General features: G+C 38.3%; 1 protein-coding gene across 2 annotated transcripts; it reads right to left on the bottom strand.

Moving 5' to 3' along the window:
* FRZB (frizzled-related protein) lies at positions 17,781-62,200 on the bottom strand. 2 transcript variants are annotated; one of them, XM_021074512.1, is made up of 7 exons: positions 62,074-62,200; positions 60,634-61,396; positions 52,804-52,851; positions 27,373-27,438; positions 23,282-23,486; positions 22,828-22,891; positions 17,781-19,072 (listed from the first exon to the last, which is right to left on the bottom strand). In XM_021074512.1, the coding sequence occupies exons 2-7, from the start codon at positions 61,109-61,111 to the stop codon at positions 18,956-18,958; spliced, it is 978 nt and encodes a 325-aa protein (XP_020930171.1). In that variant the 5' UTR covers positions 61,112-61,396; positions 62,074-62,200; the 3' UTR covers positions 17,781-18,955. The 2 variants fall into 2 exon arrangements, with proteins under 2 accessions (XP_020930171.1, NP_001230259.1); NM_001243330.1 differs by lacking the exon at positions 62,074-62,200 and having other exon boundaries at positions 60,634-61,272.

A 109,234-nucleotide genomic window follows, 5' to 3' on the forward strand; every position in this document is an offset into this window, starting at 1 on the left:
ACTTTTTCTGGCTTAATCTGCCTCCATTACTGCCCACTGATTCGATGTGGGGATTTTTTTTTTCTTTCAATTTAAATAATCACACAGCATGTGGTTAGAAGCAGTGTAACCTTTTTGTTTTAGGAAAGTTAAAGGTTGACCAAGGTATTCAAGTTTGAGTGTTTTTACCTTTGTTGCATGGGCTACCCTGATTAGAAAGTCAGTTACATTAACGAGAACCTACTGTATAGCACAGGAAAATCTACTCAATAGTTTGTAATAACCTATATGGGAAAAAAGAATGGATATATTTATATGTATGACTGATTCACTTTGCTGTACACCTGAAACTAATACATTTGTAAGTCAACTATACTCCAATAAATTAAATTTTTTAAAAAAGAAAGAAAAGCCATCACACACACACACACACACACACACACACACACACACACACACACACACACACACACAAGATCAATTACAACACAATTAGCCGAAACTCCGGTATGTTTTCTGGTTACGCCGTGAACTAATGGCTGAGCTACAGTTCAGGGAAAATCACCAAAATCACATGGCATTTATAGGGAAATTGAGTACCAGCTTGTTTTTACGTGAAAACACCAAAAAACACTTTATATCTATTCTGGGCTTGCAGTAGGTTAAAGAGCTTAAGGGAAATATGTAAGAGAAGCACTGTGGTTATCCTCTGAGTGAAGGCTTATCTGCTGTTTTGCTCACGGTATTCTGAACAGTGCTGGAGATGGTACGCACTGCAAAACTTACCGGCTGAGAATCCCATAAAATCTTGAACTTTGAAGTTATTGCAAAACTCAGGGAAAACAAAAGATGGAGAAAACACCACAGAGGTAATTTGAATGCTGGTTCATGTCAGACACATACCATTTTACTCCTTAAAAATGTCACAAACTTGTCCATGTTTTTAGATATGTAGTAGAGTGTTCAGTGAGACAGAACTTGAACTTGCCCCACGCAAACTATGAATATGCAGAGCCCAAAAGTAGCTGGGCAAGATTTGGACAAATTTGCAGTAGATGATTCCAGTCCCTTCTGAGCTTCCAAGTGCTTGACGCCTGTCAGAGAACCTAGAAGACCTTGACCAAAGACCCAGCGGCAAGAAGTAAAAACATAACCTGTGGCAGTAGAGAAACCAGCTGAGGGACATGGCCACCACACCAACTGAGCCACCAAAGGGAGGCAGAGCTTCTAGGCCTTGGTGGTGGTAGTTCCCAGTTCTTCAACCTGACCCAGAGATGGAACCTTGGTGAGATGCCCTCTTGGCTGAGGTGGCACCAAGGCAGGGATGTCATTCAACCTATAAGAGCAACAACCACAGCAGGGCAGTCTGCAGCAACCACATTTCTGAGGCGTGGCCAAAGGGCCTGCAAACTCTAAGGAGATGTTCTGTTTGGTTTCTTAAAATGGACCATATTACACAGAAAACTCCAAGACCGAGTGCTTCCTCCTGCCCTTTTGAATCATTATTACTAATAAAATTATAATTCTAAGGAGCTACAAAAGAGTAAAAATTGGAATTTAAAATATAATGGGCTTTGGGAATTCCCACTGTGGCTCTGTGGGTTAAGAATCCAAATGCAAGAATTTGGGTTGCTGCAGAGGCGCGGGTTACATCCCCAGCCATGCACAGTGTGTTAAAGGATTGGGTGTTGCCATAGCTGTGGCGTAGGTTGCAGTTGTGGCTGGGATTTAATCTCTGGCCAGGGAACTTCCATATCTTATGGGTACAGCCATAAAAAAACATACTGAAGGTAGAGAACACTGTCAGCCTTGGAAGGTGTAACATAACTTCTATCTTAGCTCTTATGGTTTTCTGAGGAGTCTGCTGATTCATCAGTTATATAGAGCCAAGTTAAAATTGGGCTTGCTCCGCATCAAAATTACATCATCGTTGGATACAGCAAAATGATTATGTAAATTTGGAAAGAATTTAAGGGCCAAAAGCAGAATACAGAAGAGGGAATGTTGGAATGAATCTTGAAAGACGTGCCTATACTTGTCAGGTTATCAGAGGGCAGGACTGCCAGGCCCAGAGAGGCAGCAAAAGGTAAAACACTGGAACCTTCAGCAGAAAAAATTAAAAATATTTTGTGCCCACAAAAAGACCTTTAAGTTGCCAATTATATATTGTATCATAAAAGTAAAATCTACAGGGTATAGCTGATACTGTGAAAAATACAAATGTAGATATTTAAAAACTCATAAATACAGGCAACGCTTATGAACTTTACCAGCAGCCAGGCAGCAGCTCCGTGTTTTCTGTGCATGATCTCACCTGGTCATCTAGGGATCCTGTCAGATAGATAGGTGATGTTATCCCTCTCCCTTTATAGATGAGGAAGCTGAAATCTGACAGAGATTACCCTCCTGATCAGGATGTGATTACACAGCCTTTTTGCTATGAGCTCCTCCCAAGATAACCAGTGTTGCAATCCCCAAGGATGTTTATCACCAAGGTACATGTAGGATGAGAATTAATCTCTTGGCCCAAGTTGTAAAAGGGAATGCTTGGGGAATTTCTGCTGTGGCTGAGCAGGTTATGAACCCAACGAGTATCCATGAGGATGCAGGTTCGATCCCTGGCCTCCCTCAGTGAGTTAAAGATTCAGTGTTCTGTGAGCTGTGTTGTAGGTCGCATATTTGGCTCAGATCTGGTGTTGCTGTGGCTGTGCTGATTTGACCCCTAGCCTGAGAACTTCCATATGCCGCAACTGCAGTCCTGAAAAAACAAAAAACAAAAAACAGTGAATTCTTGGCTCTCAGATCCTTCTATTTTATACTTTCTTTTGGTATTTTACAATTTTTAATGTTTTTAATGCAGTATTTTTTCCTCTGCATGTTTCTCAAATCATTTGCAGACTGCCAACTATACTTTTTATTTTGAACAATTAATTTTATTCATTTACAATGTCTTAATTTACAGTGTGTTTATTTCTGCTGTACAGAGAAGTGATTCAGCCATACATATACACATATCTATTTCCCATATATGTTATCACAGAACATTGAGTAGATTACCCTGAGCTGTCCAGGGGGTCCCTGTTGATCATCCATTCCACATGCAAATATGTGCCTTTGCCATTTCCAAACCCCCAGTCCATCCCTTCCCCACTTCCCCTTTGGTAACCGTATGTTTGTTTTCAAAGTTTGTGAGTCTGTTTCTATTTTGCAAATAAGTTCATTTGTATCATTTTAAAAATTCCACTTAGAAGTGATATTGTATGGTATTTGTCTTTTTCTGACTTCAATTAGTATAATTTCTAGTTGCATCCATGTTGCTGCAAGTGGTATTATTTAATTCTACTTTACGGCTTAGTAATATCCCATTGTCCAAATGTACCACATCTTCTTTATCCATTTGTCGCTGAATCATATTGTAGTTCTACACTGATTTTTTTAAGGAACCTCCATACTGTTTTCCATGGTGGTTGTACCAATTTACAAACCCACCAAAGGTGTAGGAGGGTTCCCTTTTCTCAGCACCTTCTCAGCGTTTATTTTTTGTAGACTTTTTAATGATGGCCATTCTGACTAATGTGAGGCAATACTTCATTTCAGTTTTGATTTGCATTTCTCTAATAATTAGTGATGTTGAGCATCTCTTCTTGTGTTTTTTGGCCATCTGTCTTTGGAGAAATGTCTATTTAGATCTGCCCATTTTTTGATTGGATTGTTTATATTCTTGATATAAAGCTGCATGAAATGTTTGTATTCTGGAGATCAACCCCTTGTTGTTTGCGTTGTTTGCAAAGATTTTTCTCCCATTCTGTGGGTTGTCTTTTTGTTTATTGTCTCTTAAAAAAAAAAACTAACTATACTTTTTAAATCAATACATTTGGCTTATCAGAAGTGGGAACCAAAAAAGATGTTTTGATGTTTAGCTCTTTTTTAACCTCAGAATTTTTTTTTTTAGTCCATAATCATTATATGGACAATTCTGTGTCCTGCTTTATTTATTTATAATTTCTTGCATTATTAAATTCCTACAAAAACATTTGAAAAGTTGATAGTATTTTCTCTAAATATAGGCATTTTAGCCAATCTTCTGTCAAATGACAGACATAAATATAAAATTGAAAATTAAGTTATCCTAACTCTTACCTTAGCTCTAGAGATCTAGAAACCAATCAGTAGATACTGCTCTCAGAATTGGTACCTAAAAGGCTATTGCAATCAGTAAATTATACAGCCTGTCACAGTTGATCAATTTTTACCATATTAACAGTGATTACATGTTTCTCATGTTTCACTGGGAAATCAAATAATTGACCACAGCTGGCAACATTTTATTTTACATGGAACACCACAGCTGGAGGAATGCCAGCCTGGCCTTGAACAGGGCTTTAATTGATGCAAACATTTAGGGGCAATGTCTTGTGCTGGCTGACTTTCTTCCCTTTGCTAACCTTTCACTTGGTGTCTGAATATTTTCAAAAGTATACACAGGAGTTACATGGCCTTCACCGAGGCCCAAGGAGACCCAGGAGTTTTATCCCAGGAATGCAAACAACCCTCAGATCATGTAGGATATGTCATAGGTGTTTTTAAAAGCAGTGTTTCGAAACTCATTTGATCCCCTCAGATTTTACAGCTGCTTCAAACCATAAGCAAGTACACAACTTCAGAGGACATGTTTTGAATACTAGTAATTCCTACCACAGTTTTGTATAAGCAAGAATGAAATAAAAACGAGAAAAGCAAAAGTAATTACTTTTCCTACTACTTAGGTTTATAAACTCTTTCTGATACATACCATATTTTTTACCTGAATCAACCGATTAAACAAAGAAAGTTTCTATAAGTGAGAGAGTTGTAGATTTATCAATATCATGTTTATCCATTCATCAGAATATTAATATGCAGTTGTGGTTGTTTTGTTGTTAGAAATATCAAATACATCCTACCTACATAATCCAAAGAATTTGAATCAACATGTTGTATAAGTTAGACTTTAATTTTCCTAAGGTTGATTTGTTTTCATTGGGCACTATAAGAAAAATTTTTTAAAAATCATAGGAAACATTTTTTAGGACATATCCTTGATTTACTGAAAATAGAGACAGAAGCAAAGAACCCAATGTCATTATGGTTGCTTTTTACTTCACAGAACAAAGAATGCTGCTGTCTATAGCAAAGTCACACTTGAAAAAAAAAAAAAACTCTTAAAAAAATTAGATTACTACAATATATGTCATACTCTAATTTTTCAAATACAATTAAAGATCAGTTGGAATCAGCTGATGAAAATATTTTCCTTCTAATAGCCATATACAACATACATGTACACACACATACATATACTCTTCCCACAAGCTCTGGCCATCTGTGTTAATTTAAAAACTTTAATAAGTTAGCACATTAAAGCTTATACTTTATTTTCACTATGTGCGTATCCACAAAAGAATGATTGTAAATTATTTACTTTCAATTTTAAATGTAGGTTTCAAATGTATGTTTTCATGGGGAACAATTTTTAAAGTTAAACTGTTCTACTTTTAGCAGCTTTCAAAGCTTTACTTTAGGTATTTTCAAAATCTTACATTTAGGAAAATGTTGACTGGCATCTTTATACCTGCTTCCAGATCCTATGGGCCATTTTTCATGGCCTCTCCTGTGTTATCGCATTAACCAGGTTAACAAGTTAACCCTTGCTATTAACACACACCATACCACCAAGGAACAGCTTTAAGGGTAAAAGAAGTCCCATAGGTATTTTATTCCAGGGATTATTTCAATAACACCTCAAACCAAGATGTCTTTGTAGCTTAGAACAGTTTATAAATAATTTTAAGTGGAAAAATATGTTAAAATTCCAACCTACCAGTGACAAGAGGATGACTTCACACAATTTTAAAAACTAGTAACTTCAGTTTATGTTACTATGGCACATCGCCAGGAAATGCAAACTTCTATTATTTTTTTTTAAACGCAGCCTACAAACCTGCAGTCCCTGACATCCACAAGTATCAAATGGAGCTGTTGTATTGCTACAGTGTCTTTTGTACCATCATGTGTAGGAATTTAGCAGCATTTTCACAACCACAATTACAAATAACAAAGAGGTATGTATTCATTCAGTATAAATTCGGAACATCAATAGTTGGTGCAAGACTGGTAAAGTTATTAGACTGGTTCATATCAGGCTTATTGTGCTGCCACCTTGGTAAAATAAGCTTTCAGTGAGGTTTTCTCATGCTTGAGGCTAGACACCAGTTTATGGGGCAAAAGGCAACAGAACAATTTAACTTTTAGTTAAGTGTTTTTCCATTAATTGGGCCACACATTCTTGCAAGCACTATTGCACACAGTTTGGTTCTGAGAAGATTTGCAAGAGTTTTGTGTGTCTTTGGTTAGTTCCAACATAGAGCTTATCCATGATTTAGCAAGCTACATTTACACAAGACTTCTCTTAATTGCTTTTCAGGCACAGTTGGGAGAAACAGCAGGCAGCCTTTAAGTGAAGGTTTTGTAGCCCTGAAATGGTAGCTTGAAGTGCCTCCTTTCCTGTGTTTATTATTGACAATTCAATTAGCATGCCAAAGCAGCTGCAGGCTGCAGAAGGCAGAGTCAACCGAGCTGCACAAAAAACTAATTTTATTAATAGACAAAACAGAGGGGGCAAAACTGTGATGCGTTTATCTTGTGTACTTACTGAAGAACATAACAGACAAGGGAAAGTATGGCCAGTTTTCCCAAACTTAATCTCATGGAAAGTCACAAATTTAAGCTCCCCCTGCCATTACTAGCTGATGAAATGTTATCCATTTTCTCTCTCTTCAAGCTTTAACAAAAAACATACTTGGCAACAATGAGATAAAGATCTCATATATCATTCAGGATGTTCTTCAATAAGTGATTTTTTTTTAAACCAAAGGCAGGCAAACAAAATAAGTATCAAATAGGGTATTGAATGGACAATGCAGTCAACAACGATATTTGGGGTAGCCATAAGCATACTGAATTATTTAGTTGCTTGTAGTAGTTCCAGTGTTAACTGGTGAGACAACCCAAACAGTGCCAACAGCTATGTGTAGGTAGATAAGCTGAGGTGACTCCAGGGACAGAAGGGGAGGAGCTCCTGTGGTGGATCTGGCTCTGCAAGTGGGTCTGGGGGCCATCTCCAAACAGCTGATGTGGGTGCTCTCTGGAAGCCATGCAGCACAGCCTCCCTGGGATACCTGGTGGAGTTCAGAGGTGATGGCTACATTCCAAGTTTAGCACTGAGACTGGCTATGGCATCAGGAATGACTGACAGCCCCTTGGCTTGTCCCACTCAGAAGGAGGGAAGGGTCACTTTTCAGAATTCACACCTGGTGGCATTGGCTTCACGGATGCTAACACTTCTAATGTCTTAGTTTGGCTTTGGACATCAAAGTCTTTGTTGTTGGCTGCAGAGAGTCTGAGCTTGAGGCAGAGACTTCATAAGGAAACAGCTTAGGGTGACTAAGGGTGACTAACAGCTTAGGGTTCTAGCTGTGCTCTTTAGTTTACATGCCAAAAATTCTGCAACAGGCAGAATTCGAAACTGCATTACTTTTCTTTCTAGTCCTATCAGCACTGTCTCCTGAATCATTCCATTCTAATCCTATCATAGTCTTTGTTTTTTATCATGCCATGACATTGTACTTCTTTGGGGTTTACTCTAATTAAGCAACCCCCAAATTTCACTCCTAATGTTCTCATGTTGACTTCCTGTTGTCCTTATCATTTTCTCCTCCCTTCCTCATGCCTATCTTTCTTCCCCCCCATATTAGACTTTTTGTCAAATACCACTAGGCTTCAACATAAGTATTTCAGGAATTGTGTGTGTGTGTGTGTGTGTGTGTGTGTGTGTGTGTGTGTGTGTGTGTGAAGATAGTGGAGGGCAGAAGTCCTGTAAGGTAAGATAAAAAACTCCAAAATCACCAACTCTCATCAAAAATAGAAAAATCTGGGAGTTCCTGTCACGGCTCAGTGGTTAATGAACCTGACTAGTAGCCATGATGTTTTGGGTTCGATCCCTGGCCTCGCTTACTGCGCTAAGGATCCAGCATTGCTGTGAGCTGTGGTATAGGTCGCAGATGCAGCTCAGATCCTGTGTTGCTGTGCCTGTGGCATAGGCCGGCAGCTGCGGCTCCAATTTGACGCATAGCCTGGGAACCTATATATGCCACCAGTGCAGCCCTTAAAAAAAAAAAAAAAAAGAAAGAAAAAGAAAAAAATTAGAAGAATCTGAAAAAGTAGGTTGTAAAATAAGAGGAAACTCAGCCATGCAAAATTCACTCATGAAAGATTTCATATAGGGTTGAATGCTGAGTTGACAGCCATTCTTCATATTGCAGTTGGAGGTGTCAGTTCCTAAGAATCTTACTTTGCAGCCTAGTAATCTCCTTCTTGAATTTCAAGGTTATTTCAATACCTTCGTATTTTCTAAAAGCCTAATGATTTAATGTAATAAATTGTTTAAGAATAATATAACCTTAGGAGTTCCTATCATGGCTCACTGGTTAATGAACCCAACTAGGATCCATGAGGACGCAGGTTTGATCCCTGGCCTTGCTCAGTGCGTTAAGGATCCGACATTGCCGTGAGTTGTAGTGTAGGTTGCAGACATGGCTCGGATCCCCTGTTGATGTGGCTGTGGCGTAGGCTGGCGGCTACAGCTCTGATTGGATCCCTAGCCTGGGAATTTCCATATGCCACGGGTGCAGCCCTAAAAAGACAAAAAAAAAAAAAAGAGAGAGAGAGAGAGAGAGAATAATGTAACTTTATGGAGCTACTGATATGTTTACTGCTATATTCCCTAAGGAAAAGGTAAGAATTTTTTGTAAGACCAGCATAACAGTTACTTTCTCCTTACAATATCTTCACAGTTCTTTGATACTGTCTCTAACTCTACAGACACCACACACAGATATGGAGTTGTCAGGATCCTAAGCCCTCAGACTGAGTTTAATTATAGCTGACCCCTACAACTTTCAGTTACACTTGGAAGAAATTAGAGAACCAGATCAGTCAATATTTCTCTTCCTTTCTTATTTGTAAAATGTGTCTTTAACTCTAGGAAGACATGTCCTAGCCAAAACTTCCTAAAATCAAGGTCTTAATCCACAGGAAAACACAATGTTGGCCACATTTCATGCATGCTTTCAAAGCCTAGTCTCTTCGTTATTGGAATGATTCAGTGTAATTGTTTCTCACAGGCCACTAAGAAATGTAAACTAATGCTGATAACAAAGCTAAAGTCTGATTTGTTAAGATGGTAGACATATTTCACATACCTAATTCATCCAGCATCCTTCAGTGGGATTAAATAACACAGAATTATGTCTAACTCTACAATCCTGCTCTTATATCACCTTTAAGGAGATGTCAGCATTGACATAGTCACACGTAGGTAGTCATATCCATTATATTAATAAATGTCTTCCTAGACATTCTTAATACAACTTTTTATGATTATTGCAACCTTCTGGCAGTAATTCTGTCCCACCTCCAGCATCTTTTAAGAATCCTGTAGTTTCATGTGAAAGTATCTCTTCAACCGAGCATTTCTGCTTCATCCAGTTTAGAGGGTTTGTCCTGTCTCATTTAATTAAATTATGGAATGAAGAACCAGTAGAAAGAACAGAAATAGGAACTCTATTATAGTTTAGAAATATGTTACATTTACCAAACATATGTTGGTAACACCTCAATTTTTACCTGTTGCTTTCTTTTAAGTTCCAAACTCATATAGTTGACAGCCTATTCAACATCTTCCTGTTGAGTAACTTACTGAATGTCTCACACTTAATCCAACCAAATTGGAACTCTATTCTCTCATAACCCAGCCTTGCAAATTTTCCCTTTCCATCAACCCAATGGCTCTAGTCAAACAATTTATTCAGGTCATTTTTGACTCTTTTCTCTTCCCAGCTCCCTACATCCAACCCATCAGCTATGATTTCAAAGTCTAATATGTACGTTAACTCTGCTGAGTTCTCTCCATCACCACTATGACCGCTACTCTAATCCAAACCACCACCATCTCTCACCTGAAACATTCCACCTGTCTCCTGCCTACAATCACGCTCCCAATCCCATATCAATTATTATGGCATGAATAACCTTTTAAAAACATAAATCTGATTATGTCATTTGTCTGCTTAGAACATGCCAATGGTTTTACACATCTCTTTGACACAAACTAAACTCTCTAATGTGGCTACTGTGGTCCTCCACATTTGTCTACACTAACTCCTCCTACTCTCTCCCCTACCTCTTTCTCCATTCCCCATTCTACTCCTTCACATGTCCTCCAAGTGGTTAGACAATTTCCAGCTTTGGGATTTTCAAAGCGCCCTTTAACCCGACTAGACTACTATCCCCATATCAAGCATGGCAGGCTCCTTCTCACCCTATCGGAATAACCAACATGTCTCTTTCTTCTCAGAAATCTTCCTTAACCACCAAGCATGAAGTCAGACTTTGTGGGCCCTGAAGCTTGCACATTTGGGGAGAACTTTCTTTAATGGAAAAATTTTAAATCTTAAATTTGTAAATCTTATAAAAGCCTATGCTCATGAGACTCCTCCAGCTGGAACAAGTGAAGGACACAAAGTTTAGTGTCATTAACATCACAGTGATTCTCACTCCATGACTCTACTCTTGCTAAGCAGGTCCTGTCCACCTCCACATCCACCTCCACCCCAACGGTCTCTATTAGCACACCCTTCTTAATCTTCTTAGCTCTTCTCACAATTTATCATTTGTCTCATCTGCCTCCTGAATCAGACTGTATGTTCCAACAGGGCAGCTGCCATGCAAAAACATCTACCACCAAACGTTGCATCTGGCACAGTAGCACTCAGAAAAGACATACATTGAATGAGTGGGTGACAAAGTGTCCTTTGAGATTAACAATGCTAGATAGGGAGTTCCTGTCATGGCTCAGCAGTAATGAACCTGAGTATCCATGAGGACTCTAGTTTAATCCCTGGCCTTGCTCAGGGGTTAAGGGATCTGGTATTGCCATGGCTGTGGCTGTGGCCGTGGCTGTGGCCTGCAGCTGCAGCTCTGATTCGACCCCTAGCCTGGGAACTTCCATATACTGCAGGTGTAGCCCTAAGAAGAAGAAGAACAACAACAAAAAACCCAAACAAACAAAAAAACAATGATGCTAGATAAAAAACTACTTTACAATTTAAATTTGCCTGTCATTAAAGTGGGCTTGTTTTCTGTCCCTGTCTCCCCTGGCAAGAAGAACCTTAACGTATGACATTAATTCCTGGTGTGGAGGAAACAGTTGTTATACCTTCTCTATCTGCCTCGAGCCTCAGGAACTTTTAAGGCCAGTTCATTTCCAGAGACAAAAAGAAAAAAGAATCTGTTGTTCAAGAGGATAGGTTCGGTTACCTGGGTCAAAAATCACCCATCCTCTGTGTTTTGGAGAAAGAGTTCTGCATCAACACAGCTTCTGGCCATGGTGACACTAGCCAAGGGCCGAGGGCCAACCTCCACTGTGGAGACTGGGCTCTTCCCAGGCTCAGGCCTTTCCTCTCTGGATATGTTTGTGCACCTGTTGCCTGGTTATATTCACATTGCTGTTTTTCGGCCTGGCCTTGTCACTGCAAGACACTCTCTGGGCTGTGGCTCTGAAACGTGCACCAGGGAAAGGCCCTAGAGTTTGTCTACAAGGAGAGTTGACACCTGACCCTAGGAGTATTTGGAGCTCACACATTTTCTGAGCTTGAAGAGTAGAATGTGAAACCTAAGTCTGAAATATTTACCAATTTGGCTATTTAGGTGTCAAGTGTTGAACAAGTACTTGAAAAAAAAGGAAGCATAAGCTTCATAGTTGCAGCTAAATATTTCATGTAACTTGACATTATTCTTACTCTAAAACCTGCTGTGTAACTTGCCAATAACAGGAATACTTATTTAGCCTTAGAATTATCTACAAATAGAAATCATTAAATGACTTCCAGCATACTTTTTTGAGTGAGAGAGATGATAGATAAGTCACTTTCTTAAATGGTTTCAGTGTAGTTTGACCTGGACTGGACAAGAGTGAATGGGGTTGCTACAAAATTGGAATGCTACAAACACTGCCTCCCACTGAAAGTCCCTCAAAGTCCTCAAAAAAGAATAAGCAGCATAAATTGGGAAATGAACTTGGGGTTCTTCTGTGTTTATACGAACAAACTGCATTTCACTCACGGAGTGGCTCAGAATCTATGCCATTCGTTTATTTGTGGCAGGTGAAGTAGTCAGCTAGAGTGTACATTTTATAGTTAAGTTAACCTGAGTTAGGTTAATTACGGTGGCAATTGCACCCCAATCCTTTACCTTGTAGATTGGACTTCAGTGTGGCCATGTTCCACTCTAAGCTACAGTATATCAAACACAAACTTCTGACTGGGAGCAGTTTCAGAATCAATTTACGTTCAAATAAAAAGGCACTCCAGTGAGAGGCACATTAAGATGTTTAAATTATGGGGCATGTGGGATTCATCAAGCAGGGAAAGCCATTGTAAATCAAGCATATGGTAAATGGGTTAAACACACAAGGGGGTTTCAGTGCATGAGCAACAACACTTCCTAGTATCTTTTTTTACTTTTAGCAACTCAAATGGAAATATTAAAGAAATGGCAAAGAATAAATAAGGTTTTTACAAACAACAACTACTAACCATATGTTTAGTTTTTCACTATTACTCTCACACCAACTTTAAAAGTAAGGAATTATCAGCACTAGGAACACATTTTAATACACCAAACTAGAATGAATGGGAGGGAGGACAAGAAAGAAGTAAGACTGGCAGTTAGAGGGACTTTGAAAAAGAATTATCCTTTGTTCTTGCTTCTTTTGCAGATTCTACCATTTTGTATTATATATGGATTTTCCCTGCTGGATTATCCTATTCCACTTCTTACCTTCATTTCCTAGTGCTGAGCCTTGCAACACAATTGATGCTTGTTGAATGGGTGTGCAATGAACGAAGTGGTGCTGCCTGCCTGGGTATCTGAGCACTCATTCATGCAGGACTTTATTCCTTAAGAACGTGCTTTTGCAGTAACAACAACAACAAAAAATGTTATTGGGTGGTCGAATGGATCCTTATGAATAACTGTTTAAAGGGTAAGACAAATACCTCCCTTTTTCATGACTCTCCCCTTTCAATCCCCTTTTCTTTACCTGAGATGCTATGTATTCCCATGTAGTTTCTTCAGGCTGAGCTACTTAACTAATACTAAGGAAATGCTGACTTGATACATTTCTTAAGCCTTTGCATTTTAAGCAGATTCCTTAAAAGGGCAATATTCAAACGATAAATTAAACTTCTAATGGTAAAAATTTAAGCAAAGTCCTATTTAAGCACAAATCTATCTTTTCTTAGTAATTTCTCTATGCTACCAAAACCACCTATTTCATTAAGTCTAACAAATAATAAAATAATTCAAACTAGTCAGAGAGTATTTGATGAGGTCCACAGAGGAAAACTGTAGCCCAAGGGCTAGAAGCAGCCTACTTTCTATTTTTGTCAGTAAAGTTTTATTGGAACACCACCATGCTGACTCATGCATGTATTGTCAAAGTTTGTTTTTGAGTCTCAGTGACAACAGAGATGGTATAACCCACAAAGCATGAAGTATTTGCTATGCAACCCCTGAGTTAGGTTGTTCCCTTTTTTAGCTGGCTCTTAGGTTATCTTCTATTTTTCTAGTTTGTACTAGTCCAAGCCCTTGTGAGTGTTCCTTATTTCCAAGTTTCAGTAAAAGCTGCCTGTGTTTTGAGAACCTTCAGTGTGTAGCCTGGAATGCAGAGCCTGCACTTTTGAAACATAAACACTTGGTCTCCATATAATTTTAGTACTTCTGGAACTTCCTAGGAAATGCAAAACACCAAGAAGCTCCTCTGATGAAATTCAGCTCATATTGAGAACGCATATCTTTGCAAGAGATCGCTCCTTGCCTACCTAAACCATGAACAATAACCTTTTCAGAAAGCAAAATTTTTACCAATAATGTTAAGGGAAAATTGTTTGACCTGCTTTACTTTTTGTTGTGAAATAATTTATTACTTATAATGGATAATAGTAAAATACAAAAAACCCAATTACACTTAAAAATTTAAAGATTAAGGAGTTCCCATTGTGGCTCAGCAGTAATGAATCCAACTAGTATCCATGAGGACGTGGGTTCAATCCCTGGCCTTGCTCAGCAGGTTAAGGATCCATTGTTGCTGTGAGTTGTGGCGTATGTCACAGATGCAGCTCGGATCTGGCATTGCTGTGGCTGTGGCATAGGCCAGTGGCTACAGCTCTGATTGGACCCCTAGCCTGATAATTAATCTGGAAGTTGATATCTCCATAGAGATAACCAGCTTAAAGTTATTAAGTTTTCTATGGGTTTACCATCCTCTACATTTGAAAGTGACTGGAGAAGTATTTTGATTTCTAAAATAAATCATATTTGAAATAACTTCGTATCAGTGATTTAAGTATTTGTAGAAATGAGTACTATGTCATTTTTATATAGAACTTCTCTTTTTAAAAATTAAGTATTTATCTAGTCTCCTGATCATGTTATTTTCTAAGCACATCTCTCTCACTGGAGGAGGAAAAGGGAAGTGATTTTCCTTATCTCCAACTTGAGGATGAGTTGAGGGGATTTTTTTTGAGCCTGGCATCTTAAAGATGGAGGAGAAAGAACAGAGTGGGGTAGGATCTTGGAATCCACGTTTTCTTCTGGGTCATGAGCCTATATAGCAAATATACAGCATGGGAACTGAGTACCTCACAGAGAGTAAAGGTGGAATAATTCTCACACTTATTAAGCACCTCCCATGCTCCAGGCACTGCTCAGTGGCTCCACCCAGCTCAACTCACCTGATCTTAAAACTCGGAGAGTAGGCTAAACAGCTAGTAAATTGCAAAGTGAGAATTTGAATCCAAGTGCCTGTGTTTTGAGAACCTTCAAGGTGTGATAAAGGGGTCTTTTTGAATGATTGAAGGTCTCTAAGCAAAAAGGTGTGTAGACAGCTGTAGTTCCAGGCCAATGGCATTGGGTGTTTACATCAGGAAGCACTTATCTTTTTATCAGCATCTGTGATGGTGAAAAACATATAATTTGTGAAATAAGAATAAGATGGTCTGAGGCCCAGCTCTGTTACTTACATAACTCTGAAGCTCTAAATTCTTGGTTTCCTCATCTGTAAAATGGAAATAATTCCTCCTTCACAGGCTTTCAGGGATGTGAGGCAATGCACGTCAGTGTTTTGTAGAGAACTGCAGCCACTGTCAGACATTAGTACCCCAAAGAGATAAATTATCAACAGTATGATTACTGCTAATAGAGTTGGCAGCCATATTTTAAAATCCTATTGGTTGAATTTCAGTAACAGCATTCGAAATCTCTGCTTTGGAGTTCCCACTGTGGCTCAGCAGAAACAAATCTGACTAGCATCCATGAGGATTCAGGTTCAATCTCTGGCTTCACCTTGCTCAGTGGGTCAAGGATATGGTGTTGCCATGAGCTGTGGTGTAGGTATGTCGCAGACATGGCTCAAGTCTGGCACGGCTGTGGTATAGGCCAGTGACTACAGCTCCATTTCAACCCCTAGCCTAGGAACCTCCATATGCCACGGGTGTGGCCCTAAAAAGACAAAAAACAAAAATAAAAACAAAAAAAAAGAAATAAATCTCTGGTTTACCTCATTTTTACCCATGTTCTTAAAAGCTTGCATTATTAAACTATTAAAACTCAGTCTAAAAAAATGCTTAAACTGAAATATTTAATTTTTCAGTCATTTTATTTGTTGAAAGATAATAGAAAATAATTTCTTGCAGAAGACAATAAGTTGTGCTATTTACTTGAAGTGATTATAATTTTTGTATTTACCTTCTTAATCTATAGCAGATGTGGAATGACAGGACTTCGTCCCGCCCCACCCCCAAATGCTCAGTGCAGCACATGGTACCGAATCAGATTACGCTCTGCATGTGACACAGTAAAATACTCACGTATCTGTGAAGAGAATCCAAGTTTGCTGTTATTTTAGTTTTTGCTCATTTATTCAGCATGCATCTAACATTTTGCTGTTGTTGTTAGCTAGGGAAATTAAAAACCTGAAGGTGAACCAAATTTTCCAAAAAAAATTTAATTTTGCAGATCAAGGTTACTGACAAAGAGGCATATACAATAAAATTTTAATGGCTTTGAAAGCTAATACCTGCCAAAAAAGCCTGTAGAGGGGCATTAATTAGATGTCTTTGTATTATGGCAATTGCACAGTAAAAATGATTTTGCAGTTTGAATGTGACCATTATGATAAAAAAAAGTCGTATCTCTAAAGAGGCCTCTACATAATTTACTAACGGAGATACTGCAACTATCCAACTGAAAAAGCAAATGTACTTGATTCATGGACCTTAGACCATTAGAAAATTTAACTGACAGAACTTCATGCCAATGAGCAAAATGGAAGGCGGTCCTCTTTTGCTTATGAATATCATAATTGTATATGTATTGAGCATAATTGTGCTAAATCTCTACACAAAAATTACCGCCCCCCCAAGAAAAGAGAAAAACTACAGGCACTTGAAACACCTGTGGCTTTCATTGTGCATCTAAATATTTTACCACTTAAAATTCCTCTTACTCTCAGCAGATGAAAAGAAAAAAAAAGAAAAAAAAAAAAAAATTCCTCTTACTATGGTTTGGAAGAGTTGAGAACATTTTGTGGATTTGAGGAATCACTTCTTTAAATCTCCTGCAGTCAATTCTTGCCCTTCATTCCATCATTAATGTGAAAAGGGCCTGAGAAAAAGAGGAAGAGGCAGAACTGCCACTTTCCCATCCTCAGTCCTTGAGGCTCAGATTGAAGCATAAAGGTCAGGCATAAGAGATATGAGGTGTACTTCTTCCCCTGTGGGACTTCACTACTACCCTGTGACACACAAACTTTCCTTTTAGGCTACAACAGCAGCACCTGGAAAGAAGTGACCCTATCTTAGTCACGTCAGAATAAAGTCCAAAGGGCAGAGGGTGAAATACCTGAAAGCAATCATATGGCAGCTCAAAGACTATGTGATCCTGATGCAGGCAAAGGTGAGAACTCCTTTGGGAGTATAGAAATTGTCAGGGTTTGGGGGTCAGTCAGAATGTAGGATGGGCTCTTCAAAAGAAAGAATTTAGATGAATTTTTTATTTTTAAATTTTTAAAATTTTTTTATGTTTTTAAGGGCTGCAAGTATAGCATATGGAAGTTCCCAGGCTAGGGGTTGAATCAGAACTACAGCTGCCAGCCTACACCACAGCCACAGCCATGCCAGATCCGAGCCACATCTGGGACCTACACCACAGCCCATGGCAATGCTGGATCATTAACCCACCGAGCAAGGGCCAGGGATTGAACATGCATCCTCATGGATACTAGTCGGGTTCATTTCCACGGAGCCACAAAGGGAACTCCTAGATAAATTATTGTTTACCATTTTGGGAAGCTTTTGTTCAGGAGTGAATTCACTCTTGCATGCTTGCCCTTGTAGAAGGAAAGAGCACCATTTTGCTTCACAACTGTTTTCTTTTCAGCATACCATAGCTTAGAAATTTGGTTCTATTAATATAAAATATGTAAGCATAAGAGAATGAGACTTTCAAGAGATGGGCTCAGGCTCTAAAGAATCCTGCTGGAGGAAGAAGAAAGAGCATCATTTGTTTCCCATGGTCTCTGGGGACCCCACTGCAGCTTGGGTAATGAGAATGTGCATTTGTTTCAAAAGTCAGAATCACCTTTCTCCTGACAACCATAATTCCTTTTATTAGGCATATTTTACTGCACATTAAACAGCACAAATCCAAATGACAAAGTGCAGGCCAGTTCATAGGCCTGTGATTCAGTTCAGCTTGGGTGTGGGTGTACACACACACACACACACACACACACACACACACACACACACACATATACACACACACATCCCACAACCCTGCACATTTTGCCCTCCTGCAACTACAGCATTTTATAGAGATTCATAGCTTTTAAAAATAACACCCTGGTGCATATACACACATACTTTCTTCTCCTGGTCAAATGCAGCAAGTGAGATTTATTTCAAAAGAAGAAGAAAAAGACTTACACCAATGGGTTTTTCTAAAAGGAAGCAAAGTAAACAGAGCTATGCTGATAACAGCAGATGTCTAGTTATAATTCACTTTCCTAATGCTGATTAATATATTCACAAACAAATCAAATGTATTGCCAAAAGAAAAATGCTTCTGTTAAAACCCCAACAGCTACTGGTTTCAGTTGCGCTTCTCAATTAGGCAAAATGTTCTTTCCCCAGCTTCTAACGCTATTTATTTTGCTTCCTGCCAATCTTGCAAATAATTCATCTTGTGTGTTGTTTCCTTATAAATGCTTCCTGGTGCTTGATTGCTTTGCCTGTGTGGCATTTGATTTCAAACTGCCATTTTATCTTTATAAACATTTAGAACTTTCTAAGCGTGAGGAGAATGCCCAAAAGGCATGCAAAAATGAAGCTGTAATTAGATCAGCAAAGTATGCTTTATAGCATATCTAGCTTTCTGTGTATACCAGAAATCTCTTTGCATTCAATACTGCATTCACAATCTGAGTGCAGAACAGTAAATTCACATTTACTCCAGCAAAGAGGCCCTGGTATCAACATGTTTAATTTATTATTATAGCAAAGAATAGTTTTCCCATGATTAGTGAAATAGAATACATATACTATATTTAAGGATCTGCACCCAGACCACCAAAGGGGGGGGGGATGGGGAGAAGGAGAAAAGCAGAAAACAAAAGAAAAAGTAGAAGCAATATCAGTTTACCACCTGATTTGTGTGGTACAAAATAGAATATGACGTGCAATAGTGCAATTTTCCTTTGCTAGTCCAGCAATGCAAGTCTTAATAGGAAGTCCAGGGAGGATTTTCTGGATTTCAGGATTCAGTTGCGTGCTTGCCGAGGGTTAGAGCTCCTGCCAGATTTCTGACTCTGGGTGGAATCACTCTGACTAGAATCACTTTTATTCAGTCCTAGATGACGGAGCTTCGTATCCCAGCGCTGTGAAATTTAGAACAGAACACGGTCATCAGCACACGTCACCATTTCTTCATTCTATTATTCTAACAACTGACTAAGATTGCATCTCAAAGGCATTTTACTACTTTTCCAAAAGTAGAAAAGCTATACCCCACGTTAACAACGAGACTGATGCTCTGTTAATGTAATTCTTTTATTTGAAAGAGCATGACATTGGCCACCTGTAACATGTCACTAATGCTTTTGTATCAAATGTCAAGCTTAAAATCTCCAGGTCAGGGAGCTCCCACTGTGGCTCAGTAGGTTAAGAAATAGTATCCGTGAAGATGCAGGTTTGATCCCTGGCCTTGCTCAGTGGGTGAAGTATCTGGCGTTGCCACAAACTATGGTGTAGGTCATAGATGCGCCTCAGATCTGGCTGTGGCATAGACCAGCATCTATGGCTCCAATTCAACCCCTAGCCTGAGAATTTCTATACGCCACAGGTGCAGCCCTAAAAAGGAAGAAAAAAAAATCTTTGTCATTAAATGGTGACAAAAATATACATTGATCTCTCTGGCTATTTCCTTAGGTAACATACATGAGACTAGCACTTCATGGACAATCAACAAATCGAAGGCTCAGAGAATCTGAAGGAAGGGTTGTCTTTTATCTTCCTCTCTTACAACACATAAGAACACAGCCTTTTAAACCAATGTGATTTGAACAGGGAAAAAAAATGAAAATGGGGGGAGAGAGGACGAGGGTCCCTTAAAAATATTTTTCTAAGTAATACCTACTAAATACAATAAAGCAGAAAAAGTTCTGCCCTCCTTCTAAGTTTTACAAAGCATACATTACCAATTTTTTTTTTTTTTTAGTCTTTTCAGGGCCGCTCCCACGGCATATGGAGGTTCCCAGGCTAGGGGTCTAATCAGAGCTGTAGCCACCGGCCTACACCACAGCCACAGCAACTCATGATCTGAGCCATGTCTGCGACCTACAGCACAGCTCACAGCCAACGCCAGATCCTTGACCCACTGAGCAAGGCCAGGGATCGAACCCCCAGCCTCATGGTTCCTAGTTGGATTCGTTAACCACTGCGCCATGACGGGAACTCCACCAATGTTTTTAATAACAATTACATTGACTAATATTTCATATTATCAATTTCAATAACATTTACATGTAGTGTAATCAATTAAATGGAAGTTATATAATGGGTAATATGGGGAGTAAGAATGAGGGCTAGAGCAGTACTTCTTAAATTTCAATGAATATAGAAATAACCTGGAGATCTTATTAAAATCACAGAGCCTCAATCAGTGGGTCTAGATCGGGCCCAAGATTTTCACACCTAACAAGCTCCCAGGTGATGCCAATGTTGGTAGTCCATGGACCACACTTTAGGCATCGAGGAGCTCATGTCAGATGGCCCAAGTTCAAATTCTAACTCCATCAATTACCATTTGAAGTTTCTTGAACTGACTAGACCTTGTCATTTACACATTAGGATTATAATATCCACTTAGTGCTCTGAAGATTAACAGAGGAAAAATACATAAAATACTTAGTAGATAACAAATTCTCAATTTTCAATTACTGAAAGTAATTCTTAATTTTAGCACACTTTAATTCCATAATCTTATTGTTTTGCAAATTTAAAAATTAAAAAAAAAATCAGTTGAGGAGTTCCCGTTGTGGCTCAGTGGTTAACAAATCCGACTAGGAACCATGAGGTTGCAGGTTCAATCCCTGGCCTTGCTCAGTGGGTTAAGGATCTGGGTTGCCATGAGCTGTGGTGTAGGTCGCAGATGTGGCTCGGATCCCGTGTTCTGTGGCTCTGGCATAGGCTGGTGACTACAGCTCCGACTAGACCCCTAGCCTGGGAACCTCCATATGCCGCAGGAGCGGCCCCAGAAAAGGCAAAAAGACAAAAAGACAAAAAAAAAAATTAAAAGTCAGTTGAGTCTGATTCTCAACTCCCCAAGACAGGCCATATATCTTGATTTGAACAACCCGCTATAATGGAGACTTCAAAAAAAAAAAAAATCTTTCTTTAATTCTTGACCTATCCCTGAGAGGGGGAAAAAAAAATCAGCCAAAAAGGGCAACTCTTATTAACAAAACAACAATATTATCATCCATAAAACTCCTTTTCACATTCTCAGAATTGACTGAAAAACTAAAGTAAGGATCTGGATAATTCTAGCCAAAAGAGGTTTCCCAACCACGATCTTTAACCCTAAGTTCTGAATATGTTATTTCAAGTTATCTTCCCTTCAGCATGTTTCAATTCAGACTGAAAATGTAAATAATTTCACAATAGTAACTGTGAGTTCCCTGTAGAAGCAATGGAAATATGTTTGCTTCACTACGGAACAGGACAAAAAGTCATGTCCTGGGTCTTTACATGATGATTGTTTTGGTACCAAAAAAGCAGCAGCAAGCCGTTCCACATGCTTTGCAACAAGGATGCTGAAAGCTCTTCTAACTGGTACAGGAATTTAGGACAAATTCCTGTTCTGCGTTAGCAAGCAGAAAACTGAATTAAAAGGACAGTTTGAAATTCTCACATACTGAAAAGTCACTTTTTAATAAACCCCAAACAAACTGAAAAGAGATACAAATAGAGGATTCTCATAAGTCAACTTGAAATACACCTCGCTTTTGACAAAATATTGGCAGGGGGGAGAGTTTACTGGAGGGTATTTTCTTCCTACAACAGAATGCCCTCTACATTTTTGTAGGTCACTTAAACTGAAATGTGTCTGCTGTGTCAAGTGCCAGATGTATAAGATAAACTGCCCAGGGGTGTTTAACTTAAAATGTTTCCCAAGCCTTCAAACTCACAGAAGGAAGAGGATGTATTATGTTTGGTACAATTCCCACTCACCCCTCCCCCCTTCCTGCCCAATACACACACACACACCCTTTATGATTCTTTGCCCATCTATGCAAACTTCCCCCACATGCCTTTCATTGAAACAGATTTGCTTAGTGTAGTAAAAGGAAATGGAACCTTCTAAAATAACTGTGATTAAAAAAAAAAAAAATGCATCACTTACAGAATCTAAGTCATTGCCTTAAAGCTATGTTACTACTCTAAAGACCATCTTGGTCAGATCTCTTATACACAGATGAATGAGGCTGCACTTTGTACATGGTTAGTGGTGTCTATGCACAGTGACATTTCTACCCATGCTTTATTCTCCCCTTCTTCTCTGACTCACAGAACTATAACTGTGCAAGGGACCAACATATTCAGCTCAAAAACATTTTCCAGCTTCTCTTGCAGCTAGGGATGGACATGAGACCCAGACCTGAGTAAAATCTGCCAGGTGGGGTGCTTAGAAATCTTTTTTTACCTCCCTTTTCTTTTTCCCTGAAATGTAGGTGTGATGTGCAGCAGAAGTGGGGCAGCCATCCTGTGATCTCCAGCTGAACATGAATATGGAAGCAATACTCTTAAAAGCAACAGAGCCATAAGCTAGAAGGAGCCTGGAGCCCTAATGGTAATGTGGTTACACCCAACCAAGGCTGAGCTAACTACAACTAGACTTCCCATTGGGAGAAGTTAGGCAGCTGTGGTTGGATCTCTGATATACACACAGAGAATTTGCTCCTTAAATGATACTGATGTTAGAGACAAACTCAGTTCTTGGAATACTAAATACATACATTAGGCTTTAATATTTCTCATGTAGTTGAGGGCAGCTATTTGGTTCAAATGACAAATGGCTAGTTTTCTACTTTTATTTTCTATGTGCCATTTTGAATATAAAATTGAGGCTTACCTTAACTTTTTTACCAAGCCGATCCTTCCATTTCTCAGCAATAGAACCTTCCACCAACAGTAATCTATATTTTTTAAGGAAGCAACCATTTTTGAAAAATTAAAATACATTTTTGAAAAATACAAGGAATCATTGCCAAGAAAGACTTACTGTTTATACTAGAATGGGACAGCCAAGTTTTAAAACAGTAATTCTTAACTATTTGAAAGTCATGGACTCCTTTAAGAACAAATGAAGTTATGATCCCTCTCCCCAGAAAAGTACACACCCACAAATTTCACACATATACTTTCTATCCTATATGTGAAATTGAAGGATCCAACTAAACTTATCTTTAATCCCCCAGAAGGTCGATAGATCTCAAAGTCAGAGCCCCAGAGTAAGATCTCTAGAGAAAAGGATTTAGGATAGGATATGCATAGAAATTATTCTGAATCTTTAAGGAGTGAATTACCTGGAGCGTTCCTCATCTTCATAGCCCATGATGATATACTCCTCATTGACGTTAAGTGGAGGACACAGGCAGCCAGAGCTGGTGTAAAGGTTAACAGTGTCCTTTGGAATGTTGACCAGGGAAGCCTTTAAAATCTCCTTCACCTCAACTACTGCAGTCACATCATGGCACTTGATCTTTACTTCTTTAACTTTAGCACGAATGACTGGATAAAAGACAATGAAGCTGATGTGCTAATATGATTCACAATAGGTGCCCCACTCAAAAAAGACAATTAGGTTTCTTTCTCGTCAGTTCAATTCCACTTAATGCTCAATGAACAGAGAGAAAAAGTCAACCACATATTTTCGCCTTAGATAGTAATGAGTGACACTCTACACAACTCACCTGCCCCCTTAATATTCAGCCCTGATCCCCTTCAAATTTCCATGTACGTTTATATTTGTGTGTATATATGCATATGTGTTGTATATTTCATTGTGAGAAACAATTTAGATAAACAAAAGTTGAATGAATATGGATTTAATTTTCCTCCAAAATTTCATTTTGGATGTGTAGATATTTATGTGCACAATTTCAATAGTTGCCAATAGGATTTAAACTATGTTAATTTCAGTCTATGTACAAAGTACTTAAATACGCCTTCTTTGTTAGCATTCTTTTATCAAGTCTAATAATAGGATTTCTAAAGAGTTGTGTTTTTGTTTTTTTGAGTTGTGGTTTTCTTTTGTGTCAGAAAGTTGTCCTGTTGTACGGTATTCCCCCACCTGGTTCTGAGATCTTTCCCATTCTCATCTTAACTCACTATTCAGACATGAGCTCCTTTCTCCTTTGTTTTGGTGTAAATTATCTTTTACACTCTCCTTTGGGTATGCCTCATTTTCTTCTTGAATAAACCTGCTATGGAATATACTGGATATATTGTCACCCAATTTATCCCAGAAGACTGCTTCACTTCTCAATATAAAGACATAAAATAACCAATTTAGTTGCAAAGTCAAAATATTTGACTCAGAATCTAGAAAATACAGTCCTCCTTCCTTTCTGTATTTCTCTCCTTGGAGGAGCCAAATTCTTTAGATTCCTACTTCTGGTAAATGAGCTCCCCCCCCCCCCCGCCAAAGGGAGAGTTTGAAAAAGGCTAAGAAGAAGCAAAAATGTCAATTAGCAAGAAGCCAATGGCTTTTGCCCAGGCACTCTCTTTGCTCTGGTTCAATATCCATGGATGCTATACAGAGGAAAACAACATATCCAAATGAATGTACTTTTTGAAAGCCTCTTAGGCACATATATGCAAACCACTTTCATCTGAGTCCCTTCCCACATATTTTAGGGGTTTTGGACTACAAAGAAAAAAGTAATCCATGAAAATATAAAGCCAGCTAATAAACCATTGCCCCCATCGAGGCCCCAATTCCATACAGAAACTTATTCAATGACATTCCATGAGTACAACACACATACAATAGAAATTAAGCTACTAATTCTAAAAACTTTAGGGCAAAACCTCATTTCTGCCTCACAGGTATTTCAATCTTCAGAGAATTAGTTGTCTTAAGAACTCACAGCACACAAAATATAACTGCCAGCTGCCCCGGCTTGGTGTGATTTGTGAGTGAAAGAGTTCCTTTCTACTAGTGTTCTCTCTATTCTTAATTTAACAAAAGGTAAGACTGCCCTTTTTGAAATGTCATTTGGGAGAATCAGATGATAGATTCAACGCCCCAGCTAGCAGACATGTTTTTGTGTCCTGGCTTCTGTGAATGTGCTTCGTAGCATTCAACAGCTCTTAGAGATTAGTGAACTGTGCAAACGTTCTCAAACTAATGATTTATTTACCCAGTGTGGCTACTATTTTCATTAGAAATTTTTAGCACATGTACCCACTCCAAAATAAGTATCTCTCTACAAGACTTACTTTATTATTCAAGTAATTTTGTTAAAGCTCAAGAGCTTTTAACTGAATTAATCCAAATGAAGCAGAGATTTTTATTTGAAGTAGCAACTGCTCCCACCCCCACTTTATCTCAATAGATATATGTCGATATTTAAGAAAGATAAAAATCAACATATTTTGGAATATAAAATGTATTTTTCTTTTCAGAGTTTTTCCTTCTATTTAATAATTTCAGTATCTACCTTTCCCCAAAGAAGCTCAAAGCTTCAGACAAGTGAAAATATATCATGTTGGCAATCTGGTTATTTTTTGTCTATGAGGAAAAAACTATCTTTTTTCCATTAATCATGATCTCTATCCCATTTTCTGTTATAATATCCACTCAGCTACCTTGCTGAAGATTTTCTCTTCCCATGATTTGTAACCAGTAGTATTTTGTCTTTTAACAAAAATAACAGCACTAACCATTGCAGCACTAAGAAAATTGGATAAAATAAAAATCAATAATGAGTAAAATAAATACAAACTCTATTAAAATTCCACAATATAAAATTTTTATCATGCTTTCGTTTTTAATATAGCTGTCCTTGAAAGTTCATGGAAGTTTCCGCTGTGATACAACAAGATTGGTGGCATCTTGGGAGCTCTGGGATACAGGCCCAGGAAATTCATATGCCACGGGAAGTCAAAAAAGAAAAAAGAAAAAGAAAGCCTTTGGAGTTTCTGTTGTGCCTCAGCAGTAACAAATTCGACTAGTAACCATAAGGATATGGGTTTGATTCCTGGCTTCACTCAGTTGATTAAGGATCTCACGTTGCCATGAGTTTTGGTGTAGGTCACAGACACGGCTTGGATCCTGCATTGCTGTGACTGTGGTGTAGGCCAGCAGCTGCAGCTCTGATTCAATCCCTAGCCTGGGAACTTCCATATGCTGCAGGTTCGGCCCTAAAAAAAAAAAAAGCTTCATAGCATTTTTCAATCTTATATAGGTTATATTTATTTTAAAGAGATTTAACTACACTGAGAATTTTTTACTTGATACCTTCCAATACACAGTATTTTCAAAGATATCAAAGGTAACTCTTACCAAGATTCACCCATTTCTCTCCTTTCAATTCCCAAAAGTATAAAAATAGGAATAAGTCTGCTGCATATGGCCTATATCCTCTAAAGTAGGGCATGAAAACTCAACAATAAAGCCCTCATTTTCATAATGAAGGTGCCTTTAAACATCTATTTAATTGCCATGTTTATTCATTTACTGAGCATCAACAATCTTCTGTAGAGATAATAGCATGAACTTTATTAATATCATAAATACCAGGGGAAAAATCATAATAAAATGCCTATGGAATACAGCAAATGTTGATTTGCTCCTTATCAACTGGGAAACTCTATTAATTGACCACCCCAAACACAATGGTAATTGCTATTTGTGACTCTGAAACATCCCAGTACCCAAAATTACATTCCAAATAATCAAAAGAAGGACAACTTGGGTTCAATAATCACTGATACAATAAGGATAACACATCTCATGGGACAGTTGAGAAAATCACATAAGATAGTGCATGGAAACCACCTAACGATACCTGGCACAGAGACAACTTTTTCCCCCTCCAGGTAAATTTGTCAGCTGTGTTTGGATTGGTAGCTCTTCAATTATTATTTTGTTTATCAGAATGCCACAAATCTAGGTCAGGCTAGATAACATTTCCCTCATTGAACACTAACGACTTCTGTTTTTCTTTCCAACTCTGTCAGTATTCTCCATGAGATAGACTAAAAAATCAAGTTTGATTCTTTGAATCACCCTTATGCATTGAAGTGCTCCTCTGTTCACCCCATTTACTGTTTACCCCAGTAAAGCACAACTGATGATCCACTGTAGCTCAAAACCCTCCTCAGCTGTCAGAGGGAGAAGAGTCCCTCCTACCTGTTTTGAAATGCACCTCTGTGTACTTAATTGCTTGGTTTTAAGAGGCCAGCCATGCTGCCTGATATGCTTCCCCCAAAATCAAGCATTTGCTAAGAATTGTGCCCATATGAGACATTTTAATTGGTGTGGGACAGGAAGACTAATGCTCTTAAAATTTGTCCTTGTTTATTTGTTTCCAAGCCTTAAAGTGATGTATACATACACACCCCTTTCTTAACCCAGCAGTTTACAGGTCAGTCATGAAGTTCTTCTTACCATAGTTGTAATTGTTTCGGAAATAGGTCTTCTGTGTAGCTCTAATAGGTTTACATTTGCAGCGTTCTAAAAAATAAAAAGCAAAATTTCAACATTAGCTTTCCTTTGTATGTGCACTTGTTAGGGGTAAGATCAGATCCAAATTTGGTAGCAAGGAAGCTCTTAGCAATTCTCTGTCTGATCTCTTTCTCCTAGAACTGCAATCATGTTTATTCTGTCTACAGAGCCTCTTATTCAATGTCAATATGCTCATAATTTCCCACTCTCCAGCAAACCACCCAAATCCTGAGGAAACACAGTCATTACCATGCATGAGGAGAACATGACCCCAGAATCTTGAAAGAGACAGGCTTAGTGCTTATGGCACCAGAGCCAATGCCAGCTCAGAGGCAACCTATGCTTATGCTTTGGTAACTGGTTTACTCCCAGGCAGGACCACTTGCATTCACATACCATTTACAGCTTACATACCACTCCTCCAAATATTAGTTTCTGGATATAAAAGCAATTAAGTGAAATTACTATTATAACCCAGTGAACTTACTGAAGTTCTTGAGAGGCATGAGTTCCTTCTTTTCTGTAGTTAATTTTTAAAATGTTTAACTGAAGTTTAAATGATTTACAATATATTAGTTTCAGGTATACAACATAGTGATTCTCATGAGTACCTTCTATAGGCAATAACTGCTGTTTACTCAATGGTGTTTTTAATGTTAATTGGAGGAAATGATTATACACATATTTTGAAATGAGAACTTCCATGTTTAAATATCTGGTGAGTTCTGACCAGAAAACATTGTCTATGTAATATACTACAGGTACAGATAATAAAGATTCTAATTATCTCAAAGTGTTTCATGTATAGGATAAATCATTTGACATCTTGGAGTATGGATTACCATACTGTTCACAGAGTACTTAGCTAAGAAATATACATCATATGTACATCATAGCCACAGTAAATTGTTAGTCATTAAATCCACATAAAAATAGGAAATAATACCCAATTACCTTAGAAGGCATTCAAGTTTATGTAAAGATTTCTTTAAAATAGTACCCCTGTTGGTTGCATCATTTGAAACTATTTTCTCCCATTCTGAAAGTTGTCTTTTTGTTTTCTTTTTGGTTTCCTTTGCTGTGCAAAAGCTTTTCAGTTTGATTAGGTCCCATGGGTTTATTTTTGCTCTAATTTCTATTGCTTTGGGAGACTAATCTGAGAAAATATTCATGATGTTGATGTCAGAGAGTGTTTTGCCTATGTTTTCTTCTAGGAGTTTGATGGTGTCCTGTCGTATATTTAAATCTTTCAGCCATTTTGAGCTTATTTTTTGCATGGTGTGAGGGTGTGTTCTAGTTTCATTGCTTTGCATGCAGCTGTCCAGGTTTCAACCCAACAGCAAAAAAGCCAATCAATCAATGGAAAAATGGGCAAAAGACCTGAATAGACATTTCTCCAAAGAAGATGTACAGATGGCCAGCAAACACATGAAAAAATGCTCAACATCACTGATTATAAGAGAAATGCAAATCAAAACTACCATGAGATATCACCTCACACCAGTCAGAATGGCCATCATTAATAAATTCACAAATAACAAATGCTGGAGGGGCTGTGGAGAAAAGGGAACCCTCCTGTTCTGTTGGTGAGAATATAAACTGGTACAGCCACTATGGAGAACAGTTTGGAGATACCTTCGAAATCTATACATAGAACTTCCATATGACCCTGCAATCCCACTCTTGGACATCTATCCGGACAAAACTCTACTTAAAAGAGACACATGCACCCGCATGTTCATTGCAGCACTATTCACAATAGCCAGGAGATGGAAACAACCCAAACATCCATCAACAGATGATTGGATTCGGAAGAGGTGGTATATATACACAATGAAATACTACTCAGCCATAAAAAAGAATGACATCATGCCATTTGCAGCAACATGGATGGAACTAGAGAATCTCATACTGAGTGAAATGAGCCAGAAAGACAAAGACAAATACCATATGATATCACTTATAACTGGAATCTAATATCCAGCACAAATGAACATCTCCTCAGAAAAGAAAATCATGGACTTGGAGAAAAGACTTGTGGCTGCCTGATGGGAGGGGGAGGGAGTGGGAGGGATGGAGAGTTTGGGGTTATCAGACACAACTTAGAATAGATTTACAAGGAGATCCTGCTGAGTAGCATTGAGAACTTTGTCTAGATACTCATGTTGCAACAGAACAAAGGGTGGGGGAAAAAATGTAATTGTAATGTACACATGTAAGGATAACTTGATCCCCTTGCTGTACAGTGGGAAGAAAAAAAAAAAAAACAGTACCCCTGGTGGAGTTCCTATTGTGGTGCAGCAGAAATGAAACCATGAGGTTGCAGATTTGATCCCTGGCCTCGCTCGTTGCCTTGATCCCTGGCAACACTGGTTAAGGATTGGGCATTGCCAAGAGCTGTGGTGCAGGTTTGCAGATGCAGTTTGGATCTGGCGTTCCTGTGGCTGTGACATAGGCTGGCAGCTGTAGCTGCAATTCAACCCCTAGCCTGGGAACCTCCATATGCCACGAGCGCAGCCCTAGAAAGAAAAAAAAATAGTATTCCTATTGAGTTCCTATTGTGGCTCAGTGGAAATGAACCCAACTAGATCCCTGAGGATGCAGATTCAATCCCTGGCCTTGCCCAGTGGGTTAAGGATCCGGCGTTGCAGTGAGCTATGTTGTAGGTCGCAGACACAGCTCAGATCCCATGTTGCTGTGGCTGTGGCATGGGCCAGCAGCTGTAGCTCTGGTTCGACCCCTAGCCTGGGAACTTCCATATGCTGTGGGTGCAGCCCTCAAAAGTAAAAAAAAAAATAAAAATAAAAATAAAAAAGTACCCCTGAGAAAGCTCAAGGTGGAACGGTATGTGTTTCTTTTACTTTCACACAGAAAAAGGGAAAAAAACAAAAACATGAATCATAGACAAGGAACCAACAAAATATGTTTATTTAAAAAGCGTTTTTACATACAACAAATATTAACAGACATAAAGGGAGATATTGATGAGAATACAATCATAGTAGGAGACCTAAATACCCCCCTCACATCAATGGACAGATCCTCTAGACAGAAAACCAATAAAGCAACAGAGATCCTAAAGGAAACAATAGAAAAGTTAGACTTAATTGATATCTTCAGGACACTACATCCAAAAAAATCAGAATACACATTCTTCTCAAATGCTCATGGAACATTCTCAAGAATCGACCACATATTGGGACATAAAGCGAATCTCAATAAATTTAGGAGCATAGAAATTATCTCAAGTATCTTCTCTGACCACAATGCCATGAAATTAGAAATCAACCATGGGAAAAGGAAAGAGAAAAAACCTACTCCATGGAGACTAAACAACATGCTACTAAAAAACCAATGGGTCAATGAGGAAATCAAGAAGGAAATTAAAAACTATCTTGAAACAAATGATAATGAAGACACAACCTCTCAAAATCTATGGGATGCTGCGAAAGCAGTGCTCAGAGGGAAATTTATAGCAATCCAGGGCTTTCTCAAAAAAGAAGAAAGATCCCAAATTGACAACTTAACCCTCCACCTAAATGAATTAGAAAAAGAAGAACAAAGAAGTCCTAAAGTCAGCAGAAGGAAGGAAATTGTAAAGATCAAAGAAGAAATCAATAAAATAGAGACTCAAAAAACAATAGAGAAAATTAATAAAACCAAGAGCTGGTTCTTTGAAAAGGTGAACAAAATTGATAAACCCCTGGCCAGACTCACTAAAAAGAGGAGAGAAAGAACCCAAATCACCAAAATTATAAATGAAAAAGGAGAAATCACAACGGATACAGCAGAAATACAAAAAACCATAAGAGAATACTATGAACAACTATATGGCAATAAGTTTGACAATCTGGAAGAAATGGACAATTTTCTAGAATCTTACAGCCTGCCAAAACTGAATCAAGCAGAAACAGACCAACTGAACAGACCAATCACTAGAAATGAAATTGAAGAGGTCATAAAATCACTCCCTACAAATAAAAGCCCAGGACCAGATGGCTTCACAGGTGAATTCTATCAAACATATAAAGAGGAATTGGTGCCCATCCTCCTTAAACTCTTTCAAAAGGTTGAAGAAGAAGGAATACTCCCAAAGACATTCTATGAGGCCACCATCACCCTCATTCCAAAACCAGGCAGAGATACCACCAAAAAAGAAAACTATCGCCCAATATCATTGATGAATATAGATGCAAAACTTCTCAACAAAATCTTAGCCAACCGAATCCAACAACATATCAAAAAAATTATACACCATGACCAGGTTGGGTTCATCCCAGGTTCACAAGGATGGTTCAACATACGCAAATCAATCAACATCATACACCACATTAACAAAAAAAAAGTCAAAAATCATATGATCATCTCAATAGATGCAGAAAAAGCATTTGACAAAGTTCAACATCCATTCATGATCAAGACCCTCGCCAAAGTGGGTATAGAGGGAACATTCCTGAATATAATCAAAGCCATTTATGATAAACCCACAGCAAATATAATCCTCAATGGGGAAAAACTGAAAGCCTTCTCACTCAAATCTGGAACAAGACAGGGATGCCCACTCTCACCACTGCTCTTCAACATAGTTTTGGAAGTCTTAGCCACAGCAATTAGACAAACAAAAGAAATCAAAGGCATCCATATAGGAAGAGAAGAGATCAAACTGTCACTGTATGCAGATGACATGATTCTATACCTAGAAAACCCTAAGGACTCAACCCCAAAACTCCTTGAACTGATTAATAAATTCAGCAAAGTAGAAGGATATAAGATTAACATTCAGAAGTCAGTTGCATTTCTGTATACCAGCAATGAAGCATTAGAAAAGGAATACAAAAATACGATACCTTTTAAAATTGTACCTCACAAAATCAAATACCTCGGAATACACCTAACCAAAGAGGTAAAGGACCTATATGCCGAGAACTATAAAACCTTAATCAAAGAAATCAAAGAAGATGTAAAAAAATGGAAAGATATTCCATGTTCCTGGATTGGAAAAATTAATATTGTGAAAATGGCCATCCTACCCAAAGCAATCTACAGATTCAATGCAATCCCTATCAAATTACCCATGACATTTTTCACAGAACTAGAACAAACAATCCAAACATTTATATGGAACAACAAAAGACCCAGAATCGCCAAAGCAATCCTGAGAAACAAAAACCAAGCAGGAGGCATAACTCTCCCAGACTTCAAGAAATACTACAAAGCCACAGTCATCAAAACAGTGTGGTACTGGTATCAAAACAGACAGACAGACCAATGGAACAGAATAGAGAATCTGGAAATTAACCCTGACACCTATGGTCAATTAATCTTTGACAAGGGAGGCAAGAACATCAAATGGGAAAAGGAAAGTCTATTCAGTAAGCATTGCTGGGAAACCTGGACAGCTGTATGCAAATCAATGAAACTAGAACACACCCTCACACCATGCACAAAAATAAACTCCAAATGGCTGAAAGACTTAAATATACGACAGGACACCATCAAACTCCTAGACAAAAACATAGGCAAAACACTCTCTGACATCAACATCATGAATATTTTCTCAGGTCAGTCTCCCAAAGCAATAGAAACTAGAGCAAAAATAAACCCATGGGACCTCATCAAACTGAAAAGCTTTTGCACAGCAAAGGAAACCCAAAAGAAAACAAAAAGACAACTTACAGAATGGGAGAAAATAGTTTCAAATGATGCAACTGACAAGGGCTTAATCTCTAGAATATACAAGCAACTTATACAACTCAACAGCAAAAAAACCAATCAATCAATGGAAAAATGGGCAAAAGACCTGAATAGACATTTCTCCAAGGAAGATATACAGATGGCCAACAAACACATGAAAAAATGCTCAACATCGCTGATTATAAGAGAAATGCAAATCAAAACTACCATGAGATACCACCTCACACCAGTCAGAATGGCCATCATTAATAAATCCACAAATAACAAGTGCTGGAGGGGCTGTGGAGAAAAGGGAACCCTCCTGCACTGTTGGTGGGAATGTAAACTGGTACAGCCACTATGGAGAACAGTTTGGAGATACCTTAGAAATCTATACATAGAACTTCCATATGACCCTGCAATCCCACTCTTGGGCATCTATCCGGACAAAGCTCTACTTAAAAGAGACACATGCACCCGCATGTTCATTGCAGCACTATTCACAATAGCCAGGACATGGAAACAATCCAAATGTCCATCGACAGAGGATTGGATTCGGAAGATGTGGTATATATACACGATGGAATACTACTCAGCCATAAAAAAGGATGACATCATGCCATTTGCAGCAACATGGATGGAACTAGAGAATCTCATACTGAGTGAAATGACCCAGAAAGACAAAGACAAATACCATATGACATCACTTATAACTGGAATCTAATATCCAGCACAAATGAACATCTCCTCAGAAAAGAAAATCAATCATGGACTTGGAGAAGAGACTTGTGGTTGCCTGATGGGAGGGGGAGGGAGTGGGAGGGATCAGGAGCTTGGGCTTATCAGTCACAACGTAGAATAGATTTACAAGGAGATCCCGCTGAATAGCATTGAGAACTATGTCTAGATACTCATGTTGCAACAGAAGAAATGGTGGGGGAAAAACTGTAATTGTAATGTATACATGTAAGGATAACCAGACCCCCTTGCTGTACAGTGGGAAAATAAAATTTAATAAAAAAAATAAATAAATAAAAATAAAAAATAAAAATAAATAAATAAAACTAAAAAAAAAAAAAAAAATAAATAAAAAGCGTTTTATGTTAGCATGGAGACCAATAAAAGGCAGAAGTTTTTGTTGACCATTTGACATTGCGTTGTCTAATCAAAATAAATGTTATTTCTAGTTGAACTCACAGATAATATGCTTTGAAGTAACACTCCCAAGGAGAGTTAACACCACTACCCTCACTAATTCTTCAATTCTAGAAATAAGCATCTCTCCTGGGAATAGGTGCTGGAACCAGAAGCAAGAGCAATCGCACTGCTGTTCTCACCCAGGAGAGAAGTTAGCATGTTCTCAATGTAGTGTTGAGAAATTCTCTTGTTCTGCAGATAATTGTTAACACAATATCTGTGGAACAACAATCGTAGCCCAATAAATAATAGGTAATATCAGTGCTGGTTTCTATTTTGAAGAAGACTCTTCAAAAAGCAACTTTCTGGAGTTCCCGTCGTGGCGCAGTGGTTAACGAATCCGACTAGGAACCATGAGGTTGAGGGTTCGGTCCCTGCCCTTGCTCAGTGGGTTAACGATCCGGCATTGCCGTGAGCTGTGGTGTAGGTTGCAGACGCGGCTCGGATCCTGCGTTGCTGTGGCTCTGGCGTAGGCCGGTGGCTACAGCTCCGATTCAACCCCTAGCCTGGGAACCTCCATATGCCGCCGAAGCGGCCCAAGAAATAGCAACAACAACAACAACAAAAGACAAAAAGACAAAAAAAAAAAAGAAGTAACTTTCTTATTAACAAAATGTTTTTATTCCCATTTCAAACAGAATGGAAAGTTTCTACTTCTATTGTATAGTTTTACTTTATACCAAATGTCACACATTTTTAAAGGAGAGATTACTCTTGAGATGAGACTATTTCTGAAGAAGTAAATGCTATGGTCTTTGACTTACAATCATCTTCACCCACATATAGATATGGACTTGTGTTTTTCTATCTCTTTAAAAATACCTATCTTGGGAGTTCCGTGATAGTGTAGCAGGTTAAGGGTCTAGCACAGTCACTGTTCTGGCCACTACTGTGGCATCGGTTCAATCCCTGGCCTGGAAACTTCCACATACAGTGGGTGTGGCCAAAAAATTTTCTTGATTTTTAAATAAAAATATCTATTCATTAAATTAATGCATATAGATAAATTATCTGCATATTTGTAATTCTTCAGAAATTTCCACTTGTTCTAATAAAAATTCTTGGCAAAAGTACTGTCACTGGATTGAGTCTAATTTGAGATTGTTACCATATAACTTTGCTTGAAGCATAAACAATGGATTCTACAAAACTTTCCTGGCAGAGATTTTTCCAAAAAATTACATCATACAATAACTCAAGAAGATTCCAAATGGGTATTTCCACAACTACATGCACAAATGCATATATTAGCTAGACTCTTTCCTATTAGCTAATGACCTAAGCAATTTTATTCTTGGAGCTGAATTCTGTTCCTCCCCAAAGCACTGGTTTCTCCTGGTGGTCTCAGAGTTGGCAGGGTCATACTAGATGTATGAGGCCTTCTCTATGCTCCAACCCCTAGCTCTTGCCACAAGCAAATATCTGTCCAGTGGAAGTAACTAGTAGCTCCATAAAATAACAGATCAATAAGGAGGAGTAGAATTTTATATCCACATGGCTCAAACACAGAAGAACTTACTTTCACTTATTTATGCTAACTCAATCCAAACATTCATGTCTGAGGATATTCATGAAAAGCGTATCTTAGATCAACAGATCTAGAGGACTATTCCTCTTCTAAAGTATTTCTACTCACATCTACATATTTATTCCAAAAGCCCAATAACTAGGAAATGGGGGGAAAGACATATAGGGATATACTGCATGCATTATTTACTACATTTTTTTCTACTAGACATCCTGAATCAGATTGCAACAGCTTCTCTTTATTTACCAATAGTTGATTTCTCAGACCTTTTATTGGGCCTGTAGCATTATCATATCTACTTTAATTCACTAATAATTTTGCTAATAGCCTTCCTTTCTCAGCTTCCCAAGGGCACAAGGTCTTTCTTTCCCATGGTGGCAAAGTACAAACTTATTAATTTACTGAGCTATGCACAAAGACCATTAGATATTGATTCCCTTGCATTCCACTTTCAAGAAGAAAAATTTGTAAAGGAACTGCCTTGGTGCTCTTATCAAGGAAAAAAATGTAAAAACCTTAAAGTAGCTGGCTGCAACAAAATAAATTAAGAAGTGGCAAAGAGTTCTTCAAATGTGGGGAGGGTTTAATATTGGTAATTCATTTCCCTCAAAGTCTAGAATTACATATTATGCTCTGAATTACAGAATGGAATATGGTCCTATATCCCACAAGTGCTCTGGAGCAGGACCAGGAAACTGTCTTGGGCAGCCTTCCTTCCCACTTTCTAGCTGGGTTCTCTCCCTACTCTTCTAGAATCAACAATGCCCTACTTCTCTGCTAATGAAACTAAATACTCTTTATTACCCTAGGATGAATATGAGTTTACCATCCTAGAACAGATAGGAATTCGTAAAATTAACATGCATCATGCACATTAGAATCTGGTCTACAATTCAGGGGAGCTGCCCTCCAGTGCACTGCAGTGCCCAAGCCCTGAACGGCCCCACTGTCTCAACACTGAGGCCTCTTAGAAACATAGTTCTAGGTGGAAAGTGACCACATCCTTCTTTATTCAGTTTTTTACTCAAAAAACAAAAACAAAAAAAACCCCTGAACTCATTTATTGACAACACATAAAGAGAATAGTCTTAGTCATATGATTTTACAAGATGTAAAAATTTTAAGTACCTGACACAATTAGGAAATTTAATACTCAAACCTTCACTATTTAAGGCAACTTTGAGTCAAGCTTTAAGTGTAAATGACTTTCTATCTAATCCTGACCTTTGTTTGAAACTGACTTCTTTCTCCTGGCTGTCCTCCAGAGCTGTAAAACTATAATTAACTTTAGCAGATTCTTAAACGCCTATAACCTTTCATGTACCATGACTTTGGAATATTACTATCTAATAGCATTTTTCTGACTTTTTAAGGATCTGTGCTCAAGATTTACTGCCAAAAAGTAGGGGGGAAAAAAGAAAATACAATTCTAATTGTATTGCTATTTCTGTTACCACCCTTTCAAGACTGACTTTTCCTAATCAGATCAGTTTAATTTTAATTTGCACCATATGAATTATATGTTTTAAGTTTGACCTTGTCCACCTTTCCTCCATTGTAAGACACATAAGAGCAGACCACGACAAATTTTAAAATAGATGTAAGAAATAAAATGTTGGAGTTCCTTGGTGGCTCAGCAAGTTAAGTATCCAGCATTGTCCCTGCTGTGGCATGGGTCACTGCTATGGTGCAGGTTCAGTCCCTGGCCCGAGAATTTTCACAAGTTATGGGTGCAGCCCCCAAAAATGTTAGAACCCTTAATTGTGATTTCATTACTGATACCCAAATCTATATTTTCTTTTTGTTGTTGTTGTTGTTGTTGTTGTTGCTATTTCTTGGGCCGCTCCCGCGGCATATGGAGGTTCCCAGGCTAGGGGTTGAATCGGAGCTGTAGCCACCGGCCTACGCCAGAGCCACAGCAACACGGGATCCGAGCCGCGTCTGCAACCTTCACCACAGCTCACGGCAACGCCGGATCGTTAACCCACTGAGCAAGGGCAGGGACCGAACCCGCAACCTCATGGTTCCTAGTCGGATTCGTTAACCACTGCGCCATGACAGGAACTCCCAAATCTATATTTTCAATTGCTTATAAGCGGTGTCCATGAGCATGTCTTAAGTAATTTTAAACATATGTAAACATCCTTTGCATCATAAACTTGTCTTTCTTCCATAGAAATAGTATTTTCTGATTCTACAGCCCTGGGATATCTATGCTTCTCTAAATATGAAATGGGAAAGAAAAAAACTAACATTTGCTAAACACTTTAAGTCACATATATTAATTCATTCCTTTTACAAATATTTATTGGGCATCTGCTACATGCAAAGCTCTGTGCCAGGCATGTAGGACACCAGATGAGCAATATTGCCAATACAGAATAGGATACAGACATTGAACAAATAATTATACTCAGAATAATTTGTTTTTAGGAGTTCCCATCGTGGTCAATGGTTAATGAATCTGACTGGGAACTGTAAGGTTGTGGGTTCGACCCCTGGCCTCGCTCAGTGGGTTAAGGATCCAGCAATGCCATGAGCTGTGGTGTAAGTAGCAGTCACGGCTCAGATCCTGCACTGCTGTGGCTCTGGTGTAGGCCAGTGGCTACAGCTCCGATTAGACCCCTAGCCTGGGAACCTCTATATGCTGTGGGAGCAGCCCTAGCAAAGGCAAAAGACCAAAAAAAAAAAAAAATTGTCTTTATACACAATACATGCTGTGAAAGAAAAGTACAATGTGCAATGAGAACATACAACTTGATGATCTAAACTAGTCTGATCTTCAATGCTCTTTGAGAAATGACATTAAAGCTCAAAACCTGAAAGAAGAATTGTAGTTATCTAGGCAGAGGCTATATCTTTATACGCAAGATGTAAAGAAGTCCTTAAAGGAGACTGAGAAAGAGCATCCAATGGTGAGAAAGAAATACAGGCGAGAGTGGACTAAAAAAGCTGAAAGAAGATGGTGTTTCAAGAGAAGAGGAGAACTCACTTTGAGAAGAGCACCCTCAAAGCTCAAATGACTTACAAGAGAAAGGGTGACATTAAATTCACTTGGGAAGAAGAAGATGGGACACTGAACTAGGGGGAGAAAAGGACGTGGAAAGCCAGAGGGACACTCCATCTACTGCACAAGAATAAAAAGGAAGGAGGGGCACTGATGTCAACAAGCTTATAAATCTGTTGGTGGGATGATTAGAGTTCCTTCTAATAGCTTTTACTTTCTCACTGAAGGATGACATCATTAGCCATGGGAATGAGGGGGAAGAGAAGCAGGGGTTGGAAAAGGAGAGGAGATAAAGTATAAAACAGTTATTTTATTGAGTGGAAAGGCAACTTTCTAGAGAAACAAGGTAGGATTGCTAGGCAATGTTGATTGTGTATTTGAATTTTATCTTGAACTTAAAGTAAAACCAGTAACCCCACTTGAGTAATTTTCACCAGCAAAAAGAATTGAGAATTTGCCAAGCAAGTATGGCAGAAGAAAATATTGGCAAGGGAATTGAGGGAATGATTATTACAATAGACCATGAAATCTCAGGTAGACAAGGAGGTTGGGGCTGAACAATAATTCTAAGTGGGATATAATGAAGAGGCAATCCTAGTGGAGTAAAGTTTTTAGCGGTGGAGATAGTAGAGCAAATCTGCTGGAATGAAAAAAGACGGTAGGCAAAGAATGGGATATTTGAAATTAGTATTACAGAGCTGTAACCACTGCTAAAATGTGCCCATGGAAGTAGATGGCTGGGGTAGAACAAACGGCTTAGTGAAGTGCGGAAGTCAATGCATTAGATGGATGATCAACTTTACCATCAAAATCATCAAAAGAGCAATAAGGAGCATTATGGAACATGCACCGATGGAGCTTAGTGGAGGGTAGGAGGATATCATTTGGCCTTCCAGAAGTCAGTTTCACTGCCCTTCTAGAAACAAAGAGATGGTGAAACAACCCTAAATTCTACCTCTAGGACCACCTTCCCTCTTCCCAAAATTATAAGTCATGAAATGGACACTTCATTGAAAATCTAAAGGATCTTATTATTCCTGGTGCATTAAAAAAAAACAAAAAACAAAAACAAAAACCAGAACCTAGCTTCCTAATCTCAATGATGAAAGCAAAATTTTAAAAAGAACAGCAATGCATCTCTTGCAGAATGAGTAATCAATTTGATCTATACCACTAAGTGGATCTATACTGCTCAGGCGGAGTCCAGAAAACACCATGGTTAAAAGGATGGACTTTTACTGTCAGATACAGCTGGGTTTAAATATAGGATTCCTCTTTTACTATTTATGTAACTGTTAATATCTTAAAAGTGGTATCTTGTGGCATTACTGAGAGAATTAAATGAGATGATGGATATAAAATACTTTTCACAGCACCTAGCACGCCATGGCCCATAAATGTCAGATTTACTTTTGCACAATCCCAATCCCTCATTTGTAATGACCATTTGATGAGTAAGAGAAGCAATAATTTCCCAAGGCTCCTTGCCATCTATAGAACTGTGGTGCCTACCAAAAGTAAGCAAAATAATCAAATTTTTTCAACAGTGCCTGACTGTACTATTGTGATTCAGGTACTAAGTTAATTTCTGTCCTGATGAAGGGATTCCATTTGAATTATCATGTACACATCCAGATTTGAAGGATTAAGCTTAGCAAGCCAAAATGATCATATATGTGGCTGTTCTAATAATCACTATAGAACTAAAGAATATGGCAAAGTGATTAAGGGCACATGAGATTAAATCCCAGTTCTATCCCTTCTGAGCTATGTGCCTTGGGCAAGTTACAAAACCTAGTTCTAAACTAATGTGGCTCCCTCACAGAGTTATTGTAAGAATTTAAAGAGTAATTCACATAAAGAATTTAGCACAAAGCATGTTACTTAACCATTCATTGGATGTTAGCTATAAGCAGTAGCAGGAATATATAAATCCAAAAAAATCAGAAGGCATTTTATGCAAACTTGAGCTGTTTATGAAACAGAAAACTTTCTAAAAAAAAAAAAATCTCTAAGTTTGAGGATAAAAATTTGCTAATTTTTTTCTAAAGACAGAAATTTGATTTATATATACTATATTTAGTTTGGCGAGAACTATATAAAAAAGAATAGAATTTAGAAATCACACTGGCATTATGTTCATATAAAAGTATACTATTCCACAATAAAAAAGAATGAAATGATACACAGAACTAAATGGGTAAATCTCAAAAGTGTTATGCAAAAATAAAAGCAGCCAGTCAAAAAAGAGTATGTACTATGTGATTCCATGACCACGAAGCCCAAGAACAAACAGCATTAATCTTATTAATCTATGGTAGTTAACAGTCAGACTTGTGCTTGCTTCATGGAGGCGTGGGTGATTACTTCAGCCTAAGGGAATTCTCAGGGGTCATGGAAGTGCTCTTTATCTTGACCTGGGTGATAGCTACATGAGTACCGACATTTGTCAAAATTCAATGTGCATACACTTAGGAACTGTATGTGCCACAATTTTACTATAAGTACCATTAACATAAAAATTCATACTTATATTAATTCCTTTCATTTTTCCATAAATTAAAGTGTGTCATGACTTAGCAGCTATACATTACGTGTTCAAAATAATAGTTATTTCCTAAACATATACACAGGGCAAAGAATATCATATTAGGTTTTATTTTGGATTAGAGCAAAATGTGGAAAATGCAATGAAGTTGATTAGTGACCTTAGGTAATATAATAAGGCTTTAAAAAGCAAAAATAACATTTGCTCAATTTAGCTGAAAAAGCAAACCTCAAATATAATAAAGGCCTCAATTCATTGTAATTTGCACTTTGTAAAAGGGGATTGCTTAAGATAAAGGGAACCTTGGGTTAAGGATCCGGCGTTGCCGTGAGCTGTGTAGGTTGCAGACTCAGCTCAGATCCTCTGTTGCTGTGGCTCTGGTGAAGGCCGGTGGCTACAGCTCTGATTAAACTCCTAGTCTGGGAACCTCCATATGCTGCAGGAAGCAGCCCTAGAAAAAGGCAAAAAGACAAAAACAAACAAACAAACAAACAAAAAAAACCGGAGGGAACTAATATTATATTACTCAGAAAAGGAAATTTAGTTTACTCCTTTAGGATTTATGTCTTTGGACAATTTTAAATAAACTGCCTTTTGGAAGATTTCTGGATCCAATACTCATTCAGGATACATAAAATATAGAGAACCAATGCAAAATGCCCGTTTTCTCTTCTGAGATCGGAAGTGTTTTGTGATATACAGATACTTGAAAGATGTCAGTTAACAGAAGAGCAAAGTGGGCTTTACAGTCTTTCAGAACATCATGTATCCACTCAGAGCCAAGCACATAGAAAAGAGGTGAAAGAAAAGTGCCTTCAACTCTTCACTCCTTTACTCCCTGTCTTTGGCATACAGTATGCCTGGTGCAAGAGATTGTCCTTAAATTTGTGATGAAGAGTGGGATGGCTGGACCAATAGATTGACATGATGTTTCAGCAGACAGGGGATCTAGGGAAACAATGGTGCCACACAGTAAAACAAAAGTTGCAAAGAGTAAATTTTTAATGAAAAGATAATGATTAAATGCCATATTTGAAGCACAAATAGGTTGCTTGAGTAGAAGTGTTTATTGGAGGAGAAATGTGGAACTCTACCTGGGAGAGTGACAAGAACTGTCATTCACAAGAGTGATCATTAAGCCCACATAACTGAATGACCTCCAACAGGAAGAACTCATTATGAGGTGCAGAGGCCAAGCACAGAGCCCTGGGGGATGCGGACAGCCGGAGAACAGGAAGAGAAGAACTAGGACAATTTGGGTAATAGTTCAGAGAGAAGAATGCTTTGGAATATGTATTAATCAAAAGTGTCCAATACAGCAAAGCAGTGAAAAAACAAAACAAACAAAAAAAAAACCCCACCATATATTTGTAAGCTACTGTATAAATATTAAAAAAAAGGGGAGAAGTTGCCACAAGATAATTCAGCTCCTATAATCACTAAACATTTGCCCCAAAAGGAAAAAATTGGACTCCTTTCTCAAATTAGTAGGAAGCCAAAGGTGAGGAAATAAATTTGGAGAAGGAAAGAGAGAGAATTGGTCTATACTACTAAAGCTAGGCATTGGTCATCCCATAAAAGGGTGAGGGTGGCTGGGGCAGGCCTGGCATTTGCAGGCAATCAAGAATCTCCAGTTACTCAGCTGCTCAGAGGAGTTTCTCTGAAGCACCTTTGAATAAGGGCCTTGAAGATGTTAGTGAAAACTGTGAAGAATACCCAGCCCACAGAAGGAGCTACTATTCATGTTTCCAAAATTTGAAAATACATCACAAATATACACCAGAACTCAGACGTCAATATGATCTGATTTTATATTTAAAAAGAAACAGATCCAGAGCAACAGGTTAAGTAATTTGGTTATGCTCATAAAGTTAACTAGCGTCAACTCTATCACCTCTTCGGGGAAATTTGTGTTTCTCAAATACAAAAGCTCATAAATTGGTCACCACCACCAAATAGAAAACTGAGGGATTCTTTTTCAGAATTGCTTTGATAAACAATTTATCTTTTCATTCCACCATGTGAATACCTGCCTTAATTTTCTGTGTTGGTTTTGACAGACCAAGTGACTCAGCAGAATAGAACCAAAATTGTTTGTCTCCACATTCCATGTTATGGAAACTAGAGAGGATGTACTCCTTATTATGATAGTGGGTTTATAAAACCAAAACACATTCACAAATTGGAAGCTGCTCAGACGGAGTGATTATCTCCAAAAAAAGAAGACTGTTCAGCTTTGAGGCTAAGGACAAATTAACTGGGAGTGAAAGAATTTCTTTTCCAAATTCCAGACAGAAACAGCTTGACACTTTTGAAAGAGGGGTTATGAGGGTTACAATGTTTCTGTGTCTTCCTCATTTCCTGTTTTATCATAATCAACCTCAGCTGTTACACTACTCCAAAGGATAAAGTTCTGACTGTGGATAAATTGTATTTTCTTTTTGGAACATGGGACTATGTCCGTGTATCTTTTCACAAGAATGAGCTTGGTTTTGCCTGCCTATTAGTTTGTTCTCACCACTCTCATTATATCAGGGGACAGGAAAACACATTTATAAAAGAGGAACAGAAAACACTGAATCCAGGAACACTATTCATTCTAGGCAGTTCTCACACATTGAACTATTTTTGTATATCGTTTATAGTGTCATTAATATTTTCTTCTATACAATGAAGTGCTATATTATTCTAAGCATAATTTCTTGACAAACTGAGAGCATGTGAATGCATTTGGCCTGAAATTTTGGTCACCAGTTGTACTATTTGAATTTTTGGTTTGTTTTGACCAAATATAATAGTAGGAGTGATTCTCAAAACAGCACCACTACTAGATAATAGTGATTTCCAGGTGATGTTATGACACTATAGGAACATTCCCAATCACATTAAGAAGGCAACAAAATAATTCTAAATAAATCACTTTAATTTATTTGGAGTATTTTTGGCCATGGCTGCAGCATACAGAAGTTCCAGGGCCAGTGATCAAACCCACGCCATAGCAGTGACAACACCAGATCTTTAAACTATTGAGCCACTGGGGAACTCCAACTTGTGTTTTTTCAAAGATAAATGTTTGTTGGGGCATACCTATCCTCATTTCAAATACTTGTCACTCTGGTTAAGATTCAGTGAAAATCATCAGTGAGGAGTTCCCGTCGTGGCGCAGTGGTTAACGAATCCGACTAGGAACCATGAGGTTGCGGGTTCGGTCCCTGCCCTTGCTCAGTGGGTTTACGATGCGGCGTTGCCGTGAGCTGTGGTGTAGGTTGCAGACGCGGCTCGGATCCTGCGTTGCTGTGGCTCTGGCGTAGGCCGGTGGCTACAGCTCCGATTCAACCCCTAGCCTGGGAACCTCCATATGCCGCGGGAGCGGCCCAAGAAATAGCAACAACAACAAAAAGACAAAAGACAAAAGACAAAAGACAAAAAAAAAAAAAAAAAAAAAAAAAAAAAAAAGAAAATCATCAGTGAAAACCGTTTCAATCTTATTTTCAACTTAACAAAGGTTTCACTTCCACGTATAAGACACCTTACAGATCCCTACATACAGACCCAAATCAGTGCAAAGTACTATTTCTGAGAAAGTAAAAAAGAAGGATACAGTAACTAATTGTAGTTATAATGTTCTTACAGAAACAAATGCAGCATTAGTCGTAGTTTAAAAAAAATACAACAAATGAAATGTCCAGGAACATTAAAATGAAAAATGAGGAGTTCCCGTCGTGGCGCGGTGGTTAACGAATCCGACTAGAAACCATGAGGTTGCGGGTTCGGTCCCTGCCCTTGCTCAGTGGGTTAACGATCCGGCATTGCCGTGAGCTGTGGTGTAGGTTGCAGACGCGGCTGGGATCCTGCGTTGCTGTGGCTCTGGCGTAGGCCGGTGGCTACAGCTCCGATTCAACCCCTAGCCTGGGAACCTCCATATGCCACGGGAGCGGCCCAAGAAATAGCAACAACAACAACAACAACAACAACAAAGACAAAAAGACAAAAAAAAAAATGAAAAATGAAGTGTGGTATATTCATATGATAGAATACCACATAGCAATGAAAATTTAAAAGTACTGCTATATACAGCATGATGAACAACAAAGGAAGCCACACGCACACCACACACACAGTAGGATTCCATCCATAAAAATTAAAAATCAGGCAAAATTAATCTATGCTGTTAGAATTTATGCTAGTAGTTACCTTTGGGAAGAAGAGTGGAAGAAGTGGTTTGGAAAGGTACGTGGAGGCTTCTGGAGTGCTGGTAATGGAATATATCTTTATCTGTGCAGTAGTTTACTTTGTGAAAGTGCACTGGGCTGCATGCTTATGACTTGTGCCTTTTATGCACATATGCCCTACTTCTTTTAAAAGTATATTTTATGGAAAGAAGGAGTAAGTAGATTCCATTATGTCTCTCTCACTGAATGCAGCTCTAAAACCTGAACAGAATTCATGAAGCAGCTACATACGGACTCTGAAAAGTAAATAGCAGCAGGAAGAAGAGCAGTACCACCAAGTTGGTGGTAGTAGCTTCACCATTTTTTCAACCTTTGCTATCCTCTCTGGTTTCAACACAGCCTGTAACCTGGAAGTATGCATCATGCAGAAAGAGGGCAGTCCAGTTCTGACTCAGGAAGCAGGAAAAGGTCTCCTAACACTTCATTCTCTTCTATCCCATATCTGAAACAATTATAGGACAGTGGTGGCAGCAACAGCTGCACCATGGGAGACCCTCAGAAGCCTAAAGTGTTAATGGATGAAATCTTCCTTTCTGATAGGACAACATGTGGTGTCAAGAGATTGGGTCAAACCCTCACTGCTTTGTCCTCCGCAGCTTGACCCCTGGTGCAGAAGTAGTAACAGGAAGTACATCACAGAGCAGGATAAATAAAGCCCCAACTTTTTAGCCAAAGAACCAAAAAGGAGACATCCAAGGAAACGAAAAGTATTGAGGCAAACACAGAGAGGAAGGAGCTTGGGAAATAATTTCATAAAATTATTTATGAACCACTGGGTTCACCACTGGGCATGTCTTAACCTGATAATAAACAGTATATTTTAGTCTAAAAACTAAATTATGGGATAGATCATTGCCCTGACCTCAAACCAGCTACTGAGTAGTACACATAGGGGAGAGATATGAAAGGCACTGCAAATGCCTTTGGAAATGAAACTGTATTGAAAATCACAACCTACAGAAAACTAATTAGGATGTGCAGCCTAAATCCAGCTAGGTTGACTACTGCTATAACAAAAATATCAACATTCCCCATAGGACTTTAAATAGCCAGAGTCTTAGAAAGTAATACACAAAATGTCTAGAGCGTAGTAAAAAATTAGTTTATATAGGAAAAACTAGTAAAATCTCAATTTTTATCAGAACAATAAGATGACACAAATGTTGAAATTATCCAACAATGTCTTTTATAAAATTCTGCAAAAAGTAATGATGACCACCCTTGAAAAGGATGGAAAGATAGAAAGTCAATTCAAGAGTAAATTTTCATTTTTAAAATTGCAATAACTGAAACAGAAAATTCACTGATTGGTATCAATAGAAGAATGGAGATGACTAAGGAAGGCGTCAGTAAACTCAAAAGACAGATCAATAGGAATTATCCAATCCAGAAAATAGAGGGACATGGGGGGGAGGGTGTTGAAGAACAGAGCCTCAAAAGACCTAAGATTCATATCATCATGAACTCAGAAATAGAAGAGAATGTGGCATAAAAATAGTACTTGAAGAAATAATTTCAAAATTTGAGAAAGGTATAAACTTATAGATTCAAGAAGCTCAGTTAACCCTAAACAGGATAAATGCAATGCAATCAATGTCCAGACATACAATAATCAAATTGCTGAAAACTAAAGACAAAAAAATTTTTCAAAGCAAGCAGAGAAATCTGATGCATTACTACTGGAGGACTATTTGAATGAAAACCAATTTCCCATGAGAAACAATGAGGACAAAGCAATTGAAATAATTTTTTTTTTTTTTAACTACTGAAAGAACTGCCAACCTAGAATTCTATAGCCAGTCAAATTTCCTTCAGGAATGAACAAGAAATGAAGATATTTTTAGATGAAGGAAAACTGATAGAATCTGTTGCCACCAGTACTGCTCTAAAAGAAATAGAAAGGAAGTTCTTCAGACACAAGGGAAACAATACTAGAAGAAAGCCTAAAACATCAGAAAAGAAAGAATAAAAGAAATCATAAACATCTGTCTGAGGACAGTAGGCTATTTTCTCCTCTTGAGTTGTTTAAAACATATATAATGTTTGAAAGAAACAAAGTTTGAAAGAGAAAATATAACACTGTCCCATGGAAAGATAGATATGTATATATCTCACAGACACACACTTGAGTGTGTCTCTGTGTGTGTACACACATGAACATGAGCAAGAGAGAGATACATTCAAATAACCCAAGACAAAGCTATGAAATAGGAAACAGGAATGAAAAAGAGAGGGAACAATCATAAAACAAATAATAAAACAGTGGCTCTAAATACAAATATACCAATAATTACAATAGATGTAAATGATCTAAATACACTAATTAAAAAGATGAAGGTTGACAGAATGGATAAAAAACCAACACCCCACCCCCAACTACATGATGCCTAGAAGAAATTTATTTCAAGTATAATGATAGGGAATTTCTGTCACGGTACAGTGGAAACAAATCCAACTAGGAACCATGAGGTTGTGGGTTTGATCTCTGGCCTCTCTCAGTGGGGTAAGGATTCTGTGACGCCGTGATCTGTGGTGTAGGTTGCAGATGCTGCTCAGATCCATTGTTGCTCTTGATGTGGTGTAGGCTGGCAGCTGTAGCTCCAATTGGACCTCTAGCATGGGAACCTTCATATGCTTCGGGTGCAGCCCTAAAAACCAAAATAAAAATAAAAATAAAATAAAATAAAATGGTATTAGTATGTTTAAAAGGACAGGAAAAAAGTACACTTTACAAATGCTAATCAAAAGAAAAATGATGTATCCATACATAAAAGAAAGTAGAGTTTTGGAGTTCCCGTCGTGGCGCAGTGGTTAACGAATCCGACTAGGAACCATGAGGTTGCGGGTTTGGTTCCTGCCCTTGCTCAGTGGGTTAACAATCCGGCGTTGCCGTGAGCTGTGGTGTAGGTTGCAGACGCGGCTCGGATCCTGTGTTGCTGTGGCTCTGGTGTAGGCTGGTGGCTACGGCTCTGATTAGACCCCTAGCCTGGGAACCTCCATATGCCACGGGAGCGGCCCAAGAAATAGCAAAAAGACAAAAAAAAAAAAAAAAAAAAAAAGAAAGAAAGTAGAGTTTTAACATAAAACAAAATGGACTTTTAAAACAGAGAAAATTACCAGAGATAAAGAGGAACGTGACGTCATGAAAAACAGTCAATTTGCCAAGTGCACACACCAAATAATAGTACTTTTGAATCCATGGAACAAAACTGACAGGAAAAGAGAAATAGAAAATTCTGCAATATTTGGAGACTTGAACATTTATCTCACAGTGATCAACAGATGTAGTAGGTAGAAAATCACCAGGAATCTATAAAAGAACTAATCAAATGTATCAGTCCTTGAATCTAATTGATGTTGAAAGAATATCCCACCCAACAATGCCAGAATATATATTTCCTAAATGCACATTCATCAGGATATCCTGGGTCATACAACTAATCTTAACAAATTTAAAAGAATTAAAATCATACAAGAGAACAGAAAAGCTTCTAAACAGCAAACAGCAGCAAATTTAATAGCACAATCCTAAATAATGCTCATCACAGAGGTAGTCTCAAGGGAAATTATAAAATATTTTGAACTGAAGAAAAATCAAAATAAAACTTATCAAAATTTGTAGTATGCAACTAAAGTCAATCTTAAATGGAGTTATAGCATTAAATTACTATATTAAAAAAGAAGGAAAATTTCAAACAATAATTTAAGCTTCTACTTTAACTAAAAAATAAAATAATAAGAGCCATAAAATAAATACAAAGCAAGTAGAAAGAAGGAAAGACTAAAGATAGAAGTCATAAGAGTAAAAACAGAAAAATGGAGAAAAATCAATTAAATGAAAAGATGGTTCTTTAAATATTGAATACATTAAGAATTTTCAAAATTCAGTAGTATGAAAATAGTTCAATTTCAAATGAGCAAAAGAGAGTTCCCACTGTGGCACGGTAGGTTAAGAATCCAGTTACAGTCACTGCAGGGATGTGAATTTGATCTCCTGCCCTGCACAGTGGGTTAAAGGATCTGGCATTTGGGATGAAGATGGCAGAGTAGGAGTGGAGCTCACCTTCTCTCATTAAAACAACAAAATTACAACCAACTGCCGAACAACCTTCAACAAAATAGACTGGACTACCAAAAAAGATATCCTACTCCAAAAGTCAAAGATAAGGCCACACTGAGATGGTAGGAGGGGCAATTATGCAATATACACAACCCCATACTATAAAACTCTTAGAGGAAAACATAGACCAAACACACTCTGACATAAGCCACAATATCTTCTCAGATATACCTCCTACAGTAATGACAATAAAAACAAAAACATGAGACCTAATTAAACTTAAAATGTTTTGCACGGCAAAGGGAACCCTAAACAAAATGAAAAGACAATTCAGAGAATGGGAGAAAATATTTGCAAATGAAGTGACTGACAAGGGATTCATCTCCAAAATATATAAATACCTCCTGTAGCTCAATATTAAAGAACAAACAACCCCACCAAAAAATGGGCAGAAGATCTAAACGGACAATTCTCCAAAGAAGACATAGAGATGGCCAAAAAACACATGAAATGATGCTCAACATCACTAATTATTAGAGAAATGCCAATCAGAACTACTATGAGGTATACCACCTTACACCAGTTAGAATGGCCATCATCAAAAAGTCTACAAATATTAAATTCTGGAGAGGGTGTAAAGGAAAGGGAACCCTTTTACACTGTCGGTGTGAATGTAAATTGGAGCAACCACTGTGGGAAACAGTATGGAGGTTCCTCAAAAAACGGAAAGTAGAACTACCATGCAACCCGGCAATCCCACTTCTGGACATCTATCCAGAGAAAACCGTAACTTGAAAAAATACATGTACCCCAATGTTCACTGCAGCACTATATACAATAGCCAAGACATGGAAGCAACCTAAATGTCCATTGACAGAGAGTGAATAAAGAAGATGTGGTACATATACACAATGGAGTATTACTCAGCCATAAAAAGGAATGAAATATAATGACATTTGCAGCAACATGGATGGACCTAGAAATGATTATGCTAAGTGAAGTTAGTCAGTGAGACACAAATATCATATGCTATCACTATTAAGTGGAATCTAATAAAAGACACAATGAACTTATTTGCAGAACAGAAACTAACTCACAGACTTTGAAAAACTATGGTTACCAAAGGAGAAAGGTTGTGGGGGAGGAATGAGCTGGGGATTCGGGATGGAAATGTGGTAAAATTAGGTTGTGATGATGGTTGTACAACTATAAATATATTAAATTAATTTAATTTAAAAAAAAAAAAGAAAAAGGATCTGTCTGTGCCACAGCTACCACGTAGGTTGAAGCTACAGCTTGTATTCAATTCGTGGCTTAGGAACTTCCATATGTTGTGAGTGAGGCCATAAAAAAATTTTTTTTAAAGAAATAAAATATGAGTGGAATTCCCATCATGGCTGAATGGTTAACAAATCCGACTAGGAACCATGAGGTTGTGGGTTCGATCCCTGGCCTCCCTCAGTGGGTTAAGGATCTGGCATTGCGGTGACCTGTGTATACACCATGTAGGTAGGTCACAGACGCGGCTTGGATCCTGCATTGCTGTGGCTGGCAGCTACAGCTCCCATTAGACCCCTAGCCTGGGAATCTCCATATGCCACGGGAACAGCCCTAGAAAAGGCACACAAAGACAAATTAAATAAATAAATAAATAAATAAATAAATAAATATGAGCAAAAGACTTGAACAGGCACTTCACCATAAAGAATACATATGGATGGCAAACAAGTCCTTGAAAAGAAGAAAAATACAAATTAAAATCTTGACAAGATATCTCTAGACACCTATTAAAAATGGCTAGTTTTGTTTTGTTTTAGGGCCACAGGTGGGGCATATGGAAGTTCCCAGGCTAGGGGCTGAATTGGAGCTGCAGCTGCCAGCCTACACTCCACCACAGCCACAGCAACGCGGGATCTTTAACCCACTGAGCAAGGCCAGGGATAGAACCTGCATCCTCATGCTTACTAGTTGGGTTCATTACCACTGAGCCACAACAGGAACTCCCAAAAATGACTGTTTTTTTTCAATACTGATAATACCAAGTGCCAGAAAGGATGCAAAGTAACTGGGACTTTTAAGTATTGCTAGTGTAAAACTGAACAGCCATTTTAGAAATAGTTTGGCAGGTTTTTATAAACTTAAACAGACCACTTACCATTTAACCCAGTGATCTTATTCCTAGATATTTACCCTAGAGAAATGAAGATTTATGTTTACACAAAAACCCCTACACAAATGTTTGTAGTAGCTCTATCTATGATTGCCAGAAACTGGAAACAACCCAAACATCCTTTAAGACATAAATGGATAAACAAATGGTAATATATCCAAGTAATAAAATATTCAGTAGCAAAAAGGAATGGACTATTGATACATGCAAAAACTTAAATGAATCTCAAAGGCATTCCACTGAGTGAAAGAAGCCAATATTCAAAAGTCACATACTCTATCATTCCACATATATGACAATCTCAGAAAGACAAAACTATAACAACAATGAACAGATTGCCAGTGGTTAAGGGAGAGAGAGCTTGTAATTATAAAGAAATAGCATGAGGGAGGGTTTTTTTCCTTGAGGTGGGGGAGATGTTTTGGAACTGTTCTATATCCTGATTGTGGTATAAATGCAAATACATACACGCATTAAAACTCATCGAAGTGTATACCAAAAGAAAAGATCAAATTTTACCATGTTAATTTTTATAATAAAAGTAATACAAAGAAATATTCTTATGTTGACTTTTAAAATGTAGGGCATTGGGAGTTCCCGTCGTGGTGCAGTGGTTAACGAATCCGACTAGGAACCATGAGGTTGCGGGTTCAGTCCCTGCCCTTGCTCAGTGGGTTAACGATCCGGCGTTGCCGTGAGCTGTGGTGTAGGTTGCAGACGCGGCTCGGATCCCGCGTTGCTGTGGCTCTGGCGTAGGCTGGCGGCTACAGCTCCGATTAGACCCCTAGCCTGGGAACCTCCCATATGCCGCAGGAGCGGCCCAAGAAACGGCAGAAAGACAAAAAAAAAAAAGAAAAAGAAAATGTAGGGCATAAACTCAGTAAGATTTGAGTGTCTAGGTAACATCAAAGATGAATTTGACTACAAAATATAAACTAGGAAAATAGTGATATACTCACCACTGCTTGCCCCTCTACAGTTTCCATTACTAGAATCCATAGGAAAATCTGAAAGGAGGTGACAGAATAAAGAAATCACAACATATTCATTATTATTTCAAGAATTCCCATATTTAAATTTAATTCAGTCACAAGTTGATTTGGGTAGAAAACCCAGGTGTCTCAAGGAAATTCATTCTTATTAGTGTCATGAGGTTGGCACTCTCTCATTTTTATGTCAGATAAGTACAAGATGTATTCTTTCATGTCATTGAACGTTGATATACTCTTTTGAATCCCCATCAACTGTACATACTATTTCAGGGTTTAATAACTGAAGTTTTTGTTTCATAAAATGTGTGAATTATGAGTGTCTTCTAACAATAAAGCCTATGCATTTATTAGGTACTCTCCCACCACTTGTTTCTTGATGACTAAAATACTAAATACATCTCTTCCATAAATACATTGAAGTAAATACACTTTACTGACATACATTTTAATTCTTAGTGCTTAAGGAAACATGCAGAAAGCATTCTTATGTTCTTGGTTAACTGCAGACTAAACAGTTCTGTAGCAGAAAGGAAGCCTACCATCCAAGGACTACTCAAGCCAGTGCAATTAATAAACATAGTAATAATTGGAAATTGCCATTGACTCTTTTTGTGACCCCATAATCCCAGGAAATAGTAAAATGATAAATGGTAATGAAAATGGTAATTATATAAAGTTCTTCTGTCTTCTAGTTAAGAAAGCAGTCTCTGATGAATAACACTGAGTACCCCACCAAAGTACCATGCTGAGAGATGCTATACCTAATCTTATATTCTTATTGATACTTCAATTCACTACTCTTTTATGAGCATTTTACATTTATATTAACATTTTATATTTCAGTGGGTTATGAATCCAACTAGCATCCATGAGGAAGCAGGTTCAATCCCTGGCCCTTCTCAGTGGGTTAAGAATCTGGCATTGCTGTAGCTGTGGGGTAGGCCAGCAGCTATAGCTCCCTTTCGACCTTTAGCCTGGAAACTCCCATATGCCTTGGGTGTGGCCCTAAAAAGACAAAAAAAAAAAAAATTTAAAAAAATTAAAAGACACTGTATCCTAGGAGTTCCCATTGTGGCTCAGTGGTAATGAGCCCAACTACTATCCATGAGGATTTGGGCTAGATTGCTGCCCTTGCTTGGTAGGTTAAGTATACGGCATTGCCGTGAGCTCTAGGGTAGGTCACAGGCATGGCTCAGATCCTGTGTTGCTGTGACTGTGGCATAGGCCAGCAGCTGCAGCTCCAATTGGACCCCTAGCCTGAGAACTTCCATATGCCGTACCTGTGGCCGTAAAGAGAATAATAATAATAAAACTTTATCCTAGGAAAGATAGCAGTCACCAAATTTAAAAAAAATAGATAAGCAGGCAAGGAATACTTGATTCTAAAACATTTGGTTCCACTCGGGTCAGATACTATGAATTTAATGACTTTTATTCTATTCAAAGACTACTCATCATAAGTATATCCAAGTATTAAAGTACTGTGCCAATGGTTTTTATATTCCTGAATAAGTCTAATAATCACATGCTGACATGAGATGATTTATACAAATATGATCTGTGTAAATTAAAAAATTGTATTATCCACATTTAATTGTTTAATGTTAAAAGGTTGAAATAAAAATGAAAAATAAAATTCTTCCCTTCCTTGGAACAAGAAAAACCCCTTTGAAGCAGCTGAACATGGGAGATTGGTTTTCTTTTTCTATTCTTATTCATAGGAAAATGTTTCTAAGTTTTTTTAAAGTACTTAGATATCATCTGTTAGAACTATAAGCGATCATAAATAATCCCCAAAAAAATGTTTTCAAAAAGTTAAATTTAGGAATGCTAACAAAATTATTCCAAATTAAGAGAGTAGGTATTATTAATAAGTTTTATGCCCCAAGGATTTCAAGGTAGGGATCAGATCATAAATAAAGGTTTCCAGAAGAAGATTTTTAAGAAGCTCAGGAAGGAAGGGAGGGTCTCCTTTTTTCAAATTTTTTTTTATTTTTAATTTTTTTAATGTCTTTTTAGGGCTGTACCCACAGTATACGGAGGTTCCAAGGCTATGGGTCCAATCGGAGCTGTAGCTGCCAGCTTATATGCCACAACTATAGCAACACAGGATCTGAGTCATGGCTCAGTGCAACACTGGATCCTTAACCCACTGAGAGAGGCCAGGGATCGAACCTGTGTCCTCATGGATGCTAGTCAGATTCGTTTCTACTGAAACACGATGGGAACTCCAGGGAGGATCTCCTGAATAGAGAATGGCAGGTGCAAACACATGGGGTGAGAAACGACAATACTCATCAAGGGACCTGCGTGTCTTACAGTGAGGCTAAAGAGTTGTAAGCAGAGAGAAAACTAGAGAGGGAAGAAGGCCTGAGATCATGAAGGCAAGAGGCAGATACCAAAGGATTTTAAGCAACAGCTTTGTATTTCAGAAAAATCACTGTCATTAAAATATGGAATAAGCAAGCCAATTATCAGTCTATCTCCATCATTCATGTAAGAAATGGTGAGGCCCAAACAAAGAAAGTAGCATTAGAGAAGGAGGGAAGGGAACTGCATTCAGAGTAGATCTAATAGCACCTACTGAATGTGTAGGATAAAGAAAAGGGTGGAGCAAGGCTGACTTCAGGCCTGGAGTATGGGTGTGGGAATGCTTCTCAACAATACAGAAAGTACTAGAGGAGAATAGGCATATGACGGTAAGGAAATGAAGAGTTTACTCTGAGGCCTGCAGAGACTGAGGAGTTAGACACGAGACTGGAATGCATGTCCTCTGCTGTTTCAGAAGTGCAGAGAAGTACTTTTATCTCTTGGGATCCATTGTCCAGGGCTGCCTGTTATTCACTTAAGTCATACACAAAAGGGCTTTTGAAATATGATGAAAAAGACTTGTTCCTTTAACTGCAATCTGATGGGCAAAAGACTGAGTTTCTCTATAATATTAGAATTATCTATTACTTCCTAAAAGAGAAAGTATAGCTTAGAATCGCTCTGACTTGAATCTTTTTTCTATTAACACCTTTATGAACTTGGTTCACTTCTCTCTCTCTTTTAGCTTCCCTTTCTGCAAAGAGGAAGAGCAATAGCTACCATGGAGTTATTAGCAGAATTAATTAACATGCATCACACACTTAGAACAGCACCTGGAACATATTAAGTGTTGTTAGTTCTTACTCTGTGGCTTCTAATGATTCCTATCCTGAGAATGATGTCCTCTTCCCAATTGTTTGTTGCTTTACCATTCATCACCCACTTCACGTGATTGTTTCTTTTGTTCTTCACAATCTCAATGTTAATGTCAAATGACTTGCTCAAGGCACATCATTAATGGTAAATCTGGGATTCCAACTGAGGGCCTATAACCCCAAAACTGATTCTCTTTCAATTGGAGGCATATAGTCGATTCTTAATCATTCAAAACTATACATCTATATGATGGTTCTTGATCTCCTCTGTCGATACATGTAGTAGTAAGAGAAAGACAAATATAGTCAATTTGGCCATTTAGAGCAAACAACCATTTAGAATTTTGTAGGAACAAGATAAAAATGAATTATTAAAATGAGATTTGGGTAGTTCCCATTGTGGCTCAGGAGTTTAAGACACTGACATAGCATCCATGAGCATGCTTGTTCAATCCCTCACCTTGCTCAGTGGGTTAAGGATCCAGCATCGCCACAAGCTGTGGTGCGGCAGTATAGGTTGCAGATGTGGCTTAGTTCTGGTATTGCTGTGGCTGTGGGGTAGGCCTCAGCTGCAGCTCCGATTCGACCCCTGGTCCAGGAACTTCCAGAGGCCACAGGTACAGTCATAAAAGAAAAAAATAAATAAATAAAAGGGATTTGGAGACTACATAAGATACCATTACCACTAATAATCATGTCAGCTATTAACAGAATACCATCACATCCTAAGATACTCTTCCCTAACCCATCCAGAATGCCTTTCAATATTTTACATGATGAAGAATCTTTAAAATCATGTTTTCTCTCTAGTCTTAATATAAAATTTCCATTTCTCCTTTCCATTCCATTTTCCTCCTCCTATCACACTAAATAATTCTTCCTTCTTGGTATTTGGCCCCTCAAATATTTGCACACCAGAGTTAAAGAAAAGGCTGCCTGTTCCCCAGAATGTGGAGAAATGATTAAACAGCAGCCCATGCATGTAAAAGTTGGCACAGCTCTGCCAGGCGAGAAAGGGCTGGGAGAAATCTGCTGAGCAAGAACTGGGGTGACAACAAAAAACCAGGAATGACTGAGGAGTGATTATAAAGCCCTTGGCATGGCAAACCATACGGACTGCATAAATTGCTGTTAAAAATCATCCCATAAAATTTCTTAAACACTGAATGTCTACTTTTCTGAGAAAAACTATTTGTAATTAACAGACATCCATTAGACTCATTCTTTCCTCCTGTTGCTCCCAAAGGGATTTGTTCCTGAGCCTGAGGTCCAGGTTGATTTGTATAAAATGAAATATTAAGTACATATTCAGGAGAAGCAAGATCTTTTCCAGTTCTCAGTGTAAAAAGCTTATTTTCCAGAGCTGACCTGATAAAAGTGCTAGGCTGTATTTGCATGTACCAACAGACCATGTTCAAAAAAGAGAGAAGAAAAGAATCAATTTGAACAACAGTAATAACAGTAAAATAGCAACAATAACAGCAGCAGTTTATTAAGGACTTACTATGTGCCCCAAACTACAAATGCTGTTTCATTTCATCTTCACAGTGCTCATGGGATGTAGGCAACATGTCCCCATGCTACAGATCAGAAAACTTTGAGTTGGAGAGGTTATGTTATTTCCCTATAGTAATAGTTAATGAGGCAGAATCAAGATTCAACACCTCATCTACCCTACTCCCACCCCCTACCCTTTACTCACCATACAATAATAAAGATTTGATTAATATCTTAATTAACTGACTGAAAGACTAAACTGAATTCTCAACTAAAGCAGATAAGGCAGTTATGCATGCAGTCGTAACTCTATAGTAAACATAAAATGTAGAAAAGAATAAATTTAATGTGAATGTATTGGTAATAATCAGGAGGATATGGTCTTTTCTTTATAAAAATATGCTTGCCCTTAATTGACAGAACACTGTAAACCAACTATAATGGAAAAAATAAAAATCACTAAAAATAATAACAATGAAAATTAAACCTTGGCTAAATAAATAAAAATATGCTGGCCCTTAATATTTAAAAAAAAAAAAGTAGCTTGAAGTAACATTCCATTTCAGTAAGATTTTGCTTTGTAAAATGTCCTTAAACTTGTTGGTGGAGTCATAATATACTGCATGGAACAGATCTGCAAAAATGGTAAGATCTGAAAATCCTCTAGACATTGAAGAAATATAAAAAAAAATTGTTCCATTCAGAGAGACCTAATTTTTATATTCTGCTAGATTCTAGACATAAGACGTAGGACCTCTGTTTATACCTCGAAGAAAGGGGGAAAAAAAAAACACCCTGATTCTTGAACTATCATATCCTACTGAACCAAGGAGCATATTGCATCGTAAATTAAACTGGCCACATGTGGTAGTTCCTAAGTAATTCCAGGTGCCTGACAGTTTGACCCAGGAGAGGGAATGTAATTTTCATCAAGCTGGCCTTGGAAGCCAAGGGACCCTTCAGGCTAGAATCCACCCCTCCATTCTCCCTCCCCACCTCCCTTCAGCTCCCTCCTGCCACCATAGTCTCTGATTCACACTGAGGGTTATAATAAAGGGAGGGGGAAGGGAAACCATCATTAAAATATGGTTCTAACTGCCACATACCCCTACTTCTTTTTCTAGCAAAGATGCTGTCAGCAAAGCATTTTAAAGCAGCTTAGCAATCAGGTCCCAAGGACTGACAAATTGTTTCCATGCACGTCCTATTTGAGTGCTTCAGTGAGGCAATTGTTCTACATTTGGTCCATGATGATAGGTAACTCAGGGACACTTAAGGAAACTGCTTCCCATCTATAGTGACCATGGCTTTTGAAAGCCATTAACCTTGCCATACCCCTCTCATTTGAAGTCCATTTCTAAGAGAGGTTTCAGAGCAAGAGGAGGAATGCATTTCAGTGTGAAACGTAGCCACCTCATTCCTAGCCTTTGGCCTGAGAGGAGTGCCAGCATTTAACTGATTCTAAGTGCCTGGCAGACCAGGGCAGCAACTGACTGAGCTCTCCCAGCGTCTGCACAGCCTACGACATTAATGCATACGAAAGCTCTGGAGTGGTCTTTCAGCCCAAAGATTAATAAGAAATACATTTCTTTCCGATTATATTATACAACCAGTTGTTGGTTTGTCATTAAAATCCAGATAAGAGGTATATTCGATGGTGATAAACTAAGTGAGGTGACCGTCAAAAAGCTCTTGAAATTTCTGAGCTATTTTGGTTTTGTAGCTATTTATACAAGTACATTCCCCCTCCCCATTCACTATATGTTAGGTTGAACAATGTGCATAGAAAGCAATTTTCCCAAACCAATTTCCTGACTACTAAGAAATATTACCTAGAAATGGACTGAGGATGTGAGCTTAGGTGGAGCAAGTTGAGAGGCAAGAAAAAGAAAAATGTGATGGCCAAGAAATGAATAGAGAAGGACATCTAAGGACAGAGTTGACGTGGGGAGGGTCTGAAAGAGGCCCAATCATAAAAGATTTGGTTTATTTTTAAAGTATATGAAGGCTGAAATTTGAGTCTGGGATTAATTGGTAGGAATGATACTGAGTTAGAACTAAATGGACCATAATGAACTAGGTTTACTTGGGGTCTTAAGAGTTGTGACTGCCATAATTAGACCAAACACTAGTGAGAAAACAACTTGTGATTTAGTCCATTTCATGTAGAACAGCAGTAAAGTTTTACAGTAGAGAAAGATTTAAATGAATCTGTAGTTGATGAACACAGAAGGGGCATGAAAAAGGGTATTAAAGAAATTATTTGCAGAGCATAAGAGTGGGATAATGGGTGAAATTAAAAATAACATTACATGAGTGTATGAAGATAACACACATTAAATATAACTCCTTTCATCCATATGTCATTTACAAAATGACTTGAAGGCATGTGGGATTGTGAAAAGAGCCCAGCAATTTCACCCTGCCAGCTCTGTGGCTGGAGCAAGTCACAGAAGCTAATTAGCAGTGCATAGCAATGTTTCACAGCTATTTCAGTCTGGAATGGAAGAACAATTTATCTCATTGAAAGGAGGGGAAAATTTAAGGTGAAGGTAATTGCTCAAATTGGATGTTGAGCAAACACATACCACTAATATCTGCAAGTTGGAATAAGGTTACTGAAATTATCTTGGTATTTTTAATGATTAGAAGAAAATGGTGCTTCAGTTTTCTGTTTTCACCATATAATCTTGACAAGCAGCTAAACATGAAAGATATATAAAACTGATGCCTGAGAATGCAAGAGAATCAGGCAAGAAAGCTCAGTGATTATAAACAAATTAAGAAAGTAAGAAAAGAGCATCATTATACAAGATATGGTTACTTGGACATGGAAAGAATGGAAGTGAAGAGGCACTGTGGAGTGGAAGTGTGATGGGAGTGGATGAACTGAGTATCTTAGACAGGTCACCAATTGGAATGGAGTGTATCTATTTGGATGGATAATGAGATGAGAAAAAAAAGGTGTGGTGTTCAATAGAGGAGTAACTAAGAGAAAGAGAAGTGATCCGAAGAGAAACAACAGAATTAGAAGTCTAAGGGCGAGTAACAAGGACCCTTTAAGAAGTGAGAGGATGGAAGGCAGGGGAGGAGGCTGGGTAGTGCCAGGACTCACCTGCTCCATCGGCAGTGACAATGGCCTCTGGAGAGATGCATACGCCACGGTCATAAACCGGCAGCTCTTCGCAGGCCAGGCTTTCCGGCCACGAGTGGCGGTACTTGATGAGAATGGGCTCACAGCCCTGCCGGGCCCGCTCGCACACAGACTTGCAGGGCTTAATAGGCTCGTGTTGGAAGTCAATGGTGCAGATGGGCGCGTACATGGCACAGAGGAAGAAGAGCAGATCCGGGCTGCAGTGGGTGCCCAGCAGACCTTCGAACTGCTCGATGGCCAGGATGGCGTTGGCCTGAGTGCTGTGGTGCAGGTGGTTGGGCATCTTGGTCATGTTCCATGGCAGAGACTTGCACAGGGGGATGCGGACGGGCTCACAGGCTGCAGCCCGGGCTCCAGGCACGCGGAGCAGGCAGAGCGCCGCCAGGGCAAGCAGCCCAGCCCGCAGCAACAGCATGCCTCCTGGGCTGCCGCAGACCATGATCCCGGCAGGACGGGGCAGGGTGCAGCAGTGCAGAGGACGCCGAGAGGCCCGCTCCGCCGGCTCCTCCTACCCCTGGAAGTGGACACAATGATCTGTGAGCTTCTCCTCCCCCGGCAATCTCACAGCTTCCTTGGATCAAATTCCCCCAATGGGGTCCCACGAGCTTCGCTGAGCTCCAGCCGCCGCCGCCCCTGCCGCTCTGGCTGCTCTTTCCCGACGTCTAAGCCTTCTGGGGCCGCAACATCTATTTATTGCCCCGCTCCCTCTGGCAGAAGCATCAGACTTCACAGATGAATCAGATGAGAGGAAAACAAGAGGAAGCGAGGGAGAAATAAAAACAAAAGTAGAATTCAGCTGAGGTAGTTGGAGCCTCGGGGTGTCACGTCCCCTGGATTACAAAAAGGTGCTAAATGAAGCAAGAAATTCCCCCAAGTGAGGAGGACCAGAGGCTGAAGGCGGGGGTCGGGGAAGGGGTCGAGGGCGGGCACAGAGAGCAGGAGAAGAAGGGTGCAGTGAGAGTCTGCAAGTCCTTGGAGGCTGAGCAAAAAGATCCAATTTGGGGTGTGAGCTGTGGCAGCTGCAGAGATCGCTGCTGCCAAGAGGGACCGGCAAGAGGAGCCTAGACGGGCGGTCTGTGCCTCGGACCCGCTGCCTTCACTTTCCCACCTCGGGACCCGAGAAGCAGCTCCGCCCCCATGCAATCCCAGCCCTCCAGCGCCCGGTCCTCTTCCTGGGAAGGGAGTTGGGGGATCCGGAGACAGAAGGTCTGCGGGTTGGAGGCAGAGGAAAGGGAAGCCTGGAGAAGCAGTGAGGATGCAATAACCCAAGAAAGAGCGGACTTGAGACAAGCACCTCTTCCCCGCCCCCACATGGGCAAGACCCGCCTCCCCCGCCACACACACGTATTCACATAACCTGGGTCCAAAGGAGAGCCCCCAGGCCCTCACTGTTAAACCCACCCCAAATCCTCACGAAGGAGTGCTCTCAGTTCCCCACTTGAGAACCAGCGGAGCCCCTCTTTTTCTCTGGAGATACTTCCTTTAAGCAAACTACAGCTTCACCTCTGTGATCAGCAGCTCTGCAGAAAGTCAGACCTGAGGGCCAAGACAAGCAACGGCACTTGAAATGTCCAAGTCGCAGAAAACACGGACCGCTGCAGCGATGCTGGAGCCTTATTATCAACCTAGAGCTCCAAACCACAGAGGTCTGCATTTTGAGTAACTAGGTGGGGGGAAATTGCCTTTCATAAAAAGAGAAGAAACGCCGTACATAATTATAAATCGGGTCACCAGAAGCAAGAATCAGAGTTTTATTTTTCTTTTTAATTTTTTTCCATTTGCTTTGCAGAATTTGAACTTTGAGCTTTGCCTTTTGAGCTTCAATGTGAAAACTAACTGCTTTAAAGTATTTGTGCTTTTTTTTTTCTCCTGATTTTATGCACTAAAATAAAATGTCACTTCTACTTCACTCTTCTCAACAATAGTTTCACCTAACACTTGAGAGAAAGGTATGAGAAAATTACACCACACTGGTGATAATAATGATGATAATAACAATAAAACCCTTTCCATCCAAATGAGTTCAATCTAGAAAAGAAAATGGAGAACAGCTTCCCTGTGGGTCTGCACTAATGAGCTGCCTCTCCTCCTCCCTCTCCCCCTTTCTCCCTTTTCAGGGCACATTGTAAAAGGAATGACCTGCAGAGGCCCTCCTACCCTGCCCTTTCAATGGGAAATCACTGAGCAAAAGGATTGCAGAAAGTCAGAAAACACAGCCTTCATTGAGAAGAGAAGGAAACAAACCCTAAAACAAAACAGGAAGTCACCTTTGCTCTGCGTCACTGAAACATTTCACTGCTTTAATCTAGCCATTTCTCACAGTCAATAATAAGCAGAGAAAAGATGCTTCCACTTTAGAGCACCCAGTGAGATGGTTTCTGTTCCCTAGTATTGACTTGACAGGACTTATAAAATGTCAGTGCAAACTTGAGTTTAGGGGGTTTATCTCTAAAATGACCATAAATGGCTGTTTGTGATTGCAGTAATTTTTTTCAGAAGGAAGTTTGTTCCACTTAGGGGATAAAAAACAAAAACAAAACAAAACAAAACAAAACAAACAAAAAACAGATGGCAGATAGAGAGTCATTTAAGTGAGCACACAAACTTTGTCTGGTCTAGGATTATTTACTGTCATTTAAGAAAAGAAGGCCAAAAGCTATATAAATGAATTAGATGAAAAATGATTTAACAAGTAAAATTTAGAGGGAAAAAACAAATTTAAAAACAGTCAAAAGTAGAGCTTTCGGGAGCCCTGTAAAGAAAATGCGGGTGGAATTTTCAATAAATTAGAAGTAAGGAGTAGGTTATAGTAAGATTGTTTGATAAATATATTTTCTTGTTCATCTTAAATCTTAACAGCATGAGAAAAAATGAGGCAATTGTTTCAGTGGTCCTACAACTATCTGAAATAAAGTGTGTTTTCCTTCCCCTGCACAAAAGTCAAATATCGCCTTTGTCTATGTCCTCTCACATTTCCCTAATCCAAGTTCATCTTTATCAAACCCCAAAATAAATTTCACTGCTTCCCAGAAGACTTTTTGAGTCCCCTGCCTGGTTCTGTTCATTCTTCTAGTTGGTTCCCTTTGAACATGGTTCATTTTTCACAAATTATTTTTAGCACCAATTCATCACTTCAAAATTTTTTCTACATTATTTCATCTGAGTGTGCTCTGCCTTTATAAACAGCATTTTTTTTTTTTAAAGAAGAGACTTCATCATCTATTTCTTTTGAAAAAGTCATTTGAGAAATTTTGGCTGATGAAACTTGGAATGCAGTATGTATGTATGTATGTATGTATCTTTTTAGGGCCACAGGTGCAGCATATGGAAGTTCCCAGGCTAGGGGTCAAATTGGAACTGCAGCTGCCAGCCTACACCACAGCTCACAGCAACGCTGGATCCTTAACCCACTGAGTGAGGCCAGGGATCGAACCCACATCTTTTTTTTTTTTTTTTCTTTTTTCTTTTTGGTCTTTTTGCCATTTCTTGGGCCGCTCCCGCGGCATATGGAGGTTCCCAGGCTAGGGGTCTAATCGGAGCTGCAGCCACCAGCCTACGCCAGAGCCACAGCAACACGGGATCCGAGCCGTGTCTGCAACCTACACCACAGCCCACAGCAACACTGGATCCTTTAACCCACTGAGCGAGACCAGGGACCGAACCCGCAACCTCATGGTTCCTAGTCGGATTCGTTAACCACTGCGCCACGATGGGAACTCCCGAACCCACATCTTTATGGATGCCAGTTGGGTTTGTTACTGCTGAGCCACAACTGGAACTCCTGCAATATTTTAAATATTAAACTTTACATGTCTTGCAGAGACGTCAGATATAAACTGGGTAAATTATGATAGCCAGCCCTGAAAAAGTAGACTATCTGATCATAAAGGAAACATAAATGAGATATGGCAGTTTACGCTAGTGCCTAAGCTGTACCCCCTTAACTGAGTGCCTCCAAACAGGCCCACATTAGAGAAAATTAAAGGAAGAATGAAACCTGGTTCCTCAGGGGAGATAGGTCACAGGTAATTTGTTTCTCTTATATTCTATTTTACCATTTTATTTAACTGACAGGACACTGATCTTTGTGTAAAACTGCACCTGGGCTACATGAAACTGCTTTAGACATTTCCCTATATCTGGTGAAGAAGTTTCAAAGTAGACAATCTGTAGGCCACAAACAAGGGGCTGGAGAATTGGAGCTTTTAAGTGATATTTTGATAGGCATGTCTATAGTGATCTTTTAGAACTCACATTTTAGAACTAAGGATGAAAATCAAAGAGTTTTTTGGCAATAGATTTTCTATTTGAGAAAGTTATCAAGGTGGCTAATGCAACTTATTAATGTACCAATGCCTTGCTGGAAATAAATCTTATGAAAATTAGATTCTAGGACTTTGAAGAGTCCCTCAAGGCTCATCCAGTCAGTTTCTTCAAGGGAAGGGGGCACTTCAGAGTAACTACATGACACCTGGCTCTCTGGAAGCTGCAGCATAGCAGCCCCTAGTACCTAGTTGGGACTGTGGGTCAATTCCAGGCTCAACAAACTGCTTAGGAACCAGACCCAGACCCAGTCACAGCCAGTCTTTTTAGAATGCCTCATGGCACAGGGTCAGTGGCATTCCATTTAACTTTCTGTGGAGATATCACACAGGAAGAGGTTATTACTGTGAAATAGTCATACTTCCAAAATTTGTTTTATCAATTAAAAAAACTTTGCAATGTCTTATTTTGTCAATAATTTAAACACTAACATTATTTTTCTTTTTTTTTTTTTTTTTTGTCTTTTTGCCATTTCTTGGGCCGCTCCCGCAGCATATGGAGGTTCCCAGGCTAGGGGTCCAATTGGAGCTGCAGCCACCGGCCTACGCCAGAGCCACAGCAACGCGGGATCCGAGCCACATCTGCAACCTACACCACAGCTCATGGCAACGCCGGATCATTAACCCACTGAGCAAGGGCAGGGACCGAACCCGCAACCTCATGGTTCCTAGTCGGATTCATTAACCACTGCGCCACAATGGGAACTCCCTAACATTATTTTTCATCTGTTTAAATACACTTTAAACTTACCCCAGGTTTGTGTTTGTAAGACTAACCACATCTGTCCTATAAGGAAAGGTGAAGGGGAAGTTCCGACTGTGGCTTAGCGATTTAACGAGCCCCTCTAGTATCCATGAGGATGGAGGTTCAATTCCTGGCCTCCCTCAGTGGGTTAAAGGATCCAGCGTGGCCGTGAACTGTGGTGTAGGTCACAGATGTGGCTCAGATACAGCGTTGCTGTGGCTGTGGTGTGGGCCAGCTGCTGTAGCTCCAATTTGATCCCTAGCCTGAGAACTTCCATATGCCATGGAAGTTTTTTCTGTACCAGCTGAGCAAGCATCAGCCCTTGGTGCCCAGAGAACTAGTGTTTATTGAGTATCTACTATGTGTGAGGCACATAAACTGTACCACACTTTGCCGGAGGTATTAGTTCCAAAGATGAAGAAACTGAGGCTCAGAGGAAGGAAGTAATTTCACGAAGCTCTCACAGCTGGCTAAGGAGCTGCAGAGGTGGGACCTGAATCCATGCTCTTTCACAATTCCAACAAGCACACTTCTTCCTGGGCAAAAAGGAGCTGGATATGGGAAAGACAGGGCTCTCTGTGAGCCTGGGTCAGTCTCTGGTTCTGCTTCCCAGGAAGAGTATGCAAAGCCATGTACTCCAGAGAAACCTTCCTGCTTCATGGCCTCTGTCCCAGCTATTCAGAAGACCTAGTAATTCCTTGAATTCCACTTTGGGAGGATCTCACCTCTCTAGTCTCCAGGCAATCCAATAGCACTTCCCACCTGTTAGCTGTACCACAGTAAAGCCATGACTCTTAAACTGGAATGTGCAACAAAATCCCCGCAGGACTTCTGAAAACATGGATTGCTGGGGCCCATACAGAGTTTCCAATGTAGTGGGTCTGAAGTAGAGCATGAAAATGTGCATTCCTAATATGTTCCTAATATGTTCCCTAATGCTGATCCTGATGTCTAGGACACTAGGGGTATAGTAACTTTTTACGAGCTATAAAGATTTCATTTTTTTCATTTTTTCATTTTTTTTTACCAGCTGGTTATATTTTCTTACAAGGAATTCAAAAACAAAAATTTCAATAACGACATTTAATAAGTAAATGGCACTCTGAAGGTGAGGGGGGTGGTAGGAAGGAAGAGAGGACTAGATGCCTCTCTTAATTACTCAAAGGCCATCCTCAGAGCCACAGTGAGGCTTGACAATAAAAGCAGCTGGTTCTCTGACCCTAATATATTTTCCTAAAAGAAAATACCCCTTAAAAAAAAAAAAAAGAAAAAGAAAACATCCCCTTTCCATCCCAATTGCAACAAAAGAACAATAGACCCAGTTTCAAAGAAATTCCAGAAGGAACCAAGGAACCATAGTATTTTGGCAAAGAAATGAACCTCAGCAATATAGCCCCCCCACCTGTTCCCCCTCCCTAACTTCCCAGCCCTCCATATGGTGGGGGTCGGGGGGTGGTGTGAGGGGACATGCCTGTAGCATGCCAAAGTTCCCAGGCCAAGGATCAAACTCGTGCCATAGCAGTGACCTGAGCTACAGCAGTGATAATGCTGGACCCTTATCCAGCTGAGCCACCAGGGAACTGCATCCATATCTTAATTTGAAGAGAAAACTCAGAGATAAATCACCTACATAAAGTTATGAAGTCAGTTAATGGCAGTTAAATATGCCTAGTTCGACATTCTTTCTCTGTACACCATCCTGCTTCTCTGTTGAAAGTGTATGTTTTCATCCATTTAGAAACACCAAATGTCTGTATAAAGTATATATGATAATTAAGTATTCAGTTTACATGAATGCCGTAAGATATCCATAAAATCTTCCAAACCTTCCAAACAGCTCAAAAGGATTTGGGAATCCAAAAGGGACGATATGGGACACATTCCAGAAAACCTCACCCTGTGGCACGCCCTAGTTCTGATATCAATAGAACCCAAGGTGATCCTGGATTTCTTTCTAACCTCTCTTTGGTGGTTTAATTGCAGATGATTTCTAGAATACCCTTCATATAATCTTACTCTAGAATCAACCTACATGTTTTGTTTCATCTTTCCTCTTATTTGTGCAAGCTTGATTTACTCCTCAGTTTCCCTTCTTATGGTGACAAGGGAGAAATCAAATCGCACACATATCATTCCAACATGGGCTTTTAGGCCTGAGTTATGATGTCAAAAACTGAGCAACCAACTGTGACCATTAAGGCCAAATTAGGAAATAGCCTTAAAATGATCCCTACAAGATCAGAAATCCTGCCCCCCCCCCCAAAATCAATAATGGAAGTTTCCTGGTGGCTCAGTGGGTTAAGGATCTGGCATTGTCACTGCCATGGAACAGGTTCAATCCTGTGGCCCCAGGGACTTCCACAGAATATGGGTGAGGTGAAAAAAAAAAAAAATCAGTAGGAAGCAATAACCTGGCTAGTCCTCTGTCATCTGTGATTTGTTGAATGTGAGTCATATACATCATGTCTAAGCTGGAAGATGAATCAGTCTCCTCCATGGATTATATAAATACTGAGAACATGAATCTGCCACTTGGCAGATTCATCAAACACTAAAGCCAATGAATTTTTAAGAAAAAAAATTATTTGCTCAGTTTTGAAGAATAAATGCTCATCAGAATATCATAAATAGGTATTAAAATATTCTCACATTCAAAGTGAGATACTGCAAAATAAATTAGCCAATGTAAATATCTTCAATCTTAACATGGATTCTCTTAGCAGAATCTTTCTAGGACTAGGATTATTACCCATATATCCCCAGTCAACTAATTTGCCCCCATGTGGGAATCCCAGATCTGCTTAACTTCTTGCTAGTATGCAGAAATTCCCAGGCCAGGGACTGAACTCAAGCCATGCAGGAACAATGCCAGATCCTCAACCCTCTGAAGCACCAGGGAACTCCCTCCATCACCCTTCTAATTGAGGCCCTTGACTCTCAAGTTGGACATCAGCCCTGTCTTACTTTTCCTATCACTGGTTATAACTCTGCCTCTGGCTAATACACTTTCGATCTTTCTGTCCTTTCTCCCATTATAAAGAACTGGATCATTCTAGTGCAGCTTGGGCCAGAACTGTGGGAGCCACCCAATGCTAACAACTTTAGGAACACAATTGTTGAGTTAGCAATTAGAGAATTGCCTAATTACAGCTCTCAAAAGATAAATGCAGACATTTTGCCTCTTTCTTGAGATATATTTAATGCCATTTTACAGACATAAGATATTACTTCTTAGACTGTAGCAATGTCAGGAGGCAAATGCTGATGTTGTTTTCTTCCTCTGTGATTTGTTGTTGATTACAGTCTGATATCTATCCCTTAGAAATCCAATTTTCCTTACTCAAAATTTGGCTCCTTTTTTCATGTGTTTACTCACTAAGTTGGAAACAGAAAGAGTTGGAATTCAGCCAACAAGAAGAATTATGGGTTTTTTTTTTTCCCACTTTCTTTTCATGGCTGCACCTGTGGCATATGGAAGTTCCCAGACTAGGGGTTGAATCCAAGCCGCATCAGTGACCTACACCACAGCTCGAGGCAGCACAGGATCCTTAACCATTGAGTGAGGCCAGGGATCAAACCGAATCTTCGTGGATACTATGTTGGGTCCTTAACCTGCTGAGCCACGATGGGAACTTCGAGAATGATGTTTAGAATTTTGTAGACTATATGTAATAATAAATATTTACATACCATTTACTATGATTTACTATGTGCGAGACACCACAAAAACGTCTAATTCACTTAATCATCACAACAACTTGATAATACGGTAACATTATTATTCTCATTTATGAATGAGAAAGATGAGTTACAGAATAAATAAATATTTTCCCCAAGATCCCATGACTTAATAGGAGGTCGTATCAGGATTCAAATTCAGACAATCCAGCTGTAAGGCCTTTGCTCTTTCTCTTGGCACTACATTGCCTCCATGTGAAAGCTCACTCCTCTTGTCTTGGCACAGTTCCTGTTAGCAAGTTTGGTTACTTAAGTATAAATACCTTACCTATTAAATTGCATGCCAATGCCGCAGATTTTTTATAACATCTGAGATATAATTTACACAAATTATATTAAGTTTGCTCTTTTAAAGTACACAATCCAGGAGTAGTTAGATTATTCAGAGTTCATCACATTATTTTCATCACCTGCCAAAAGAAACACTTACCAGTTAGCAGTCACTCCTCATTTCCCCCAATCCCTCCAGCCCTAGACAAATACAAATATATTTCCTGTCTCTATAGGTTTGCTTATTCTGAACATACATATACCTTTGCATATAAAGGTAATGGAATTGTACAATATAGGGTCTTTATGACTGGCTTCTTTCACATTTCATTATGTTTTTAGGTTCATCTATGTTGTGGCTATGTATCAGTAATTCATTTCTTTTTATTTCTGAATAATATTCCATTTTATGGGTATACCACATTTTGCTTATCCATTTATCAGTTAATGAACTTTTCAGAAGTTTCCACTTTTTGGCTATTATAAATAATGCTGCTATGACTATGTCTATCTAAGTTTTTATGTGAACTTATATTTTCATTTCTCTTGGGAATACACTTGCAGGATCGTATGTTAACTCTATGTTTAATCTTCTGAGGAAATGCCAAACTGTGTTCAAAGTGGCTGCACCATCTTGCATTCCTACCAGTAGCAAATAAAGTTTCCAATTTTTCCACAATCTCCCCAATACTTAATATAATCTTTTTTTATGCTGGAGAGTGTGTGGAGAAAAGGAAACCCTATTACCCTGTTGGTCGGAATGTAAATTGGTGCAATCACTGTGGAAAGCAGTATGGAGATTCCTCAAAAATTTAAAAATAGAATTACCATTTGATCCAGCAATCCCATTCCTAAGCATCTATCCAGAGAAAACCATGACTCTAAAAGATACATGTACTCCAATGTTCACTGCAGCACTATATGCAATAGCCAAGACATGGAAACAACCTAAATGTCCATTGACAGAGAAGTGTATCAAGAAGATGTGGTCCATATACACAATGAAATATTACTCAGCCATTAAAAGGAAACAAATACTGGCATTTTTAGCAACATGGAGGGACCTAGAAATTATCATGCTAAGTGAAGTTAGACAGTGAGACATCAATATCAAATGCTTTCATTGACATGTGGAATCTGAAAAGAGGACAGAATGAACTTCTTTGCAGAACAGCTACTGACTCACAGACTTTGAAAACTTATGATTTCCAAAGGATACAGGTTGAGTGTGGGGGATGGGCTGGGGGTTTGGGATGGAAGTGCTATAAAGTTGGGTTGTGATGATCATTGTACAACTATAAATACAATACAATTCATTGAGTTAAAAAGATATATATCAATCTCTTTTGATTATAGTCATCCTTGTGAAGTTGTATTTCATTGTAGTTTTGAAGTGTATTTTCTTAGTGACTAATGACATTGAGCGTATTTTCAAGTGCTCATTGGCTATGTATTTGTAGTCTATGTTGAAATCTCTATCTGGATACTTTTCATCTTTAGGTTGTTTGTCATTGTTGGTTTGTTTTTTGATTTGTGTTAGGTTGTCTTTAATTATAAGAGCTTTTGATACAGTCTAGATACAAATCCTTTATCAGATATATGATTTGCAAATACCTGTTCTCATTCTATAATTTGTCTTATTTTCTTAATTGAGTTCTTTGAAGCACAAAATTAAATTCACCTACTATTTTTGTCTTTTGTGATTTTAGTGTCAAATCTGAAAAGAATTTGAGTAACCCAAGGTCACAAATACTTACTCCTGTTTTCTAAGAATTTTAGCTCTTGTACTTGGGTCTATGGTCCATTTTGAGTTAGTTTTCATGCATACCATAAGGAAGGTGTCCAACTTCATTCTTTTGTATGTGGCTATCTATTTGTCTTAGCACCACTTATTAGAAAGATTATTCTTTCCCCATTAATTGTCTTGGCATCCTTATCAAAAATCAATTAAACATAAATGTAAAGGTTTATTCTTGGCTCTCAATTCTATTCCATTATTTCCCTTGATATCTTGATTCATTGGGATGATAATTAGTGAAGACCTTAATACCAAGATTGGTTTAATCTTAGGAAATTTGTCTTGTAAAGCCTCTCCTTTGAGCAATTGCTCAGAAAAGTAAAAACAGGAGAATTATAATTTCCAAATCCTACTGTGAATGTATGACTGATCAATGCAGTATTTTTTATGGCTGTACCCATGGCTTATGGAAGTTCCTGGGCCAGGGATTGAATCTGAGCTGCAGCTGCAGTAACACTGAATCCTTTAAACCACTGAACCAGGCTGGGGATTAGACCCCTACGTCTGCAGTGACCAGAGTCACTGCAGTCAGATTCTTAACCCACTGCGCCACAATACGAATGCCGGTGTTATATTATTAACCGAACACAAAAGTAAATAATTTACTGAACTGAAAGCAAAAACATCTGGTCAATTTCATGACATTATGATTTATGACAGTCTCTGGAATAATTCTAGGGAAGAATTACATCTATCTCTAAATAAAATATTGCTTTTATTTATTTTCTTCATAAGAAATAAATTCTAAGACTGTTCATACAATAATTATAATTTATAAGAACAATATTTGTTTTGATTTTCAATAGTAGCTGCCAGTCTGATCACATATATTATTAAAGGGAACAAGAAGTGAGTCTCTCCAATTCTTTGCTTGACCTAATGAAGTTCAAAATTGATATGACTTTGCACAAAGCTTATCTGGTAAAACCACACCCTCCCTCCTAGTTACATGTCATGTTAAAGGCAACACAGGGCATGGGAAAGATTCCCAAAGAGAGAATTAGGGAAAGATGTTAACTGGTGTGACATCAGTCATCTATTCCATTGGAGGTGGAAAAGGAGATGGGGACAGAAAATCAGAGACTTTAAAGCATAAAATCTTTATAAATCCTTCATCTCCTCTCTTGATAGACTTTTCAAATTTTGACTTTTTACTAGTAGTTGCCAAACAAAAATAATTTGAATTCTTTAAAAATTTTGCAAGAAGAAGAAATATCCCCCTTCTTTTAGATTTCCTTTTTTCTCTATTTTGAAACTGAAATGTTTTAAATTTGTAAACAAAATAGAATCTGCTTTGAATGAAAACAAACTATAGGTCTTTAAGACGACCTTGGAGTAGAGTACCCATTGGAGTCTACTCATACTATTTTATAAACAGTATAAATGATATAATGTTTTTGATTATGATGATGGTGATTGGCACAATGAAAACATAGTTCTCAAAATATAGAATATTGTGTCTAATAGAACCAAAGTAAGGAAACAATGCAATTTCTTTTTGGCAGGGGTGGGTGGGTGAGTGGAATATAATCTCTGAGGAAATTTTAAAAGAATATTGTTATCCTAGAAAAGATCATTCATCCATTCAACAACTGAACACATACTGCTACCTTCTAAGTGCCAGTTTGATGTTGTGGTGATGATGCAATAAAAAAAGCAAAGACTGGGCCATCATAAAACTTACATTATTATAAGTTTTCTCTACAAAATGGAAAGAATGGTATAATGGTTGGCCTTATATTTTAACTGAGGAAAGACTAAGTTACCACATTATGTTACAGCAAAGATGATTTATACTAGATCTGAAGAATGCTCTAGGTTGATGTTGATGAAGTCCTGAAATTGGTCTCTTAAAAATTGAATAACCATAGGGAGAGTGAACACATTTTTCTTCCAGGAGTTTAGATGACACTACCCTCCAAGCAAGCCCACCAACACGGTTTTCTGCAGACAGACCCTAAACTTTATGTGGAAGGAAAAGGCCCTGGGAAATGAGGATTTGAAAGAACTGGCAGGTGTAAGATAAATAACTTGGCATTTTTTTAATGGTACCTATAAACTGCTCTTGAAAAACTGTTTCTATTTCCCTGACATATTTTCAGGTTGGTATATATTTATTTAGTTACAGTTCATACAATAAAAGCCTGAAGGTATACATTTAAAATTATTCTTTGTCAGGCAGGTGTCATATTTAATTCTTCATTTCACCAAATTATATGTCCATATTTTCCTTTTTATTTTTGTTTCTTTCCCCATATCACCCATGGACATACCTTTGGCAAAAGATTGCATTTCCTCTTCTAGGTTAAAAATCTTTAGCTAGAAGTAACTATAAGGCCATAATTGCCAGGTTGGCTCAGGCCTCAAGGAACTCTGTCACATGGCACCACATCAGCCACTCAGTGGTGTGTGCTGCTTTGTGTTAAAAATATCATTTATGATGAAAGGATATGTGGGGAACCTTTCAGTGCTTTACATCTGCTATGCATTTTGTTTTAGAGCTTGTTTTTCTCAGAAGAATGTGGTCAACAATAGGCTGAGATTTTTTTTCTCAAGTATTTAGAAGAACCAAAGAGAAAACCATAAAATTTTAACATTCAAGTCATAGTAAGACTATGACTAAGGTAATCAAGAAGCTACTTCACAAAGAAAAGAGTTCAGTAACATTTAGAGAAGATAAAATTATCCAACTAGACAGCCAGTTCAATGTTTCTATCTTACTATTGCTGACACTACGGAAACAAAAATTTCTAGCTTCTCTTTATGAATGAAATTATTCTATGAATCTAAAAAATGTAAGTTATCCACACATTCCATATTTTCAACCTCAGTACAAATTTATATTTTCTTTCCTGACTATAGATAATTAAGATTTGTGTCATTTCAAATATAGATCTCAAAATACACAAAGTATGTATTTCCATTGTTGTATTTGTAAATAGATATAATAAATATTGCTTTTATATTCCTAAGACCATGATATATGATTGAAATAAATTGTTAGGATAAAATGCAGAGAAAGGGCTAGATAGATGCCCATGATCAATACAGCATGAAACCCCCAGGTGCACAAAGGAAACAACAAGGGAAATAAAAAGAGGCACAGCAAAAACAGGTTGGAAGGATGCTAGGGATGAACTTGATGCCAGTGGGGAAACAAGGAGATATTTCCCAGGAGATGAAGAGATGTCAACCCCTCCCCAGGACTAAAAGCATGGGAAGAGCTTGGCTGAAAGAACAATTTCACTGGCCCTGGGAACTTGAGCAAAGAAGGTTTCTGGGCTTTTCCCTCTTCCTTGGAGATTTGCAAGCCCTCTCTGGTGCCCACCGTGGTCACTTCTAGAGATGGCACAGACACGGCAGGGAGGGTTTACAATAGTCCAGCATTCTTGTGACTGGGTACTTAATTCTTATTAAGTTCTAGGGTCAAAAGTTAGCCAGTCCTATGAGCCACAGATCTAAAGCCACATTCTCCAGTCAACTTCATAAGTAATTATATCCATCAGCTTGTCTGCTCTAAATTTTTTCCCAATTGGAGTCCTAGTTTGGACTGGTTAGACAGGGCTTTGTTTATTCAACCCCTTCAAGATTTATCAGAAGTCTAATTTCATCCCATTGGCCTTAGGGATGGCTATGTCCCTGGGGTCCAGCTCCCCTGTAACCGGGATAGTAATGGGACCTCTGTGCAGTCATACATCACCACGAAGGAGAAATTCCAAAAAGATGATCTGATGCCAAAGTACTACTCTTATTAATAGTATTGTTTATTTTTATAAATACAGTTACAAAGAACGAATAGGTCACAGATGATAAGTATAAAGCACTATGTACCAGGACTTCAACTCTCACCATTTAAATTTTTCTCATATGTGCCACGACCCCCAACCAATTTTCCTCTCAAATTGCCTGTTCTTTGCCTATCTATAAACAAAAATGCCCTGAAGATTAAGTACTGCAGAAATATAAGATGAAACAGATGGTGTGCTGAATAACCCTTCCCTCCCCCACCATGCAACAGCAAGAAAACCCAGGATTGAAGGTGCTTTTTACATACTGTATGTTTTAATAAGGCCAAAATTGTGTTACACCTTTCTATAACATGAGTACCATTCAGGAATCAATCTTTAGGATTAAGCCATAAAATATTTTAGGATTTTGGTATAAGATCCATGAAAACCACTGAGCTTCTGTGTAAATCTGCTTGTATTTCAACATAGTTCCCACCAGGTTTATCATTTACTGTCACTAAGACTCTCCTGCTTCATTTATTTGCAATTCCTAACTGATAAAAGTAATGTGGTCCAAGCATGTCCACATGGGCCTGTGAACTGACTCAATCCAAGATGTAATAATTACAAACTATTAATCCCTGAGGGTAATAGTTCCTATACATTTTCACTATTAATTAGCTTATGAATTGTTTATAAAAAATGAACATCTGTTGAGTCTTTAATCTCTCCAAATTTCTTTTTTTTTTTTTTAGTGTTCACACATAGATACTTATTTACCAGATAACAATTGCATGTAATTCCAAAGGGAGTGGTCAGTAGTGCTAAGACATTACAAAATCATTCACTGTTTGGAAGGATTCTTTGTCTAATTATTAATATCAGATGGTATTAGATCAAATGTGTGCTTTGAAGTGTTCCAGGTAACCACTGTGAAAATAGCAATAGATCTATAACTTTCAAACTAATAATGGGGAAAAATACAAGAGCAGCAGAAATGAAAATGAAACTAAAAACTTCAAAATGGATCTCTGTACTTGAGAGCAGACATGGTCTGAAACTATTTATGTTTGCAAATATTCCAAAGGATGCATACCTCCTCCTCCCTGTGACCTTCAAATCTCACCTTCTCATCAAACTCAAGTTTCTTCTCTCTTCTCTCTCCCTCTCTCCCTCTCTCTCTCCCCTTCTCTTTTTTTATCTCACTATGCATACACATATACTTAATTATTTTTGTGTTCTCTGCTTATTTTTAGATCAATCATACATCTGCATCTTAAGCCCTTAGATTGAAGCTACATATTAATAAACAAGTATGACTAATTAAGAACAAGAAGCCAGAGTTCCTTCTGTGGCACAATGGGATCTGTGGTGTTATGGCCAAAAAAGAACAAAAAGCCAGGTTGGCTATAATTTAATTTTGACTTGTCTGGTATTTTGGTGGTGGTGTTAGGGCTTTTTGAACCTATTTTTCAATGATAAACCAGCTCCCAATTAAATTTATGAAACTTAAATCATTCCGTTAGATCCAAAGTATGTATTAATTGTTTCACTGATAATGATAATTTAGGGGAGAAGGAGGAAAGAGAAAAACAGCTAGTAGAGAGAAACCATCCAGGACTGGGAATCAGTTGCACCAGCAGAGAAAAGGTAAGAAACTTCCTTGCCAAATTCATCAGCCACTTATCAACACTATCTCTTTCTCTTTCCAGCCCGATGAGATGGCTCTGATTTGACAAATGTAGCACCACAAGATTAGAATTAGATTCAATGTCTCATTATTATGGCTTCTAAAAAAGACATTATTCTACTTGTGAATAATGCCATCGACTATAGCTAATAACTGCCCAGAGGCTTTATCTCTGCCACACAGCTGATAAGAGAAGACAGGAGGCTTTGAGACCGGGTTAAACATGATCAAAATTCAACTCTTTAGAAAGGCATACTATTCTATTTTAAATAATAGGATTTCCAATCTGTAATTTATAGAGCTCTTCAAACCAGCAACAAATTTTGTCTTGAATTAAAGTAAACTAATTAGAAAAAATTTAAAGAGTTAAGGCTTTCCATTACAGTTTGACTAATATGCCAATCTAAAACTGAAGCCTCTATAACAACTTACTCACATTAAATATTTTCCAGAAACCTATAAATGTTACATTGACTTGAAAACTCTTCTAGATCGCCACTTTGTTTTAAGATGGCACATTGAACCACAAATTTAACTTACCTTATGTATTTGATGCTCTTTGGTAGATGCATATAAGGCAGTATTTTTCAGATAAACATGAACTGTCAAATAATTCAGCTTAAACAAAACCTTATTGAAATTAAATGCTTCTTAGTGTAATGTTTTGAAAATGTTCCATAAATCTCAATTAAAAAAAAAGAATTAGTTTTTGCCAAAGTCAGTATCACCACATTTATCCACTCCTAAATGAACAATATAGGAGTTATGGCCCTAGGTGTTAAGAAAGCAACAAAAACATTTTAGATGAATTATGCCAAAAGTTCTGGAGCTCATTTATTACCTTTCAGCTTCATTGGGTGGCAAAGACATGAAATGAACACTGAAATTTATGAAACAGTCACAATGTTTATCTTTTTTTAATTATTATTATTAAAGCAACTACAGCACTTAAATTACATTCTGAAGTTTAAAGTGGTCGTTCCAAAAGAAGGCTTTTAGAAGAAATTCTCATGTTGTTAAGCATGGAATTAAAAATGCTTTGACTAAAAAATTCTTGAAACCACCTATCCCACCAAATAAATGCCATATGCCTCTTTCCTGCTCAGTGGAAAACATCCCTTGTTATTGGAATAAAATTATAAAACTAAATAACTTTAGCACTAGGTTTTTCTGTAGGCCATTAACTTTCAGGGTGAGCACATGAGCAGTTTCAGCCCTGTGACTGACTGCAACCAAAAGAACAGTTTGCCTTTATTCAACAGAACGTTTGGTTATTACTTTCTCTCTTGAGGTACACAGGTGCAGGGAACAGCTGAATTAACCTGAACCCCTTTTTAAGGTGATAAAGAGTGGATGTGATTGGACACATACTCAAATGAATCTTTTCTTTTCCTACCAAGAAGTATTGCAGCTTAACATAACATGATGTGAGCACAAGATGGGGACATCCAGAGAAGGCAGGGATTACACTCCATTCATCCAATGGCCTCAGCATGGTATCCTACATAGCAGATGTTCAACAAACGTAGGTCATGAGAGTGAGTAAATAAAAATTAATAAGTAAGCAAAAGCACATGTGTCCTTTTTGTCAAGTATAGCAACCTTATAGTCTTCAAAAATGTTTTGATAAAAAAATCATGTTTATTGGAGTTCCCGTTGATTCAGTGGATTATGAACCTGACTAGTAACCATGAGGATATGGGTTCAATCCCTGGCCTCACCCAGTGAGTTAAGGATCTGGCATTGCCATGAGCTGTGGTGTAGATTGCAGATGTGGCTCGGATCTGGCATTGCTGTGGCTGTGGTGTAGGCTAGCCCTAAAGCTCTCATTTGACCCCAGCCTGGGAACTTCCATATGCTGCAGGTGCAGCCCTAAAAAAAAAAAAAAAGTTTGTTTAAATTTCAGGGCATATTTTCCTAGGTTAAATCTAACACTAATGGGATGAAAAGTAGAAAGAAGGCAGTCCTTGTTGTTCAGGCCAAAATCTGGCTCTACCTTCAAAATACAAATCACTTGACCACATCTCATCACCTCAAGGATTAGAACAGTGGAACAAGTCCAGATGATCACAATAGCCTCAGGACCAGTCCTCCTGCTTCCACTCTCTGTACCTTACAGTCAAATTACAACACAGCAGTGAAAGTGATCCATTATAAGGCAGATTACATTACTCCTCCAGTGGTCTTCCTTTTCACTTAAAGCAAACTTCGAAGTCTTTACAGCAGTCCACAAGACCCAGCAGAATACACCTTCTCCTTTCCCCTCTGCCTCCTTCCCTACTACTCTTCCCTGCTTCACTCCACTCCACCACAGAAATTTCCTTGCCAGTTCTTGAACATACTGGCACTGGAAATGTTCCTAACTCACGGATTTTGCCCTTGCTGATTCCTCTCTCTGGAGTGCTTTCTCCAGATATCCACATGACTCAGTCCTTTCAAGTTCTGGTTCAAATACTAACTTCTCAATGAAGATGTCTCTGATGACCCTATTTAAAAAGGTACATGCCCAATCCCATGTCCCTCTGTATTCTTCCTCTTCCACTGCTTCATTTTTCTCCAAAACCCAGCACCTTGTAATATATGATATAATTATGGATTTATTCCATTATCTGTCTTCTTCCCCTAGAATGTGAGCTCAATGCAGATAATGACTTGACCATTTTTTCTGGTGCCTACAATAAGCATCTAGTAGGTGATTTAAAAATCTGTTGCATGAATTAACAAATGACTGTGAAGAGAGTCTTTACTGATTATTATAGAAAGGAACAGCAATACTGAGAAGTCATTCATTACGATAACCCCACCAGATATGAAGAATAGCAAGGTATAATCGGTTTCAGTTCTGGTTCTATATCATACTGACATCTTGGCCTTGTGTAAGTCATTGAACTTCTCTGACACTCAGTGTCCTGACCTATAAAATGGATGTAATAATCCTTTCTCACTCTAATGTCAAAGGGCAATTTTAAGGTAAAATAAGATAATGTCTTTAAAAACATCCAAGTCTCTATAGAAACAAGTTGGAAAAGATAAGCAAAACACACAAGGGAGGGTGGGATAGGCTAAGGAGGGTGTATAACTTCCCCTGGAGGGCAGGATTAACTGTTTGTGTGAGACACAATGTTCTAGTGTAAATAACTGAGGTGATAAGCTTTGCCAAGATAGGATGTAGTTAAAAAGGGGTGGGGCTGCACTTGATACATCTGAGAGATGCTGGTCTTGAATAAATACTAAGAAACTACAGCTTATTAAGTTAATAAATATCATTCGTTTCCCTCCTTCCTTTTAAGGAAGGTGAAACACAGGAATATTTCAGGCAATATCAGGAAAAGTAGAATAGGTGTCAAATCCAGTTTTTGCAGAGGATACTAAGAATTATGTAAATGTCCTCTTTCATATAAAATGTCCTAAACTGTATTAGGCCTGAGGATGGTAGTAAACCTACAATGTTCTAAAAATGCCAAATGCATCCAAAGCTGTCCAGGAAAAGGCTCAGCAGGACACAGGGATGAAAAAACACTCCACCCCACCTCCTCAACACCGACTTGGCCCCTTGCTGCTGCACATCACACATAGATACAGCTACGCACACACACTCACACAAGCAGACACATGCACATATGTTCACACACTGCAAACCTCCCTGGATTGCTGGGAGCTGAGCTTGGGAAAGCATTCCCAGAATGCCCCTCCGCGGTAGGCTTACCCGGGAGACAGGTGATCTCTCTGCAGAATCCTCATCACTTCTTCCACCTCTTCTATGAGGGAGTGAATTAAAACTATCCATGCTACCTTGAAAAAAATTACTGATTTTAGAAAAAACTTTTCTTCTTTGGAATTGAATATATTCAGTATTGCTCCATCTATTCATTCAATCACCAGTTAAAAAAAAAAGTCATGTATTTACTGCTGTACCAAGCTATTAGTTCAGAAGCACAAAGAAAAAAATATTTTACCAATAAAGTATGTTCAATTATACAGGTAATGGCAATTTTTCAGCTTGATAGGGTAAAATGCTTAATGACCCGAATACAGGCTAAATGTGAGCTTTGGATGCATTACCTTATGGAAGCAACCTGATTCTTCTCCAACATCTCCTCTTGTAGTTGTGCCTGGCTGTACTGTCAATTTTTATTTGAAGGCTTTGGGGAATGAAATAACTGCTTTTGTTTCTCAGCCAGAAATCACTTGATCCTGAAATTCTTGTAGAAGACATGACAAGGAAAGGAGTCACACATCACAGAAAGGGAGAGAGTCAATTAGTTGTTATTTATTACACCCAATACATCACAGTCTCTGTGTCAAACCAAAACATGTCAGACACAGCCTTGCCATCAAGGAGTATACACTCTTGTACCAAGATAAGAAGCAGTAAAGGGTCAATAAGTATATGGGATAGTTAGTAGGTATAGCTTGTTTAAAGAAATTGGGATGAATCTGATCTCAATATCAGATATATCTGGAACTTCTTAAATAAATTTATTTTATAAGCTTAAAATACATAAGCGGTGGGGGGAGCAGGATCCACCAACACGTTTTATCTTAAGAGCTAGCAGTAAAATCCGTCTTATAAAGGAAACTATCTCATTTTAAGAAATGTTTTCATAAACACCTTGGATGAATGCCGAGCTAAAAGTCAGCAGCCACCAAGACAACAAACAGAAATGTGGGTGGCAGAAGAAAGAAAAGATAAAGAGGGAGAGGAGGGCCAGGCCTCATGGTGGCAGGCCAGATAACAACAACAATGACGATAGCAAGGGTAGAAGTAATGGCTAACCACTTCATGCCAGACGTTGTTCTAAGTGTTGTTCATGGTTTATCTCATTCAACCCTCCCAGTAACCCTATGATTTAGGTATTATTATTTCTCATCATGTTACAGAAACTACAACCTGCTTTTCAAAAACGGCCAATGCACTTTCAAAATCAATAATATCCAATATTTACTAGGTAAGTTAACATGTATGTAATATAAATCTCTTTACTTGAAACTTCAGTTGTTTTCTACATACAAATAAATTTCATGAGTAACGTGTGTGTGTATGAGTGAGTGAAAATTAAAGAAAATCACTGGATGACATGCCAGGGTCAAAAGGGCATAAAACATGGAGATATTTCTGGGATGATGTGACAGTCCCCTAACAAATAATTTGGCAGAAGCGGGAGACTGGAGTCATAGGTGATCACGTCATAAGCTCTTCAGGAATTCAAGGCAATTTGTTGGGAAAACACTGGCTTTTCTGTGATTGGTGGAATGGTATTTGACTCTTAAGAGAGCAAAGAATCCCAAGTAATGCTGAGTAGAGTCAACATGCTTAAGAGAGTCCCAAATGACTGTCTATCTCACTTCCTAAAAAATGTTTTTCTGTATCAAGCTCTGTGCTAAATGTAGTTCTGAGCTACGTTAGCTTATTAATCCTCACTAAAACACTGTGAGTTTTAAGTCAGATTAATAGCAAAAAGGTAGTAAATAGTTGAGTTGGATCTGAACCCAGGGCTTTCAGATCCCAGACCAGTCCATTCGATACCAACAAATCCAGGGTAGTTTTCTCCTATGACTTCATACAGCTGAAGGATGATGCCACAGGCCAAAATGTACTAAGGTTCCTTCCATTATATGTTTACCTGTTTTGTATTAGAGAATCACATAGCAATGTTCCTTTGGCAATAAAATGAGTCAATATAAATAGGCACAATTAGAAGCAGATTCCCTCTTTCTCTACAATTGGACAAGGCTATGGAAACTTCAGTAACCTAAAATAAAGGGAGAAGATAAAAGCACAAGAAAAGATTGAACTAAAAGAAGGCAGGCAGAGGTGTGTGTGAAAAAAGAGAGTGAATAGAGGTAAATGAACCCACAAACATGGCAGATGCCACACAGGGATGCCTACCTTTGCCCAAACTACACCTGCTTCTACCACTAAATGCTTTCTTTCCGCATTGCATTTTCATGGGGTTTTGTTGGTATTCTGCATCACTCCAATGCAGATCATTCTATTTTACACTAACTCTCAGAGCAAGTCTACCCTTAAGTGTGCAGCATTAGTGTTACAGTCTGTCCAGTAACACCTTAGAGCTAGTTCCTCTTAGGTAATTTGTGAAGAATCTCTTAAATACCCTAAGTCAATATTTGAAAATGCAGCAAAGATTAGGGTTGAGTAAAACCTGGCATATTGTAGACCTCACGAAAATTTCAATCTATTTTTCAAATATTTCATCTTTAGCAAAATGCATTTTCCAAGCAGTATAGTTTTCTTAGGTCAGTGATTATTGTCAGAAAATTTAATCTATGTTTTTAAAATTAATTTATACTTACTTATTTACTAATTCTATTTAAAGGACATTTTGAGAGTTCCCCAGTGGCCTAGGCATTAAAGAGCTGGCATTGTCACTGCTGTGCCTCCGGTTTGAGCCCTGGCCTGGGGAACTTCAGCATGAGAAAGGTGCAGTCAATAAATAAATAAATAAATAAATAAATAAATAAATAAAGGATATTCTGATATCTCAGAATTTATTTTAGTTTCTTTTTACAGAACTCTTTAAAACTTATTTTGTCCTGCAAGTTGTCCTGCATTAAATGCTCACAAATTAGATTTCATTTTGAAACTTTGAATTGAAGAAATGTATTAAGATAACTGTTCTTTGAATATATAGTTAAATGAAATTTTGGCAATATAGCTGAAAGAAAGAAATGTAACTGGGAAGTCAGCCGACCGGGAGTCTATTCTTGGTATTTACTTGACCTAATCTTGGTTTCCTACTTCAGCCAAATATTAAATGTTTTTTTTTACTAAACCAAGTGTAACAACCCTTTTCATTCCCCTTCCCTAATATAGAAGATATTGTTAAGTGGATGTCTGTGTGACATTTTGAGATGTTCAGAAAAAGAACACCCTATAAGAGTTTAAAGTAATGTTTGGTAATGAGGGAGGGAAGCAGGTTCTCTCAAACCTGCAGGGGGAGGTAGAAATAGGAACGGACCATCTGGAAGGCAGTGTCGTTGAATAGCAGAAGCCTTACAATGTTGACTCATAGTCCCATTTCTGTGAATTTATCTTAAACAATAGGGGATTGGTAAAATATGGCACATAGAATACTATGCATTAAACCACTAAAATGATTTACTTAGATGATAGAGTAGAAGAAAATGAAATGGAAAATGTTCATGATATGTGAAATTTTAAAAAGTTATCAAACAGTGGGCATAGATACTGAAATAGGTAGATCAATAGCTAAATTGATCAATAAATAGATATATAGGGGTAGATGTAGATATATTTGTAGATGTCAGTGTAGTGTAGAAATGCATGTAGCGCTAGAATGTATGTGTGTATGTACAGATATCTATATTTATATATGTATATATGGATCTATATCTTTTCATCTATATTTAGATAAAAATTAATAAACATGAGACGGGGTGATGTAACATTTGTGTTTTTTTCCTTGTCTGTATTTTTCCTGAATAAATGTGGATTTACCTCAATAAATGTTTCCTTCACTAAGCAAGTATTACTTTATAATTTGGAAAAATTAAGTGGACGACATGAGAAGAAAAAAACCATGTATTAACCGATTAGTAGACTATACCATACTTATTCTAAAAGAATAAAATATTGGGCATAGTTTCATGTGTTTATACTTTCCCAGCCCAAATTCTTTCAATGTATCTCATGCCCTTTGGGCTTTGCTTCAGGCAGAGCTGGTCTTCTGTGCGTAGGGCCTGGTGACATGGGAACCGAGTCACGGCCACCCTCCCAGGCCTTGAGTCGGAAACACTGGCACTGGCAGCTTTTGATCTCCTAGGACCTCCTGAGGCATCTTATTTTTCAAACAAATTTGAGGGCACTGAGCTTCCCATCATCTGAAACTTGATAAAAAGGCATTTAATGTTTGCTTAATGTACTCCAAATTCATCTGGGAAACATCTTTGGATTGTTGAAATGAAGATAAACCTAATTCCACACCATACCTTTATATGGCAAGCAAAACGGGAGCCAGACTGTCAACCTAGGTCCTGACAGCTGGGAGAACAGAGAAGAGGAAAACTTATTTTGGCATCTAATTTCTTCTTGTTTTATCCAAGACTGCCTCCCCTGTTTAATACAAAAGAGGAAATGTGGTCGCCTCCACTAGGGAATATCACCTTAAGGTCAAGTATTCCTAGTATAATATTCTCTCTGTAGAATGCTGGCTCTGAAAAAGAATGCTTTAAAGAAATACTGGAAATGTTTTCAGTTATAGAAGATTGGAATTCAATCTGATACATGACAGAAGGCCTAGGTGTTACACACGAAAAATATAGGAATTGTTACTGAATCCATTTTTTGCATTATTATTTAAGCTAGAGTATTCTCTAAAAAACAGCACATAGATGAGAAATGTATATATGCTAAAAGGTCTCATGGGAAGAGATTCTTTTTTCTTTTTTTAATTTTCTTGAATGTGGTTTGTGGGTTTTTCCCCACTTTTATAAGGCCCTCTCTAATTTATTATTCATATTGCATGTAGCACTCCTTTGACACTCAGGAGAAATGTGCCTCACTTAAGTCTGAACCCTTTAGTTAATAGTCTTGCAGCTTCTGGTCTTTGTAATCTATTCTCTGATACACAAAATGTTTCACTGGGATTATAGCCACAATCACAACACTGAGAACAAGGACCATGAATGAAAACAGATGCAGATTGCTGAAAGGTTGAATCTGGGTTTCAACATATTTGATACTGAATTTCTGACCTTCCACTTGCATGTCAACCCCTTTTCAGACGAATGTGTCCTAAATTGGAATTAGTCTTTCATTTGTATGATGAAATGTCTCTTTTGCTTTTAGAATCTTAGCCTACTTGCAGTGAGACTGATCACCACTACCATGTATGAAAACCTTAAGATACATGGAGCCAAACTTCTCAAAAATTTAAAGGTGTTATACTGGAATCTTCCAGAATGTTAAGGTAAGGGATACACCTCACCATGTTTCATCTTAGTTACATCCACTCTTGTCTGGGTCATAGGTCAGCGATGGAATGTTAGTCAGGAGTGGCACTACAGATATCCTGGAACACCACCAGATTTGGATCTGAGGTGCGTAGACTGACTAGTACCCGTGAGGATGCAGGTTGTATCCCTGGCCTTGCTCAGTGGGTTAAGGATCCAGTATTGCCATGAACTGTGGTGTAGTTCAGCAGATGCAGATTGGATCTGGCATTGCTGTGGCCGTGGTATAGGCCAGCGTCTGTAACTCTGATTCAACCTCTAGCCCAGGAACCTCCAAATGCTGGAGGTGCGGCCCTAAAAAGACAAAAATATATGCATATATATGTTTGGGTATTCCCTGATGGCTCTGCATGTTAAGGATCTGGTGGTGTAACTGCTGTAGCTCTGGTGGCTGCTATGGCATGGGTTTGATCCCTGGCCTGGGAATTTCCACATGCAGCAGACATAGCCAAAAAATAAATAAGTAAAATAATAATAATAATAATAATTATTATTATTATTATACTGAATTCCTCTTAAATGAGCTAAATAAAAGACAGGATGTGGGTATCATTCAGAATCACAAATAAAGACTCCTTGAAAAAGATATTGAACAAATAAACCATATTCTTGAAATATTTCCTAGTTTCTAAGTCACTTAACTTTTTTTTTTTTTTTCTGTCTTTTTGTCTTTTCTAGTGCTACACTCGCGCCGTATGGAGGTTCCCAGGCTACTGGTCTAATCGGAGGTATAGCCGCTGGCCTTTACCACAGCCAGAGCAACACAGGATCCTTAACCCACTGAGCAAGGCCAGGGATCAAACCTGCAACCTCATCATTCCTAGTAGGATTTGTTATCTACTGAGCCACGACGGGAACTCCATAAATCACCTACTTTTGTCTATTCAAACCAATAAAATATAGTATATCATTTTTTAATCTAATTTGCTCATGGGAAATCCCATTACATATTATCAAACTCAGTGTCAAATGCCTCTTTTCTCTCCATTCCAATATTAAGGTTGATTATGTGCTACTTAACAGATCAGACATAAGCTACTATTACAAAGAAGTGGCAAATATACAAAACAGGTTATTACTCAATAGAGGCTATTTAGTAATACATAACTTACAATGTAATTGACTTGTTTTCCCCACAAATTTACACTATTGCAAACACCATAAACTATGTTCACTTCCAGTCATAAAAGGGGGATTTATTGTATGTTTCCTGTTTCAGCTGAGATTTTGTTATAACTCCCACAAGTAGTCAAAATGCAAGAGAATTTCAACTTCCTTTAATAACTGATCAGGAGTTCCCATTGTGGCTCAGCGGAAACAAATCTGACTAGCATCCATGAGAACTCAGGTTCGTTCCCTGGCTTTGTTCACTGGGTTAAGGATCCAGCATTGCTGTGAGCTGTTGTGTAAGTCACAGACTTGGCTCAGATCTGGCATTGTTGTGGCTGTGATGTAGGCCAACGGCTATAGCTCTGATTTGACCCGTAGCCTGGGAACCTCCATATGCCACAGGTGCAGCCCCCAAAAGACAAAAATGATAACGATAATAATACTTGCTGAAAATTGAATGTGGCTATTATAGAAGGAAGTAGGAGGGGGCTATATTGTACCCCCTGGGTGTTTGAGAATCTCTGGTTTGCATCTCTAAGTTGTTATTTAATCATTTTGTCTTTTTAAAAAATTAATTGTAAGAATTTTTTTCCTAAGAAAAAAAAATCAACTTGCTTGTTAAATTTTGCAGAGTATATTGGACTATATTGTCAAAGCTAGATTTCCTCAGCCACATTTTAGGCCCTTCCCCCAGCAATGTACATTTGCTTCTTAAAAAAAATAATAAATAATAATAAAAATCATTTTCCCAAGCACCTCAGTCTAAAGTTACAGCTGTATCTGGTTACTCTTTGGATGGGAAATAGGCCTCCGGTTGCTTTTCTTCTTGGCCTCCAAGTCTTGCTCCTGAATCCTTTCCACACACACTACTCTTATTTCAAAGAGAAACCCCACTGGGAGGCTGGAAGACCTGACTGTGAGAGAAGGAAGTTATGCTAATTCCCGCCCAAGAGATACCAGTGAGCATTTCAAATACTTGTAGCTTAGGAGGGAAAAAGTCTTCCTTCTAGATCAATTCAAAGTTCAGTTATCACACTTGCAAGTTTTCAGGCTCTGCCATCTCCTCCCTGTCTCCCTCTCACCAGTGCCTTGCTTAGCCCAAGAAATAGAGGACATGGATGGCTGTGTTTCTGGCTGCAGCACTGCCAGGACTTTATGTTTGAAGAATAAATGGCCCCAAGGTATTTGGGCCACAACTTGTCTGTGTTGCTTCTCTGACATTCAGCAGTTCTTTGTGCCTCAAACATGAAAGATTCCAGAACAGGGGAGTAGGGAGTTCTGGGAAAGGAAAACTTTAAAAATGTTTACTCATTTGCTGATGGTAAAATAACAGACTCTTACCTTTGTTAGTTGAGGAGTTTCTAAAGGAGCTATTTTTCAAGAAGAAAGGGTACCTAATAAAAAAATATTTTTTCAAGAAGAAATGCAGTCCAGAGATCCCTTGTGGCCTAGAGGTTAAGGATTCAGCATTGTCACTGCAGTGGTTTGGGTTCAATCCCTGGTCCAAGAACTTCCAAATGCCATGGGCAGGGCCAAAAAAAGAAGAAGAAGGAGAAAAGAAGAAATGCAATCCAATGCAAACATTTATTGAACAAATATTTTACATGTGTCATATGGTGCAATTATTCTTAACCTTTTCCCCAGCCTCTTTGAAACTCTGATGAACAATATGAATTATTTCCCCAGGAAAAAACATACTCATATATAAGTACAGAGCCCCTGCTACAAACTCCCTGAAGTGGAGGCAGGAGTGAAATCACTGAAACAATGATGGAGAAAACCCTGCTCTCCATCCTCCCTTAAAGATCAACAACTAGGCAGCTATCCATGAACCAAAACAGATCTGGAGAGCTCTGGGGTCCACTTAAGAAAGTTTAGCAACACAGTGGAACAAAAAAATCTGAGAATAACTTCACAGGAAGGAAGTTTCATTTTGCCTGCATTATCCCATTCCTCAAGCCAGCACTGCTCAGGCCCAAGAGAGAACTTCCCACCAAGAAAGGAAGAGTGATTGGAGTGAGTAACTAGCTTCCCCAGTGTTTGGGGCACCATGTGAAGTTCCCACTTCAGTTCTACCCCACCCAGAGACTGGTAAAGCTGAGACACATAGAAACAATTAGGAACAAGGAGGAAAAGCAGGAACCACTAATAGCAATTATTATTTATAGTGACTGGCTCTACAGACAAATCCTGAAGATTTTTCCACTGAGGAAACTAATACCAGTGCAGTTGCCACAGATGCCCTGTGGATTTCACTGACTTTGGCCCTGTGGATTTCACCAACTTTCACCCCGTGGATTTCACTAGCTATTGCCCCACAGGTATTTGCACTTGCTGACACAAGCCACTCAAGTCCTTCCCTGCTACCTCCTTCCTCACCCATGCCAGAGCTCAGGAACTACACTCATGGTCAGCCCAGACCTCTGTGGCTGCATGAGTGCAAGATACCACCTTAGGAGTTACCACTGAGGTGCTCTGCATTGAGAATCCGACTGCAGTGGCGTGGGTTGCTAAAGAGGCACAGGTTCAATACCTGACCCCGTGCAGTGGGTTAAAGGCACAGTGGGTTAAATGATTTGGTGTTGCTGCAGATGTGGCCTAGGTCACAGCTATGGCTTGGATTCAATCCCTGGCCCAGGAATTTCCATATGTTGTGGGTGCAGCCGTTTAAAAAAAAAAAAATACCAGCCTAGACCCCTATAGTTGACATCTGCTTCCTAATATGTACTTGAAATAGTCCCTCCAGTATCATTTGCATGCCCTAGCTTGACACCTGTCACCAGTGTCCACTGAAATGTGCACACCCAGGGGAGATAATACAGCCCCTGAAAAGTATACTGACAGACAAGGCACCCATAGCTGCTTGTGGGTTTGTATCAGGCCTTGTCTTCTGTCACTGGCCTGCACCACTGTACCACATAACCAGCAATTAACCCCTCCAACTATGCACCTGCATACTCCTGGCCTGACCTCCTCTGCAGTGCACACACACAGAGGGAGACTATATAGCCACAGGAAAACACAGCAACAGCCAGGGCCCCCACAGCTACCAATGAGCCCATAATTGATGCAGCCCTTGCTGTACACTCTGGCCCCCACCACTATGTGTGTTTGCATCTGATACAAGCTATTCTACACAGGCACCTGCAGCAGGCCTGATAGCCAAGTGTATGCACACAACTGGCTCCAGCCACCATCACTGTTTGGCCTGATCATAGCTGCTAGACCCAGAAACATAACTGAGGACCTCAACAGCATTTGCAGCTACTGTAGACCCGCACAGACCTCACCAAGGACCACGCAGTTGTTGATGTTGTGGACCCCAAAAGACATCATTAACCCCTGAACTCAGTGCCACCACATGTCCACTTGGTACCTTCCACCTTCCACCATTAGGCCACTCCAGCATGCATCAACACACAAGTGAAAGTCTATTCTTGCCCAGATCAGTCCATGAAGTCTGGAATGTGCAGACATCTATGCAAGGCTACAGAGATCATGAAGAATCAGGGAATCATGACTTCATCGAAGGAATACAATAAGCCATGAGTAAATACTCCCAAGGAAATGGGGATGCAGTAGTTGGCCAACAAAGTATTCAAAGTAATTGTTCTTTTTTTTTTTATTACTCAATGAATTTATTACATTTAGAGTTGTACAATGATCATCACAATCCAATGTTATAGGATTTCCATCCCACAACACCAGTGTATCCCCCTACCCCCCGAACTGTCTCCTTTGGAAACCATAAGTTTTTCAAAGTCTGTGTGTCAGCATCTGTTCTGCAAAGAAGTTCATTCTGTCCTTTTTTTCAGATTCCACATGTAAGTGAAAGCATTTGATGTTGGTGTCTCATTGTATGACTGACTTCACTTAGCATGATAATTTCTAGGTCCATCAATGTTGCTAAAAATGCTGGTATTTGTTTCCTTTTAATGGCTGAGTAATATTCCAATGTGTATATGGACCACATCTTGATCCACTCCTCTTTTGATGGATGTTTAGGTTGTTTCCATGTCTTGGCTATTGCAAATAGTGCAGCAATGAACATCGGAGTACATGTATCTTTTTGAGTCATGGTTTTCTCTGGGTAGATGCCCAGGAGTGGGATTGCTCAATCAAATGGTAGTTCTATGTTTAGTTTTCTGAGGAATCTCCATCCTGTTTTTCACAGTGGTTGAACCAATGTACAATCCCACCAACAGTGTAATAGGGTTCCTTTTTCTCCACACCCTCTCCAGCACTTATTGTTTGTAGACTTTTTAATGATGGCCATTCTGGCTGGTATAAGGTGGTACCTCAGAGTGGTTTTGATTTGCATTTCTCTAATAATGAGAGATGTTGAACATCTTTTCATATGTTTTTTGGCCATCAGTATATCTTCTTTGGAGAACTGTCTGTTTAGATCTTCTGCCCATTTTTTTTGATGGGGTTGTTTGTTTTTTTTGGTATGGAGTTGCAGAAGGTGTTTATAAATTTTGGAGATGAATCCCTTGTCAGTTGATTCATTTGCAAAGATTTTCTCCCATTCTGTGGGTTGTCTTTTTGTTTTGTTTAGGGTTTCCTTTGCTGTGCAGAAACTTTGAAGTTTGAGTAGGTCCCATTTGTTTATTTTTGTTTTTATCATCATTACTCTAAAAGGTGGATCTGAGAAGATGTTGCTGTCGTTTATGTCAGAGAGTGTTTGGTCTATGTTTTCCTCTAGGAGTTTGATAGTGTCTGGTCTTATATCTAGGTCTTTAATCCATCTTGAGTCTATTTTTGTGTGTGGTGTTAGGGAGTGTTTTAATTTCATTCTTTTCCATGTGGCTGTCCAGTTTTCCCAGCACCACTTACTGAACAGACTGTCTTTTCCTCATTGTATATTCTTGCCTCCTTTGTCATAGATGAGTTGTCTATAGGTGCGTGGGTTGAATTCTGGGCTTTCTATCCTGTTCCACTGATCTATACTTCTGTCTTTGTGCCAATACCATACAGTTTTGATGATTGTAGCTTTGTAGTATAGTCTGAAGTCCTGGAGCCTGATTCCTCCAGCTCCATTTTTCTTTTTCACGATGTCTTTGGCTATTATGGGTCTTTCATGCGTCCAAACAAAAGTTAAAATATTTTGTTTGAGTTCTGTGAAACATGTCCTTGGTAATCTGATAGGGATTGCATTGAATCTGTAGATTGCCTTGGCTAGTATAGTCATTTTGACAATATTAACTCTTCCAATCCAAGAGCATGGTGTGTCTTTCCATCTATTTGTGTCATCTTTGATTTCTTTCATCAGCATCTTATAGTTTTCAGAGTACAGGTCTTTTGTCTCTTTAGATGGGTTTACTCTTAGGTATTTTATTCTTTTGGATGTGATGGCAAACTGGATTGTTACCCTAATTTCTCTTTCTCATCTTTCATTGTTAGTATATAGAAATGCTGTCAATTTCTGTGTATTAATTTTGTATCCTGTGACTTTGCCAAATTCATTGATGAGCTCTAATAGTTTTCTGGTAGAGTCTTTAGGATTCTCTAGGTATAGTATCATGTCATCTGCAAATAGCAATAGTTTTACTTCTTCCTTTCCAATTTGGATTCCTTTTATCTCTTTTACTTCTCTGATTGCTGTGGCTAGGACTTCCAGAACTATGTTGAATAGTAGTGGTGAGAGTGAACATCCTTGGCTTGTTTGTGATCTCAGCGGGAATTCTTTCAACTTTTCACCATTGAGAATGATGTTAGCTGTGGGTTTGTCATATATGGCCTTTATTGTGTTGAGGTAGTTTCCCTCTAGGCTGGCTTTCTGAAGCGTTTTTATCAGAAATGGGTGTTGGATTTTGCAAAGTAATTGTTCTAAATATGCTAAGAGAACTACAAAAGAACACAAATAAATAATTTAACAATATTAGAAAAACAATAGGAAAACAAACTGAGAAGTTCAACAAGGGAGTTCCCATCATGGCTTAGCAAAAACAAATCTGACTAGCATCCATGAGGATGCAGGTTTGATCCCTGGTCTTTCTCAGTGGGTTAAGGATCCACATTGCCATGAAATATGGTGTAGGTCACAGATGTGGCTTGGATCCTATGTTGCTGTGGCTGTGGTGTAGTCTGGCAGTTATAGCACCTATTTGACCCCTAGTCTGGGAACCTTCATATGCTGCAGGTGCTGCCCTAAAAAGACAAAAAGAAAAGAAAAGAAAAGAAAGAAGTTCAACAAAACATAAAAATGAACCAGAAATTTTGGAGACTGAATGAACAGAGAATTCTATAGAGAAATATATACAAAGAAACTTCCAGGAGTTCCCACTGTGACACAGTGGAAATGAATCCAACTAGGAACCATGATGTTGTAGGTTCAACCTCATGGCCTTACTCAGTGGGTTGAGGACCTGGCATTGCCTTGAACTGTAGTGTAGGTCACAGATACAGCTCAGATTCTGGGTTGCTGTGGCTGTGGTGTAGACCAGAAGCTGTAGCTCTGATTTGACCCCTATCCTGGAAACCTCCATGTGCTACAGGTGCAACCCTAAAAAAGCCTAAATAAATAAATAAATAAATAAGTAAAAGAAACTTCCAGAAGGCTAAGAGCAGATTTCTCATCACAGATCTTGTGGACCAGGAGACAATGAAATGATATAATTCAAAGTGCTGAAAGAAACAAACTGCCAACCAAGAATAGTTTACCCAGTAAAACTACCCTTCAGAAGTGAAGGTGGGATAAAGACTTTCCTTAGCAAGCAAAAGTTGAGGGTGTTCTTCATTACTGTACTACCTTACAAAACATGGTGAAAGGAACCCTTCAAGCTGAAATGATGATAATCAGTAACATGAAACTTATGAAAATATACATACATCACATTGCTTAAATTAGGCATATAGTCAGATTCAGAATACTCTAATACTGCAATATGGTATTTTGTTAGCTACTTTAGTATAAAAGTTAAAGGACAAAAGTATTAATAAAAAGCTATAGCTCTGGACTTCCCAGGTGCCCTACCAATTAATGGTCTGGCGTTGTCACTGCTATGGCTTGGGTCACTGCTGTGGTGCATGTTAAATTCCTGGACCAGGAATTTTTGTATGACGTGGGAACAGCCATCCTCTTCTCCAAAAAGCTATAGCTCCAATAATTCATAATGGATACACAATATAAAGAGATATAAGTTGTGACATCAAAAACACAAAAGAGGAAGTAAAAAGTAGAGTTTTGTAGGTGATCAAAGTTTGCTATCAATGTAAAATAGGTTGATACATATATAATATGCTTTATGTAAGTGCCATGGTAGCCACAAAGGAAAAACCTACAGCATATTCACAAAATACAAAGAGAAAGGAATCAAAGCATACCACTATGGAAAATCACTAATTCACAAAGGAAGACAATATAAAAGGAAGAAAGGAGCAGGGGACTAAAAAACAGCCAGAAAACAATAAGATAGGATTGGTAAGACCTTACCTACCAATAATTAATCTAAATGTAAATGGATTGAATTATCCAAGCAAAAGATGTGAAGTAGCTGGATGGATTAAAAAAAAAAAAAAATAGACTTGACTATATGCTGCCTACCAGAAGCTCACTTCAGCTTTAAGGACACATGTAGGCTCAAAACGAAGGGATGAAAAAAGATATTCCATACAAGGTGGAAGCCAAAAGAGAGAAGGGGTAGATATATTTGTATCAGACAAAATTAACTTTAAGCCTATTTTGGTAACAAGAGACAAATAAGTTCACTATGCAAGTCAAAATTGACTTTAAGCCTATTTTGGTAACGAGACAAATAAGTTCACCATGCAATAAATATATAACAATTGTAAATATACATGCATCCAACATCAAGGCACTTATAATAAACAAATACTAACAGATCTAAAGTGAGAAATAGACAGTGCAATTCTAGATTTCAAAACCTATTTCAATAATAGATAGATGATCCAGACAGAAAAATCAACAAGAAAATGTAGGATTTGGCGCATACTTCAAACCAAATTGACTCAACAGACGTATAGAAAACATTCCAACCAACAGCAAGAGAATATATATTATTCTCAAGTGCACAGAGAATATCCTCTATATGATGGGTTATGAAACAAGGCTTGGTAGATGTAAAAAGATTGAAATCATACCAAGTATCTTTTCTAACCATAGTGGTATGAAAGTAGAAATTAGTAACAGGAGGAAAGCTGTGAAAATTAAAAAATAGTGGAAATTTAAAAACACCCAGAAGAACAAGCAATGAGTCACACAAGGAATAAAAAAGGAAATAAAACACAATAAACAAACTGTGGTACATTGTAAAAGCAGTTCGAAGAGGGAAGTGTATAGTGACAAACACCTTCACTAAGAAAAAGGAAGATTTCAAATACCTTAACTTTTTACCCAAGAAACTAGAAAAAGAATAAAAAACTAAGCCCACAATTAGTAAAAGGAAGGAAATAAAAAAGATCAAAGTAGAGATACATGAAATAGAGTCCAGAAAAGCATTAGAAAAGATTAATGTAACTAAGTGCTAGTTTTTCAAAAAGATAAACAAAATTGACAAACCTTTAGCTAGACTAAGAAAAAAGAGAGAAGATTCAAATAAGAAATTACTATGAATAATTATATGCCAGTGAGTTGACTAACCTAGAAGAAATGAATAAATTCCTAGAAACATACACCTACCAAGACTGACTTATGAAAACAAAGAAAATCTAAACAGACCAATAATGGCTAAGAAGATTAAATCAGTAATCATACACCTCCCAATAAATAAAGCATAGGACCAGATAGTTTCACTGTAAATTCTACCAAACTTTTAAAGAAGGACAGAAACCAATATTTCTTTTGAACTCTTCCAAAACACTAAAGAGAAAGGAAGACTCCCAAATTTATTTTACAAGTCCAGCATCACTCTGATACCAAAGCCAGATAAGGACATCACAAGGAAAGAAAACTACAGACCATATCTCTGATAAATGTAGATACAAAAATTCTCAGAAAAATACTAGCAAACCAAGTGGAAGAGCACATTAAAATGATCATATAGAAGTTCTCTTCTGACATAGTGGTTTAAGGATCTGGTGTTGTCACTGCTGTGGCTCAGGTCACTCTGTGGCATGAGCTCAATCCCTGGCCTGGAAACTTCTGCATGCTTCATGTGCAGTCAAAAAACAGGGAGAGAGAAAAAATGGATCATACATCATTATCAAGCAGGATTTATTCTTTGGATGGAAGGATGATGGTTCACCATATGAAAATCAATAAATGAGATACATTTTAATAGGGTGAAAGATAAATATCATATGATCATCTCAATAGACGCAGAGAAAGCATTTGACAAAATACAATAATCCTTCCACAACAAAAATGCTCAAAAAATTGCATACAGGGGTTCCTGTCATGGCTCAGTGGTTAACGAATCTGACTAGGAACCATGAGGTTGTGGGTTTGATCCCTGGCTTCACTTAGTGGGTTGAGGATCCGGCATTGCTGTGAGCTATGGTGTAGGTTGCAGATGCGGCTCGGGTCCCACCTTGCTGTGGCTCTGGCGAAGGCCAGTGGCTACAGCTCTGATTAAACCTCTAGCCTGGGAACCTCCATATGCTGTGGGTGCAGCCCTAAATAGATTTAAAAAAAAAAAAAAGGAAGAAAAAAATTGCATACAGAAGGAAAATAACTTAATAAGGCCATATATAACAAGCACACAGCTAAAGTATGCTCAATGGTGAAAGGTTGAAACCTTTTCTTCTATGATTGGGAACAAGACACAGATGCCCACTCTTGTAATTGACATAGAAGTACTGGAAGTCCTAGCCAGAGTAATCAGGCAAGAAAAAATAAAAGGTATCCAAATTGGAAAGAAAAAATTAAAATTTTCTTTGTTTGCTAATGTAGAAAGTCCCAGATTCTACCAAAAACACTCTCAGAATTAGTCAATGGGTTCAGTACGATTGCAGGATACAAAATCAACATACATAAGTCAGGTGCATTTCTATGTACCAACAATGAAAAAGAAATAAATCAATCCTGGAGTTTCATGTAGTCTAGTGGTTAAATATTTTGCATTGTCACTTCTGTGGGTCGGGTTCAATCCCTGGCCAAGAATTTCTGTATGCTGCAGGTGAAGCCGAAAAAGAAAGAAATTAAAAATAAAGAAAACAGTCCCATTCACTATAAATCAAAACCAATAAAATACCTAGAAATATTTTTTTTTTTTTTTTTGCTTTTTAGGGCCACACCCGTGGCATATGGAGGTTCCCAAGCTAGGGGTCGAATCAGAGCTGTAGCCACCTGCCTATGCCAGGGCCATAGCAACGTGGGATCCGAGCCACGTCTGCGACCTACACCACAGCTCACAGCAACGCCGGATCCCTAACCCACTGAGCAAGGTCAGGGACTGAACCCGCAACCTCATGGTTCCTAGTTGGATTCGTTAACCACTGCGCCATGATGGGAATTCCCTTAGAAATAAATTTGACCAAGGAGGTGAAAGGTTTGTACATTCAAAACCATAAAACAATGATTGCACTTGAAGAAAACACAAATAAATGGAAAGATATAATGCATCAAAGAATTAAAATTATTAGGTTGTTCATACTACCCACAGCCATCTACAGAGTCAACCCTATCTCTATTAAATTCCAATGGCATTTTTCACAGAAATAGAAAAACAATCCTAAAATTTGTATGGAACTACAAAAGACCCTGCATAGCCAAAACACACTGAAAAAGAACAGAGCTGGAGGCATCACACTTCCTGATTTTGGACTATACTGCAAAGCTATTGTAATCAAAAGAGCATGTACTGACATAAAAACAGACACATAATCCAATGGAACAAAATCAAGAAATAAACCCATGTGTACATGATCAGCTAATATCAGACAAAGGAGCCAAAAGTATTCGATGAAGAAAAAAAATATTCTCTTGAATAAATGGTGCTGAGACAAATGCATAGCCACATGCAGAAGAATGGAATTGGACCCCTAACTTATGCCTTACACAAAAATTAACTTGAAATGGATTAAAGACTTAAACAGGTTTGAGACATGAAACCATGAAAGTTCTAGAGGAAAACAACGGGACATCTCATTTACATTGGTCTTTGCAATGATTCTTTGTGTGTGTGTGTCGGCGGGGGTGGGGGCAGAATAGGACACCTTAAAGCACAATCAAAAAAATAAAACTAATAAATAAAAAAGAAGGGAGTTCTCATTGTGGCTCAGAAGGTTATGAACCTGACTAGTATCCATGAGGATGTAGGTTTGATGCCTGGCCTTCCTCAGTGGGTTAAGGATCTGGTGTTGCCATGAGCTGTGATGTAGGTCACAGATACAGCTCAGATCTGGCAATGCTGTGGCTGTGGTGTAGGCCGGCAGCTGTAACTCCAATTCAACCCCTAGCCTGGGAACCTCCATATGCCACAGGTGTGGCCCTAAAAAGCAATAAATAAATAAAAATAAAACTAATAAGTAGGACTACATCAAACTAAAACCTTCTACACAGCAAAGAAAATCAATGAAATGAAAAAGCAATCTAGAGAAAGGGAGAAAATATTTACAAATCTTTTATCTGATAAGAGATTAATATCTAAAATATATAAAGAACTCATATAGCTCAACATCAAAAAGAAAAAACCCCATACAATCCAATGTAAAAATGAGCTATCTAGGAATTCCATCATGGCTCAATGGAAATGAATTTGAGTAGCATCCATGAGGACGCAAGTTTAAGTATCCATGAGGACGCAGTGGATTAAGGATCTGATATTGCCATGAACTGTGGTATAGGTCACAGATGCAGTCTGGATCCAGCGTTGCCGTGGCTGTGGTATAGGCCAGCTCCAATTTGACTCCTAGCCTGGGAACTTCCATAAGCCACTGGTGCAGCCCTAAAAAAAAAAAGAGCTAACTAAATGGACATTTTTCTAAAGAAGACATACAAAGGCCAACAGATACATAAAAAGGTGCTCTATGCCTAGTCATCAGGGAAATGCAAATCAAAACCATAGTGACAATTGCCTCATAGCTGTTAGAAAGGCTATTTTCAAAAATGAGGGAAACAAGTGCTGGTGATGTAGAGAAAAGGGGACACCTGTGCATTGTTGAGACCAATACAGCCACAGCCACTGCAAACAGTATGGTGGTGTCTCAAAAAATGAAAAGAGAACTACCGTATGATCCAGCAATCCCACATCTGGAAAAATATCCAAAAGAAACGTAAACAAGATCTGGAAGAGATAGTAGCACTCCCATGTACACTGCAGCAGTATTCACAATAGCCAAGATAGGGAATTAAGTGCCCATCAACAGATGAGTAGATAAGATGTGGTATATATATATGAAATGGAGTATTATTTAGCCATGAGAAAGAAGAAACTTACGCCATTTATGACACATGGATGAATCTTGAGGGCATTATGTTAACTTAAATATGTCAGACAAAAGACAGAAGAAAGACAAACTTATATATGGAATCTCAAAAAGTCAAAGTCATAGGAGTTCCCGCTGTGGCATAAGGGTTAAGAAATGTTTTTGTGGAAGCATAGGTTCCTGGTGCAATGGGTTAAGGATCCAGCATTGCTGTAGGTTACAGCCGTGGGTCATAGTCCATCCCTGGCCCAGGAACTTCCATATGCCATGGGGGTGGTCAATAAAGAAAAAAATAAAAATAATAGAAAGGCCAAAGTCATAGACACAGGTATTAGTAATGGTGATTACCTGGAGCTCCCTGTTGGCTCAACAGGTTAAGGATCCAGTGTTGTCACTGCTGGGCTGGAGTTCTGCTGCAGCGTGATTTCGATCCCTGGCCCCGGAACTTCTACATGCCATGGGAATGGATCCCCAAAAAAAGTAATTACCAGGTGATAGGGTTGGGGGAAATGGCAAATGTTGACCAAAGGGTACAAACTTTCAGTTAGAAGATGAATAAATTCTGGATAGCTAATGTAGAGCATAGTGATGATTAATCATAATACTGTATTACATACTTTAAAGTTGATAAGAGAGATCTTTTTAATTTTTATTTTTTATTGAAATATAGTTGATTTACAGCATTGTATTAGTTTCAGATGTGCACTAGAAAGTAGATCATAAGTATTCTCACCACAAAAACAGAAATGGTAATTATGTGACAGGATAGAGGTGTTAGCTACTAATACTATGGTGGTAATAATTTTGTAATGTATAAGTGTATCAAACCAATACTTTGTATACCTCAAAATTGTATAATGTTATATGTCAACTATATTTCAATAAAGTGGGGGAAAAGACTTCACTGAAGAAAAAAATGTATTTCAGGGGAAATCTTCCCTCAAAAACTTCTATAACTACCTCAACATAACTGAGAAGGTTATATGTTTTTCAATTTAAGTTTTTCATAATTGCATTTGAAAGCAATAACTTCATTGGCATCCTTTACGATAGACCACTTGAGGATAACTTTTGCATTATTTATGCATTTCTCACAATAGACTCTTCATGTCTTTGAATTCTTTCAGCTGGAGTAGGAAATGCAAACAAATCAGCAAATGCTCTTAGCCTTTGAAAGCTTAAGTCCAGCTGAGTAGTTATAATATCAATTATATCATGAAAAATTCCTTTTACCTAAAAACTTCTAAAGCTCAGAGTATTGCAGTACTATTTCTTGTCATAGGACCAATTGAAAACAAGGTATAGACCCCTCTTAAGTAGCTTTGGATATTAGCAAATACCAGAGGAATTTTTTGATGTGAGAAAATATTCATTTACTTTTAAAGTAACATGTTTCCTATTATGTATTAATAACCTGACTTCAACAAAGACTATCTTATCTGTTGCTAAAAATCGACCAACTATAAACAGCCACTAGAGTGCTGTCTTTGCCAGTGCCAAAAAGATTTCCAAATCTTCTCAGCTAAAAAGTCAGCAAAGATCAAAGAGTTTTCACATGAGCTCTCTACATGCCAATGAGATACAAGTACCATCTTTTAGCACATTATAATAATACAGTTGTGCAGCACTCTTTTTCCACAACCTGTAAAATTTTATATTTGAAAGAGGCATTATATTTTCAGCAAAAGAAAATATGAATTCAGAAATGTACATTTAAGAAGTTCAATGGTCTATTGCTACAAGTTAATACAATTTCTTCCCATTCTATGGAGTTCAGAACTGCAAATTCTTGGCCAAGTAGCCACAATAGATAAAACTTGAATGTTAGAGTGCAACTTGACAAAATAAGTTATTACTCCTTAGTCACTGGAATAAATAATATATGTGCACTCTAACATTTATACTTTTTCACTTATTTTGTTATGCAAGCCGTGCACCAAATTAAAATATGTGCATGACTACAATATTGTAGCCAGATATCAAAAAGAAAGGAAAAGAGAAAGAGAGGAAAGACGAAGGAAGGAAGGAAGAGAAGAAGGAAAGTCCAGCTCAGATTAGATTCTGGTTAAGCATGATTTATTTTATTTGCTAATGATATCATAATAATTTTCTAATACATTCACATATCCATTGGCCATGATCAATAACAATGAAACCCTTACCTGAGCCCCTGTTTAGTTCTAAAACTACAACAATGAACAACCATTTTTTGCTTTACCATTCTCCTCCTGCATCACATAATGAATGCTAATATTCATGTTGTGATCAAGGTCAAATCCGTAAAATCTCCCTCCGCCCTGTACTCTGGGATGTCAAGGACCATATCTGTTTTATGTACACATCAAGTACTTAGGACACAATGCCCCATGGATTCATCCATTCAGCAATATATGTTGAGGGTATTCTCTGCGCAAGAAATATAAATTAGGTTATAAGAAATTTAAAACTAATCAAATTAATTCAAGGAATAAAATTAAAAGAGCCTGGATGTTTTCTCAACCTTATCCTTTTATAGTTGTTTACTTTTCCCTGTGCATCCACTCCCTTCTTTTCATCTGAGCTTTTCTCTCATACTCTCCTCCCTCATAAAATAGCTGCCTTAGTCCTGACTCCAGGAGACTTTCTGTTTAAGCAGCCACTTCAAGTTTTAGCCTTCAGGTTCTAATTTATGTGGGAAAAGTCTGACAAAAAGAGTCCACTGTTTTCAAGTCATTGCACTAACTCCCCTTGGATTAAGTTTCCTCCCTCATTTAATCAGCTGTAGCCAGGGAGAAATCACATATTAGGATCAGAGTGTGTGGGGCTCTGTGGGGGCTCACAGAAGGGAGCCCCCATTAGGAATATCTCCCCAAGAGGAGGCTGTGAGTAGGGCAGGTAACCATAGATAAGCTTAGTTAAACTGTAATTTTAGTTGTTAGTTTTGTTTGGTTTTTATCATTCTGCCCCTAGTATCTGGCACCTAGTTAAGTATTTTTTTAAAATATTTGTTGAACTACTGCTAGGACATGACATAATGTGTTATTCCTTTTAAATTTTGGAATTATGTGGGATGGAGAAGGAAAGTAGAGGGAAATGAAATAAAAGTTGCTGAGGTTTGGGACTCTGAAAAGATACACAATGCTCAAAGGAGGAGTAGAGTAGAGTTAAAGCTGGAAATTTATGTTTAACTTTCCTGCAGAAGCATTACTTTAAAAATGAAAACCCTTTTCAAATCAATCTTTGAAAAATCATTTTAAACAGTTAAAACAAGAGACTCTAGCATATAATTTCTCAGAAACCCATTGTCCATCATAACTATTCTTGAGAATATTGTACATTTAAAAAGTACAACACTATTCTCTCCTTTTCTGAATCCCTTTAGAACTTATGCTATTTAGAGTTACATGAAGGGCCCCATTAATTTCAAAATTGAAAGGGTAAGGAAACAAACCCCTCTCCAATAACTTTCCCTCTCAGAAAAGATGCTTTGGGGAGGAAAAGGCTAATGGCTAGACAGATGTTACAGAAATGCATTGGTAGAGATGCCCTTGGCTGTATTTTGGGGGAAAGTAATTATGTCAGAGCATGTGGTGAGCACCACTACCTGGGTGTCCCCCAGGAATATAAGTACTCTCGAGGTGTTCTCCTTCTCACACACAGAGAGAGTTAAACTCATTATGAGGATCCACCCTGTGCACACTTTTAGAACCTCTGCTTCAAAGGTACAATGAGGTAAATATATGAAGCAAAGCAGAATTCCTACAATAGGCTTACAAACAGTGGTCTGGGGGATTCAGATGCTGTTCTTTAAATACCACCCCTATCTTTCAGCTGTAACATTCTGTATAGAATCAATGGAAAGACTACTTGTCTCAAAGGCTGACTGGCTTATGGCTGAAGAGCATGTAGTAGAGTGGTGTGATCTTTCAGATGGGAGTCATGGTATTGGTTCCCTCACCAACAACCTTTGGACTTGGGTTCAGATATGACAGGAATAGCAGCACTCATTGGAGAGGTCATCAGCTGCTTCCTCTAATCACTTTCTGGGTGCTGTGACATCCAGCAGCAGAGACATTTATTCTTCAAGGGTGTTGGGCTGTCTTGGAAGCCTATGAGTTTGGTCGGTCCTCACTGTGTGATCACCTGCCAAGGCTATTAATTGCCAGTGCAATCCTGAGAAAAGATGAGAAGTTATACTGATAGGATAACTAATCCTTGTGCCTGGTGACATGAGAAGATCATCAGACCAGCTTGAGTATGGGAGGTATTTCTGCAAAGGGATAAGATTACAATTAAGTATCTCAAAGCTCTTGCCTTTTTATGAAGTACTGGCTCTAGCTAGAGGTGAGTCACCAGATTGAAAGGATCATATCTCTATTTCAGGACAGTGACCTGAGCAGTCACCTTGTAATTTCTCTGATGGTTCCTCTTCTTTGCCCTTGGCATTTCACTTAATTTGGAAAAAAAAAAAAAAAAGTTTTTTTTTTTTTTCCTGTGGCATGGAATACTTTTTATCTTCCCGCTCTTATGCCTGTTTATATAAGAAGCTCAGCTCCTTCATCTCTCCTCCTCCCCCCCACCCCCCCACCCAAATACTCCAGACATATGAATCATCTCATTAGGAAAAATCACAGAAACCACTTTTTTGTGTCACCATTGAGCAATCTCTATTCCAGGTGCTGGAACTCTCCACTTACCTGTAACTGATAATGCCCTGCCCCTCCACAAGAACAAAGAGAAAAATAACCATTTGCTCCCAACATGACATAAAGGGCATCATTTCCAATGGAGTTCTGTAGCATCTGCCTAGCCATCAGACAACTTCACAGAATATTTTCTGAGGGCTGTGCAGTGTTGGGGGTTGACTAAACTGAAAGATGAAATAAACATGGACTTTGACCTTAAGGCATTTCCAGAATTGAAGAAGACACAGGTAAGTAATGATTACACTGTGATTCAATAAGTACTATAATAAAGGCATCCACAGGGTTCAAAATAAAGGATGATGTGCTAAGGAAAAAGGTTGTAATGATTTGCCACCAGAATATAAGAAAAGATTCTATTTCCAGAGGTAGAAAACAATGCAAAGAAAAGCATAGAGGCTTCCAATGAGCAACTGTTGAAATTGTTCTGGATACTGCAATGACATCTGAAAATATAACCTTTACGTTTGTTGTTTATAGTATACAAAAACACAGTATAAAGTCTGCATAGTATAGAGCAGTCTTAAAAAAATAAAATAAAACTTACCGTTTAAGACAACGTAGTAACTTTCAAAACAGAGCTAGATGTATGTAGTCTTGACAAGATGTCCCATTCTCATAAATTGTGATGTTATACTAGTCATAAAAACCATGATGAACTCTCTGAAAGCAAATCATATAAGAAGGAAAACCAAAAAGCCAATAATATCAGAAAAACAAACACCATTTACCGAATGCCTACTATATGGCAGGACCCCATCTCATTGATTTACATATATGATCTCATTTACTTTAATCCTCACAACTGCCATTGAGGTAGATATTATCCATACTCTAGACTTAAGAAAACAAACTCAGAAGAATCATGCAATTCATCCTTAAGTGACAGAGCTGGATTCAAATCTCAGATTAATTTGATAACATGGCCATCATACCTTACATCCACCACCCCAAGTCCTACCAAGAACCAATAAATGTTCATTATGATTAAGGGTTTATGACTATATAACTACAAGTATATATGCAGTAGCATTACATAGTGCAAAGAGCTCTATACCAAGAATCAAGAATATTCTAGGAGTTCCCTGGTGGCCTAGTGGTTAGGATCCAGCATTGTCACTGTGTGACACTGTGTGACTCGGGTCACTCCTATTGCGTGGGAACCTCATGCTGCAGGCACACCCAAAAAGAAAAAAGTTAGCATTCTAGTCCCAAATGTCTTTTTCTATGCAACTTTGGTTTAAGTACTTAATCTTTGAGTAGGTTGAAGTAATTTCTAAGGGTCTATCTAGGTGTAAAAAATTAACTTGTTCCTTTATTACAAGCATTGCTGCCTAAGGGGTTTTTCATTCAAGTATTAGCTATTATCTTGAAAATAAGTTCATCTTTCATAAATGCAGAATCATTCAGTCATTTACAGAGCTCCCTACACTAAGTCTAATGCTAGGACAGGTAATGAATATTCAAAGGAGGATCTCACTTCAATAGCTGGGTTAGCTTCACAAACTTACCAAAATACCATTTTTCTTAACATAGTAAATACTACTACATAAGCTTGAGCCTCACAATTAAAACAAGTAATTTCAAAATTGATAAAAATGACATACTATAGGAGGGATAGGAGAGTGTGAAGATAGACTAGGAAAGACATATAATTCAGTAGAGATTGAGCTGTGAAGGATGAGAGGGAAAAAAAAACAAAGCAAATCCTGCCAAAGAGGACAGAAAGTAGGCATGTACCCTCAAGCTATTTTTTACACCAGAAAATATTTTCAAGTGTTTTGGGAAAGAGCATAAGATAGCAGAAGCATGGGCTAGAAATCCAACAGCGGTATATTTCAATCTCAGTGCTGTCACTCAGTAATTTTGTGACACTGGGGTAAGAGATTTAAAGCTGTGAGACTGAAGTTCCTATTGTGGCTCAGTGGGTTAAGAGTCCAGTGTTGTCCTAAGCTGTGGCATAGTTTGCAGATGCAGCTTGAATCCAGTGTTGTCATAGCTGTGGAGTAGGCCTCAACTGCAGCTCCAGTTCAACCCCTAGCCCCAGGAACTTCCATATGCTGAAGGTGTAGCTGTAAAACAATATATAAAAGTAAAGATATGAGACAACTTCCCATTCATTCATGAAAATTGTGAAAATACCCTTACTATGTAATTTGGTTTTGGAGATTAAATAAGGGACATGAAAATGCCTAGTATTGAGAGTGGCGCAATGTAAGCACTCAGTATTATTTTTTTCCTCCTTGAGCTGCAGTTAAATTCATGCAAAGCATCTTTAAATACTATTGGCTTAGAAAAAGCCACATTCATATCTGGAAGACCTGAGAGACAATATAATAAGAATGCAGCTCGGGCCAGATTTAAATCTTGGCTCTGCTACTTCCTTGCAGTCTGAGTTTGAACAGGTTACTTACCTTCCTTGAGCTTCTGTTTCCCCATAAGTAAATGAGGATAATCATCACGTAGGGTTACTGTGAGAATGAAATGAGCAATAGCTAGAGAATTAAATTATATAAAAATACCACAGTGTCTGGTACATAGTGACCTCTCAATAAATATTAGCTTTCATTATTACCCTAGCCAACAATTTTGGTTTGGACAAAGCCCCTATTAATAGTCAAGGTCAAATTTTCCCTTCGGTCCCACCTCAAGTTCTGCCAGTTGGGCCTTGCTTCAGACTGCACACAAAGACCCTTGTACATTTTGGCTGAAGGTAAGAATTATGAATGAACTGAAGTTAAGCTTCTGCTTGGGAATGTGTACATTATCTGTGCCTCAGCTTCAGCCTTTGGGAGGTTTAACAGTTGAAGCCTACTTTAGAGTGCTTTCTGGCACCCATAGCTTGTGAGTAATCAATGACTATGTAATCACATAGGTTATGGTTATATCTAATTAGCACGACATCTTAACTGACTTATAAGTAATCGTTGAATGTTCACTTTCAAATAAACATTTTAGATGTAGCTTGGAATGGAATAATCGGCCTATGTATTTAATATATTGAATTTCATCCATCAGTTTAATTATGAATGTACCTTTAGAATGAAAGTATTTTTTATGTGATACTTGCTGTAAAAATTCTCTTTCTACTGCAGGAAAGATGCTGAAATTGGTGTGTATGTAACTAAAGATAATATGCAAATAGAGAACCCAGAAGCAATATTTTTATCTTGAGATGAGAGCCAGTCATACTGCTCCACTGTCACATTTCTAGAACCAAGATTTACTGAGTTTTTTGTTCTCAAGCAATAGTATGATACAGTAAATCCATGCAAAAATATTAGAGAAAAATAAACAAGGGCACTGTATCTCAGGTTCGCTTCTGAAAAGCTTATGCATGAGTGCACAAAGTTTCAGTTTGTGAGTGTATTTTAACGAAATTTTTAGCATCACCACTGCCCTCCAAAACTTTAAATCCAAGTTAAAGAAGAAATGTCTTTAACTTCATTACTAATGGAGAAAAAGCAAATTTTAATAATTTAATAGCAACTTCATCATGAGTTGCTCTCTGCCCTATACTTGAAGGTAAATATTTCTTATCTTAAATGAGTAATTTATCTTGAGTGTTGGAGCAATTTATCAATCGACAGAACAGAGAAATTAATGATTTTGAGCTACATTAAAATTTTAAGTAAAACTGAAAAAATAATAATTTTTGAATAAATTTTATTCATGTATTGTAGAACTTGTATTTTATGACAGTACTTTTCAACCTAGTACTTGTCCAAATATTAATTTCAAGATTCAACCACTGAGCATTTGATCAACACATGAACTGTGACTCAACCATATACCAGTTAAGACACAGCAATCACCAAGTTTGCGTACCTCATATAGCCCCATCTTCACTCACCTATTTCCCAGGTTTGTGGACCTCATGGAAGAGGTTGGCCAGAATACTCCTACACCAAGAACTTGTTCATGTCTTACTTACAAAGACAAAGATGTAGAAAGGTGAGGGTCAAGATGGGTACAATAATCAGAAATAAGACATGGCCTTCTATGGCTTCCTCCATCAATTAGCATGTCTGTCACAGGGAGCACTAACTAGCTCTTTTTCTCCTTTTTGTGGTCTGCCTGTCTTCTTCATTTGTTCTTTGCTTCTACATTCAGAGTTCACAGATCCAATTAAAGTAGGTTTGTTATAAAGAAGGAAATAAACTGAATTCACTAATGCTTTGGCATTGATCTGAGAATTGTAAACTCTGTTATACAGCATCAGGCTTTCTAAACCAAGCCCAAGTCATCAAGCAGTGAGCCATAAGATAGTTAATTTACATGAAGCCATGCCAACCCTTCTATTATATTTAATATAATATATGGTAGAGATTTTATTTCCTCTGCATTTTTAATAACAAAAAGGCCACTTTACCTAGATTCCAAAGCATTTTGTAAGATGGGAAGACTTTCCATAAAATGAAGTCTAGGATGGAATAATAGATGCTTAATTTTAGCTAGCACATTAAAATATAAAGAACTTTACAGGTTAACATAGAGGATGTAATGTAAATGCTTATTTTATTGGTAATTTAAAAGGTTGGTATTGGAGTTCCTGTTGTGGTGCAGTGGAAACGAATCTGACTAGGAACCATGAGGTTGCGGGTTTGATCCCTGGCCTTGCTTAGTGGGTTAAGGATCCGGCTTTGCTGTGAGCTGTGGTGTACGTTGCAGACATGACTTGTATCCTGCATTGCTGTGGCTGCGGCTATGGCTGTGGCTGGCAGCTGTAGCTCCAATTGGACTCCTAGCCTGGGAATCTCCATATGTCACGGGTGCAGCCCTAAAAAGTCAAAAAGAAAAAAAAGAAAAAAAGGTTAGTATTAATTACATCAATTTAGGAGGAAAGTGACTTTTTCTTTTGAAAATTTTGTGTACCAGGTCATGAGTATGAAAGGCAAGAGAAGTCTTATACAACTTTTTATCTTCTCATCAGTAGATATTTTTACCTGAGGTTAAAATTGGTATACAGTCTGCTACATATAGTATCTGAACACACAAAGAGCATCTTTTGGAAGCTGCTAAGTATGTAATTTATAATATACCTATTTAACAGTATAAATTCAGAATAAAGGAATTTGAGTATTAGTATAATTTCAATCTAAAGTTCATATATTTAAATTGGACATCTTTTCATTCTTTAACAGGTATATACCCT

This window comes from Sus scrofa, chromosome 15, assembly GCF_000003025.6.
Source record: "Sus scrofa isolate TJ Tabasco breed Duroc chromosome 15, Sscrofa11.1, whole genome shotgun sequence".
NCBI lineage: Eukaryota > Metazoa > Chordata > Mammalia > Artiodactyla > Suidae > Sus > Sus scrofa.

Bases quoted from the DNA above. Each gene is read 5' to 3' on its own strand.
- FRZB (XM_021074512.1), bottom strand. From the start codon at position 61,111: ATGGTCTGCGGCAGCCCAGGAGGCATGCTGTTGCTGCGGGCTGGGCTG. The intron at 52,852-60,633 runs GTGAGTCCTGGC...ACCTCCTTTCAG, and splicing joins TGTCACTGCCGATGGAGCAG to ATTTTCCTATGGATTCTAGT. The intron at 27,439-52,803 runs GTGAGTATATCA...TTTATTTTTTAG, and splicing joins CTGTAGAGGGGCAAGCAGTG to AACGCTGCAAATGTAAACCT.